At 30.9% G+C, this 144,179-nt stretch overlaps 10 protein-coding genes and 2 long non-coding RNA genes across 13 annotated transcripts; 6 read left to right on the top strand and 6 right to left on the bottom strand.

Annotated features, from left to right (window-relative positions):
• Positions 1-6,881: 6,881 nt before the first annotated feature.
• Positions 6,882-7,223, top strand: LOC106798904 (uncharacterized). Its single transcript, XM_014776089.2, has one exon. The coding sequence runs from the start codon at positions 6,882-6,884 to the stop codon at positions 7,221-7,223; it is 342 nt and encodes a 113-aa protein (XP_014631575.1).
• A 6,349-nt stretch (positions 7,224-13,572) lies between these two features.
• LOC100499853 (uncharacterized) lies at positions 13,573-14,875 on the top strand. Its single transcript, NM_001250003.2, is given in 2 exon segments — positions 13,573-14,059; positions 14,685-14,875. Coding segments are annotated over 2 exon segments (408 nt in total). The 5' UTR covers positions 13,573-13,830; the 3' UTR covers positions 14,864-14,875.
• Positions 14,876-41,321: 26,446 nt separating this feature from the next.
• GAI1 (DELLA protein GAI 1) lies at positions 41,322-43,588 on the bottom strand. The gene has a single exon (NM_001254019.2). The coding sequence runs from the start codon at positions 43,338-43,340 to the stop codon at positions 41,769-41,771; it is 1,572 nt and encodes a 523-aa protein (NP_001240948.1). The 5' UTR covers positions 43,341-43,588; the 3' UTR covers positions 41,322-41,768.
• Positions 43,589-68,482: 24,894 nt separating this feature from the next.
• Positions 68,483-77,458, top strand: LOC100778687 (uncharacterized). The gene is made up of 4 exons (XM_014775663.3): positions 68,483-68,662; positions 71,731-71,824; positions 76,291-76,351; positions 77,168-77,458. The coding sequence occupies exons 2-4, from the start codon at positions 71,740-71,742 to the stop codon at positions 77,178-77,180; spliced, it is 159 nt and encodes a 52-aa protein (XP_014631149.1). The 5' UTR covers positions 68,483-68,662; positions 71,731-71,739; the 3' UTR covers positions 77,181-77,458.
• Positions 77,459-81,308: 3,850 nt separating this feature from the next.
• On the bottom strand, positions 81,309-86,924 carry LOC100812552 (putative ubiquitin-conjugating enzyme E2 38). Of its 2 annotated transcripts, XM_041015485.1 has the most exons (7): positions 86,745-86,913; positions 84,954-85,457; positions 84,779-84,842; positions 84,345-84,484; positions 83,954-84,265; positions 82,870-82,950; positions 81,743-81,877 (listed from the first exon to the last, which is right to left on the bottom strand). In XM_041015485.1, the coding sequence occupies exons 1-6, from the start codon at positions 86,799-86,801 to the stop codon at positions 82,906-82,908; spliced, it is 1,122 nt and encodes a 373-aa protein (XP_040871419.1). In that variant the 5' UTR covers positions 86,802-86,913; the 3' UTR covers positions 81,743-81,877; positions 82,870-82,905. The 2 variants fall into 2 exon arrangements, with proteins under 2 accessions (XP_040871418.1, XP_040871419.1); XM_041015484.1 differs by lacking the exon at positions 82,870-82,950 and having other exon boundaries at positions 81,309-81,877; positions 86,745-86,924.
• A 12,214-nt stretch (positions 86,925-99,138) lies between these two features.
• Positions 99,139-100,326, top strand: LOC102663024 (uncharacterized). Its single transcript, XR_414399.4, has 2 exons — positions 99,139-99,481; positions 99,622-100,326. It is a non-coding gene; the product is annotated as an uncharacterized lncRNA (long non-coding RNA).
• Positions 100,327-101,640: 1,314 nt separating this feature from the next.
• On the bottom strand, positions 101,641-102,848 carry LOC106798737 (uncharacterized). Its single transcript, XR_001388440.3, has 2 exons — positions 102,264-102,848; positions 101,641-102,177 (listed from the first exon to the last, which is right to left on the bottom strand). It is a non-coding gene; the product is annotated as an uncharacterized lncRNA (long non-coding RNA).
• A 314-nt stretch (positions 102,849-103,162) lies between these two features.
• Positions 103,163-104,933, bottom strand: LOC102660699 (uncharacterized). The gene is made up of 2 exons (XM_006580785.4): positions 104,465-104,933; positions 103,163-103,782 (listed from the first exon to the last, which is right to left on the bottom strand). Exons 1-2 carry the CDS (start codon positions 104,931-104,933, stop codon positions 103,163-103,165), a joined length of 1,089 nt encoding a protein of 362 aa, XP_006580848.1.
• Positions 104,934-108,639: 3,706 nt separating this feature from the next.
• LOC102660566 (agamous-like MADS-box protein AGL82) lies at positions 108,640-109,581 on the bottom strand. Its single transcript, XM_006580784.3, has one exon. It carries the CDS (start codon positions 109,579-109,581, stop codon positions 108,640-108,642), a length of 942 nt encoding a protein of 313 aa, XP_006580847.1.
• Positions 109,582-118,118: 8,537 nt separating this feature from the next.
• LOC100777797 (uncharacterized) lies at positions 118,119-123,491 on the top strand. The gene is made up of 10 exons (XM_003524808.5): positions 118,119-118,748; positions 118,865-119,002; positions 119,660-119,848; positions 121,099-121,236; positions 121,365-121,483; positions 121,563-121,695; positions 121,787-121,916; positions 122,013-122,092; positions 122,612-122,746; positions 122,899-123,491. Exons 1-10 carry the CDS (start codon positions 118,248-118,250, stop codon positions 123,127-123,129), a joined length of 1,794 nt encoding a protein of 597 aa, XP_003524856.1. The 5' UTR covers positions 118,119-118,247; the 3' UTR covers positions 123,130-123,491.
• A 474-nt stretch (positions 123,492-123,965) lies between these two features.
• Positions 123,966-125,916, bottom strand: LOC100526956 (putative NADH dehydrogenase transmembrane subunit). The gene is made up of 5 exons (NM_001249545.2): positions 125,709-125,916; positions 125,516-125,608; positions 124,838-124,945; positions 124,655-124,749; positions 123,966-124,358 (listed from the first exon to the last, which is right to left on the bottom strand). The coding sequence occupies exons 1-5, from the start codon at positions 125,844-125,846 to the stop codon at positions 124,205-124,207; spliced, it is 588 nt and encodes a 195-aa protein (NP_001236474.1). The 5' UTR covers positions 125,847-125,916; the 3' UTR covers positions 123,966-124,204.
• A 5,084-nt stretch (positions 125,917-131,000) lies between these two features.
• On the top strand, positions 131,001-138,032 carry LOC100776929 (putative clathrin assembly protein At2g01600). The gene is made up of 15 exons (XM_003524806.5): positions 131,001-131,313; positions 131,403-131,472; positions 131,574-131,671; positions 133,016-133,154; positions 133,265-133,392; positions 134,618-134,710; positions 134,865-134,915; positions 135,464-135,529; positions 135,618-135,683; positions 135,783-135,863; positions 135,967-136,047; positions 136,217-136,393; positions 136,467-136,548; positions 136,656-136,777; positions 137,461-138,032. Exons 1-15 carry the CDS (start codon positions 131,224-131,226, stop codon positions 137,824-137,826), a joined length of 1,710 nt encoding a protein of 569 aa, XP_003524854.1. The 5' UTR covers positions 131,001-131,223; the 3' UTR covers positions 137,827-138,032.
• Positions 138,033-144,179: the final 6,147 nt, after the last annotated feature.

Below are 144,179 nucleotides of genomic sequence, written 5' to 3'. Positions count from 1 at the left end.
AAAGGTTATATTTAAATGTTTTATTGTTATATTTGAATGGTTTAAGAGTGAGTTTTTTTATTTAGTTGTAGTTATTTTTTTAATTAATATGTTTTTAAAATTACTATTCATACAAGTATGAAGACGAGTCGAGTTCTGAGTATTTTTTTCAAGCGCGTGTAATTATAAAATGAAATGAATCCCAGCCATGTTCATTATTATTATTTGAATTGTTTAAAATAAGATGAAATGTAAAAGAAAAAAAATAATGTTATAAGCTATACTTTATTTCATTTGATTAAATAACTTTTTTTCTGTGGCCTAAGTCGGATTGCATCGGGTGAAGCAAAATTGTTACTTCATATATAAAAGAAAATAATATTAAAATAATTATATGATCAATAATTTTATTCCATTGAACCGTAAATATAGACAATACTTTATTTTATTTTATTTTATTAAATAAGTCTTTTTTTTCTTTGTTTGGTTCCCATGGATGTGTTTCAATTCATTGAGTTAAACTAATTTTATTTACTATGAAAAAAATCAAACACAATTTTTTTTTATCAAATATATCATGTTGCACGTGTAAAACAGTCGACCTTACACCATTACATAATTTTTTTTTCTTTATAAGCCTAACTTAGAAAGCATGAAGTGAGACAAAATTGTTACTTATTTTATAAAAGAAAATATTCAAATAAGGATGTGATAATAGTATTCCATTGTACTGCCACTTTCAAAATTTAGTATTTTTGTAAAATTATTTATGTGGAAATATTATTTAATAATTTTATTTTAATAATAGTATCCTTGATGATATTATTTTATATTTAACAACTTTTATTTCTTCGTTATCTCGATCAATTAAAATTTTGTTATGAATTTAAATTAAAAAAATCAATTATGTTATTTTATTATGTATTATATGTCAGTATGTTTGATTAAATATGCATGTAATAGAATATTCATTGTTAACTTCCTCATCTGTTTTTGGAATAACTTGTTAATTTCCTCATCAAAGATTACTAATTTTAGTCTTACTCACTTTGAGGTACGAGTGACAAAACGGACTTGACCAAGTCAATCTACTTGGTATGTCCCATTTTCCCTACCAAAAAACGAGCTTACAAAAGGGGTGAGGTAAGTTAGCTTATTAGGTCCATTTTTTATTTTTAAAATTAAATAAAATATAGTACAAGAATTTGAATTTTAGTTTCATTTATATAAAGGGGATAGTGTTTAGGATGTAATAATTTAAATTAGAGATGATCAATAATTAAAAGTAAATGTTTCTCAATTAATTGTTTTTTTTTTATTAATGTCGGTATTGGAGACAAGGCAATTGCATAAGTTAGATGAAATAACACCACTAAAAACATTAGATAAACAAGTGAGAGAACTGTCAGCTAATAGGCACATAAAACTATTTTCTTTGATTATTATTTTTAATATTTTAGTTCAATCTTTATTTTATATTTCACTACACTAATAGTTTTTACTGGTATCAGTTTACGTCAGTAATATTGGTATCAATTCCTTTTAGGCACACTCAAATATTAAAGGATTATTATATTTTTATTCATTTTAAAAGTTTTATGTTAATCTTTTAAGTTTTTAATTTTAATACTGGTTTCTGATAAAAAAAACATTAGAAAAAATTTGAAATAATTAATTTAATATAATAATGATTTATCTTTATAAGATAATCTCAATTCTAACCTTTGTCCTTCCCCAAACACCGTTTTTTCTAACGAGCCAAGCCTCAAACCCAGGGGTCGTTGTTTTGCAATATGCATTTGGCCTATCGCAAGTAGCAGATTCTTAGTCATAAACCCAGATCTGGCTCAGTCCGTCCATGTCCACTGGATCTGAACCAACCCACAAAAGGGACGGGGCAGTCGAGGATGCTGGGGGAGAGAACCTCGGGTTTCCACAGCGAAAACGACGTTGTTGGTGTTGGAGAAGACGGGGAGGAGAGGGTTGATGTTGAGATCCTGTGAGCATTTGGACGACTTGTTTGAAGGAGGTGGTAGCCTGGTGGGGAGGTTCGCCGGTGTGTCTGTGAGGAAGATGACGAGGACGAAGCGAATGGAGTGGCACAAATCTAATGCATTAGAATCAAATAACTAAAAATCATAATAGACTTAAAAAATGACATTAAACTAATATTAAATATGAATGTTTCTTTTACTTAACAATACTTAAATTAAGTGTGAGAACAATTACTTAATTTAGTCCACTTTGCCTACCCTCAATAGTTTTTAAGAAATACCTGCTAAAAAGTAGTTTGAAATAATTTGCGTAAGAACTTAGACCGAAGTCTTCTTATTGCCATTATACACGTTAAAAAAAATAATTATTGAAAAATGCTAGTAATTTGATGTTATGGAACACTGTTTTGTACAAAAGAAGAGAGAAATTAAAAAGAAAACAAGAGAAAATATGTTGATATATAGTTATGATTAATGTAATTGATAAAATAAAGAAAAATAATAATTTATAAAATTAAACATTTTATAAAGAAAAATGATACATGATCACTCAATGTGTTATGCGACACCTATAAGGAGGGAGAAAAAAAATACATGTGTGATAAGATTTACATTATGATGTGATAAGAAGAGAAATAAGAAATTATTAGGGTTCTTAGTAAATTTTTATAAGTGTAGAGATCCTATGTAATATTCAAAAATTGGCTAATTCGATTTATCATGCAAAATACTTCTTTTGATTAGTGATTTCGAAGATGAGTATATTATGATTGAATCAAAAGCAAATTTTTGTAAGTTGATATTGCGATTAAGTATCAACATTAGAATCAAGTGCATATATATTGTTTAGCAAGATTTATAAGTCATTTGATTGCATGATGGAATGAGGATTTGATTACCAATTTGAAAGAAAGTTTACTAGAGGTGTAATGTTTATTTAATTGAAAAATCAAAAAGAAGTTTGATGGAGGTGTAATGCTCATTTCAATGGATGACAATCAAAATGTGAAAGTTGATAAAGAGAAAGAAGCTTACGCGAAGTGTACTGCTCTTCTTGATGGACAATCAAAATGTAAAAGTTGATAAAGAGATTTGTCTAATGAAACATTTAAAAAGTTTCTAAGTGTTTGGTGAAAAAAAGCTTTTGATCATGCATCCGAAGACAACTATTAGCAGTTTTCGATAGAAGAAACAAAGAAGATAGTTATCAACGGTTTTTCAATTGACGAGGCAAAGACAATTGTAAACATCTTAGATAGTCTATTTGAATAAGTTGCATATGTGTATAAATTTTGTAATTTGACCATTGAGTCAAAAAACTATAAATAGGTATGCTAGTAGCCATTTTTCCTAGGGAAAACATTTGTACAAGTTTCATTTATACTATCACGCTACACACGAAAAGACGTCGGTTATAAAGTAATGTTTATGTTTGAATATATTTTAACGCAATTTATCTTTTCTATCATTCATTTTCTTTTAATCAATTTAATTTATTGCATTCTCTTCTTTTCCATTTATTCTCCAAACTCTCACTACTAAAAAAAAACATTTTCTACGACATCGAAACGGAGATGGTTACTTAAGAATCGTCTTAGTATATAAGACGGTGACATTTTTGTAAATAAATATGATCACTCTACGACGATTTTGCGAAAATCATCTTATTAGAAGGTGATTATTCTAAGATGGTTTTGTAAAAACCGTCTTAGAAGGTTTTTGTTGCTTTTAATATTTGATTTCTCTGTTTTTCTAAAAACCACCTCACCCTCCTTCTCACTCTTCAACCTCCCTCTAGGGTTTTGAAGTCGGAACTACACCTGTTGGTGCTCCCACCTCCCTACCAAACCCTCCATTTGCCTCCCCGACAACAAAAACAACTTTTCCACCATCACTCACCCAATCCTATCAAAATGCACAACGCAACACGCACCGAAGCATAGCGTCTTCTCTAGATTATGAAGAAGCAAAAGACATCGACGTCATACTCTGCCAAATCGAAAATTTTTCTCCCTCTCCTTGCTTCGCCTACCACCGCCCTGGTCCACGCAAAAACATATACTTTGACCTTTCTAGTGTTCGTGTTGCCATTGTCACCTGCAAGGGTCTCTGCCCCAACCTTAACACCGTCATGAGAGAGCTTGTGGTGGGCCTGTGGCAACTCTATGGCATCCGTCGTATTTTTGACATCACCGCTGGCTACAAGGGGTTTTACTCCACTGATCCACTCCCCCCCCATCCCAAACTCATTCACCATTGGCACAACATCGGTGGCATCCTCCTTCAGACATCCACGGGCGGTTTTGACCTTCATAACATCGTCGATGCCATCCAAACTCACGCCTTTAATTAGGTTTTGCTCTTCATGGAACGCTCAACATTCGCGATGTCGATTGCTGCCTTATATATCCTCGAATTAGATTTCTTCTTGGAAGGGAAAGGAGGCCTCTTCAAGTTTCTTGGCTAGCGACTCAAGGAAAATGAACATGTCGTGCTTGTTGTTGCTAAGGGTGCTGGCCAGGACATAATACCCAAAACTGAAATATGCTATTCTCATTTTTCTCCAATCAAAAGAAAACATGTCATTAAAAGAATAATATTTATTTATTAGAATACATTTTTTTCTCTTATTTGTTACTTTTTTAACTTCTTGAAGTGTTATTTGAATTAGAGGAATAGAAAATGTTCACATGGAATTTGAGTTCAATATAAATACCTCTTTTATTGTTCCCATCATTTTTAATTTTAAACACTATATTTCTCTAAAATAAAATTTATATTATTTAGAATGAAAAAAAATATTAATTTTAAGTTTCATATCTCATGTATAAGTTGATATTAGATAACCCCAGAAGAAGTACTTATCCATTCCAATGGTTTGACTCAAACTATGTAAGCAGGAATCGGTCTTGGATTTATTTATAGTATTTACCTTGAATGTTATAATGTCAAAACTAAATTGTTTCAATCTGCTTGGTGCTTCCAAGTTAAAAGGGTTTTTGCATGAAGGGGGGATACTAAAGATAAAAGCAATAATTCTTGGGCTACGACTAACAATATAGTTTTCAGGATAGTTGATAGTTAATTTTGATTTAATTCCCCTTATATGTTTCCTAGTTCAAAATAATATATGCTAAGGTGTGAGGATATTAGTTAATAGAGTTAACCTTTTTTAATGATTAATGTCACTTGTTGATTTATTTTTCTATTAACATGTAAGATTTAAGCAACTCTAGTAGTATAATGTCGGAAAATTATGATCTAGCTTCTATTGTTATTCAAACATCATTTTTTTTTTCTTTTTTTGATATAGGTGGTTGAGAATTCATTCTTTGTTAGAGATGGTGCAACCTCGTGATTTCTTATTTTTTCTTACTAATTATGAAATATGAATTATCTTTAATTTTATGTATTTTTAATGTTTTGAGTATTTTTATATGTATGCACTAATTTTTTATTCTCATACCTCTCATTTTTTGGTAGATTCATTGTATATAATATATGCTAAATTCCAATACTTAATTAAAATTTAATGTGTGTCTCATAAGAAAAATAGGGTAACTAAATGAGTGGTTAATTTTATTCTTTTTTATATTTATTTTATTGAAAAAACAATTAAATGCATGCATGATGATATTCAAATAAATCATCAAAGAAAATAAATCATTCTAAGATGATTTTTAACTAAAAATCATCTTAGAAAGACACTAAGAACCGGCTTAGAAATATACCATTTTCTAAAATGGGTTTTTATGAAACTATCATCGAAAGTGAAGACTTTCACGACATTGACTTCAAATACGATTTTGAATCGTCTTTGAATGTATTTTACAACCGTCATTGTATATATTTTTTGCAGTGGTGTCAAATTTTTTCTCAATATCCATTTATTCTCTAAACTCTTATTCTTTTATTTTTCTTCATTTCATATTTCATTTCGAATACACAAACAATTATACTTTTAATTCTGCACAACTTTTCTTATTGTAAAGGTAATCAAAGAATTTTTGTTTTGATTTTATCAATGATATATCATTATTTTTGAAGATATTAGTTTCACATAATTTTCTAATTGTGGACATAATTAAAGAATTTATGTTTTGATTTCATAAGGCATGTATCTTTATTTCTAACATATTTGTTTCACATAGTTTTCTTATTGTAATTAAACATAATTGAAGGTTTTTTGTTTCAATTTCATAAACGATTATATTTTTATTTTTAAAGATATTTTAACTTTATATAACATTCTAAATGCATTATTAGTTGTTCAAATAATTTTCTAAATTAATCTTATTGTTCTCCTAATTGAAAGTTAAAACAATGTTAGTTTAACTAAAAAGGATTTATAATTATGATTCTGTCTTACTAAATAAAATAGGTTATTTGTGATTGATTAAAATTATTTAATAAATTTTCACCATAAACAGAAATAATAGAAGTATGTTTAAAATAATGAAACGTCTTGTGTATTATTAATTTTTTTATAAATAACATAATTGATAGTTCTTTTATGTATTTTAATTTGTCGGCTTGTAAATTTCATTTTCAATCGAACCACATGTATGATAATCCAAGAACAATCAAGTTGATCACATTCCAAGTTGGGTGCTTTTGACTTGGCATGGACAAGACAGCGTAACAATTTATAGTCCCTTAAGACTGCCAAGTTCAAAGGCTCACTCGAGTACTAGCCCGTGGACGCACCTCAACCACACCTATAAAACACCCACATATCCTCGTGCACTTTTTCAACCCTCATACACTCTCCAATTCAGCAATTCTCACTAGATTGAAGAATTAGCAAAGATATAGCTAGCAGAGAAGCTAAAGGGTACCTAACTTAAGATTCTGTTCACTAGGCTTCAGATTCTGTTCAGCAACAAGCTCATTGCATCACACAACATCATGACGAGTGGACCAAAGATAGTGCACATCGAAACACGGTACGTGGAAACCGACGCTATACACTTCAGAGATGTGGTTCAGCACCTCACAGGGAAGAACTCCTCAACAACAAACTGGGTAGGAAATGGTGCCTCATTCTCATCCGTGGCATGTTCTTCAGATTATAATAAAAGAGGAATTGCAAATGGTGGTGTCATGAGTGCCAAGCCACATGAAGATAGCACTACTGATGATAAAAAGAATAGTGTTGCATCTTCCATGCTACTCATGAACGTGTCCTTCAAAGACTTTGAGGGTCTGTTGTCTGATATGCCTCCCATGGAGGAGTTGCTCATGTTGTAGGTGGAGGAACACCTTTTTTTTTCCTACTAGTTTTCCAATTTTCTCTATTTTATGTCGGTATTGCTGAATAAAATATACAAGAGAAAAAGAATTATATATGTATTTAGTGTAAAAACAAATGATCAATCAATCATAACTCATTATAGGCATAACTGAATGAGAGTATAAAACTGTTTATGTATAGACATTAAACTCTAAACATAATGTCGTGTTTGTAAAGTATAACTAGTTTGATGATGCCTTTAACGGCAGAGGATGATGAGATTCTATGCTAGATGCATAACTGTTCTGTGCAAATTTTTCCATCTCTAATTCGAAATCAAATAAAGGAAAACAAAAAATAAAGATAAAATAAAGGAATACTTTTGAGTTAATATATGGAACTACCATATTTTTATTTCAGCAAGTCATAAAACGATAAATTTTGAAGATTGCATTCCAGAAAATTGCGCAAACTGGCCGTTGCAGAAGTTTTATTGATTGTGGGGACATGAAAAATTAGGACCGGAGTTTGTCCTCTCAATGAAAAGGAAACTCTGTACGACGGAAACTTGACTATACATCTTTATTCATAGGTCAATTGTATAGACTCGCGAGTGGATCTAATCTAACAGACCTATATACTATTTAAATAACATGTGGTAGGAGAAGGACCGCATATATTAAATGGAAAATGATCGGTGCAAATCCAGTTGCTATTTTATACAAAGAAAAAGAAATAGAGATAAAAAAAATACACATTGAAAGAGATAAAGATATATTGTTTTAGGATTACTATTTGAAATTTTAATTTATTATACTTAGGTCTCACAAATATTAGAATTTAAAAAAAAAAAATTCTTTATCACTTCAATTCAACTATATAAGATTTTTTTTAAGTTAACACTTGTTTCTACATGACGTGTTATTTACTTATGTAATAATTAATAATATCTACATAAATGACACATTATAGATCCATGCACATATGTAAGACCTAAGCTGACAATGTACATGTGGTAGTTTGGTCAATGATCAAAATTATAATAATTACTAATTAGACATTCACTTATTATTCATGTATACATAATCAATTGTTATATATGTATGATTATCACATATCATCAACTTAAGTATGTATCATCAATTGACATATATAAACACAAATGTTAACTTGAACAAAAATATTTTAATGGTAGGATTAAAGTGACAAACAAAATGCACTTTTATGAATCTTTTTTCAAATTTTAATACTTTCCAGACATTTAAATGATGGTGGATTACACTATACCACAAAATTGATATTTATCCTATTGCTTTAAGATTTAATATATAATTGGATCTTAAAAATTAGATCTTTGAAGCTAGTTTATGACTGCTTAAAAAAAGTGAATTATACAATTCCGGCCATGTATTGGACAGTCATCACTCTAATTAATATTACGTTAATGTTTAAGGACAACTTTTGCAGTAATACGAAATTACGGAAACTGTAGTAGAAAAAGAAGTGCAATAGTGTTATTAGTATAGTGTAAAGAAGACGCCAAATGCTTCCTTTTTGCATGCCTTGAGACATGTATTTTAGTCCTTTTCTTGGTTTCAAATTTGGTATCTTATTTTCCTTTTTATTAGCATCCTATAAATATATCAAAATTGAGTTGCTGATTAAGTTAGAATAACAAGCATTTATATAAAGTATAACAAAACATTATAAATATAAATATACAGTTTGGACACCAGAAATCTCTTAGAGCATGGCTGGAATGATTTATCATTTGAACCTTAGATACAATGTGTGTGAGAGAGAGAGGAAGCATGGGCTCAAAGCCTGAAACAGCATGGCATACACCAGGTAAAGCAGCATCACTGTCGCCAGAAAAGCAAATCATGGAAAAAATATCATTTAAAAATAAATCACCTTAATTTCCAGTTTTGCAATTGGCCAAGTACAGATAGCATTCCTGACAGCTTTAGATCGCCATAAATAAATAAACAGTACCTCCACTTCTAGTTGGTTAAGCAGAACACATCAATTATTGTAAATCTTCTGATATCTATTATTATGAACTTCCTGATATTTATGTTTGATTGTTACAAATAAAGAAAAGAAGAAAATAGACAGTTTTGCAACAAATTTACAACAGATCCTCAGTTAAAGTCTCATAGGAACAAGATGTAGCAAAGACAATTTTTTTATTAATTGTCCACCACACATGTAGATAAGTTACAGCAAATCAATTACTAATATCAACTACTGCATGTGATCCAGCATATAAACATGGCTGCCTGTAAGTGTTGTCTTGAAGAGCATTAAGTTATTGGCACTGGATTGCTACCTATCATGTAATTATATAGAGAAAACCAGGTCCTCTGAAGATTTCAGATATAAAACCGAAATAATTTTGTTGTTGGCATTTCATAGTGTTTGTCACTTTAATCCTACCATTAAACTTTCAGAGCCACTCTCTTGACCAGGTTGGTCTGGTTCTAAAATTGGACACTGACGTTGTTTTTCAATTTCTCTAATTAATTTTTTTGCCAGATATTGCATAAAACATATCATACATATACTTGATAACCCTATCAGGACAATATATAACCTCCAACCGCACACCACAAAATGGAGAAGGAATAAAGGGGGTTCAAGAATTTGCGCAAGCTTCGCAATTTTCTTATATTGGAATGCTAAAAAATCTTTGATATAATCTGCCCCAATAAGTAAGTGTAAAGTTGTTTCCATTCCATCATGGAAGAATGAAATATGAATGAGATAATTAAAAGAAGACAGGCAGGCACTCATTAGAAATTTGATTATCTAGATATATAAAATTAAACCATCAACTACAAATACAATTTTATCATAATTTAGATTAATTGAAGCTAATTATCGATGTGAAACAATCATCCAGACGGGGGCATGGTTGAGAGAAAATTAAGAAATGAGAAACACGAAATTCAATTCAATGGACAGGTAGACTAATTCTTATTTGGCATACTCTTCTAGCTTGCCAGAATTATGGCTTTGGGCGATCTTCAGAATCAAGGACTTGTATGTTATTTCTGGGTTTACCAAAAAAATAGTTGAGTGTCTTAGAAAAACTAAATACCTTTGAGCCCAATCTAAATTGGGCCACCCATATAATGCCCTTGTGTAACAAACAAGATGGATTCTGCTATTCCCACCTAATATATTTGCTTTTTTCTCTCCATATTTTGTTTGTTATTTTTTTCAGACCTCTTTAATCTTACCCCTTCATCCTTGTTTGGTTCTTACACGAAAATTGAAACTAAAAGCTATAGGGTCGAGCTAATTCACTATCACAATTAAACAATGCAGGGGCAGAAAAGGGAACATGAAGATCTATAACTATAATTCAATTATAGGAGCTCACAAGTTATTGTTGCAAGAGTTGGGTATTCTCTTTCTAAATATGAGAGAGACACAATGTTTTACTTCTTTGATATCCAAGAAATTAAAGAGGAGACAAGGAAAATACATAAGCTGGTTATGGATTTTCTTGTAGTGGGGTATGAGACCCAAGTTTAGGACCAAAGGGTGTAATTATGAAGATAATGGAAAATGGATTCTTTGTAGGCTAAATAAATAGAAGTTTGCAATGTTGGAGTAATAATCAAGTTAATCCGCAATACCATTGCTTAGCCAGACATTCTTTTCTTAGAAGTGAGCGTTGCTTGGAGTGTCCACCTATTAATTGCAATGGTATCTCACTGATTATGATTTCTCTAAAGTGTCTTTATTGAGATCTGGCGTTACTTTTAATGGGTCTAGACTCTAGTTTCTTCCATAGCAACTACTACCAAACAATGAATTTATTTATTTATTGAAATTGAAGTGAATTTGGCATCTAAACATAAAAGCCTCGAATCAATTTGTATATATCAGGTTTTTACGAACATCTTAAAAATAAATATTTATTTTGTTTTAATAATTTTACTTTCTTAAACTTAATTAAAATAAACAAGTGAGCAAATAAACTATTAATCAGATCATTTCTACACTTATTTTCATTGAATGCGAGCTTATAACTTCTTTGTTCTATACCGCATTTTAAAGAACTTTTTATATTAGATTAAATCAATATTTTGTTTGTCTTCCTTTCAAAAACAAAAATATTTTCTTTGTCTTTAAATATTAGTTATCAGATCAAAATAGTTTTTAAAATTATTTTAATCAATATTTAATTTTCCTAAATCAGTCTTAAGTATAATGAGAAATTTGTAAACTATTATTAAAATAATAAATTTTCAAATAAAATCATTTTCTTTTTGAAATTATAAAATTTAAATTCCTGTATAATTTTTTATATAAATTAGAATATGTATCTTAAATAACAGTGCTTTTAGGAGCCATTTTTTAACGAAAATATTTTTAGGAATTTTTTTAACTTATCTCTTTCAATGTCCTTTTTATCTTTTTTTCTAAGTTGAATTTTAATATATTTTAAAAAATATAAATAATTAAAAATAACCTTGTATAAAATATAAATTGTTTATCATAAATCTAAAATATAATTTATATGTTAAAATCATATATTTTTTTATAAATTTTAGTTAGAACATAATTTATATTCAAAAATATTTATTTATTATAAATTTTAGTGTTATAAAAAAAATTATTCTGTGCCTTATGCAAACTTAAATGCTACTTTTTTTATTATCCACCGTAAAATCGATTTTAGTAAAGTTTATATTCACATCTTCACATAAAATCCACTTTTATCTAATAAAGTAGAATCTATAATTTGGAGAGTAGGTCTCTAATTTTGTTCACTCTCTCAATTAGATATTTTAAACTTTTTTTCCTTCTTTTTTTCATGGAAGGTTTATTTCACACACTCTCACTAAAAAATATCTCTCTTAACCATTTGAAATACCGTTCTGTTGTTTTATTATTATAACTACCGTTCTGTTATCTTTACATGTATACTTGATATTTATTTATTTTTGGTACAAAGTGGAAATTTGAAGACCAAAGAAAAAAGAACTAGCCAATACTGGCCAAGTCACGTAAAAACAAGTTCAAAGTTTATTTTTAAGAACTTTTACAAGTAATTTTCACTAAAAAAGTTTAACCATGTGCCTTATGTAAATCTTATATATATTGAATATTTAGTTTATTTTTTTAGATATATTTGTTAATTTAATTTTAAATTTAATAATTAGTCCAAAAGAAATATCTTCAGTTATATTTTATCTTTATTCGCATTCTTGATTTTCTTAACTTTTTATATCTTTTAATATGCTATTTTCATATTTATTTCAAACTTGAATTCAATAAATTTTTAAAAATATCAATAACTATAACAAATTTATATTATAATAAAAATATTTATTAAAATTCTACAATATAATTTATATAAATATTATAATAAATTTTAATTAAAATATAATTTAGATATTAATATTTTTGTTTATTATAAATTTTAATTATATAAAATAATATCTATTAAACAAAACAAACTAAAATACTGTTAAAGAATTTTTTATTAAAAGATTGTGTTTGACAACACATTTAAGTCTGTCTATAATTTTTTAATTAATTGAAGGGTTTGTTTGATGGCTTGATAAATGAGCTTTTGCTGTAACTTTTAATATTTTTTAAGATACTATTTAAAACGTTTCTTAAAATACTTGTTTTTAGTTTGTTATATTTATTCTCTTTTTATCCTCATATATTTATTAAATTTTTTTAATCTTTTTTATTTTTGATAAAATTTTATTATTTTTATTTCTTTACGTAATTTTACATTTCAATCGATAATATTATGAAATATTTATGATTTAATAAGATAATTTTTTAACTTTTAACTATCTACTAATATTTTTAACTTCAAACTAGTTTTAAACTAATTATACCAAACATAACATTTATGTAATTCTTTCATTTGAATTAGATTAAGAGAAATATTAGTAACATATATTTTTATTATTAATTGAAATTTAATAAAAATTATAAATTTTGGAAGTCCCAGCTCTCATTCATTTGATAATTTTCATTTTTTATTTGGTAATTTTTAATAAATTTCAACAGCGTGCCCTTAAAAAAGTGCGTTGAAAAGTATATCAGTAACATGGCTGGTAGATTAAATAGATGTTGAGTGTAATACTCCTAAAAAGAATTGAGGAGCCGTATATAAAGATAGTTATGAAATGAACCCATTTCTGTTTAGACAACCACGTGAGAGAATAAATACATATAATTTGACCCCGACTCAAAAACTCAAGAAAACAAACAATTAATAACTTACTGAGCAAAAACAAAACCCTAATAAGACTTTCACCAAGACCCTTCCCTATATAAAGACCCCCACCTTTGTCTCTGAAAGAAACCAAAGTCTATTTTTTTTTTGTTTCTGAGCCTCCCCTCCCCTCTCTCTAAGATCCCCAAATTGCTTGTGAATGCTAGAAACCCTAGACAGATTCGATTGGATGCGCTCCCATTTCACATCAAGGGCGAGCGCATTCGGTTCTTGCAAGCAAGCCTGGTACTACCGCTGCCTCGGCCTCGACCCCTGAATTTGAACCATTCATCACCACCTTTCTTCATTCATTCACGGTTTTCCTTTTCGACTCGATTTGTTGTTTTTTTTGTTTTGTTTCCTTGACGATGTTGACGATGAGCAAGCAGAAGAAGAACCAGAACGCGAAGAGGCTGTTGATAAGCATCAATGTGCTGGGGAGCGCGGGGCCCATTAGGTTCGTGGTGAACGAGGAGGAGCTTGTGGCGGCGGTCATCGACACCGCACTTAAGTCCTACGCGCGTGAGGGCAGGCTTCCCGTCCTGGGAAACAACACCACCGGTTTCGTGCTTTATTGCCCCCATCTTGGATCTGATGGTACCTTTTTTCAAGTTCTCAATCCAACCCTCTCTGTTTATTTAATTGGATTGCCAAAATTGTTTTTTTTATCTTAAATTGAATTGGAGAAATTGGTGCGTTGTTTGTGGTTGCGAGTTATTTTTAGAAATTGAATTGGACAGATTGTTCTGTTGTGGTTGCAAGATATTTTCAGAAAATTGAATTGGAGAGATTACTGTAGCCGTCCGGAGTCATGAACCATGCTAGTAATCTGTGTCTAGTGACATTTAGTTGTTTTATCAAAAAAAAAAAAATCATGAATTGAAATTTTGTTATGTGTTTGAGACATGAATTGGAATTTTCGGTGAACTTATATGGTGTGGGTGTGTTTTAAAAAGGAAAAAGCTTTGATGAGTTTTCTTAGGTGTTTTTGGTGTTATTCTCCTATTAGATTAATCTTCCATCTCTGCAATATTTATAAATAAAGGTCTGTCTTCATGTTCAGCTATGTTGCCAAAGTAAAATTCTGAATAGAGAACAACACCACAAACACCTAAGGCTAAGGAATTAGTACACATCTAAGTTTTGTCTTTTAGGTCCTTTAAAAATTTGGCTTTTTGTATTGGGTTTGTGTTGTTCTGAATTGTGTGTGATGGTGTTGCAGCTTTGAGTCCTTGGGAGAGAATTGGATCACATGGGGTGAGGAATTTCGTGCTGTTTAAGAAGCCAGAGGGTGTGGCGGATGTAGATGGAAGTACAGCACTTTCTCGCAGCAGCAGGGGGAGTGGGAGCTGGAAGGCTTGGTTCAACAAGTCCCTCAACCTCAAGATTTCTACCCACTAATGAATAAATCTCTCGGGGAATTGAACATGATGCCTTTTGTGGTGAATGCCACTAATAATATCCATAATACGTAGTATTTCTTTTGGTTGTTTTTGTTCTCGCTAGCCAGAGAACCCTCTCTTTAGGAAATTGTTCAACTTTGACATTTAGGTTTTGATTTTGATGGAATACAATAAGTTTTGATTCCTCACTTCCTTGCCATTTTTTATTCAATTAAATTAAACTTAAGATGGTGAATGTGAGCTAATATTCCAAGTATATTCTCTTCTCTTTATGTTGCTCGGAAACGTGTTAGTTTTTTTATCCTCTGATTAGTGTATGATATTGGTTATGGTTTTGGCAAATCAAAATGTATTTGTAGTCAACAAATTGTCAGCGGGAAACTTTGTTGATATTTATCTTAGAACTTAGAAGGTTGCTCATCAACAATACGCGGAGCAACTTGCAAGCCCAATAATTGCGGCAAGGAAAATGCATTTGAGCAGTAACCCTGGGTTGGTAATTTTGCTTGCGGGCAGTTAGAGATGATTTTGGAATAAAAAAATTGTAGAGTTGACAAAAAAAAAAGCCCTGTTTGTACAAGATTTTAAAACAAACGAACCTCTAATTTGGCTTCCAAAAACAATTTTCCGTGTTCATAAAGTTGCCGAATATTAATAATTTAATACAAAGAGTACTCTAAAAAAAAGTATCCACCAAAGAAAAGCTTTCTTAGCTTTTGCTTGAAAGTGGTTTATTTTTAATTCAGAACCAACCTAATGCTAAATTGAACGGAACCAGTAGTTTGTGCATTGCTTTCTTTTGATATTGAGCGTGGAATGTACGGGATGATATATGATATATGGTACGGTCAAGTCAACTAAGAGGTTAAAATATACCGACCTACGTATAACGCTCTTACAATTTCTCGAGGACAAATTGATCTTGAGATTTTATTTTATTTTGGTGGTCAAGTAAGATTAGCACGTTATTTTAATTAATTTATAATTGATTAAATACTTTATAAATTTATTTAATTAAATAAATGAGTAAAAACTTATTTTATTAATTTATAATATTTTTTAGATGCTATTAGTATCCATTTTTTAGTTTATAATTTATTATTTTTAATTTAAATACACTAATATTATATCATTTTTATATTGATAGTACATAAAAAAGCTAAAATTTTCTATTATTTATTTTAATATTTAATAAAATTATTCCTTTACTTTCTTAATATTGGACCCACTAATTTAAGAAATATTCTTACCTTTAACCTTTATATATCCACGTTATCCCCAAGTCAACAACAGCCACTGCCTCCGTCTTTCATGATATTCTCCGTCCATCTCGGTCTTCACATAAGTAAAGGTGATGGTACTCACAACAATAATTTATGATAATAAAGGTAATGATAATAATGGTGATAAGTTAATAATAATTAAGATATTTTAGAATATATTTTTTTTTGAATTTTTTAAAAATTTGATCGTTATATTTTAATTTAAATTTTTAAATATTTTAATTTTAACCGTTTATTATCTTTAATTTGATATAATGATTGTTATTAATTATTCTGATAATATTCGTACCAGAGTCATATTATATATATATATATATATGTATTTTATGTTATTTTATATTTATTAACTAATTTAACAATAAATTTTATCAAACATTTCTATTTCAACAAATTAATTTTATAACTTTCTTTCAGATAATTTTTTTTATTACTTTCAGTTAATTTTTGAATTTTAAACTTATTAACTTTTCTTTTGTGAAACACCCTTAGTTGATTTATTTTTCCCAATTGATCACCGAACTAGAATTGCTGCTACCTTATCTTGATAGGTTCTCTTTGATTTCAATATGAGGATATGATCATGTGCAAAAAGGTGCATGTTTCTAAAGAATAGAACCAATAAATATAGATGTATATTTCGATGCTGCTACATTGATCTGTGTAGAGTATTAGAATATATGTCAATATATTTTTGTATCTAGTTTCTTTATTATAGCCTAGCATATGTTAGAATATATGTTAATATATTTTTGTATTTAGTTTTTTTATTATAGCCTACGATTTCTCTTGTATATAATTAGTTTCTGTATTATAGCCTAAGATCTCTCTTGTAACTATGGTATATAACCATAATTTTGTTAATGGAATGAACATGAAATTATATTCTTTCATGGTATCAGCAGTCTAGGGTGCGATCCTTTATTGCTTCTGCCGCGCCCTAACTTCTCTTCTTCTTCTTCTAGCCGCCATTTCTCTTTTCATGTCAGCCATCATGACTGACTCCAACAAATTCCACCCAGCTTTTGTTGTCTCCAACAACAAGAAACATATCTCCATCACCCTGGAGATGGAAAACGTCTAATATGTGACGTGGGCAGAATTGTTCAAGATTTATGCACGTTTTCCCAAGGTCCTCCACCACATCGTCCCACCGGAGAAAGGCAAGGAGAAGGTGCCTAAAACCGATGGAGAAAAGGAATTGTGGTTGACCCTTGATGTTGTGATCCTTCAATGGATCTATGCAACAATCTCACATGACATGTTGCATACTATTCTTGAACCTGATGGAACGACAATGGAGGCGTGGAATATGTTGCGTGATATATTCCAAGACAATAAGAATTCTCGGATTGTAACTCTTGAGCAAGAATTCTCCCGTACCAACATGAACGATTTCTCGAATGCCTCTGCGTATTGTCTATGGCTCAAGGAATTGCCCGATCAACTCAAGAACATAGGTGGACTAGTGTCGAACAACCGTCTTGTTCTTTAAATGGTTGTTGGCCTCACCGAGGCTTACAATGGGGTTGCCACACTCATTCGCCAAAGCGATCCTCTTTCACCATTCTATCAAGCCCGCTCTATGCTCACCTTAGAAAAAGTTGGTCTCGCGAAGAAGGTTGCAACCGGTGGGGTGCCGCCATGGTGGCTTGAACCACTGATGACTCTCACTCTCTCTCTCAAAAAATTCTCATCAAAATGGTGGTAAAAAAGGTCAAAATCGCAACAACGGTGGCAAAAAAAATGGTGGAAATCGTTGTGGTGGCTGCAGTGGCGACTACAATAGTGGCTGGTAGCAACAGTCCAACCAGCAACAACTGAGGCACCAATAGTAGTGGCCTATCGGACAATGGTAGTGGCTATGGATGCCTTGGGCTCTTCAACCTTGCCTATACCCTTCATCCAACAGCCCACCCCCTCCTCACATTGGGTTAGGCCTAATTTTCAGCAAGCCCAATAGCGCCAGACTGGTATCCTTGGGCCAAAGCTACCATAGGCTTACATGGCGACAACAACTCCACCCACATTGACAGACATCAAAGCAACGATGCACACTATTGGGCTTAATCCTTCGGATGTCAATTGGTACATGGACACTAGTGCCACCTCCCACATGACATCCGAGCAAGGTAGTCTCTCGTCTTATTTTAATTTGAGCAATAATTGTTGGTAATGGTCATTCAATTCCAATTCATGGTTATGGTCACACCAATTTGTCTCCCTCAAATCCACCATTTGCCTTGAAAAATGTCCTTCATGCTCCTCAATTTATTAAAAACTTAGTGTCGGTTCAAAAGTTTACAACTAATAATTCAATTTCTATTGAATTTGACCTTTTTGGTTTTTCTGTGAAGGATTTCTAGACAGGGATACGTCTCATGAGACGTAAGAATTGGGGCGACCTTTATCCTATCATTACTAATCAAGCCACTTCACCATCTACTTTTTTCGCTTTAGCACCATCGTTATGGCATGCTCGTTTAGGTGATCTGGGAGCACATGCTTTTGACTCCCTTAGGCTAAATAAGTTTATTGAGTGTAATCAAACTCATAATTCTCATGTTTGTCACTCTTGTTCTCTTGGAAAACATGTTAAGTTACCATTTGTTTCTTCTCATTCTTGTACTATTATGCCTTTTTATATTATCCATAGTGATATTTGGGCATCTCCCGTTTTGAGCTCTTCGGGCCATCGATATTATGTTTTATTGTTGGATTATTACTCTAATTTTTTGTGGACATTTTCATCATCTAAGAAGTCTCAAATTTTTTCCACATTTTTATCTTTTAGAGCTTTCATCCACACTTAGTTTGAACGAGAAGTAAAAAACATTCAATGTGATAATGGTAGGGAGTTTAATAACGGACCCTTTTGAGAATTTTGTAAAGTAAATAGGTTAGCTTTTTGCCTCTCTTGTCCACATACATCATCACAAAATGGGAAAGCCGAGAGAAAAATCTTTACCATTAACAGCATTATTTGTACTCTACTAGTCCATGCATCTTTACCACCTTCCTTTTGGCATCATCCTTTGCAGATGACAACATATCTTCTCAACATTTTTCCAAGTAAACAATTAGCCTATCAATCACCTCTCAAGGTTCTTTATCAAAAGGACCCTTCCTATTTTCATCTTCGGGTGTTTTGGTGTTTATGCTATCCACTTTTTCCCTCTACTACCCTAAAAAACTTTAAACCTATTCCACCATGTGTGTCTTTTTGGGGTACCTATCTAATCATCGAGGGTACAAGTGCTATGATTTGTCCTCTCGTAAAATCATACTAAGTCACCATGTCATTTTTTATGATACCCAATTCCCTTTTGCTAAGTTGCACACTCCACAACCTTACACTTGTGGTTTTATGGACAGCGAACCCTCCCCTTATATGGTCCACCATTTGACCTCCCCATCAGGCCCAAACCAACTGGCTCAACAGGTCTTGCCCAACCTGCAACTTGCTGCCCAAACTACACCTCTATCTGGCCCACCCACACCTAGCCCACCCACACCTAGCCCACAATTGCCACAACAACAACCCTCACCCAGCCCAACACTTACACCTTCACCTCCATATTAGCTCACTCATTTTTTGGCTCCCAGACCCATGACACGTAGTCAACATGGGATTTTCAAACCCAAACAAAATTTAAATCATAACAATATTGTCACTAAATCCTCCCTACCACGTAATCCTGTGTTTGCCCTTTGTGACCCGAATTAGAAAATGGCTATGGATGATGAATTTAATACTCTTATCAAAAATAAGATGTGAGAGTTGGTGCCTCGTCCAACTGATGTGAATGTGATTCGATCTATGTGAATTTTTACTCAAAAAAAATATAACGGTGTTTTTGAGAGGCATAAGGCCGTCTTGTAGGGGATGGCAAAACACAATAGGTTGGCGTGGATTACGATGAGACCGGAAACTATTCACATTGTTCTTAGTTTAGCTATCTCTAAAGCAAGACCCATTCACCAACTTGATGTGAAGAATGTTTTCTTGCATGGAGAACTCAAAGAGACTTTGTACATGCATCAGCCCATGGGTTTTAGGGACTCAAATCATCCTAATCATGTATGCTTGTTGAAGAAATCTCTATATGGCCTCAAGGAGGCCCCTCAGGCTTGGTACCAGAGATTAACTGATTATGTTTCTACTCTTGGATTTTTTCGCAGTACTTCTGATCATTCTTTCTTCATTTACCGACAAGGTACAATTTTGGCTTACATTCTTTTGTATGTAGATGATATTATCTTGATAGCTTCCTCTGATGTTATTCGCAAGTCTATCATATCCCTTCTTAGCTCGAAATTTGCTATGAAGGACCTAGGGGTGTTAAGTTATTTCTTAGGCATAGTTGTAACTCGTCATGTAGGTGGGCTATTCTTATCTCAGTAGAAGTATGCAACAAAGATCATTGAACGGGCCAACATGCCATCTTGTAAGCTATCTCCTATTCCGGTTGACACCAAACCAAAGCTCAGTGGTAATTCTAGCACACCATATGTTGATTCATCCCATTATCGAAGCCTTGTAAATGATCTTCAATATATCACCTTCACGAGACCCAATATTGCTTATGTTGTGCAACATGTGTGTTTATTCATGCATGACTCGAGGGAAGAATACATGCACACTCTCAAGTGCATTGTGTGCTACATTCAGGGTACTCTTGATCATGGCTTGCATCTCTATCCATCTTCCACATCCACTCTTCTCTCTTATATAGATGCTGATTAAGTTGGGTGTCCGGATACCAGACGCTCTACATCGGGTTATTGTGTGTTTCTTGGTGATAATTTAATTTCTTGGTCCGTCAAACGGCAAGCTACATTGTCACGATCTAGTGCGGAGGCAGAATATCGAGGTGATACCAATGTGGTTTCTGAGTCTTGTTGATTATGAAACCTTCTTCTAGAGCTTTATTGTCCTATTCGAAAAGCTACCTTGGTATATTGTGATAATGTTAGTGCGATATATCTCTCTAGAAATCCTATTCAACATCAGCGCACTAAACACAGAGATGGATATTCACTTTGTTCGCGAAAAGGTTGCTCGTGGGGAATTTTGAGTCTTACATGTCCCGTCACGTTATCAGATTGCATATATTTTTACAAAGGGTCTTCCCTTGGTTCTATTTTGAGGATTTTCAAAACAGTCTCAATGTATGACAACCTCCCGCTTCGACAGCAGGGGTATGTTAGAATATATGTCAATATATTTTTGTATCTAGTTTCCTTATTATAACCTAAGATATGTTAGAATATATGTCAATATATTTTTGTATCTAATTTTCTTATTATAGTCTAGGATCTCTTTTGTGTATAATTAATTTTTTTATTATTAGTTTCCTTATTATAGCTTAGGATCTTTTTTGTAACTATGATATATAATCATAATTTTGCTAATGGAATGAACACGAAATTATATTCGAGAAGATACCACTTTTTCTTTTAACAAATTAACATAAAATGTAGAGTTTAATAAATGAAAGGCTCAAATTAAAGAAGAGATGATTTCAGAAAAAGACCACCCCATGATTTGAGAATCAAGAAAGTGATGACGACCGTCCTCCATTTGCACCAAAATGTATGTTTTAAATTTGAGTTATATGCAACATGATGAATCCTCCTCCAATATAAGTCATGTCTTACACTTGTAGATAACGAAGTTTTGGCTTGAAAGTTCCCACGCAAAGGAAGAGTGTGGGCTACGTGTGTGGTTATATGTTGCTATCAAAGTGTGTGCATGATCATACGATTCCATTCTACTCAGTTTCACTACGGCCATCCCTTTTGCGAATGCATGATGATACGCGAATCTTTGAGATTGTTATTTTCTTTGGTCTATGCACGTTACTTCACCTATATCAGTATATATGCATGGTCTTAAATGAAATCCATAAATAAATTAAGACATTCACTTAAGATAAAAAATTTTGAGTGATAGGGAAAAACATTATTTTCTTTTAAAATGACATCATATCAAAATATCGTAGAAAAAATTAAGGATACAATTACTCGTTTTCTTGCTTATTATCTAACGGAATTCTAACTTCACAGCCAATATTAATCGCTTGTGATGAAACAAGATTTTTTAAAGAATGTAAAGCTATATGAAAGACTGCCTTGTGTGAGGGAATTCTAAGTTGTTTTCTTTTTTTGGTAATAATTTATTTTATCAGTAAATATTAGTTTGTTAGGATATCTCTCTCCTTCTCCCTTATTTCTTTTTTTGTATTAATGGCTTCCTTGTTTTCTTAATGAATATAATATAGACATTTCATTATTTTATAATTTTTAGTGTTAGGGTTTTGCAAGGTTGGTTTCAAGGACTAAACCCCTCTAAATGAGAGATAGACTTTAATATTGTGTTTGATTAACAATAAAATTTAGGAAAAAAATAAAGTAAAAATATATTATTTAAATAGATAGAAATGAGAAAAGTTTTCTTCACTTTGTTTAGATGAATGGAAGAGTAGATAGAAAGAAATTGATAATATGTATAAAGACATTTTTATCAGTATGTAAAGAAAATTGAGAAAAATAGAATATAAAAATGACAGATTTGTTGATTTTTTTCAACAACTACTTTTAAAAGTCATATTACTACTATTTTTTATTGATGAACAGTGTAATTTTTTTTTACATTAACACTATATAGCTATTAAACTAAAAGGTTAATAGTTAATAATATAAAAAATTATACATGCATATAGCTAGTAAATCATGAAGTTATTAATTTTTTAACTATTAATTTATAAATAATTATTATAATTAAAATTTATATTTTAAAATGTACTTCCTTGATTTTGAAAAGTAAATTCTAATTTCGAATGGTTTGTATTTTATAGTTAGATGCCATGGTCCTAAATCAAGCATTGTTTTTTAGGAGTTCCTAGATTAATCTAAGGCATACACTCTTACTATACGCTCACCACACCAAAACATTTCCCTCTTTACTCTCACTTCGTCTTTGGCGGCTATTTCTCCCTCCACTTCGACGACTCCTCTACTGTCTCCGATGACCCGTCACCACACACCATCGCCAAAAACGCCACCTCCTCCACTCCCTTCTTCCCCAAATCAATGTTCCTCCTCATGACCATGAGACACACTTCAAGGCTCCTCCTCACATCCTAAAACCCTAGCATCTTCCTCCTCTAAACCATCGTCTCCAAACCTAAGATTGGATATCCAAAAGCCTCTGTCGCACAATCGGAGCACCCTCCATGGATACCATTCACTGACATGTGCATCCAATTCAAAAACCCCGATTGTTCCATCAGGTGCAATGAAAATCCTGAAGGGAATGACCATTCTACAGGCCTGCGAGGTCATTGATTGACATCAACATCTCTCAATTTGTGTCACAACAGACTCTCGTCAGTAGTTGGAAGTGTTGGAATTTTCTATTCCAATAATTAATGTGGACTAATATTATAAGACAATTATATTAGTTATTTATCATTAGTGAGTTTTATTTTATGTAATCAAATTAAATGAGCCCGTTAAACAACTAAATTAGATAATATGAGCTTAAATGAGTAGATGTCAATGTTGGCCCATTAGGAGATAATGGGAACCTTATTGGGTTAACACACTATAAGAAGATTATGGTTCCTAATATACTAAGCCGTTTGATAACTGAGAAATTTAGGTTTAATTGATAGTCAAATCAGACAAAAATGGTTAAATTTTCTCTACTTTACTGTTTGTTTTTAAGAGAATAATGAGGATTTTAATATCATTTTAGTTCTTGACCAGCAAAATTCAAAAGAAGGAAAATTATAAGTGCTTTGGAGGTAAATTGATGCAGAAACTTGAAGTAAAGTCTTGAAGAAGAAGTTGAAGTTAAAGAGCATCTTGCTTAGCGCGTAAGACAAGTTCAGCTCGACACCTCGATCAGCGGCCAGCCAAAGCTTAGCACGAAGAAAGCCCACGAATAAACTTGAAGGCGTGCTTAGTGCGAATTCCGCATTAAGCATGTAATCACCACTATACTCGCTAAGCGCAGAAGTCGCGCTTAACGCAAGGTTGCATGAAAAATTTCCCTCCTTCTCTGTCCCTTTTCTTCTTTCACCCCCTTCAACCCTCAAAGTATAAAACCTCTAATGACAATGGGAAGCTAAACCCCCCATTGTTGGGAGTCTAGTGGTCAAACTCTTGTAATGTAATTTTTTTTCTACTATCTATTTAATGCAATTCTAGTTTTTATTATTCCTTTTCTATGCTTATTGTTATTGATTGTGGTCTGATCACCCATACTCATGCATCTGTTTAGAATTTAGGCATTGGAAAGTGTTTATTTTTTAAAGAATTGGGAAAGGGCATCTAAATGAATCATGTCTAGGGATAGAATGATTTTGTTTAGCCTATTCATGCATCTCTATTTGTAATGTAATTTACTGTTTTATCTTTGCAAAGGGATTAAAGAGAGAAAATAGATAAATTAGGGTCTTTCACTTGAGGAATCAGGATTAGAGTATCAGAGTAAATGTAAATAAAAATTGGGATAATATGCTAGACCACAACACATTTGCATTTTGAATTAACCTTCGCATTTAAAAGTGTCTTATTACAATTCATTGTCTTATTACAATTCTTTAAAACCAATTCTTTCATTTTAAACTTTACTACTTGTGATGATTTGGTGCATTTGTCAATGAGTTAACACCGTTACACATAGTTTTTCTTCTCATCATCTGAAGAGTTACGAAGGTCCTATTGAGGAATAAAGAGGCTCCAGTTGAGGAAGAACCATGAAAGTCGCTGGTTACGCTGTTAGATGATTTTCTGTTGTCTCTACAAAATCAGATTTCGTTGGATTTGCTTGATCAATCATTATAGATCTAGGTATTCATAAAACTCTTCTTGATAATCTAACATAATGTGTTTCTAGTGATTATTGGTATTTTATAAATATCTCCTAAAATTCCAACAGGAAGCATAATCGTTGTTGGAGAAACGAATTTTAGGGGAATTCTCAATGCGTATTGGAGAATCTTGTGCTTTGTGTTTTTGTTGATTGTTTAGTGTTCAAGTTCCGTGCATTTGGTTTGGAATTGTTTTGCTGAAAACTTGTTCCAATTGTGGATTTGTTTCATTCATTTATTAGTTTTCATCTTTTAATTTTCAAATCAAATGTCATCGATGGTTAACATTCTCGTGGTGACGACATGTTTGTTTTTATTGGTGAATGAAATGGTTAATTCTGGTTTCGTTTGATGTGCGTGTTGTTGTCTTTCCTTTTGCAGTTTCAGGAGATTAATTTCAAATTGTGGCTTGTTTTCTCATTGAGGTCGAGAAATCACCCAAACCCATCGTACGCCTGATATGTTGATGTTGCTTGTTAGAGTTTGATGTTGTTGATGATTATTAGAGTGATTCTGCACATTCATATTTGTTTTTATTTATTTATTTATTTGATGAACTGTTTTTTGTTTGATTTCCATGACATAGGATTTTAGATGGACATTGATCAGGAGGGGAATGGCAATGGTGTGTGGTGACGGGTCGTCGGAGATGGTGGAGGAGCCATCGAAATGAGAAAGAGCTGCTAGAAAGAAAGAGAGAGAAAAGAAGGAAGTGCTTTAATGTGGAGGATGTATGGTAAGAGTGTGTGCGTTAAATTATTCTAAGAACTCCTACAAATGGTGGTGCTTGATGGACCACTTACAAAAGTGGTCCACCTTAAAACACTGTCTAAATTTCTATATATTAAATTTGTATATATTAATTAGTTTTTGTACTTTGTTGGCTCAAAATAAAACTCCCGTTGCAAAATTCTTAATGCACCCTGGGATCAAATTATCAACATCGAACAACATTTTGATACGATACAAATTTAATCCAGTGAAAAGTTGGACGGATATTACTTATTTGTATACATTCTCACCATGGTTGTATACAGCTGCCTCTCTAAATGGTTTAAGGCACCCATTTGTGGGCTCTTGCACCATAATAGTGTAATTTTTTTTTATAAAATTACCATAACAGATTTTTTTAAAATTATAAAAATGGGTAAATTGTGTTTTAAAGTATAATTTTATTATAAAAAATCATATTACAAAATACAATTTTTTTTTCAAAAAATTATTACATTAAAATCGTATATGTACATACTATTTTAGTTTTAAATTTTTATTTATTTATTAAAAGCTGGAATCATGTTAAACTATGATTTCAACGTTTTTTTTTAATTATTTTAGAAATCGTATGTAATAGAAAAAAGATTGAATCGTATTTTAACATATGATTTTAGTTCTTAGAGAAAAAAATATTTTAAACAAATGAAAAGTAAAATTATGTTTTGATATGTGATTTTTTCAGAAATCGTATATCAAAATACGATATATCTCTTTCTGTAAATTTTTTTAAAATATCTATTACATATTTTTTTAAAAAAAATTGTCTATTTCCTTAATTAGCCCCCATTTGTGCCTTTCTTTATTATATAGAAATACCCTTTTCTGATAAAAAAAATTGTAGGGTCACCAACTGAAAGAAATCAAAGAAAAAGAAGTGTACGGTACGCAAATCCTTTGTGCCTGAACTCTTCTTATGTCGTTATCTATATTGTACTGTTAATCTTTTGCAATTAGGGGTCATTTTCTTTATTCGATAAAGGCTAATATCAAATATCTATGTTTACCCAAAAAGAATATCTTTTACGGGTCCATGCAAATGCTAGTACGTGTCGTATTCATTAGTAAGATAGACACATCAATCTTGGCATATTTCGATTATTAAAAAAAAATCAGTAAATACTTTATTAATAATAAAAATGTAAATGTCCAAAAAAAAAATTAATTAGTAAATTATCATTTTAATGATGATTTGTAAATGTGTTTTATATATATATATATATATATATATATATATATATATATATATATATATATATTCTTTGTTTTTTAAGAAGATGATAGACTTGAATACATTTGGATTTGATGTGAACCTCACACCTGTTGTGATTGATCGTGTCGTCTTGTTTTGTGTTTATGAATTAGTGATCTTTAACTTCAAAGAGATCCAAAATGAAAATAAAAAATCATTTAAAAAATCTAAAACGGAATCGAAATGATATTTTTTTATTTGCTTGCATGATTTTTTTTTTGAAGCTGATTGATTTGTTTTGGTTTACCATTTGTATTTTTTAAATTTAATCAAATTACACTTGTGATAATACTTATATTAGTTTAACGTTAAATATTACTTGAGTTTCATAATATTTTGTAGTGTTATTTATATAATATATATTATTTTCTTTTTTTAATTTCTTTTAAATATTTTTAATTTAAAATAAATACAAACTTAGTAGATTTTTATTATAAAAGGTGTAACGTATTAATAAGTTTTATAAATTATTATTAATAATTTTGTAAAATATAATTCAATTTAAAATATGAGAAGAAAGTATATAAATTTTAATGAAATGATATTTTATTAAAAACTACAAAAATAAAGTTAAATTAAACACTAAAATGTTGATTTGATTTGGTTTAAATTTTATTTTAAATGAAAATTTAACAAAACATAATTATATATATTTTTTAAGTTTGATTTGGATGATTTTTTTTCAAACCAAATCAAATTACGAACGACTCTATATGAATGTATGTTGGGTCTTGCCTAGCTTATTTAGTTTTTTTTTTGGCTTATATTATATTCTTATTCCTTTGAGAGGTTAAACTTTTAAGTCCATGAGCCATGATTAAATATTCATATGAAAAGTTTTCATAATTACAATAAATCAAGTGCGTAATAATTTGTTAAATCAATTTAATTCATTGGTTAAATCAGTGCTAATTGATGTGTGAATACGTTAATTGGCGTTATAATCTTGTTCAAAGTGAAAATAGTTCGTTTATAGGCTTGGATGTTGCAAATATATGTAACCGAACCTGAATCTCTTGTAACAAATTATTAGTTTGTTGAAATAAAATAAATTATTCTTCTTCTATTTCTAGAACTTTATGAACAAGAACAAGGTAGTTAGTTACAAGGATTTTTTAAAAGCTATATACAAAGCAATTCTATATGGAATAATCAATTACTCTCTCTAATCCTATTTACAACACTCAATTAAAAGTAATGTTTGATATTTTTCATAAAATTAATTTATAATATTTCTTACATTAATTATTTTTATATTATATTATCCTAAATAAAATAGAGATTGCAATGTAGAAATGATTAAAAGAAAGAGAAAATGGAGTATTGTTAAGGATAATAGTAGCAATTTTGAAAGAAAAAAAATATAAATTCAGGGCATATTTATTATTATTAATTAAATTTAAATCTTTTGTTAATGTTATAAATTAAGTAATTGAGTCTTACTAAACATATAAGACGAGAGAAAGTATAAGATTTGATGATAAATTATTAGTTTAATGGTGATAAGTTAACAATGTAAAATGGTTTTACACGTGTGATACATGTTCCCTCTATTTCTCTGAGTAAAACTCTTCGCATTGCAATGTCTATTATATCGACTTGACCTTTCATAGATGGAGACAGAATAAAACGTCCATAATAAAGATGTTTACCGTCTATTTTTTATCCAACACATTTTCATTGTAGTGTCCAAGTAGATATTCTTATTTTCTCTCTGACCATAATAATATATTATTTTGATCAAACCCTTAACTTATTTATTTCTCTTGAAATCTTCTCAATGTTTCTTTTTAGTTTTACACAAGTTATTCTTTAGAAGATCTACATCCATTATGTGACATAGGAGTTACATCTCATATAAAATTTAATAGTATACCACTTTTATGAATAGCTCTTAATGCAATAATCAACTAATTATAATAGTTGTTGTAAAAGTAAATAAATTTATTATACATAATTAATTATGATTGAATGATTGTGTAAACTTTTTTAATAATGTTATTAAATGCAAATATTGATAGCACGAAACACAAAATTTGAAAAAGAACCAATGATATTTTAGTAAATAAATATTAATTAAAAATATGAAAGTATATAAATTGATTTGAACGGAAACAACATTCTGTTAAACATACAAAAATCAATTCGTACTAAATAGGATTTTTCAAATCTTTTTTACACTTGTTTGTACATCACCTATTTTCTCGTCAATTATGTTGTTCATATTTGCAGCCTCAAATTGTCTTAAGAACTAAATATTCGATTTAGAAGCGGCACAAATCGATTGCCTCATTAACAAAAGCCTAAAAATAACATAATAAGTTACTATCTTTTTGTGCTACGAATTTTAATATATATATATATATATATATATATATATATATATATATATATATATATATATATATATAAGTAAAATTCTTTCATTATTATAATAATATACTATATGAAAAACATTGTCTCTGTATCTTAAACAACCAAAATCAACTAAAAACTTTTATTAAAATTGTTTTTGGAATAATTGGACTGAATGTTGGAAAAAGTTTTTACAATCCAATTTACCCCTCTTGGATTTGCTTGTCATTTGTCTCACAAACAGGATATGACAACCCAATGCCATGTTGATGGAACACTATTTGGAGACTATTGGTCGAGAATGGTTAAGGTTGCCAAACAGAGCAAGGCCTAAAAATGCTACGTAACAAATGAGAAAGAAGAAAGAAATATTTTTTTTAAGTTAAATATTAAAAATAATACCCCTAAAATAATTTAAGTAAAATAAAAGAAATGATTGAGATTTTTAGCCTTAAATTTCTGTATAGGTTGCTAATAAGGTCTTAAATTTTTTGTATAAATTACTAATGTACTGCAACTAAAAAAGTTTGAACATGTTAGAAAGTAGCAACCCCTCTCTCTATATATATACGAAAAAATTGCATCACAATTAGTTGAATTAGTTAGCAGTGAAACAGATAACAAATTAAATTTAAATGATGGGATGTGAAAAAAAATTGTTATTGTAAGTGATGTTGAACAATGTACAGTGACTATGTGTGTCACAGGCGCTTGATTTTTGGGATTGAAGGGAGTCGCATGCATCATCAAGAGTCATCAGAGTTAATATGAGTTGAAAATGGGAGTGAAATCATTCAACAAGAAAAATTTTATTTTACCCTTTTACCATTTTATTTAAACAATTATTCTTGGTACAACAAGTGTAATAACTCCAGATTATTCAATTTTTATAATGATAAATCAATGGACTAAAATAATTGAGTTTCTATCCTGCATCATGATAAGAGTAGAACGAGTTCTGATTATAAATAATTAATTTGAGATTTTGTGATTGAAATAAATTGAGTTGGATCACTTTGGACGAAATAAAAACTTCTTGTTTATATTAGATATGTGATGATCATTATTTTAAATTGCGATTGCAATTGCGGTAAACTAGAAAACCTTTTACATTACAGACCATTGCTGGAAAATGTGGTTGATGCAATGGCAATTGTGGTTGCGATAAGTTGAAATATCTTGATGTTGTGACCACAATTTAAAACCATAATGATTACGGGTGTGCAGGTTGGAGGGTCTTGATGTTTAGGGAGTGTAAGATCATCACCCAAAAAAAAAGGATTTGAACAAGTTGGCCATAATTTATCCACTAAATTAGCAGTGCTGGTTTTGTTTACAAGGTATAGGGTTATATAGCTCTAATCAAAACAACCTGTTTTGGTTTTTATCATTTCCCGCTTACTGCTTTACCTTGTTACCCTATCTCTATATGCATCTATACTAGGCTTAATTTCCATGGACAGATTCCTTTTAAAACAATATTGTCTTTTGGGCAAGGGGATACAGGAATGGAAAAGATACAAAGTGTATCATGTGAAATATTTGGAACTTATATATTAATAATTTGTCTTAATAGATTAATCAATTGATACAAAATGAATATGCTCTTCCAACAGATCAGTGAAATCTGGATCAATGGGTCTTGTTGATATTCTCTGTCGGTTGTTTTCAACTAACAGGATAGGAATCTCTTTAAAGTGATTTAACAATTTGTTGATAATGTAGTTCACTTTCTAGATAAGGGTTGTGAATATTCTTTCTTTCCTCAAGATTTTGAAGACTATCTCTAGTTTGTAGGTTAAGTTGCCTAGCTTTGGCTAATTTTTCATGTGGACCAGCTTCTATCTAATTTTGTGGCAGTGGCCGGTTTGTCAGGTTCTGCAGTGGTTTCTTACTTTATTATTGGAGCTACTTTGGGTGTGGTAATATCCACTGATCTTTCGAGGTTATAGAAATATTCTATCCCCCAAATATGTTCCATTTCCCTGTCCCACCAGTTAGAATTGATCGAACACTTCACTTGAGATGTTTTTTGACCCACCCATGTCTATTCAGTGAAATGTTTATAGTTAAGTGTGTGTTTGATTTATCATTGAATGTGGGAAAACAATCGATGGAATGACATAACATGTTAGCTTTCTGGTTGTTCTATAGAAAGTATGAATTCCTTTTTGCCTTAATGCAAACAAGTTTCCAAACTTCTATAGACGCATTTTAATTATGTGGAATATTTGAGAGAACTTAATTATCTATTGGAGGAACAATCTGAGTGAAGGTACAATGTAAGTACAAATTGGACTCTTCATAATTTTAAACTTATCTGTTGTCCTGTTAACCCAAGACAGAGGGACACTAATTTTGTATTTATAAAATGGACTCTTCGTAACTTTCCATAGCAAAAGGCAAGAAAAATCAAATTAACTTTTGTAACTAAGTGTATAAAATATTACTGATATTAATACACAGATCAATGTACGTATGAAGAACATAGAAATATAAGTTCTAAAAATCATTTGAGATTTAGTTATTAGAGCATCTCGTACTAACATGCACAGTTCACTGATCTTCTGTCCAAGTGAAGGTACATTGTGATACACATCGGTTCTAAACCAATAGTTTTGCATCTGGACTTATGCAAAAAGGTTGTCCTAAGAGAAATGGTTATTAGCATGAAAAGGATAGTATCCATGCCTCGAAGGTTGTACTATAGGCTCCCCATTGCAGCCTTTTTAGCATTCATTGCTCAATAAAGAGTGTTTGTTCAATGTTCATCTCAATTCTGGTTTAGTTCTATCGGGTTCCTTTCCAACAAATGACAATATTCTTAATTTGGATATATATGATATCTGGACAGGTTCTCGTTAGAGTGATTAGCACTTCCCTTTTCAGTTAATTCACACACACAAATAAAATAAATCGCTTGATACATATGATGTGATTAATATACCATGATTTCATCTTGGTTTTTTTACATGAATAAATAATATATGATTGAAAAGTGAATAAAATCGATCTGTTCATAATTTATTATGTATGATAAGTTAGTTAATTTTATAATGGTTATTTTAAAACTTAGAAGTGATTAATTGATAATGTAAAGAAAATAATTTCAAAATGCTAATAACAATTAGTTAGAATATTTGTAAATGATTTTTAGAGCTAATGCTTTCCTTGACATAAGTCTGGAATTTCTTTGTCTATTGAGCATTTGATAGGACTTAGAAGCCGTTTGTTAAATCCCTGACGGGTTTTTCAGCGGGCTTCAGATGTAATCTTTAGGAACCCAATACACATTATTTCAAAATATGATATAAACAACCATACTATATAAAAGATATTATTTGTGGGCTGTGCTTGCGGCCTTTTTATTCTTAAAGACCAAAGAACTATACTACGAGGGTGGGAGTGGCCCAAAAATGGAGGAAAAGAAAATCATGAGAGGCTTTTTTCAAAATTAAATTTTATATGTTTGCTTTCAGGTTAAAAGGAAGATTTCAAAATTAATTCTGGTTCTAAAATTGATTCTAAGTTAAAATAACTTTAAGTAATTTTTACGTTGAATCAGAAAATTTATACTAAATCTTACTCCTATTTTAATTCTATAATAAAACATCCAAACATAAATTAGGTTGCTTCAAAATCAATTTTATTAATACTCATTCAAACACCCACTATACATCTCTTGCCTTATGGTTTCGCTTTAGTCGAGTCCACCTAACTTGATTCACATGGCTATAAATGATTACCAATCTGTATTTATCGCTCTTCGTTGCATTAAATTCGTAAATTTTTTACTTTCAAGGGCAGTCTTAGGTGTTCCATTCAAGAATAGGGATAATTGTACTTATTCTAGTTTTTAAAAAACACTCACCACCCCTAGGTAACATTAAAGAAGGGGTGTGAATGTCACTTTACTAAGTAAAATAAGGGAAAGTGAGTGTCTATTTAAAAACTAAGAGTGTCTGTTATTTAGAAAGACTTCAAAGTGAGTCTAATCTCTCCTAAATTATATCGAGCATACTCAAAGTAAATCAGTTGAACGGTGAGAAAATAGTGGCAAATGTCGTAGAATGTTGCATCTTTCTATTTTTTTTATCCAAAAATGCATTCAGTATGCAGAGCCGTTTTAAAAATGGATGCTAATTGCTCACAAATGACTACAATACAAGAGTGAGAGTTCTCTGTAAAGCATCAGTGGGGGACCTGTAGAAATAATTTGGTCAAGTGTACAAAATATCACCAAGGTTATAATTGATGAAATTTGAGTTCTGACCTCTGACTTCCTCAATGTTTTTACAAGAAATCAGTATTACAATATGGAAAGGATTCTAGGGATTGGTGCTGAGTTTTGGTTTCTGTGCTAATTAGAGATACTATATGAATTTTGTGCATTTATGATTTAAAGTGTTGTGGACTAGTCTTTCATTCTTTAAATGGCTTGTTCGGAAAAGAACCTTGGTCCGGTTAATGTGGGACACTCAACTGTGAAACACATGTTCTGTTCAATATTATAAATGCCTACAGCACCACCTATGTGACTATGCCTAATGGTGCATCTGGGGTTACTAGTCCCCCTATAGCGACTGAAGCATCTGGTAGGACAGAAACGTGTTTCTAGTGGTTGTATGTTAGAATGTTCTTATTTTAATATTATTAGGTAATTGATGCTACAGACAATGGAATCAATGTGTATCAGGAACACCATATGTGAATCACACACATTTGTTCTCAATAGTAGTAGGAAGGTTGAATCTGGATTGAAATATGAAAGATTCTGCTCAGTCAGTCCCCTAAGAAGAAAATGAGGCTTTAATTTTCAATGTGCCATAACTCTTTTGCTGGCAGCGAGTGTGAATGAGACTCTTTCTCAAGTATGCATGTATAATCATATTTGGAAAACCAGCTGTTATGATCGTGATTCGTGATATATATACATGCATGTATAACAAATAATGAAGTTGTTTAAATTAAATCAATTGATTTTCTAGTAGTGAATATAAAATTATGATGCAGTCTAAATCCATTAAAATTTTCTCATCAACTGATATAACTACTTGATTTAGATGAGTCTAAAAACATACTAGCCTGCTATATATAATATTCCTTTTGCTTTGGATTGTATAGGCCAATGACTGTAACCTAGGAAGAGTGAAGAGTGATTTATGAATATTGAATAATGACTATGGTGACTCTTTGAATTTAGTTGTTTTACTGTGGCTCCCACCCCAAAAAATTGCAATGCATTTCATAGCTACCAGCACAGTCATTTGTACTGGAGACCCTCGCGGCAAAACAAACTGTTGAATCCAGTGGAGAAATTGTAGTTTTGATTCTGTTCAGCAAGTTGGAAATTTATTCCTTCTAACTGTTTTGTAAATTGATCCATTCAAATTATACCTATTCGATTTTCTTAAGTTCTGAAATCATAATTTTGAGACCTGAATGAGTACAATGAACATTGTAAAGACATCAATGTTTGATATGAGTGATATCAAACAGATGATATATATAGACACAATTGAACAAGTTTACAAACTTCCTGGTGAATGTTATTGCCTCAGTGACTGTGACTGGTTGTGGTTGGTTCTTACTTTTTGCTCCCAAGTGAATAATGTAAGTTTAATACACTAGATGCGCTGTGGTCTTTGCTGTTGTGTGACAGCTGTTTTGATTGAAGTGTTTCCTTCCTTTCTAACTAAAAATTAACATAACATTAGGAACTATTATGAGCACCAACAGGCTACAGTTGTTGCATACGTGACCTAGAAATTGTCATGTCTGGACCATGTTCAGTTATTTTAGTAAATGTTCTTTAAAATTGTCTCCCTGCTAAATTTCTCTTCCTCTATCCTCCTAGGTGTTGACTGCATCAGCATGAACTGTCAAGAGGGGTAGGCATCCATCTTGTGTTTTTGTGCATGAGAGGACGTTTGGAGATGTAGGCACAAGTCACTTGGTGTTTTAAAAGTTTTTCACACCATAGCATGTTTGGCTTCGCGTATCAGACATGATTTTTCACATTTTGGATTTGATTTATAGAAACTAATAGTTATAACTTCTACGTCTCAAAGGTAATTAGAGTTATAAGATGATTTGGTGATGAAAGAAAAGAAGAGAACGAGAGGCCGTGAGTTCAAACTAACAAATAAAACTAATGACATTTATTGATAAAAAAAACATCTCAAAGGTCATTTCTTTATTCTCAAAATGTTTCCAAACATGCTAAAAAGCTACGTTCGTAGTTGCGTCAATCCATCACTCCCGATTTTTAACTGGGCCAAAGAGCAATACATAGTCTACTAATAAATCTTATATACAGACTACGTGCAAAGTCTTCATGTATGCACATTTTTTTTTTTACATATAAATGTTGATTTGAGTGTCAAAGTAGGACTCTTGCATCATAATGGGATAATTTTTTTAAAAAATTAGCATAATGGATATATTTTTAAAGAATTGTGAAAATGAATAAATCATGCTTTGAAATACGATTTTATTATAAAAAAATCATGCTTCAAAGTACGATTTTATTTCTTAAAAAATTATTACACTAAAATTGTATATGCACATTTCAGTTTTTTTATTATTAAAAGTTGAAATCATATTTTAACATGTGATTTCAACATGTTTTTTTTAATTATTTTAGAAATCATATTTTAACAAATGATTTTAATATGTTTTTTTTAATTATTTTAGAAATAGTATTTTAACACGAATTCATTAGAAAAAAGAAAAAAAAAATGAAATCATATTTTAATATACCATTTTAGTTCTCAGCGAAAAAAATATTTTAAATAAATGAAATGTGAAATCGCACATTGATATATGATTTCTTTATTATGAAATCGTATAACATGAGATATCTATTTTTGTAATTTTTTTTAAAAAAAATACACGTGGTAATCTTTTTTAAAATATACCAATTTCTGTAATTAACACGTCAAAGTAGCTTTAAAGATATTTCCACCTTTATGGTCGAATTGGACCATCAGACTCCTCATTTCACAGAAATAGATCTACTAACCTTACCAATCATTTGAGCTCGAATAGATCAGAAAAAAGAAAAATGCTAAAATATGTCTTTTCTACCTTCGAAATTTATTTTTACAAAAATTTTAATACTTTTTTGTCCTCATAAAATTTATTTTTTTTGCCTGAAATAAGGGCTGGGCATTCAAATTCAAACTACATTGTTTTATTTTATCAATTATATGCATAATTATAAAAAATCATATTTACATATTTTAATTTTGTGAGGATAAAAAACATACTAAAAATTTAGAGGATAAATTCTGAATATTTTCATATTTATAAAGACAAAAAAAACATATTTTAACCAAAGAAAAATTACTATTTACAAACTTTGCTAATTTCCCTTCCAATGATTTTAAGAAACGATGTATTTTTAAGATACTATATATGGTTTTATGGTATTTTTGCTCGTCCCAATTGTCAAATGTCAATAGGACCACTTTGTCAAGTCCAATATTATTAACCCAAATGACCTTGATGAAAGACCGAGGAATCAAGAAGAAGAATCAAATCTAGGAGATATAAGTTTGGTTAGGTGATTAAGAAAAAAAAATTGTAGATCCAATCATTCTTTGCTAACAAAAATTAAAATTAAAAAATAATATTTGTCAATATGAAAAAAATCCGGTAATCCGATCTTAACCAGATCCGAAAGTACTTCATGTTATTGTTCTCATCTTGGATGGACTAGGGAATAGGGATCTCTCTCCTCTGTAGAACTATAATTGCACATACAAAATTTGTATAGATTTAAGTACACATAATTAATCAAAGATCAAAATACCACGTAGTGCATTGAAACTTTGTATTTTTTAGTGTATGCGGGTGTTTGATAAGTTATTTTAGTTAATTTATAATTTATTTAACTAATTTATAAATTTGTTCAACTAAAATAGAAATGTTTGGTAACAAATTTATTTTACTAGCTTAATTATAGCATTTTTCATATAAAATAGAGTTTAAATTTATAACATATTATTATTATTATTTTATTTTTTTATCTCTAATACTTTTATAAATTTCCTCGCTTAGCATCTCATTTCATAGAACATTATTTATTTTAATGTTTAACACAATATTTGATCATTAAACAAAAATTACAAGAGTTTTATATAAAAAATTATAAGAGTTCAAAATAGTTTTAAAAAATTGTCAATGTTATAATTTTTTTTTAAAAAAAAAAAAGTTAACTTAAAAGGGTGTGAGCTAAGGATGCGAAGAGTGTTTGGGCTTTACTCTTGAGCTCTTATCGTAGGTTTATAATGTATTCATTTAATAAAAATATTTCGAATGAATATTTTTCTTTAATATAGTACGAGTTCGATAGATATTTGTGAATATGTATGGGTACTCGTGAATATCTATTAATTTATTAAAAATTAAAAGAAATGTCAAGAATATCTAAAAACACAATTATTGGAAAATTTATAATAGTAAATAGTAATTAAATTTTAAATATTAATTAAATTAATTTTTTGCAGGAAAATTAAATTTTATTTAAATAGTTAAAAGTATTTTAAGTAATATCACGTGTTGGTTATTTATTGTACGGGTATTTCATCATCCAGTCTCATCTTGTTTAATAAATGAGTGTAAAAGTAAAACACATGCTTTCTCTAGGAAGGGGGAAAATAAACTTCCCAAACAAATTCATTCTATATTTAGTTTTATTTACGGATATAGATAATTAATTGTGTCATCCACTCATCCTCACATACTAGAAAAATGGGGAATGCATACTTTTATGCTAAAATTTCACATCACATTGTCACGCGAAAATGTTAGATTTAACTTCTTTAAAATAGAATTTTATAAAAAAAAGTCAGAATTTATCTCAGAAACTCAACTTATTTTAAATCATCAATAAATAAGTCATTTCTTCTCACTTTACGTATCTCCTTCCTTTATTGAAGTTTAGTTGAAGCATTTGGTTTATCTATATTTCCCCCTTCAGAAACATTAAATAGGTCAGGTGCTATCAAATTTATGAAGAAAGATAAACATAAAACTTTCATACGACAAAGTGGTACAAAATTTATTAATAAAACCCTGCAGGAAAACAGCGAGAGTGGCAAAGTTTTGCATTAAGGACAACACATTCCTCATGTTTCAAGCCCAATTCATTTCTATATTTTTTATCCGCTATCGGAACATGGCATAACAATTTGAATTGCTGATTTTATAGTTATTTTATCTTTAATGTTATTCCTGCGTTCCAAAAATAATGTAACGAATGCACACTACGAGGAAGTTTATAATAGGAAACAAGTATCCGTCCGTACAATGAAATGGATAAGGATGAACAAGGTCTCCCATGAAAATAAAATAGCCATATGGGTATGTATGGATGGTGATAAAAAAAAGTGGGATATATATGGATTTTAGGAAACTCATAAAGAAAAGGAAAACCAAGAGAAGCAAAAACGTGGAAGAGTGGGAGATAGGGTGATGTTATGGTCAAACAAAGCTCAAAGGGCATGCACAAACAATTGAGCATTGTTTACCGTCCAAGAACGGCAGCAAGGTCACATTCAGGTCCCCCACATGCTTAACTGTTCTAACCACACGAGTGATTCAGACACTGTCCATCATACCAATGTGACTCTCCACACACCATCTTAAGTTCCAATAATCCATCTTGTTTAACAAACACCTTGACTTCTATATACATCCATGTATGTAGCACTAAGCGCGTTACCAACTGATACCAGATTATTCTAGTTTAACTTATAGTTTCAAATTCAAATTTGAATTCTATGCATGCAACACTGGATTGTTCAAAGAAAATTTTATTGTTTATAATAGTTTAATCGACTCAAACAGAATTGCCTTTTAAGTGGAAAATACATGTGGGTTATATATATGTCCTGGTTGTCAGCCGCAGCTTCCACAATTTGAAGAATTCGTGTACCAATAATGTCTTTGACTAAGTTAACCGCTCACTCAATTTTTTGCATAATTAGTTTCATGATCCAAGAGAAGGCACCCAGCAAGCAGCAATTTTGGTTTGACTTGGCTTCTCTAATTACCGGTCACTCATAATTGTTAAAAAGATTTTATGCAGATACCTTCTTTTTTTTTTCTCCACCTTTTTCCTTTTTAAATATTGTGGCTGATGCGTGTAACTGAAAGAGACCTCATACATTCTCGTCGGTAGAAAAGGGCGAGGAAAAAAAGATAATAAAAGCAACAGCCGCATGTGGAGAATTAAAATAGGTAACTGATTTGAGCAGCTACAGAAAACTTTTTAAGATCACTCAACAGTGGAAGTGCTATTAGAATAAGATTTTGGTGGGGGCCCGACCAAGTAGGAAGTAACATGTGTATATAGTATACCATTAGAAGGTGGCAAACATATACCAAGTAAGATGGCCCAATACGTAGAAACAAAATATCAATATGAGTGTGAGTGCTACATATGGATCTTTCATTCATTGACTCATCTACTGGCCTGCAAAATAAAAACAGTAATTAAATGATCCATGCTGATGAGGCAGTCTCTTTTGGTTCATATGATTGTTCCTTCTCACCCTGGTGGGTATGGAGGGAAGTGTCACCTTATTGCATTTTAAGTTTTGTGCTTGTCATCACTCAATTATTGTTCAATTTTAAAATTTTCCTAACTTTAATCAATTTGTAGTTTGTGATATGAGATGGGTCAGCTAAATTGACATTTGAGTTGTTAGAAGCATTCTATGTAGGAATGAAATGAAGATATTCTCTTATCATTTAATTTTATTCTAATGGACTGAGTGCCCGGCCAACTAGGGAGGGGTTAGGCTATAGATAACTGATCAAATACGTTACTAGTTGGAGGAAATTGTAATTGCAAATTTACAAACAGAGGGAATGCTTTGGTCATTTTTATTTTTTTTAATTACTACACTTCAGAATATAATAGAGTAAGTAGAGTATTCCATGCGAAATTGATGGTGCAGTCTGCACTTGCCAGACTGTTCAGATTTAAATTTGAGAGAAAATAATTTAAATAATAGAGGGAATAAGTCTAGAGAAAGGGTGGAAAAAAATTGCAGGTTTCCTCTGCCAGATGATCTCAGGAACTCGAGATTCCTTGAAAGTCCAACAGTATACTAATATTCTGCAGCTGGCTAAGTACAATCAAAGTTATCACTGAGTTAATAAAGGAATGAGCCAAATGGTGATTTTGATTCTTGCCTTGACCAATGATCTTTATGCTGCTTTATTTAAGACACTTTCTTGGTTAGGTATTTAGGGGATATTAATAAACAGCAAAGTTATATACAAGACCAGTTATCACCATCATCAATATACAGAAAATCAGATCATAATATGTAATAAACCCATGATTTTGATATAACCGGCAAAGGAAAGAAAGAAGTGAAACTGGAAAAGGAGGAAAAAGGCTGGCAATCAATCTGCAGGACAATAATTAAAAGGGAATAACCATTAAAAGTGAAACTTTTTAGGGGGGAATAGCATTAGGAAGATCTTGGACATTAAAGTGGGTGATCCTTTTTTTTAATTATAATTTAATTTAATTTAAAATTTTCACTTTCTGATGACAGAGCTCTGTCTGACACAAAAGGGGGACTCGACTGAGACTGAGATTGCAGTAATTTTGTTATGCAAAATACATGCGTTTTGCAGTAACAGTTCCATCCACTTTGATGCTGTGTATCACTCAACTCTTGAAATGTATGCCACATAAGGTAAGGTGCTTTATCCGTGCTAATGCAATGCAACTAGCCGCGGATTCTCCATTTTGGTTACTTGTCTTCATACCAATTCTATCAAAGCCGGCTCCATGGCCCAGACAAGAGGGCTACCATCATTCTTAATTTGACAATGATGGCTCATACCAATCCCATTCATCAAGAAATCACTTAATTCAAATAAAAGGAAACACTAAAAATATATTCTAATTTATTATATCACCAGCAAGCTACATAATACAACTAATATATTAATTAAACCATAATAAATAAATACACATTAAGCTTTTTGATTTCCCAACCCTGAAAAATTACAAGAGATTTCCACCCAACCCATCCCCAAAGAAAGCCAAGTAAAATAAAATCAAGGTTTACAAATGCGGCAAATGCAAAATAAGTAAATTAAGGGTTGGAGAGAGACATAAGTTGGGGCAGGAAAATAGACAATGGTGGGTCTCAGGCTCATGCAATCAGTGCTCACAGCTCAGCATAGCACAATTACACACTGACCTCTCAATCCCCCCTCAAGTTCCCCTTCTTTTCTTTTTTTTTTCCTTTTTTTCGGTGGGCATGATTAGAAATTAATTTAAAACAAAAAATAAAAAGAAAAAGCTGGCTGAGGAATCGGCGAGTCGACTCAGTGAGCAGCAACCACCGATTTTGTAGCGAGTTGCCACACGGAGGTGGCAATCAAGGGCCTAGTGTGCCATCCCAACATGAGACACCCATTGTTCTCTTCCACTCTATACCCATCCCCACCCCCGAAAAGCGATAGCAACATGCTGGCCTGCTTGTACGCGTTCGAACCCAAGTGAACCGGAGAAAACCCGGTCGAACCGAACCGGTTCCGCCACTGGTTCAGCGTCTCGTGCCTTTCCACGCGGTCCATTCCCTCGCACGCCACCACGTTGCAGATTTGCTTCCCTAAGTAAACCTCCGACATGGCCTTGTCGTTCGGGTTCACAGGCGAACCCTCCAGCGAGTCGAATAGAGTTGAATAATAGTGCAGTGACTCGGTGAACCGGTCGACAAAACTCAGTCCGTTGTGGTTCGCTTCTTGCTCGACGACGGTGAGGATCTCAGGCCGAATCTGCCGAACGACGGAGAGGACTTTCTCCACCGCGCCGGGGCGGGCGAGGAGCTTGTGAAACTCGAAGACGGAGTTCACCGCCACGGACTCGTCTTCTCGGAGATCCAGCATGGAGGCGTCGAGATCGGCGAGGCTGTTTGCGACGAAGCCGCGGTACTCGAACTGCACGTGGATCCTCTCCGCCAGCTGCGCGAGCTTCCACCCTACCTCCTGGAGGTGGTCGGAGTTGTCCGCCGCCGGCGGTCCGATTCCGGTTAGCCGGAAAACCGGAGGGCCGTCGTTGCGAAGCGCAAGGGCTTGCATCAGTGCCGGCCACTGCATCCCCTGGTTGATTCCGAAATCAATCACGTGAACGCGATTTTTCCCTTGAAACGCTTCGAGAATCGCCTGGTTTGCGGTGAAGTGCGCGAACTTAAGGTAAGGACAAGTTTCGTAGAAGTGAATCTGTAGAGAATCCGAGAGGGAGTGCTGCTGAGGGAAGACTCTGTAGATTCGCCTCGCGAGCGCTTCGGCGAAGTAGGTTGCGACTTTCCTCATAGCTCCGACCTGTGACAAGGCGAGGAAGCCGATCTGTTTCACCAGCGCCTCCGCCACGGCGAGGTTGTTGTTCTCCACCGCCTCCGCGCACGCCATGAGGCTGTGCACGAGGCGGATCCCGTTCTCCTGCAAGTCAACGACCACCACCGCGCGCGTTGACTCGTCGGTTCTCACGCGCTTAGGGTTTGGTAGCGCGTCACTACCACCTCCATAGATTGCTTTCCCCGGAATAGCCTTGAGATCGTAGTCCGACGAGGCGGAGTCCTTCTCGGGCTCCTCGGAGGGGAGAGGGTCAAAATTGGAAAGCATGGTTTGGAGCCAGTTGGAGATGTCGGAAGGGTTGTAATGAACGGCGTCGTTTGAAAGGTCCGTGAGGTCATCTTGGACATTTCCCATGGCTTCCTCAAGACGCTCCAGCTTCTGCGCCACTTCCGCCATGTCCGATGACCTCACCTTGTAACCCACCACTGCAAGAAGCTCGTCCATGCCTCCTTCTTCCTCCCAAAGATTCGATTTTCCGCTTGAATAACCGCAGCTTGAGGTTCCTGCGTTGGAACCAAGCTGCTGGCGCTCTCTCTTCATCCTTTCTCTTGGGTAACTCACCAAACCCTCTCTTTTCCTTTCTCTTCTGTTCTCTGTTGCCTTTTGTTACCACTATTACTATTCTACTGCATCTCCCTCACTTCGCACATCACTCGCCCCCAAATATCAACCAATTATTATATACTATAAGTACAATACTTTCTTCTTCTTTTTTTAATGTCCTCAGAATAAAAATATTTCACAAAACGAAAAGGGGAAAACGCTCGTGACCGAGCTCGAACCCCAATGAAACTCCACGCAACCTCCTCTAACAGATAAGATCCAAAAGATTCATATTTGTGTTTTACTTTGTTTCCATTTTTGTGTTTTACTTAATTTAACAGATAACTTTTTATTGCTGCTTGTAAAAAAAAACCTAGCTACTTGTTTAATTAAGTTTACTAACTATTTGAAATAATGAATAATGTAATAATATCTAATTAAGATTAAATTATTTCTTTGCTTTGACGTTATACCAGTCTTTTTTTTTTTTTGCGAAGGATAATAGTATAACATATTAACATTTCTCAAAGAGAAAAAAGATTCAATATGGGAAAAATATGTTTGGACTTTGTGAGTTTATTTTATTTTATACCGCTGCGCGCCGCTAATACTTCATTGTTACTGCCGTTAAAAGCTTAAATTAAGTACACGCAATACAGCTATGAAAATTGTATAGCCTCTCTACATTACTCTATTTCTAGGCGATGGCATAGACCTTATAGGTGAATTTGGCTACATGGTAAGGACCATGAGTATCTTCATTAATTGCTAATTAAGATTCCGTAGATATGCTCAGAAAAATGGGAAAATAGTAGTGTTTAGTTATAGGTTTTTATTTCTTTAATTCATTTATAATCTTAGTTTTCATATTTTTTTAAGGTAAATAAGCTTTATTTTAAAATCAAAGTGAATTTGCTCTGGTTGTTATTTTATGATAAAAGTGTTCTTCTAACCTCACAACTATAGGAAAGTCTATCAAAATGTACTTTAATACAATTCACACGACACATGGTCAATTGTCTTTGGCTCAAAATTAATTGGAGATCATTGGAAATTTTTGGCTCAACTGTGTATGGTATAATATATAATACAAGGGAGGGAGATTTCCATCTCTTATGTACCTCACGTGGATTTTCTAATTACATTATCAAAACTTGTTCTTTATCAATCCATATTTTGGTAATTAAGCATAAAGTGGCAATGATAGACAGTCAAACTTCAACTGACACTATCACGTAATTAATTATCCTTGAAAATCAAGCTTTATTATCTGTCATTGTCTAAGTAAAGTCGCACGGAAATCAGGTAGTAGTTACAAAGGAAAAAAAAAACTTCCACTGATTCAAAAAGTCATAAATCTAGAAAGGGTAAATCAGAAAACCATAAATTGAATGCAATAATCAAAGAGAATGTCCCTACAAAAATTGTTAATCATGATTCAGTTACCATTATTAAATGGATCACACCAATACGTGACGACTTCTACCACGCATGATGACTATGGGCATTCTAATACAAGTAGACTCTCATGTAAGAATCACAATAAAAGAATCGTGTGAAAAGTGCAAATAAAGGAAAGACCTTTTAGGGCTGAGCTCCTACACATATGTCTATGGCAGCAGGTCATGGAATGCACACCGCACTAGCATATGTTATTTGAGATTATTGATTGTTGGAAAGTTTTGCCACAATGGTATATGTTATAATAAATAATACGAGGGACAAAGGTCTCCGTCTCTCATACACCTTGAGTGGATGTTATGGTTACATTACTAACACATCTTATTTGAGATTATTGATGGTTGGAAAGTTTTGACTCAATGATATCTATTATAATATATAATACAAGGAGGGGGTCTCCATCTCATACGTATCTCATGTGAATGTTATAGTTACATTACTAGAATTTGTTCTTTATCAATCCATATTTCGATAATTAAGCATAAAGTGACAATGGTAACGGTAGAAATTGAAAATTCAACGGACAGTACTACAACATTAATTTCCCTGGAAATCAGGCTTTATTAACCACCACCGTCTCAGTAAATTCACACAAAAATAAGCTAGTAGTTACAAGGAAAAAAAGAAGAAGAAGAAAATGGTAGCTTTCACCGATTAGGAACAATAAATTAGAAAGCAACAAATTCGATGCACTAACCAAAAAGAATATCCCTACAGAATTTGTTAGACATAATTTAGTTACCATTATTAACCATAAAGGGTCACACCGATACTGGCGACATCTGCCACATATAATGACTATGGGCATTCTAATACAAGTAGACTCTCATGTAAGAATGACAATAAAAGAATTGTGTGAAAAGTGTAACTAAAGGAAAAACCTTTTAGGGCTAGGCTCCTACACAAATGCCTAAGGAAGCAAGTCATGGAATGCACACCACACTAGCACATCTTATTTGAGATCATAAAGAGGTCGATAACAAAATCAAACTTCAACCGACATTATCATAAAAAAGTTCTCCCAGAAAATTAGGCCTTCTTAACTGTCACCATCTCAATAAATCCACATGAAAATAAGCTAGCAGTTACAAGAGAAAAAGAAAAGGAAAGTTTTCACCGATTAAAAACACCATAAATCTATGGAGATTAAAGCGGAAATAATAAATTCAATGCCGAAGGAGAATATCCATACAAAATTTATTGAACATGATTCGATTACTATTATTAACCACATTGGGTCGTCATTAAGTGACAACTTCTATCACTATTGATGAGTATGAACATTCCAATATAGACAAATTCTCGTGTAAAAATGGCAAGAAAAGAATTTGTGCGGAAAATACGACTCGGGAAAAACCTGTTAGGGCCAAGCTCTTATGCAAATGTCCAATGGAATGCATCTGGGACATTATTTAGAAATAGTACTCGTTGACATCACATATAGGCTAACAGATGACCTCAAAATTAGGTCTTTGTGCTAAAAAAAATGATTATATCAAACATATTATAATCTTGCACAACTTGGTCTTTCCATTAGGAAAAAAAGACTTGTTATGCTCATTTAAAATCTTTTTATCATTCTTCTGTGATATTCTCCTTACTTAGCGCATTGAATTTATTATCTTTAAATTCATTTTTTTATTATGCCTTCTCAAATATTCAAATCTCACATCCACTATTCATTGGACGTAATTTATATATCTATTGAACAACTTCACTTAAAACCAATTGATTGATTTTGAGATGAAATCTAACACTATATATATATAATCATGTTTAAAAAAAGAATTGAGCAGAGTTTTAATCCCTTTTTTCCCCTCCTAAACAACTTATAAAATCATCTTACTTTTTACTTGTTTCTTCTCTTTTACCTTCTTTTATAAACCAAGTGCATACTCTTAAATATTAAATAGTACTTATCTTTAGTTCTTTCGAACAACATGCTATTAATTGTACTACAGCTATACTTTTTTAACCGGTGATTAACTTTCTAACTTTAAACTCTAGGATAAAACTTTCCTTTAAATGAACCAATATTAATTCACAATATGTGTAGATACTTAATATTTTTTATTCCACAAAAAAAAATACTTAAGATTTTTTAAACTTACATGAATATAAATTAGTGCATTTCTAGTAAAGAAATTAGGTGGCTTATATAAATTAATAAGATTATAAATTCCTCATTTTATTGTCTCTTCTCTCGAACTTACTATGATTAAGTCCATCCTCAGAGAAAAAAATAGCCATTAATTTTTTTTTACACTCAACATGTTATAAATAGGCAGAATTTAAGCATAAAAATAAACAATAAAAAAGGAAAGTAAAATCAAGATCACATTTTACACATGGAAAATTTAGATCCCATGATGTTTTTTTTCCTACTAAATAATTGTGGTACAAACGTTGCAGGTAAGAGATAGAAGCTTTTTTTTTTTTTATCAATAGAAGCTTTCTAAATAAATAAATAAACACGGATAAAGTTTAATAGCTTATTTTCTTGGGTTATAGGAGACATGTCGAAGGTGATTATCATGGGTCTCATTCAAGAAGTTACTGCAAATGAATGTATACCAAATCATTCGTAATTTTTTTTTTTTACAAAGATGATAATAAATTTTAAATTACATACAAATTATATAAATTTTATTTTTTAAAATTCAACGGGACTAAAAATCCGAAAAAATTATTTAAAGTTTCACCAGTGTACCAACTCTACTGCAGTAAATAGTAATGCATTAAATAAATGTTATTTAGTTATCTTTTGTGTATAATGAGTGCACCAAAATTTAAATTTATAATTCCATGCATATTAGTCCCAATCCCCCGCCACTATACTGAATTTAGTGGATTAAATCTTATTTACTTTAAAATAATAACACTCATGCATGCGTAGAAATTTTAAGAAAAACTTAATGCCTCAACTTTATTGTAACAACTAGTTAAGAACTTCAACTTTACTTTAATGATCAGTTAAATTATTTAAGTTTAATGATAAAATATTTGAATAATTTCATCAATTAAAAAAGTTTATATGAATCATAAAATGCTATTTTTTGTTAATCCTCATGATATTCTATATAAAAAATAGTAAATTAATAGTAAATATATTAAATATTTTAAGCATATAAAATATATTTAATTTTTTTCTTTATTTAGTAAGTAGGAAGAGTTATAGAAAATGTTATGGAAAATATAAAATTATCCATAAACACAATATTAATTAAAATTTTAAACATACAGCTCTAATTTTTTTTTGTTCAAAAATCGGTTCACAACGGATTGGTCTATCCAGCTATATACTTTCAACACGTCTCATCCAATCAGGACAGGTCACCACAAAGATATCATATTAAAGTGCAACAAAGGTATCGGAAAGATTTCCTTAAAATCGGTCAAAGAAGATGGTCTATCCAGCTATATAAATATTTATCATGTTTATTAACCACCCCGATGTGAGACTCTAATATAAATACTTTGAATTTTAAAAAGGTAAGTATTGACTTTATATTTTGAATAAATTATTTTTTTTATTTTTAATTTTTTATAAATAGGTTTATGCCTTACACATTGACTTTGATCATAGCGAGAAGAGTAGAGAAGCCCTACAAGGCCGAAATACAGTAGCCTGCATTGAAAGTTTAGCGCCTGCACTCTACATCCAATGCATCCACAATAAAGTCATAATTTCAGAAAGGGCAAGTAAGTCAAAAGGAGTGATCTATCTATCTCTTCTTCCATGTAGTTGCAACTTCAGTTCACTCTAAGAAGCGCGTGAGTAACGCTAATGGGCACGTGGAATGAGATTAATTATTGTAAAAGAAGAGATTAGAGATTAATCAAACTCTCAAATGTCAGCTCTGCCCCGCATGATGGAGACCATTTCACTAAAACGGCCCCGCCGTCCACGTCAGTCTCCGTTACATTATGTTTTAACTTAACGTCCTACGCAACGCAGGTTACTCCATTTTATTTTTTTTTGAACGGGGATTATGATCTCTAGATAGAATCGTAAAATAAAAATTGTAAAAAGAAATCATAATTTTTTTTTTATAGAAACTGAGTTATATTATTGTTAGAGGAAATTATACATATCCTCTTTTGATATTTTGGACGTAAACAACGTTGAAGGAGAGAGGTCATGTGACCAGCACATGAGTTTTATTAAACATTTTTTTTTATCAAAAGTACTATGAATCTCAAATCTGTGGGCATTTAATTTTTGTTTTCCAACAACACTTACAGCTAGCTAATCACGTTATTTTTTACTTCCAAGATCAAAAAAGAAATTAAAACCCAGAACAAAAGAACATTGAAAGTTATAAAACATTTGGTCTTGAAGTTTCCCACAGCCCAATCTTGACAAAGAAAGAATAAAAAATACATGGAGAAATATTTTCAAAAGATGTTAGTGTTGCTGAACTGCACGTACCCAAGTGGTGCCTTTTGTTTTGGCGGCTGAATCCATGTATTGCTTAAACTAGTTGGCGAAAAAGACAAGGAACGCGTGAATAATGCTTCTCCCCCCAACTTCCCTGTCGTCCCCATCCCCGCACCAGGTGAGTAGAAAGCAGATCTGTCATGGAGTATGCAGCCAGAGAAGGTTGTGGTCTCAGAAATGAACCCTACTCCAACCCTAATCTGTCAATGTTGTTCAGAAGAGCAAATTTGGTTTATGATAAAATTATATTTCATTTATTTATTTATTTTTAAATAACTTAAGGGAATCCAGGATGCCGTTTGAGACAGAGGGCTAAAAATAATGTTCTAAACGGAGGAATAATAGTTATAATCTGCACATACTTCAGGAGTGATAAGTGTAATTAACTCGATCTTATTGCTAAATCAAGATTGATTGGCTGCAATACGTGACGGGAACTCGAAATGGAAAGGCTTTGTTTAATTACAAACAATATCTAAAGTTTGATAAATTTTGTTGAAAAAAAATCTAAGTCACATATCAACTAAAAATAAAATAAAATTAAAATATATAAGTAAGTGTTCAATAGTAAGACCAAATTCAAAAAATTTATAATTAACCAAATCAATTTTTACTCTCTCGTTATTCTATCTTTTAAAAATCACTAATAATCAAATACGTGAAAACATTATATTTGTTAAATATTTAGAAAAATTAATTAAAAAACACCAAATATACATTCTTAAATGTTTTTAGTTACTTACAAAGAAATATTGAATTATTTGTTGTTTTGAATATAATTTATACTTTAATTTTAATAAAAATATATTAATTTTCTTAGTGTATAAACTTGATATATAATAGATAAAAAAAAAACTGTTGACAAACTTTATATATGATTGAAGTGAAAATTATTTGAATTTTATTTATAAGAGAAGTTTAAAGATTATGTGATAGCATTCTCAATTTCTCATGATATATCATATTTATAATTATTAAAACTTTCTATTTATAGACCATTTTTTTGTCATTGTAATTTTTTCATCATATTTTTCATTGAACTATATAATAATAATAATAATAATAATAATAATAATAATAATAATAATAACACATTTATTAAAATAAAACTATACGATTTTAATATTTCTATATTTTTATTTATTTAAAATTTATTTTTATCGTACACACATGAGTGATATACTGACACTATAACATACTGATGAAAAAAAAGTGATAATATGACATGCTAGAATGACAGTATAAAATAGCTACGGTAGGATTTATACTATCAAAACTTAAGTTTTTTGTGTTAATGGATCGTCTTTCAAATAGGATTTATACTATTATCCATCTTTTCCTACGGACTTTTCCTTAGCATGACTATCGCAACACCACCAGCATGTGTGGAAAGAGATGGTTTTTGACAGGGCATGTGTGCCATTAAGTGAGAAGCTCCAAGACTCGATTTGTTTGAACTAATCTATTAACATTAATTTAAAAATAATGTCAATGTATTTCGTGAATTTAAATACAATTTTGTTGTTCTTATGTTTTTTAATCCCTAATTTTAGTTCTTCCATTTTAAAATAAAGATATTTAATTCTCTTAATTTTAAAATTTTACAATTATGATTTTTATATTTTATTTCTTTTGTTTTAATACAATTAAATCTTAAATTTAACATATGGTATCATTAAGAAATAAACAAGTTAACTAAAATGTAAGAAATATATAGATAAAATTAATAATTTAATCAAAATTATAATTTTTTTAAAATGGATGATTAAATGTCTTTATTTTTAAATAGGAAAACCAAAATTAAAATTTAAACAAAATTGAGAAACTAAAAATTGTATTCGAGCTTAACTCTAAATGATATTGTTTTTCGGTACTCTAATTTGATTTTGGTGAACAATATGAAGTTGGTGACACAGTCAAATGAGAAAACATTTTATTTGTGTAATCAAATGCTGCGTCTTATGTTTTCCTCATTCACTTGATTATTATCAGGACCAATTTTATTGCTTGTTAACGAGGGTTGAAAAGGAGATTAATGGCTAAAGTTTGGTGACTGAGAAGAGGAAGAAGTAAAAGGACAAAGATGATGAGTTTTAAGGTTGAGAAGGACAAAAATGTATCCTATAGCACGAGAGGGACACGAATCATTTTTCTTCTAAACATCTCAAAAATTAAAGTCAACAACCTCAATAATTTTGAAGAGGAGGGTGAAGACTTACTCTAATTTGACGCAGTTTTTCTCAATGCACCCCGCTAAAAAAAGATTTGGGGACAAGCAAAATCAATGAGCACAATGGCTGTCAGGAAAGGATTATACGGAATGGTTTGCGATAAATGGTTTTTCTTTTGGACCAAAATCACATCCAAATTTAGCAGTGCGCCAAATGACGCCTTAATTGTCATGGTGCACTCCTGCACAACCCATCCAAACATGTCCTTCTGATAGGACTGTAATAACTAATAACTATGCCCCATTTACAGGGATGTTCAATTTTAAATAATCCGAACTAAAAATAAAAAAATCATAAAAAATAAAAAATCTAATCAAATTGATTTTTTTTATAATTTTCGGATGCCTTTTTTTTCATACTAATCGGTTTGATTTAGTTTGTAATTTATATTTTTTAAATCAAATCAAATCAGATCACTTATATTATCATTTATGTTACTTTAGTATTATGCACTTTATGTGTATATTATTTGGGTTTCACAGTCTTTTATAATATTATAATATTATATATATGAAACTTATAATATATATCACTTTTTTTAGACAAATTTTTAAGATATATTTAGTTTAAAATAGATGAAAATTTAATGAATTTTTATTATAGAAGATTTAATATATTAATAAGTTTTTTGGATTGGTATTAGCATTTTTTAAAATAATTTAATTTAAAAGATGAAAATAAAGTATATAAATTTTAATGAAATAATATTTTAGTAAAAATCGTAAAATATTAATTTGTTTAATTCGAATTTTATTTTAAATAAAAATCAAATCAAACTGAACCAGATATATTTTTTAAGTTTGGTTTGAATGATTTTTTTTATGAAAAATTGAACCAAATCAAGTCGTAAACATCTTATTCACTCCCATTATTCCTCACTTAATTTTTTAAAATGTAAATAATGTTAATAAATATTTTTATAAAAGATTAATTAAATTATAATTTTTCCCTCACTCTATTGTTTTAGCTTATCCTGCAAGAACTTTTATCCTCTATTTGATAGAAGTGGAAGAGTGTTGAAAATAAGAGCAATGATCCGGAAAAAGAGGTTAAACTATGAGAATAATAAATGGTTTAAATATATTTTTTATATCTATAATATATTTCTTTTTTCAATTTACTGTATTTTTTATTTTACTACCTTACATTTTTAAATTTTTACGTTTAGTATCTATTATTAGTTTAAATTTGTTAAATAATAACCTAACACTTAATTAGTTTATCATATCATCATTTAATTAATATCGTGACATTTTGTTAAAATTTTCACGCCATCACTTAATGAACAAAAACTAATGACATGTATTAAAAATAATTTAAAAAATATCAGGTAAATAAAAAAATAGATATTAAACTAAAAACAAAATATATTATCGGTATGAAAAAACATATTTAAACTTGTGGCCCTATTTGAAACACAGATACTAAATGCAGATCAAAATTTCAGTAGTCCAATAATATCTACTCATTTGACGGTTAGTAATTTTAATTTGATAATTTTATCATATGTTTATCTTCAAAACTAAAATAAAGAAAACAACGATAGACGGCAGGTATCTTGATTTTAATAGAATATATATATATATATATTAGTGTTGCTTGCATTATTTTTTTCTTCTATAAATGCAGGACTGATTAATCGTTCATTATAAATATCATGCAACTTACTGTCGAACTTTATAAAATATTTAAATAAACCAGTAAATTGCACAACATGATCTATAGTTAAATGAATTTATTAATTTTTTTTTTTATTATTAATAGAAAGTATTCATCATCTTTCTTAATAATTAAATGTTTATCAAAGAATGACTAGCAACCTTTTTTGGATTTTGTTCAATCCCAAACAAATTGAGATCAAATCATTTGAATAGAGTAAATTGAGAAAAAAAAATGATCATTTTTATCTTCAAAAGTATAAGGTGGTGTTAGTTTAGTCTTGAAATTACTAAAATGACCAAAAAGTTCTTAAGTTGTGACTTTAGTTTTTAAACTTAATTAATTATGATTATTTTAGTCTTTAAAAATATATTAATATTATTGCTTTAATTATGCAATTTTTTTAAGTTTTATACTAAAATAGGTGTCAAATTATACTTGTAGAGACATTTTTTTCATTTTATTACTTTCAAGGACTAATTTGATAGTGTCTCATATTTTCAAAAACAAAATTTGTCATTTACCCTAAAATTAATTATATATTGAATGAAGATATCAATCTTTTAACATATAAAGTTTTTAATCTAATAGAGTCGACCTACTGGTAGAGGGATTGGAATACAAACACAAGGACTAAAGTTCAATACTGTGAAGGCCATCATCGTAAAAAAAAAAATGACATGTAATGCATTAAAGACATGTTAATTAAAAGTAAACTAACACAAATTATTCTTTTTGGACAAGGTTTAAAAATATTTTCATTCTCAATAAAGTGGCTGATTTTTTTTATCCCTATAAAAAAATATTTTTCATCTTCTAAAATTTGAAATCTTTGTTTTTAATTCCTATTAAATGAACAAATATTTTGATCTATGCAAAATAATCTTCTTTGATTTGTATCTCTTCAAAATCTCATATCACTATTTTTGTCCCCAACTCTCATTCTAAAGTAGATAGATGACATTTATTTTAGGAATCTAAATTTTTCTAAAAGTATCAAATACTGACAAATTAACACATACATTAGTAGGTGCCACCTAGAATGGTCACCCAACTTTTGTTAAACACAAACATTTTACAAGTGTTACATAATAGTAAAAACAAAATAATTATTTTAACTTTTTGAAGGTCTAAAATAAAAGAATATATAAAAATAAAAACTAAAATTCACTTATTTAAGAAAAACTGAAAGCATATTTAAATGTTTGAATAATAACATATATAACCCCTTGTCTTTAAACGTAGGGTTCTCTCGAGTCCTGAGTAATATGAACTCTTCTTTTTTAGGGTGACCAATATGAATTTAAGTGAGGTATGTTTTAACAACTTTTCAAAATAATTTTAACTTTTCTTTATAAATTATGGTTCATTATTTTTTCATTCCTAAACTTTTTTTTTATTTCTAGTTTTAATCCATAATAATCTAAACTTTAACTAGTAGTCTTTAATATTTTTTTTCCATTATTGTTGTTATCAAGTAACAAAATTAAGTGAAAAAGTAACAACAAAAATATCGGTATTATAATAACTTGTTACGCAATTAATAAGTCTGACGAGATAATTATGTATAATTTTTTTAATAAATTATACTTTTTATTTTTCATGTTTTTAAAAACGTAGCTTAAAAAATATATAATTATTTCGTGAGATTTTTTTATGGCATGATAAGTGACTACCAATGGTATTCCTTAAATGTAAAGACTAAAAGTGGTGAAAAATGAAATGTTTAGGGATTTTAATTAATCAAAATTTAAATTGAGGACTGTAAATATACATTGAAAAAGTTAAGAGAGGAAAATAATAAACCCTTTAAATTAACATTTTAAAGTTCTCAATTCAGGCGCATCTTGAGCTTTAATTTTATTTATTTATAATAAAATCATCGTGGTCTATAAGAAAATTAACATTTTAAATTTAATCACGAAGTTGTTTTAATGATGTCTACATCAATCAATATCTCTGACAAACCACACCACTTAATCATATTTAAAAATAAAATAAAAAAACTAACATGACTTTTAATCTGCTGTTGGAGGTGGAATATACTACTTTGTATATATGATGGCTGAACTACTGCTATATTTGATTTGTGAAGGAAAAGTAATTAATTAATCTATTGATGGTGTTTGACGTTGATGCCAGCCTTAAACATTTTAGTCGATTGAAAACTGCCGTCCGTGCAACCTTTATAGTTAGTTATTTAATGTTATTATAAACAGAAAGAAGATCATGCTCATCCATCTACAAATATAATTGAGCCAGATATAATAATTACTCAACTCAACAGTGGTAATGATTCTTAATTTCAAAATCAAATCCTGGTTATGATCGTTAAAGTGAACTAAAGAGTTACTTAAAAACTAAAAAGTTAATTAATATTTAAAAATTGATAGTTGAAAATTAAAAAATTAATTTACTAAATTATAAATGTTTAATAAAAATAACTAAAAAATTATAAAATGATAAAAAAATAAAAAAATAATGATTTATTTTAAAAAATTAATAAAAAAATACATGAATGTATTAAGAATAAAAATAAAGAAAAATGTACAAAATTAGAAATTATAATTATCATTTTAAAAATTATTAGTTGAAGTAACATTTAAAACACTTAAAATTACTTTAAATGAGTTTATTTTATTTGTTGATTTAGTAGGCCTAAGCCAAACATTTAAATTTGTCAATTCTAATTAAAGAATTATGCAAAGCAAGCATTATGTGAATCACTAACAAAATCAATGTGCATGTTACTTCGGCCGTTCCATAATATATGATATTTAAGATTTTTCACAACTATTAAAGAATGTAATTAATTTTTTAATTTTTAAATAAAATATTAGACAATTTTTAATATATCGTTTATCTCTCTAATTAATGATTCATTTATTCTTCCTATGCACTACTCCATTAACTATTTATTAAAGGTATTCTTGGAAAAAATATCTAATATATATCATTAGTTTTGTAAAATGACATATTTTGAAATATTTTTTTTAAACGTCGTATATTCTGAAATAGAGGGAGTATTAAAATATTTTTTTTGTTTTTAAATTATATGATGTTTAAGGTTATTCCTACTAAGTATTGATTAAGAATAATTTTGAAAAAAAATATTTAATGCGGCCTTGATTTTGTAAAACTACATGTATTTTGAAATATATTTTTCTCTAAAATGTTATAGAATTTGAAACAAAAGAAGTATTTTCAATTCAATTTTTATTGATTTAGGTGATGCAAATAACCTCTTTGTGATAATTTGGTTGGACAGTTTTTTTGGATAACTATAGTTTGATTCTTTGATTTTTTTAGTGACACTTCTAAGTATTTCCAAAGTTTTGATCCTTTAAGTCAAGTATAAAATTAACCATCAGTATGAATTTAATTATACTCAAAGTTGATAGTTTCTCTTTAAGGATGTATTACTTGAAAATTAAATCTAATTTTTTTTCTTATTAACTCAAAGTGTGTTATCAATGAAATTACACCACCATATGTTGGACATAAAGAAGTTGAAAGAAAATGAAAAAAAAAGAGTTAAATTAAGCTACTTCTCTTGTTTGAATAATAATAATAATAATAAAAAGTGGCCCAACATTTTCTAAATATCTCCATTTTGGAAAGAAAGATGGAAGAAAGTTGGTCAAAGATGATAAAAATATTAAATTAACCTTTTGCTTACATATCTTTTTTTTTTATTAAGGATATTTACGTGATTTTATATACATATTTTTTTTTATTTATACTTTCTACACAACAAATAAAGAGGTATAAAAATTTAACCTTTATTTATTTTCATTCTGACTTCTACCAACCAACCTAAAAATCATCTCAGTATTTACTATTTTTCTTTTCTTTCACCTTTTTTTTTTCCTTTCATTATTTTATACCAAACAAAGCATACAAGTGCCTTTCATTTTTTTATACCAGACAAAGCATACAAGTGGGTGTTAATTATAGCTAGGCATATAAAAAGGAGAAGGGTGCCCTAGATCATAGATGGGTCATGGGTGATTCATCGTTCTCAGCACGAGCGAACTAGCAAAGCATGCATCACTATCAATCCTCATTTATAGGAGGAAAATGAGGAGTATAGTTAAGGCTCTAATATACTGAACGTCACTTGCAGAGTTAAAAACAAATTTCCGTACTCGGGGAGCACATCAAAGTAAACATTTGGAATAAATAATTTTTTAGAATACCATGTAATTAATAACCAATGTTATGCTAGTTGAATTAATTCGACAACAATATTTGTATAATTTCACGGTCAAATAGAAAAAATAACATTATATTTTTGGCAATTCCAATTTGGTTAGTATACGAGGTATATACATCATTCATATGATATGGATGTTCGCGTATTAATATCTAGTAATGCCATTTTCTGAGGAAAAAAAAATTAATAAGTTTCATCATTATTTGTATAGGACTTATTAAGTTCAATTTTTTTAATTTTTCTCTCACAATATGGCATTATCATGTTAGACATTTACACGAGGATCTTGATCTTAATACATAAGGGTCACACAAGTATATGCTATATTACTGTAAAAAAAAACTCACAAAAAAATACTGTAAAAAAACACATAAATAAGAATTTGTCCAGCCCACTCAAGAGTATTTGAGGTTTTAGCTAAATAAAATGATATTAACATTTTTTTATTCTTGATTAAAAATTATTTTCATTTGGATATTATTCAAATAATTTAACTTTAACTTGAAAATATTAATTATTTGTATCTAATCACTTGATTTTAATATTAATATTTTTTTATTTATAAATACTTCTAACATCATATAACTGATTTTCAGGAGAGAAAGAAAATCATATTTTTGCTTTGATGATGTATAGACTGCATTTATTTTCACGAAACATTTCATGGTACCCTCTTCCCTCTATATACTAGTAATGGATGGGTTCAAATACAGATTTTAATTAATTATGCAAAATTTCCTCCACCTCAATTTCTTACTAATGTTTTCATATCATCCAATCAATTGAGCACTTCATTGAATATATTTAATAGTTCTTGTCTGCGGGTGACAATGTGCAATCGTCCTGATAGGAGAAAGAAGACCAATCCCAAAGATGGACTATACTGTACTTCTTTTCTTTGATTTTCTTAGAAGAGAAAATGAAGAGTTCGATCCTATTCAAGACCTAATTAGTAGTACATATTGAAGAATATTTAATATTTAAAGTTGATGTCAACATATTACATAGCATTTAATAAATATAAAATAATATAGTTAAATTAAAATATTCTTATTTAATTTTAGCATTTTATTTGTAATTAAATATTATTGTAGTAGTTATTAAATAGAGCTACAGATAAAAAGTAATTAATGTAAAACATCAACAATAATTTTGAATTTTTTTTTTTGAAAAACAATTAATATGAAATGAAGGTAGTATATATGAAATTTTTTAAAGAGATCTAATTCCATTGATTCAACGGTGCGTAAGATTTATTGTAAATCCTGACATATATGCAAATGAAAGCAAATTAAAACTAAATTATACATTCAAATGGATCAATTTTGTTAGTTTTATAATTTTTCAACTCAAAACATATTCGATTAATGCTGCAACCTGCAAGCTAGGTTGATGTTTTAAGTTAGCTGTTACGAAACTCAGCCAGGTTAAGAGAGGAAAAGAAATGAAATGTCACATATGCAACCAGTGAAGTTTTGGGTTTGCTGTTATCGTAAAATCTATCGAATAGCATTTGGAGTATTTCTTTGTACTTCTTTTCTGGTTTGAGACACTCCTTATGTTAAAAACCAGTTTTTTTTTTTTATAGCAATATTCAGTTTTGTCTTTAAAAAAAAGCTCAAAACTCGCCAGACATAAATTGGGTTTGTCTTTCTGGAAAGCAAAAACTTGAATTAAAAATTGATCAAAACTATTTTTTTTTTTAATTTCCGAGTCAAATTAATTCAGATCGGCTTAACTATTTTTCAATCACTGCATCAACGGCGTCAGAGCTTAACGTTGTAATATCTCGATGTTTAATTCAATGGCCCCCACATATCATACTAGTATCTTGCAATTGGAAGTAGAATTGTTTCGATGTTACTAGTGCTAGCTAATAAGGAGCAGAAGAGTTTCACTTTCCAAAAGGAAAGTGAAAAATATTTATGTACCTAATAAAGCAACTTGGCATTGAAATTCAATAATTTTCTTATGAAAGTTACTTAGGTTTTCCAAGAAAGTCGAAAAGTTTATGCACTTATAATAACCCTTGACGTTATCAACATTCATTATTTACTAGGTTTTTTCTTCAATTCTCTGGATAAAACCAAACTGTAGTTAATAATAGTTAATGAGCCAATCTACAGAGTAACAATTAATGAACAATTTGGTTGAAACAATTGTATCCAGTTAAGAAAATAAAGAGTCCCATGAAATTAAGATTTCTGTCCAATATTTCATAATTAGTAAAAGAACCCTGGATTAGAAATCACTAGGTTTTGTTTAATTATGAACGTCGGACAAGAGAGTAATATGACTCTTTCCGGTTAGTCAATTATTTAGCTATATATGTTAATAACAAGAGGTACCTAATGCAAATGTACTGTTTGATCATTCTTATTTTCTAGTACGATTTATTTATTTATTTTTTATATCATGCTCTAGCTGAATATATTTGAAACAGAATGGAGAAATCCACCTTTGTTTCAACCATCATATCAAAGTTTTTCCCAATTGATAGAGTATCGACTAATCCAATCCACATATCATACATATCATAATCTCGTACTTACTTTATTCTCTATCCCAAAAATTTAAATGATATGCTCTAATCATATTTTATGTTAAGAGATATCACAAAAGATAAAATATGATTAAATTAGTTTGGGTAAACAACCTCAAACTCCATAAGAAGCCCTATATCAAACACATAAATATTTCCTATCTTTTCAAACTACTTATGACTAAATTAAAAGGTAAACACCTATTAAGTATTTTCCAATTACAACAATATTTTGTGTGTCTGACTAAAATATTTTAGGTAAATAATCACTTTTATCTTTGAGTATATAATTTGTTGATAAATGCATCTCTAAAAGATGAAAATATAATATTTAGTTCTTAAAAGTGTAAAAAGTGCGACAAATATATCTGACTGTTAACTTCCGTTCGTTATCGTTAATAAAATAGCCTATATGACACAAATGAATGAATTTGTCACTGAAATGATTGTTAACATGGTCATATATAATTGTCAGCATAAGGACATATTTGTCATATAATATATTTTGACTTTCGCCTTTCCACCCCGCTTACAAATGTGTTCCTGAAAGATGAAAATGCAAAATTTAGTTTTTGAAAGTATAAAAAACGCGACAAATATATCTGGACGTTAATAATAGATTGTGACTAATTATTATAATTTTGAAAAATTTATAATTATTGAGACAAAATTTTGGAAGAGCTATACCATACAGGTAATTATCTATTTCTATTTCCGTTATATAATTTTTAAGCTTTATTAACGGTTGAGACATGCATAAAATATTATCAATGGAAGTGAATTGTTATTGATTTGGCGAATTCTTCTTACTTTTTTTTTACTACAAAAAAAAAATCAATCATTTGATTGTTAACTCTTGAATAAATGTTATCAACACAGGAAAAAAAAGAAATTTTACTGTAAAATGATAAGAAAATCATTGTTTCTGTTTAATCAAACACTATTTATTTAATTATTATTTTTTATAAATTTTCATAATAAAATATGAATGTCTATTAGTATATGCAATGATATCAAATTACAAATTATAATAAAAGTTTGTTGATTTTTTATTTTTTTTAAAATCATACACAATTATTTTTTATTGACTGATCATTTAAAAAATCCTAACCTTAAAAAATATCATTCCAAAGGAGGTGAGTGTTTTTTACAAATTAAAAGGGTCATTGCAATTACAATTTTTCCTAAAAATTATTCATGGATCTAATTTAACTATAATGTTTTACAATAAGAATTTTTTTACTTGAACCTTTCATTAAGCATTAGAGTATAAAAAAATTATTTATAGTTTATAAAACAAGTATTCTTTTTTCTTTTAAACTCAATTTAATTTAGGAGTTTGTTAAAAAAAATTGTTGCAATCATTATACATTTTTTCAAATTATAATAATTAGTTACAATATATTATTAACGTTTTGATATATTTTTCGTGTTTTTTACACTTTTGGAAACTAAATTTTGTATTTTCATCTTCCATGGATGCATTTGTGTGGGAAGGCAAAAAGTCAAAAAAATATTATATGACAAATATGTCCCTATGGTGACAATTAAAGATGATCATGTTATAATCATTTCACTGACAAATTTGTTCTTCTGTGTCACGTAGACTATTTTATTAACGGTGATGGACGGAAGTTAACGACCGGATATATTTATCACACTTTTTACACTTTTGAGGACTAAATTTTGTATTTTCATCCTTTAAAGATGCATTTGTCAGTAAATTACACATTTAAGGACAAAAATAATTATTTATCCAATATTTTAATTTTAATACCATCCAAATATAATGAACATTTGTGAACAATTATTTTTTTACCACTCTACTTAAAAAAATAACTATCTTATATAGAGAATCTTATTGTTTAAAGTTAGAGTATCTCGAACCTAATCATCGAATTCTAGGCATATGTGCAAGCAAAACTTTGTAAAAGTTACTTAAAATACATATGGAAATGAAAATATCAAGAAAAATCAGTAAGACAACATAACATGTTGGACCATTTCATGTTCAGAGGCATATATGATTGAACCTTTCAAAGATTCTTCCCATATTAATTTCGTTTTGGGTCCAAGTGTTGGTTGGGTTCATGCATTTGCACTGAGAGAGGGGGGAGAGAACCATACATTGGTATCTAATTGGGGCCACAAGATAGCGAGATTTAACCCCCTGCCATGTGCATCAAGGTCCATCCTAGTAATCTAGCTTGGTTCCTGCACCTTAGTGTGTAGCTTCCCACCAATCCCATCTCAGAGGCTCAGAAAGTGAAAACTCGTTTGCACCTTAGGGGAGTGTTTGCTGTGTATTGCTTTTGGGGTCCCGGGTTTCAATTTAGATGCACATGAAATGAAATCATAAAATAAAAAAATGAATGCCTTTAAGAGGGCATGCCATGTTTTACTTTCACCCTTGGCCTAAACCAAAGTGGGATCAACTGCTACTTTGCTTCACCAATCCCAACCCTGCTCATATGATCATGTGCATGTGATGTTTGGTTTTCCACAATCCGTGGCCCGTCCTAGACTGCTAATGAAAGTGAATTTTTCACTTCTCCTTCTGGTGCTGATGTGTGCCTTTTAGTTTTAATCACGCAGCCTCATCAACTCATGTCTTTGTTGATGGAGGGGAAATTCTTGAATAAGCAACGGTTATAGCTAGGATCAGTTGATATGTGTAGGGACTTTTTAGTATAATATGAGACCAACACAAGATTGCCAATGTCTAGTGTGTGACTATGGCAGGTGGCTACTGTTTACTTGAAATTTTCTCTAGATTAAGGGCTAAAATTCGAGAATAGATCCATTTCTCTCTCTCTCTCTATATATATAAAAGCACCAAGAGAATGTATGTTTCTTTGCTTATGACTATTTTTTTTGAAAAATATGTTAGATCATTTTTAGTAGGTTTTTATTCTCAATTATATTTTTTAATTTATAAGATTTGAGCTGAAACTTTATTTAAGAGATTTAAATTCAATTCTACTCAAATCAATAACATATTGGTAGGAAAAATATGTGCATGTTAACTTGCACTGCAACAAAATTTATTTTGAAACAATTATATTGTGATATAAACTAATGGTTGGTACTTAGAAAAAAACTAATGGCTAGTAAAATACTCTTTTAGATTATAATTTGTGGTAAATAAGCATTAGTATGTAAAAGTTTAATTTATAGCATGAATAGGCAAAAGTTAATAAAATGGTTTTCTTTTTTTTACAATAAAATGATTATTTACGTGCACTCACTAAAATTGTCAGTAATACTTTTATCATCCTGAATACACTAACCATAATCTAATTGTTAGCGAATGTTTTAGCAGTTATTTAAATTGTCACTAAAAGGCACAATAATTACCACAAAAAGTAACGTTTGTTATAGTTGTCTTGCACTATAGAATTTTATAAAAGCAAGTAGCCATAATCTAGCATAAGTAACAAAAGAGATTTTTTAAATAATCTAGCATAAGTAACAAAAGAGATCGTGAATCATTGATTATTGTATTGCATATTTTTTGTAACAGGCGTTCGATTTATTTTTTCTTGTCAACGTAGTTGCGGAATTTGGAGCATTGCATCAATGTATTATTGTCTGTAAGAAATATGAAGGAAAGAAAGTAAATTTAAAATTATATTACAAAAATATTATATTTTGTTGATAATAAAATATAAAATTAATTTCATAATCTAATTTCCACTACAATTAAAATGAGCTTCAATTTAGTCACCGTATAATGAAATTTAGACGAATTTTAATAGGTTAAAATACATATAAATTGCACAAACAGACACCTAAGAGACTAAATTATAAATAAACATATTAGTGACTCAAAAAATATATTCCTCTCCGACGATTTATTTTATATTTAAAGATAAGCATCACTCAAACTCTAGATTATTTAGTCAAGGAACACAATTTTTGTCTATTATTGGTAAAAGTCTATCTAAATGTCATAATAGTGCTTACTTGTTTTGTGAAGAACGTTTTGATTTGCATTTTCAAAGTCACAAATTGGATGGTGGGGAATCTCACGCCTAGTAGCAAGTAGTACTGAATTAGCTCCATTGTGTATGGATAGGTTTGAAGACTGTCCCCACATCTGCATTCGACGCGTACGAAACTACGAATTTGAGGCTGATCCCTTTTCTGCTTCAGCTTCCACTTAACTCTTATAGAAATAATATTGTTTATTATTGTTACTAATAAAATTATGAGCTTAAAATCTATGCACAGGTGTAAAGCAATTTCCAGTAAAAAAAAAAAGGAAGTGTAAAGCAGTTTTGAACATTCAACCGATCATAAATGATGTTAGAAACAAGTTAATTTTATAAGAGTTTAATATATACACACACCTATTATATATAAAAAATTATATTATCAATCAACTAAAACCATTTCAAAAAAATCCAATTTTTTTTGGCACATATGATTGCAAATGAATGAATATCTCTATTAATCATCAAACTTTTTAAATTCCTTCACAGAATTTGCTGCCGCACATGGGTAGATTATCTCCTCTTAACATTGATTTTTCATACATATAAGTTAAAATTCAAATCGCTGACCAAATACTTAATGAGTTGAATCCTCAACCACTTGGAGCAACCGCTCTTAATATAAAAATCATAAATTTATCATATATATTAATTTATTTATTATTAAATAATAATATAAAATTATTTTATACGATGAATAATATATTTTCTTTTATTTTAAAAGTTAACTAGATAATCATAAATAATAATTTTTTATTAGTTAATAGTATAAAATTTTTTTACATAGTATATATATTATTTTCTCTAAAGTTAGAATTTAAAATTTATTCACCCACCATGTAGAAAAAACCTTGCGTACTCAATCAATCATAATTTCATAAATGATGTTAGGCATTTAAGTTAATTATGGTAAACATCAATAATTTAGTTATTTAATTATCTTTCCCTGTTTAATGTTTGTTTTGAAATTCTTTAAATTTATGAGATTGGTTAGTTAATCTTAATAAAGCAAACTAATTGTATACATTTATTTTAAAATATTCATAAGTATTTTAAGATAAGCCAGAACAAATGCGATTTTTTGTAGAAAAAAAAATCTGAGAAAAATGCTAGTTTTGGTTCCTGACATTCTTTCCCAAACCTTGATGTAATTATCACTAATCACTATCTATCAGTTGAGAATGATTCCTCGTTGGTCATTAATCAAGTTTCAAGTGTCTTTCACTCTTTCTTGATATAAATTTAGTTGCTTTGCTTGGATTTTTTAGGTTTGGACATTTTTTATGATTAAAACATATCTGTCGACTTCTTATTGTTAATTGCGCGCGTAATTGTAGGCTTTGATTATGGCTGTATTTTTCTATTTGGATGGTACGGTTAGTTTTGATATACTTATATGAGCTCAGTATATACTTATTGCGTTTATAGGTTTATAAGACTATAACTTTATTTATGTTCTGTGAACTATTTTTTAAAATGTAAATATTGTTGAACTCACAAATTAAATAAAATTTAGATCTCCGTAGCTACTCCTCGTCTGCATTTTAGTCTTCCAGCCTGTACCAAAAAAAACGGCTACTGTACCCAAAAAAATAAAATAATCATCCAGCATTTTTGGTAGCCATAAGATATGAGATAGAGCATCTAAAAAGAAAGAGAAATCTTCTTCCTGCACCACAAGTCATTTTTCTTTTATATCGATCAAATTTTTTATAATTTTAACATTACCCTTTTTAACTTCTTATTCTCCTTCCTTCCTTCCAATTTTATTTTCTTCTTACGCCATTCACTTTATTGTTTGTTGAGCTCCTCCTTCGATTGGGTCGTGGTGATTGGTTTCGCGGGACATTATTGCGATGGTTGGTTATTGTTGCATTGAGTTCATCGTTGTTGTCATAGTGGATGTTGTGATGGCAACAACAAAGATTAGTTTTTAACATGTATAAACTATCTATCCGTATAGGCGACCATACGAATTGGACAATCCGTATAAGTTGTAAGGATTTATAATATGTATGGACTTTACGGATTGTCCATCCATATAACTTGTAAAAAATTATAAAATTTTATAATGTATTTTTTTTAAAAAAATTTAGTTAAATAACAAAAATGAATAAGAAAATGTTAATAGTACATATCAAGTTAAAAAAAATAACAATGATAAAAATCAATATAATTACCTCCAAGAGAGTGATATATCTTGCAAGATTTTTAGCCTTATGCTTAGATGCATAATTCAATTTCTCATACATATTGACTAGTGCAGTCGCTCCGTATGAAAATCCTCCAAATTGATTAATGTCATGAAATACATTCAAAAATACCACAATGACATGTGGGACACTCTTGTTAACAAATAGTGTGCAACCTACAAGATATAACAAATATGTTATTTATAAAATAATTAAATACCAAATTAATTTATACACTGATTTTTAAATCTATAAAAGTATTAAAATGATTATTTATAAAATAATTAAAATATATAAAAGTATAACTTATACGGATTGACAATCCCTATGAATGATACAGATTGATAATCTATATGGATGATACGAATTATCAATCTGTATGAGCCATACGGATTGACAATTCATACGGATCATACAGATTAATAATCTGTATCATCCATACAAATTAGCAATTCGTATCATCCTACGGATGAATCATATGAATTGACAATTCGTATCATCCATATAGATTGTCAATCTGTATGATCCATCTGTATGAGTCATACAGATTGACAATTTGTACAGGTTATATGAATTGGCATTCCATATGGATGATACCGATTGACCATAAATCCATATGGTCGTACAAATTATCATTTTGCATGTTCCATACGAATTGTCAATTTGTATGGTCATACAGATTGTCATTCTGCATATTCCATATGGATTGTCAATTCGTACATATTAAACAGAGGAAAAAAAAGTAGATTCATCATCGATGACACAACATTACGCAGAACGGCGAAGAAGAAGACACTTGCAGAAAAAGCACAAATTGAATACAACACGAGAAGGAGGAGAGACTCACGAAGAAGAAAAGACGTGCAAATAAACATGAGTGCACAATAGCGGAGAGATGGTGTATTTTAGCTTTTAAGTGAAGGATAAATTTGATATTTCACATTATTTGTTGGACGTGGAAGAAAAATATTTGGTATAGAAAGAATATCCCAAAGAAATATACGAGATAGAGAGCACCTTGGGCTTGGACAAAGGCTTTTGAAAAACATGGAGAAGCCCATGTTGTCTGCTGATCCATAATCTTGACCCAAGAGTGGAACCACTTGGAATAACAATTGACTATAAACCGGCTTGTATTTGAGAAAAAATAATTAAAATAAGTCTCTTAAAAAGGAAATAAAATATATCAAATTTCTCACTTGAGTTAAAATGATAATATACAAAAGTGCATTTCTTAAAAAGATCCTTTCGAAATTGACATTAGACATTTTTTTTGTGTGTAAAAAATTATAAAATATCATATTTTTTAAATTTTATTCCCCAAAGTAATGACGCAAGCGAAATTTTAGTCTGATGATAAAATAAAAGCTGAAAGAAAGATCATTAACGAGTTAAACGTATAACATCTAGCTGACCATTTTCAACAGTTCAATATATTATGAACTAGTTCTCTAAGTGATTTAAAAAAAACAAGGAGTTAAACAAGCAGTGTATATATATATATATATATATATATATTAAATTTATTGACTTTTGCAAATATATTATAATAATAAAATATTTTTTTGACTATTAACTTAGTAATATATTTTATAATACGTTACATCAAACATGTTTTTTTTATTATATCATGAAAATATATTTTCAAAAACTATTTTGATACTGATTTTATTTTTAATATTATATTAATATAACATTTTTATAATAATTAGATTATACTCATAGTACATTGACTTGATTTAGAAAAAAAATATTATTATTTTGTTTGATGATTTAGTTTACATAAAAAAATGTATTCGTTAATTTAATGTGATCTTTGTCTCTAATTATAAAATATAATGGACTAATTTATAGTAATTAAGAAAGTTAGTTAATTTAGTTATTAATATTGAATTTATAATATTTTTCTAATTTTATTCTTAATTTTATTGAAAGTCTATTGACCTTCTCCAATTTTTATGGGAGAAAGAAAGAGATAATTTAAAATATTTTAGTAAAAAAAATTAAAGTATTAGAAAAATGAAATAAAGTCTTTTTTGACAAAAATATTTATCAATTATCTCTTGTAAACGGGGATGCAGGGAGTACATTTAATATCAATTGAGTTCTAATGAAAAAAAAATTATTTGAGAGAATGTTATATTTATTTTTCTAATATAAAAAAAATATTTGTTTTAAAAAAATTATGTAATAGATGATAAAATTGAGAAATAATTTACTGTTTTAGTATTTAACTATAAGAAAAAATAATTAAAAAGTACTGTAAAAGAGAAAAAGGTGCAGTTATACAAGTGTAAATGGGAAATGTTTGCATGCTACTTTTAAAAACCAGCGAGAGATTTGTAAAAGGAAAAAAAAAAAAAAAAAAAGAAAGCGAGAAATACAAATTAGAAAAAGCGAATACGTTGTAAAAAAACAAAAAACATAGAAATTGTTACCATTTGTGATTTGTGAGTTTCCTACGTAGTGTTCTCATTCGTTGTTGGTCGTGCTCGTCCTCTTTCTGTCGCCATTCTCGGCGATCCGAAGCGCAAAACAACCGCAATCCCTTCGAATTTCGTGTCTCGATCCCTAACCTCAAGGTAACAATCACCGATTCCAAAATCTATTGTTCTGTTCGATTTGCATGTTAATCTTCGTAATGATTTTGATGCTTAGATTCTTAGATTCTCTTCGTGGAAGCCTATGGCTTTTTCTTTTGTTTTGATTGTTGCACTTGCACGCTCATAGGGATATATTCTGGTTGTAAAGTCTTCTTCTTTATTCAGGTACTTTTGTGGGGTTGGTCTAATTACGGCTTGTAATTAGTCAATTCTCATTCCTATATATTAATATTTGGCTTTTCTAAAAAAAATTGAAATTGCATGCTTTCTGGGTTGAAATAAGTGCGTTTGGTTTAGAACACTCTGCTGCAAATGATCCACCGCTGGACGCCCAGTTATGATCTCCAAAAGTAGGACCCCAAATGAAAAAAACATCAGTTTTCTCATCTACAATTCCATGCATGAAATGAAATATTCAGGAGCACAATAGCTGCCAATCAAGTAATTAGGTGAATATATTCAATCACGAGAACCTACTAAACTTTAGCATTAGTAATTTTTTTATTTGCGTAAAAAATGTGCCTTCAAATTTTGATACATTATGGTGAGGCTATTGTTCTGGTAACCACTTTGCAAGCCCAAAATCACATATCTGGAAAAAATCTCAATCAATTAATAAGGGAGTGATATATCAGAAAGATTGCGTCAAACAAACAGGGAGTACAACAGAGCCTTAAGAGACATGGCCTGCTACTAATCTAATTTACAAGCAGAACATGAATTAGCAACGTTTAGCCATTAGCACAAAACATGACATGAAAGCTCAGTTCATGTATTATCTCTTGGCAAAAGTTGAATTTTTTTCAGAGGATAAGAATAATATTAGAAAATAGTATTCTATTGCTTAATTAATGATGATATGGCAGAGATATTTATACATGAGGAGCTCATTACAACAATAGAGGTTAAGTTTAGCTTATCTTAGAATATTGGAACATATCAGTTGATAACAGCATAATAATATAAAATCGTTACACCTGAAACTAATGACGAAGTTAATGCTCCTACACAACCACAAAAATTCAGAATACATTCATGGAGCCTAAGTTTCATGTATCAAAGTAATAAATTCAAAATTCTCCATGACCTGAATATTCTCTGCCTTAGTATCTCTATGAATGATTCGCCTGTGACCACTCATGCAGATAGAGGAGACCATCAGCTATTCCCAGCGCAATTTTATACCTTTTACTCCATTCTAATTTGTTTTTATCTGAACCTGGAATACACACCATGAAAGAATAAACAATAAATACTAAATACATTAACGTCAAGTTTTCTCATATGAGGAATCTGCACTGCAGACTAAAGTACAAACCATGAAGAAGAGATCCTAAACTTCCGAGTGTAGATAGTTCAAAGACAAGTTGCATTTCTCCTTCTGGCTTCTACACGACATCCAACTAGCTTGGCAGTATTAGGATGGTCAACATGAGCAATTACACCTAGCTCACGTAGAAAGCATGCGGTTTTTTCATCTGTGGTCCCTTTAGTCAATATTTTCACAGTTATTAATTGCCCATCTTGGAGACACCCCTTGTAAACCTCAGCCAAACCACCTCTTCCAATTATATTTTCTACATTTAAAAGGAACGATGAAAATCAACCTAGTCAAACTGATCCCCTCTAAGGGTAAAAAAGAGCATTAGAATCAAAATGTGGCATAGTTAGGGTGAGATTTCAGACCATTGCTAAAATTGTTGGTTGCATTTCTGAGTTCAGAGAGGCTGAAAGTGACCCAAGAAGACCTGAAATTGTATAGCTTACTTAGAACTTGGTTTCTCTGCTGCTTTTGCTTTTCCACTTTGGTATCTTGGGGATACTAAGAGGAGGGAGGGACCCTAAGTGCATCGAAGATTTTTTCCTCCAAAGTTCGAAGAATTTGGACCAGTGAGAGTGTGCCCGCATGCTTGTACAAGTGGTTTCCGAATATGCATTTTCAGCAGTTTCAGGGGCGTAAAGGGAGGACTGGTATAAAAGTGGAGGAATGGAATGTTATTTGGTTTGCAAGTGTTAAGGGAAATTTGGATCAATAGAAACCATACGTTGTTCAGGCAGAAATTGATTAATATACAAGTTATAGTTGAGGATGTTAAAATTCATTCTTGGAGATGGTTGAGGGCAAGGAGGAAAGGTTTTACTTATTCTTTGACATCATGGATATCAAATCCCAGACAGTGTCTTGGAGAAAGTTCAATAATTTTTTAATAATGATGCAGAATGTTGGAGATTGAAAATCAGTTGTATAAGGTTGGCTGGTGGATGTTGGAATTGGCAGTTGCTGAATAAAGAATTTTCATGTGAGATGTGGCGCAACGGCATGGGATAGTTAAGGTGAAGGACCAAACTGGGCGAATGAGTCGGTGGATATTATTATGTTCAAGTTTGGAGACTTATGGAAGTGGTCAAAGTTATGAAATAATTCTCAGGTATCAGTTGGGGATATGGATCGAATGCATGGTGGGCACGTGGTTCTGGATCTGCTACGTACATAATTTAGATGTAGATGGTCCAATTTTAAACAGATACAGGCAGTTAAAACAATAAAAGGGAAGCTTTCAGATGTGTTGCAGGAAATTAATAAAGATTGATCCTGTTATGATCAGAATCGGTGATGCGCTTTTGGTCCTTTGGTCGCTTCAAATTATGCAGGTTTACAGATTGGTAATATGCTGCAGCATGAAGTGGGCCGAGAAATATAGTTGGTATTTAAAGTTTTTTTCTATTCATCTATGTTGGATTTATACTCTGGGTGTTAGCTAGAGGTATTTTGAACTATGATGTATAGTGTTTCTGTCTTTGTTTTGGGCACTACTTGTGCTAAAACTGAGTGTTTTTTAATATTATATTCATTAATGTGGAATCAAACATGTGAAAATTTACCTAAAATTGCATTAAGTGATATTTCAACGTAATTCTAGAGAATATAATGTGAAACCAAAAATGCACTAAGTCTGATGAAAACACTTTCAAAGATTTTATATGAAAAAATGTTAGTTATTTGACTTGATCCTGGCTGACCCAAAAATGGAAATTTGTTTTTGCAGCTGGAAGAGATGAATTGGATACAGCGCAAGATCTACCTTTACAATGTGACTTTTGGGCTGTATATGTTGGACTGGTGGGAGCGTTGTACCTTCAGTATCCTTTATTCCACTCTATAGTCTATTTTAACTCATTTATGTGTTTTTCCTTTGTAATTCTCTTGGAATGCAAAATTTTGATCATTTCTAGATATTTATGTGGGGGGTTTCTGATAGAACAGGCTCAATCTCTCGTTTTATTACTCTTGTGATACAAATGTACATCTAGGGATTAAAGCCTAGCCTCCCAAACCAACCACTGTGATTACTCCCCAATCCATAATTCAGGCAGTCGGTCTCTATTTATAGCTAACACCTAACTAACTAACTGCCATTAACTGACCTAAACAGTTACAAGGCTAACTACTAAACTGTAACTGATCTTAGTCAGCTACCTAACCTTGGTTATGGCTGCTTTGGCTGTTGCTCTGGCTTCCTCTTATACTTGCCATGGGTCATTCCTTCATATACTTGCTTAATAGGTAGCCTAACAATACTCCCCCCGCCCAAGAGAGCCACCTTGTCCTAAAGGTGAAATGCAAGAAATTGTTGCTTCAAAGTCAGGTAAATCTTTCCATTGGATAAGCACTTCAGTTGTGCCTACAGAGTGGTTTCTGATAGCCTCTACAGCTAAAGGCTCTACCCTTAGTTCCAGCTCATCAATCAGCATAGGAGGCAAGGGTTGGGGTTTCACCGCAGGAGCAATGACTTTCTTTAATAGAGACACATGAAAGACTGGATGAACTTTACTCTTGGGTGGCAAGTTGAGCTGGTTAGCTACTTTACCAATGGCCTTAGAAATCTGATATGGTTCATAAAATCGAGGGCTTAATTTCTCATTCAACTTTTTAGCCAAAGATTTCAACAGATATGGTTGTAATTTCAGGTAAACCCAATCATCCACAGCCAAGTTAACATCCCTACGGTGCTTATTGGCATAGGCTTGCAACTGATCTTGAGCCCTAAGCAAATTAGTTCTGAGTTGGTCCAACAAAGAGTCCCTATCTTGGGTCAGCCTGTTGCCTCCTCCATTGCTGAAGGAATAGTGGTTGCCTTTAAGCAATTGAGATGGATCTCTGCCACAGAGAGCCCTGAAAGGAGTGAACTTAGACCAAAATTCTGCCCAACTCAAGCACGAAGGCCAGCGCTTTTGTTATTCAAGTAATCTCTGATCAGTTAAAAACTTCAGACTTTTCTGATTTGTTAATATAGTGAATTTGCGGCCCATTAAGCAGTGTCTCCATTTTTGTACTACCAACACAATAGCCATGAGTTCTCTCTCATAAACTGACTTTTTCTGAGCCTTTTCGGTGAGAGTTTGGCTTAGAAAAGCCAATGGTCTCCCCTGCCCCTAATCCTTAAAAAGACGCGTTAGTCTTCACCGTGAAGGGTTGAGTAAAATCAGGTACGGTGAGAACAGGAATTTCTGCCATTGCATTCTTCAATTTTCTGGTAGCTTCCTCAGCCTCCTCATTCCATTTAAAACCATCCTTCTTCACCAAGTTATACAAAGGCCTTGTAATCCTACCATAATTCTAAACAAAACGTCTGTAATACCTCGTGAGACCCAGAAATCCCCTTAAGGTTTTCACATCACTAGGAGTAGGCCAGCTTCTCATGACCTCTGGTTTTTGAGGATCTGCAGCTACACCTTCCCCAGAAACTATGTGCCCCAAATACTCCAATTGACTCTGCCCGAAACTGCACTTTTTCTTGTTGACCAACAATTTATTCTCAACCAATTGGGATAGGACAACTCTCAGTGAGTCCTATGATCCTCTTTACTTTTGCTATAGATGCGGATATCGTCAAAAAATACCAAGGCAAACTTCCTTAAGTAGGGCCGCAAGACTTCATTCATTAATGCTTGGAATGTGGAAGGGGCATTCGTAAGACCAAAAGGCATTACTACAAACTCATAATGGCCCTCATGGGTTCTAAATGCAGTTTTTGGGATATCTTCTACCTTCATAAGCTATTTGATGATAACCGGATTTAAGATCCAATTTAGTAAAGATTATTGCACCCCCTAATTCATCTAGGAGTTCATCTATAATATGTATCGAAAATTTATTGGAGACTGTTATTTTATTGAGAGCCCTACAATCCACACAAAATCTCCATCCTCCATCTTACTTTTTCACTAGGATAATAGGGCTTGCATAAGGGATGATATTGGGTCTAATAATCCCTAACTTCAGCATGTCATCAACTAGCTTCTCAATTTCATTTTTCTGGTAATGAGGGTACCTGTAGGGCCTTATGCTGGGAATTTCAGCTCCATTTTTTAACTCAATGCTATGGTCCTGTCTCCTTGAAGGAGGGAGACCACTAGGGTCCTGAAAGACCTCATTATATTCCTCAAGAATACCTTCCTTCCATGTAGGTATCAGGTTTGCTTCCTGTACAGCTTGTAGATCCTGACAGCACAACAGGAATTCCTCTCCTTCATTCCCCAGGACCTTGACAAAGGATCTCAGCGAAGCAGCAGATCTGGCCATTGCAGGTTCTCCCTTTAATGTGAATGACCCTTCAATTGTAGGTATCTTCAGAGTTAACTCTGAAATTTGCCCTTATCTCACCCAGAGATGCCAACCATTCCATCCCTAATACCACTTCCACTCCTGCCATTTCAAAGACAAATAAGTCTTGCTGGATTTTCATTCCTTGTATCTGCAATTTGATATTCTTGCAGACTCCTTCACACCTGAGTTTTCTTCCATCCCCTACTTCCACAATATATGGTTTAGTAGGTGTGATTGGTATTTGTTGTTGTTCCACTACAGCAATAGAAATGAAATTATGAGAGGCACCACAATCCACCAAAACAATGACTCTGTTTTCAGCAATATTGTCCCACAGTCTGATGGATTTTTTTGAAGTCAATCCTGACATGATGTACAGGGACAGCTGAATACTCTGCAGTTGTTTCTCATGTCTTGCCTCCTCTTCTTTTTCGTCTTCTTCCTCTTGTCCTTTTCCCATAATAAGGACTCGGAATTGTTTATTGGGACATGTATGACTAGGGCCAAATTTCCCATCACCAGGATAACAAAGTCCTTTTTCTGCCCTCTCCTGGAATTCAGCATCTGAAATCCTCCTAAAAGGCCTACCTCTGTATGCTCTGGTGGACTTCACACTATTTGGTTCCAAGCTCAAACTCGTCTCTCTTGTTTTTGTCGTGGTGCCTTTGTTTCTTGGCTCCCATGTTACAGTTCTTGAGGAACTGTAACTTCTAGTTGGACCGCCTCTGTTTCCTCCAACATTATCTTTTTCTATTAGTGAGTTTTTCTCATCTATCCATTGCACATAGTCCATCAGTTCCGGGAGAGAGTTTATTGGATGCAACTTCAGCTCTGCCCTCGCCACCTCTTTCAGCCCATTCTGAAATATCCCTTTCAAATACTCAGGTTCTGTTCCTCTTAGCGGACCTGCATACAATTCGAACTTCTCACGATATTCTGCTACTGTTCCTTCATGTTTCAGACTGAGTAGTAACTCGTAAGGGCTTTGGTTCATCGAAGGCTGAAATTGCTGAATCACAGCTTGCTTGAAATCGGTCCAATTAGGGCTTTTTGCACAAAATTCCCGCCACTGGTACCAGGTTAGTGCCTTCCCTTCCATTGCGACCATGGCTGCCTGGATTCGATCTTCTTCCTCTACCCCTTTAATCTCGAAATAACGTTCCACCTTATTCGTCCAGCCAAACGCATCATCTCCGTCAAAAATTGGAATCTCAAGTTTCTGCCACTTTACCTCTCAATCGCGATTCTGGTGTTCTGCATGGTCACGATTGCCGCTTCCATGATCGGTGCTCGACAAGTTCCGAACTGCCACCATTAGCTCTGCCATTTGTGCCTTCAGCTCCGCTCGCTCGATGCGTTCATCTTCAAACAATCGCTTCAGACTTGCAACGTCCTCACACGTGTTGATCTTGCCTTCAAAACCTCGTTCTAGAAATGCCATACACGCATCCATGTTTCCTCACATTGAAACCATGAATAGCTTCACATCACAGGATCAAAATTTTTCTCTGATAGCAGTGATAGAACATCTAGGGACTAGAGCCTAGCCTCCCTAACCAACCACCGTAATTACTCCCCCTCCATAATTCCAGGCAGTCAGTCTCTATTTGTTGCTAACGCCTAACTAACTAATTGCCTTTAACTGACCTAAACAGTTACAAGACTTACTACTAAATTGTAACTGATCTTAGTCAGCTACCTAACCTTGGTTCTGGCTGCTGCTCTGGCTTCCTCTTATACTTGCCATGGGTCCTTCCTTCATATACTTGCTTAATAGGTAGCCTAACAGTTTCTTTAAAAAGATTCATCAATTGATGGAAATTTGTTTGTCACATACTTATAAGTTAGTCTGTCCAATAGTGGTTTTGGTGTCCTTTGGTTAGAAAGACAACTTAAACTATGTTAGAGAATTATGACAAAGAAGTTAAGGAATTTCTTAAATTCATATGCTGTCTTGTCTATTGTGGTTCTGCTTGTTGGAGTTCCTAAACTTTTGCAGATATTGTGGTGATTGTATTAATGTGTTTCGTTCTACGATATGTTACTCAGTTCTTCAAGAGGTAGTGCATCTCCTCCATCTTTTTAATTAGTGACATAAATTGAATTCGTCCAATTCTTAACATGCAGGTAGTTTACTGGATTATAATGATATATAATTATATATGGTTATTAAGTCTGCTAGTTTTTACTGCACTTATTCTTGTTAATTAGGAATGCATATCACTGCAGTCTGCAAAGAATATTTAACATGCATGTAGTAAACAGCACACTCTGACATTTCTCCAATCTTCACCTATTCTCCACCTATGCAAACTCTTAACAAAATACTTTTTTACGTCACTAATCTCCTACATTTGTCTCTATAGACCATACTATAGGCTATTAGACTATATGCAAATTTTAGAAAACTCAGATCTATATGTAACATCTTTACGGACTTCTACAATGATCTGATGATAACCATTGGTCAAAACTCAAAGTTGAGACTTTTTCTTTCACTGCAGACATTGTAAATTAGAGATCGAAGCCAAAATAAGGATTATATATTTAATTCTTGGCATCCAATTGATGTAAAAATCCTTTGTAGTGCAGCAATATGCCATTCTGAGAGCCCTTTATATCTTAGCATCCGATTTAGTTCCCATTCCCAATTCTGAATATGCAAGTAAATGTAGAATTGTAGATTCTTTGTACACAATACTTCCACAGCCTTTGAATAAAAAATAATAGTGTTCAAAATCTTCAATTAATCTATTGCTGAAGCCACTTATATTGCAATTTTTGCACTAGATCTGCTTGGAAATTCGACCTAATTTCTTCCTGCAATTGCAAGAGAATATCTGTGCATGAACTTTTTATATTTTTTTTAATTTCAGGTATGTTTGGTAAGAAGCAAAACCATTGTCACGGGAAGAAGCAAATGTAGATTGTTACTTGGGGGTTAATATTACTTGCAGCCGGTGTATTTGGTATAGATGACTAGGGAATATCTTGATATAGCCTGACTTGGAATTTCTTTAAGCTACCCAGAAATTGCCCTTTTGATGCCAAATATACACCGTCATGAATCTTATTTAAACATCTTATAAGCTTCTATAGGATGCCAATTAGCATTCTTTACATTGTAATAATTGTTGGGAATGTTCAATACTAAGCGTTTTTTGACATTTGAATAGTGGTAAGTGTGAACTCCTCCGAATGCCATCAAAGGTTTCTTGAGTTTCTTCATAAAAAAGGGGAAGTGTAATTAAAAAAAAAAATCACATTTCGAGATAATGACTAAAGCTAGTTACTACCTCCGTCCCAAAATGATTGTAGTCTTAGGTTATTTTATACAAACTAAGAAAAAATAATAAATAAATAAAAGAAAGTAGTAATTTTTTAAAATTAATTTTATATTATTATTATTTTATTTATAATTTTTGTTGTTCACTATTAATATTATTAAGAATATAAGTGGAAACAAATAATTAATGTTCCAATAAAAATCGAAATGACAATTATTTTGAGAATTGTTTTTTACAATTATAATGAGATGAAGGGAGTGAAATTATCGTCCTTTTTTTCTAAATTGAAGAGCATAGTAAGAAAAATTTAGATGGGAATTGAATAAATTTTTGTATTCAATTTTTAAATATCATCTAAATAGTCATGGATGGATGAATGTACAATATAAATTCGTTCTTGCGGACATGGTATTTCGAGCATATTGTCTAAATGTGGGTACGTAGGAAGAGATGAGTGTAATCGTTTACCAGGTTCTCCAAATAGAGAGTGCATGCTCTCTTATCATGCTTGATTTGGGTTTCTATGTTTAATAGACTAGCTTCAATGTCGACCCCCCTTTGATTTTATCCCTTATGTCATTTTAGTGTGCTTGTACTCTCCACGATCACTATTTATCTTTACCTTTTTTCTCAATGAAAAAAATTGACCCTTCATGGTTCACATGCATACAACTTGGTTTTAGACTATTAAGTAGTTGTAACAAATTGTAGATGTGTGAGTTGTTTAAATTCTCTTATACTTGTCTTCAATTCCTAGGAATCAAGAAATTGGTTTGATGTTGTTTTGATGCTTGGCATTAAACTGGAGTTCGCTGTTGTCATACTTGTCCTATCTTCATTTTTAATCATATATCATATTTTATTTAAAGAAATACTGATAAAAAATATTAATACTGATAGAGAAATTTCCTCAGAATTTTTAACTTCTATCTTTCAAGGATGACCAAATTGTACCTAAAATTTTAACTCAAACAGTTGACGATTATTAAGTGATTGTCTCGGTGGTTACTCGTGTATATATTCAAATGATGCTTCTAAGTTCCTAACCAAGATGCTTGTTTATCCTTTAAACTTGATTGCTTTTTTGTGTGTCTTTTTTTCTGTAAATAAAAAAGACAAAACAAGCAATTAAAGGATAAACAAAATGCTTGTTTCTGTTTTGCTAAACACCAACTTCGTCAATTAAAACTCACCACCAACGGACTAGGCACTCAAAATTAAGAAGAGTAATGCTATTTACAAACTGTTCGGATAAAATCTCCCAAAGACCTGATTGAGACGAAAGATTCCTTACTTTAGAATTTAGAGCACTCAACGAGAGTAATAAACTGAAGATGTGCATATCATGCATTCCCAAGTCGTAGCATTTGTGAAGTTGATTGTGCGGTAACTGATGTCATAATAATATTCGTGATTATAGCTAATCAATAGTGGATAAGGTGATTTGAAGTAATCACTAATCTCCTGCCAAAACATAAACACGTTTTCGTTGATCAAGTATATAACAAAAATATGATTATAACAAAAAATGTGATTCTATTGTATGTTTTCTCAACAGAAATGAGTTTTCGTTATGTTAAACTATTACGAAATATATTATACTTTTGTAAAGTGATTAAACTAATAAATTAAAATAATTAAGATACAATTTACCTTTTTTAATAATAGTGAGTATCATATAGATTATTTACAAAAGTAATTGAATTACCTTTATTAATAGTAATTAAATTATTATGATACAAATTTGTTTGTATCATAATTAATTTAATTACAATTAAAAAAGATAACATTTGTTATCATTAATTCAAATTTTAATTGAAAATTTAATTTATATCACAAATAATTTTATTAGTATTAAAAAAGATAATGTGTGTTGTGATTAAGATAACTTATATGATAATTAATTTAATTATTTTAAAAAAGGTAACTTATATTATAATTAAATAATTAAAAAATAATATATATATATATATATATATATATATAATATGAAATTATGATTTTATTATGTATATAAGCCTAGATACATAAAGGAATCGTTGTGCATCATTATAGATACAAAATGAAATTATGATTTTATTGAATCTAAAAGTTAAAGAAGAAAGGAAAGAGAGAAAAGTGTGGAGGTGAAAGAGAATAAAATAGGGAAAGCATAGCGCTGGGAGGTGAGGGGTGAGGGAAGAGGAAGTGGTGCAGGAAAATAAAGGAGTGTAAGAGTGTCTTTTTGTTTGTTTCTGAAAAAGCGAGGTGAAAAATGCAAGAAAATAGAAGTGAGAACTGAGAATAACAACTCTCCTTAATGAATAATTTTAAGATTGAGTCTTGGACATATATATTTGTATTAAATACTCATATTACCTTCAAAGTAAAAAAAGAAAAATACATTTAAATGTTCTGTTCTTGGATTGTCTATAGCAAATATTACCTTCAAAATAAAACTACAGGTGGTATAATTATTATTCAATGTTTCACACTAGTTTAATGTTTTCCATTAAGAAATTATTAAGAAAAATATTTAAATGTTAAAATCTTATACTGTTTAAAAATAATCATAGGCAAAGCCGCAAAGGTCTAAACAAGTAAAAATTAACCTACTAAAATCAGTCTAGGAATGGAATTTGGGTAATATAGACAAGTTCCTAAATTCAAACTTTGTTTGTGCCATTGTGCAAAAAAATTAAAATACAAAGTAAAAAAAACGTGGTTAACTTTGTACTTTCATTAGTGAGTATTTGGTTCTTTATGTTTATTTTAAAATTAAGATGAAATATAAAAAAGAAAAAGTGTTATAACAATGTAAAAAAATTTACACCGTCTTATTTACATGTCTTTCAATCATAATTCATCATATATGATAAATTTCATCATATATGATAAATTTATTTATTAAATTGTATGATAATCACTCTAAAAGTCATTAAACTCATAAAAATATGGATTAAAAGATTAAAAAATAACTTTAATTTCTGCCATGAGATGTGCCTAACAAAATATAAATATTTGAAAAAAAATATACTAAACAAAATAAAAGAAGAATACATGAGAATATTTTAATCATAATATAATATAATATTTTATTTTAATTAAAAATCTCTTCGTGTGTGTATTAACCTTAAAAATCAATAATTTTATAATATATTATAGGTTTAACTGTTCATAAAAAAGCATTTTAAAATGCACTGTTCAATCCTTAAAAAAATATACGGTTCATATTGAATAAATTATAAAAATAAGTTTTATAAATACTATTAAATGATATATTTTTATCTTGTGTAAAAGTATTTAATTTTTTGTTTCGACCTTTTTCCTATTTTTTCAGACATTTTAACTAAAAACTTCTTTATATACACAACTAACAATATTTTGATAAAAAAAAAATGTTATTGTTTACATAAAGAAATAATACTGTATCTCTATCACTAACTTTTAACTAGTTAAAATCATAATACACTTTATTAAAATTAAAATCAATGATGAATACAGAGTTCTTGGTTTACATAACCAATAGGTATGGATAAAACTAACACAATGGAGTCAAACACGTGCTGATTAAGCTAGCATAATTGTGTCAAACACGTGCTACAACGTGCGGAATGCAGAAATAGTATATTTACATACATTTCATCAAAGAACTAAATATATCATCCAATGCTTTACAGAGGAAGTTTTCTGTGATGTCCAACGGAAAATGATATTTTGGGAAAACTAGCATCTACATGATAATATGATCTCATAAAACTATTAACATTTTATTAAAGAAACATGCAAATTATAGGAAGTCAGTAACCATCTTTCGAGGAGCTAGAACTAGCATGTAAATCTTTCAACTAGGGGTTATATAATCAGCAACGAGGGTTGTCATGTCATGTGGGACATAAAAATCACCACAAAAAAGTATAAGAAAAATATACCACCCACTACAATGTTCTCATCATCAGCATAAACAAACTAGGACCTTCACACCTGGGTCAATGTTGTTGTTGTTGTTGTACCAGACTCTATCTTGTAAATCTCTAAGTTTGAAGTAGCCACAGCAGACAAACTATAAATCTCAGGAGATCGAAACTCATCACAATCTGTGGAGCCATTCTTGGTGAAAAAAGCAATCAGAGTATTCATCATCCTACTCACAGCTGACTCGAATTCTTTCTGGGCGTTAGCCGTAGAACTATTGCCACTACTTGGAGCTAGATTATGTACAACTGACCCAACCGGAGCCCCCTCCGTGTATGATTTACAAGCTCTCAGTATTTCAAATGCTCGGGTACGGAAATGTCCCGCAACCAACTCCTCAAAGTGCTGCACACGAAAGAAATGTTACACAAGATTGTGATTTAGACAGTTCTTCAGTTAAGGCTCCACACACATCAGGTTTAGGTGTGTTTATATGATCAGAAAACCATATAACCTAGATCCAATAGTTAAGCTCACAATATCAGCTATCTATCCATATATTCATGAAATAACAGAGTAGCATATAAATGACCTATGCTACACAGCATTGGAATAAAAGTTGGTGAATGATAATTCACAAGTACTCAGCATTTCCTGTTAATTCATCAAAGTAGCAAACTCCTAATATCCTAGAAGTCTCAAATCAAATAATAATTAGTAAAACGGATTTCATATTAATTCTTTCTTTTTACTTAATAGAGAAAGGGTCAGTTATCTGTTTTAAACATGAAAAATTAAAATTTATTCATAATAATATCTTAAATTTTTTATACCATAGGCAAAAGTCACTGAAAGTGATCATCCAACACACTTGAACCTTCACAAATTCTTGGACAAAATAAATTTTCCATTTTCTCAATCATTATATAAAAGATGACTCCTGCATGAATCTCCTGAATAATATACATCAGGAGAAACCTAAACTACAAGTGACTACATCTGGTTAAAACCAGCAATCAGCCAATATTGCCCAAAAAGTTAATACACAAAAGATAACCCGATAGATAAAAATTATATCAATGTATAATAAGACCGAAGCCTGGTAAATATAAATCAATCAGTTAAACCATAACATAATTTTTTTCTATTGATAAGCACAACTGTTCCTGGAGATCATATGAATGCATTTTCACTGTTGATATTCTGCCACACTTTCTTTCCTAGTCCCATTTTAACTTTTTCTTTTTTCTTTTATTTTTTAATAGAAAGATAAATTTATGGTTTGTGTTTCTTACAGTTGGCCTTTAAAAGAATAATTATAAGATTTTGTTTTTCATTAATAGTTTTTATTTGATTTTAAAAGTTTTGCAAGTTTTTCACATAAAACACACACATACCTGTATCATAAAATTTTTAAAAGGGACATCCCTGTATCATTCCTGTGTTGTATCCAATATCCACATCAGTGCTTCTTTGCTCTATACAATTATGTACAAGGTTAAGAGAAAGATCATAGAATGTTTCCTAGAGAAAGCTTTGCATAACTTTAATCAATTATTTGAATTTCTTTTGAAGGCGGGTAAAAAGGAGGTAATCCTACTGCTCACATGCAGCTAAGTTGTTTAACTATAAAAGTTATCTGAGCTCATGATTCAGGAGTACAGTTGACTCAATATCAGGATGCATTATTCAGCTCCTAAAATCTGTAGCCTGTTTAGTGACTTCATAATCCTCTTCTCATCTATTGATTTTTAATATCTAGTCAAACTTTAATATTATAAATAATATATATATATATATATATATATATATTATATGATATGACATCTAAAATCTTGAAACAGATATTTAGTTGTACTGATCCAATTTATTGAGCAGACACAGTATCATAAAAAAGGCAGCCAAATCCATCTATCACCCATGTATGAAATTCAGCTCAGAATCACAACAATTACTGGAAAAATAAGTGACCATTTGGTTTGAAATAATGTTTTCTATTCTCATTTTCTGATTTCACTTTTAATTACCAAAATACCATCTTGTTTTTACCTTGTATGCTGCTTTTATATGTTTGTACTTTGTATATGAAACAGTAAATACAACTTTTTATTGTTTTGTTTTCACTATTTCTTATACAAACAAAATTAGAAAACAATTAACAAGATGAAAAAAAGGTGGCAGTTTTAGTAATTAAAAATGAAAATAGAAAACATTTTTCTCAAATCAAACAGCCACTGCCCTGGTGCAGCGGTAAAGTTGTGCCTTGGTGACTTGTTAGTCATGGGTTCGAATCCGGAAACAGCCTCTTTGCATATGCAAGGGTAAGGCTGCGTACAACATCCCTTCCCCATACCTTCGCATAGCGAAGAGCCTCTGGGCAATGGGGTACGAAGTTTTAAACAGCCACTAAGATATCGAAACTATCAAAGACAAGAGTATACACAAAGATTACAGATTCATGTATTGTTCTAGTCTACATACCTTTGGGGGTTTACGCAGAGTATACATCATTGTCTTCAAGGATAAAATAAATGTACTCTCATTGTATTCCTTAGATCTTCTTTGCCCCTCAGAACCAGGATATGTTGATGGATATCCAGGCTCATTGAAAAAAGGCTTCTCATTTAGAATTAGAGCTTGTATTGAAACCAACACTTGTAGCATGGTTGATTTTTCTGGAATCCAGTTTTCACTATTTCTACCATGCCAAGTGCCCAAAAGACTAAGGCAGACTTTTCCACATTGATATAAATTTGGATTTAGCCTCAGGCCACCTGAGTGGTAGTGAACTTTCTGCAAAAGATAGTACAAGTTAATATTATACACACAGCACGAGACAACTTAAAACACGTGGAATATGGATGATGCATACCGGTGGACCTGCAGGGTAGGTAGAAGGAAAGAGGCAATCGAAAAAGAAAAGACCATCATGGTATGGGGTGCCTTGAGGTCCAATGATAACAGCCCTTAGAAGCTCCATCCTTGATTCACAAACTCTCACAAAGATTGTCTCTGTAAAAGTAAGTCCACGTGCAATGATTGAAAATGAAAGGAAATTTTCATAAAGGTTGAGTGTTTCACCACAACGATAAAAGGTTGGATGGTAAAAAGAAGTTGGACAATGATTTACCATTCTCCCAAAAAAGATTTTAAAGATGACAATTGTTATTAGAAAACAAGATTAAAAAAAATGCAATAGAGAGACACTTCAAACAATACGTCTCTAGGAAAGGCCACAACAGCAATGAATATCATCTTGTAGATAAAGGATAATGAATATCTTTTCTAGAGAGAGAAAGACTTTACCTGGCAGATTTTCCTCTAAAATTTTCCATTCCTCCTGGATCTTTTTGGCCCAATTTTTAGGCTTCTGTAACATTTAAAAAAGCCAGATTCTATTCAATTAGTAGCTTAAAATTTAAAAATACATGTTGGCAAAATGCAACCTATTAGCCAAAAACAGTTTCCCAATATTTATCACCTGTGCATCTTTAGTTCCCTCTTTATCATAGTGATGATCAGGAAAAGAGTCAACAGTATCAAATTGCTTAAATTGTTGAAACTTTTGCATGACTATATCATCAGTTTCATCCACTTTTGCCTTGGAACTAGATTCTGTACGGGAAAAAGCAATAGCCTGCTTGCATTCACTAGAAGAAATGTCCTTCAACCAAGGCAGTGATGCCTCCACCCCAGGGGGCAAATCCACATTGTCAAATTGGTCCTGCATACTTGAATAATCATCTTCATAGATATCATCATCATTGTAATCAAAAGCATAATCAGCATCTTCATCTCCGTCATCGTCAATCATATCTGCATCATCATCAATCATATCCTCATCATCATGACATGAAATATCAGAATTGGAACCATTTTGATTGTTTGAATTCAGTGATCCTGAGGTAGAACTCTTGCAGAGATCACCACTCCCAGATGACTCTCCCACACTCACAGAATTTCCATGATCACTGATCAAAGAATCCTGCAAAAGAAGATAAACCAAAAAATAAACACATAGAGCTAAAGGTCATGCTAAGCACGTGGGTTCATCCCCAAGCTAAACAAAAAATTAAATAGTTTTCCACTGCCACCTAGTGCAACTTTTTCATTATACTCCCCCCCCCCCCCCCTGTAATGCACACACCCCATATTTTCCCCCAAGAAATTGTTCTTTCTTTCAACCTCAATTATGTCAAAAATAACATAATACGCAGGATTGACACAGGAAGTGACTTTGCTGCAATGTGCAGATTAGTAAGTCCAGCAGTAAGCCCCCATGTCAACAGGTTTTTGACTTTCCAACTAAGCTTGGGTGATTTTGGAACACTCTCTATTACTAAACTGTAGGCATGATGTATCATGAACACGAAGAACATGCCAACCACATCATATCACTGTTCAGAAGTAATGAGATTCAGCTACAGGCATCGGTAGGCTATGAAGTCAACTCTGATAGGGACTTGGGTACTATGGGGTGCCTAAGTCTCACATCGGGTAGTATAGGATGCACAGTGAAGTTCTTAAGAGCCTAGTTTTTAAGGGAGGGTTCTCTAAGTACTTGGGTGCATATCAAAATTATTAATTTTTAAGGGGTAGGGGTAGGGGAAAAAGGCAATCCCTTATCCATGAATTTAACATGTACCAACTACTTATTCAGTATAGGATCATACCCAGAATTTGCAGGCCATGTAACTGGCACTCAAAACAAACGTCCAGTTTCGTTTTTTTTTTTTTTTTTACAGCAACAATAGAAATTTAATAAAAGCTTAGAAGATATTTCCATACTCCCAAATCAAATGCACTAACAAACACAAACACGTTTTCAAAGCCTGTCTTTTGGCTATTTTCAAAGGTGATGAGTTCTTGGAAAAAACGAGCAAGTTTTATGGCATTTTACGCATTGTTGCCACCCACATTAGCAAGTATCGCTGAAAAATTATCAATGGCGACGTTTCAATTGTTCCAAAATTATGAGCCAAAACATGGAAGATCAAAATCATTTCATCAGAAAAGAAGAGGGCCAAAAGAACAAAGGAAAAAAATTAAAAAAGAAAAAAGAAAAAAAAAACGTGATTTTGCAAAATTCAGACGATTAGGGGTGAACGTCAAAATCCAAAAGAGCACAGAAGACGAACATGAAGAAGAACGATAACATAAGCAACAACCTTTACCCATAATATAAGTACGAAAAACATGAGTGATACTAGAAACGAAAAATGAAGAAGAAAAAAAGGGAATATTTTTACGGAGAATTGGTGGAAAGGGGTACCTGCTCCGGCTTTCGTTTCTTCATCCCAGAATTGTGGGGGTTTCCGTGAAGATCCATCGGAATCAAAGGCTGAACTGAACCCCCACACACACAACACAACACAACACAAGTAGTAGAGAGAAAGGTACCACCCAAGTGCAAACCAAGAGCCACTCCTACACTCCAAAACGGGGTCAAAAAAATACCTACTAATATATTACTAGTGTTGATAATATAAAGAATAAATGTTTTTTTCTTAGGAAGAGAAAAAAAATAATTTTTAAGTAATAATAAAATTAAATCTTTAAATTTCATTTTAGAATTAAAAATAAATAAAATTTATTAAATTTATAATATTTTTTAGTTATTAATTACTTTTCTAAAATATTATCATTTTATTTACATATTATATATACAAAGTATTTATTAATTGTCAACCAGGTTAATCAAATTAATAGCAAACATATTTATTATTATCGGTGGATAACATATAAATACTTTATAAGATAGTCTTAATCATGGTGAATTTTTAAAGATTCGAGACTCAATTTATCTAAATTTTCAATGGAAAAAAATATCAATTAATATATCTACTTCTATTATCTATCATCTACCATATCTATCAAATCATACTCATATTAGTTCAAAAAATTCATGTAATAATTTTTTTAAAAATAATAAATACTTTTTTAAATTTGAAATTTTTTATTATATTTAAATTTTATAAAATAAATTGACAGGATATTGATTTTTATAATTGTAGTTAGAGAAGCACAAATCCAACATGGTATCATAAAAAAATAATAAAAAGAAACTAACATATAAAAAAAAGAGGAAAGCCATAATTCTTTCCTCCATTTATGCAATTGTATCATTCTGTTTTTGTATTGATTTAGATTTGTTTTGGAAGAATATTTTCTGCAAATAAAAATGTATATATATGACATTGTTACAATATTGTTTTTTAGATTTTTTAGACGTTGAAAAGAGATAAATATAATAAAAAATATCTTAATTAACTTAATCTAATAATAACTTAAATAAAAAATTTATTTTTATTAGATAACAATCATTTAAAAAAAAGGTGAATAACGCAAAAGGGAAAATATTTTAAAAATAAAAAGTATTTCTAGTTTACGAGAAAGGAAAAAATATATATAAGATTGCATTTGAGATTTTTAAAATAATTTTTTATATTTATTAAAATATAAAATCATAATATATATAATTATGGAAAAAATATATGTTTTGACTGCAACAAGATTAACTCATTCCATCATAATAATGGCAAAGATACAACTTGAAGGATAATGAAAACTATGGGGGCCGGCAAACTTAGAGGGAATATAGATATTGTTAATATTTCCTTTTACCAAACAAGTAAAAGAAATTAAAATTACACTAGAATGCTATGTTAAGCAAAGTTTGAAAATGAACATAAAAAATAAAAAGTAAAAGAACATACTAAAGTTAATTATATATTTTTATAATTTTATTGGTCAAAATGTATTAAAAACAATTTAACATTTTTATTTAATTTCTTCTTAGATTATGTTAATTAAAATTAATGGTTTTTTAATTATATTTATCTCTTTTAAAGTTACGCGGGCGCATATATATATATATATATATATATATTTCTTATTTCCCTTTTTAAGCATAGATGGAGAAAAAAAAACATGTGTTATCCTTTTAAGACTAATAGTAGTTACTATAATTTAAAATTAAATAAGGTTTAATTTAAAATGGAATTTGAAATAATAGCATACTGATAATAATATTTAGGAATAAAAATGCTGATAATAATAATTGTGTAAAAATGATAAAATATATAATAAAAAAATCTTATTCTTACAAGCTATGTGTGAAAATGTGGTATGTTTGTGAATGACACCTAGATCAAACAAAAGAAGTTTATAAAATGAAAAACATTCCTTGTGTCGCACGCTTAATGAAAATTCAGTGCTCACTCTCACATACGAATAAGAAATTTCACTAAACAACAGTAATATACACATCATATACATATAAAAAATATATCTATACACATCGTATTTGTGGTACTGCGAGACTTTGCAGTCAACACCAGACGACAGCAATCAACCACACTGACGCACACCATAAGCACATGTGCTTAGTCTAGATAACCAATCAAATGCTACAACCTAGCATTTAAGCAAAATATACTGCCGTATAGTATTTTTTTCTAAATTGTAAATTGGTTTCATGTAATTTTAAATCTCTAATTCATTCCTTATTTAAAATTTAGGTTTAGTTATTAGTTTTTAAACTTATTCATTTTAATTGTTATAATTAATAAGTAAATTTTTTAGTCCCTAAAATTTATATTTTAATTCTCAAATGATTTCTCATTAAAAAATCTTAACTAATAATGTTAAATTTGTTTAAGGTGAAACCTTTTGAAAATTAAAATATAAATTTTAAGGATTAAAAAATTTATTCATTAATTTTCAGGAGCTAAAAAAATTACTTATTAAGTATAGAGATTAAAAGAGATAAATTTAAAAACTATAAAAATTAAATAAGTAATTAAACCTAAAATTTAAAATATTTAGTCTCTTTATTTTTTAAAATAAAAAATTTTAATCTTTAATTATTCTGGTTTAATTGAATTCATGGCATTTACTTTAAAAATAAGATAATAATAAATCACTAATTAATTTTATAGGTATCAAAGTTATTAATTTTTTTTAATTATAAAAATTTATAAACTGAGAAAATATTTAATATATAAATATTTTTATTTTATTTTATTTTATATATTTTATTTTGAATATTTATATATTTTCATTTCTATTTTATCAATTTATAATAAAAATTGATAAATGAATATATAAATTATTCACATATATTATTTTGTAAATTAATTTTAATATATAAATTATTTTTTCTCTAATTATATAAATCAACATAATTGCATCAATTAATATAAATTATACAAATTACCAATTTTTTTAATATGTAAATTATTTCTATTGTAATTATATAAATTAATAAAATTTAATATTTATTTTTTAGGAAACTTACATGTTAATATTTTAGTTTTGACTATAAAAAGGTTATTTAGTAAATAATTTTTAAATACAAAGTATATAAATGAAGAAAATTACATAAATTAATTGTAAACCACTTATATAAATTATTTTATGTAAATTTATTTTTATATATAAATAATACAAATTTTTAATTTAATTATAAAAAATAATAAATTTTAATTTTGACATTATTTAAATATTATTTTTAATTTACACAATTTCTATAAATTACATAAAATGTTTTTTTAACAATAATCTATATATTATTTTATGTATTTTTAAAAAAAGTACAATAAAATATACATGTAAAATTAAATATTATATATTTTAATTTAATTTATAAAATTTTATAATTTAAAAAAAAATAATAACTTAATTAATAATACATGTAAATAGTATTTATAAAATTATTTAAGCAAAACAAGTTTTCAGTAATTTATTATTTTATCTTTAAATAAGTAAAAAAAAAACTGACTGATTACTTTAGGGTATAATATAATAACCCAAGTTGCAAAATTATATGACCATGATGTTAGACAAATGGTCTCAGTTATCTTAAGAAGGGGGGGTTGAATTAAGATAACAAGAACTATTCCCCAATTTAAAATTTCGCTCTCTCTTTTTAGATTAACAATGCACCTTAACATGAATTACTCAAAAGATAATTCAGAATAAACTTCTTTAAAGGCAAAAGATAAATAGCAATAAATAAAAGGAGATTAAGGGAAGAGAAAATGCAAACTCAGTTTTATACTGGTTCGGCCACACCCTTGTGCCTACGTCCAGTCCCCAAGCAACCCGCTTGAGAGTTCCACTATCTTGTAAATTCCTTTTACAAGTTCTAAACACACAAGGACAATCCTTCCTTTGTGTTTAGAATCCTTTACAACAAGAGACTCACAGTCTCTTAATCCCTTAGAGAATGAGAAGAAGAAGAGAACAAATCTCTCTAGAAAGAGATGGATTTTACAGATTGAGCACTCAATAATTCCTTAATGAATTGCAATTGAATTGGCCAAGGAATTCTTAAGAGGATAAAATGAATTTGCTCTTTGAGAGGATAAACACTTTGTTGTTCTGAAAATCTCTAGCAATTTCGTGTTTAAGTCACATATATATAGACCATTGGTGGTCATGAGTAAAGCCTTTGAAAAGTTGTGACTCTTGAAATTATTTTTCTGAAAATCCTGTCTGGTAATCGATTACAGTAATTGTGTAATCGATTACAGCTTTTAAAATTTGAATTAAAACGTTTACTAACTGCTGGTAATCGATTACCAAAATTGTGTAATCGATTACACAGTCTAAAATTTCGAATTCAAATTTTTGTAGCTGTTATAAAACGTATTTGGCCACTGGTAATCGATTACATCCTCTGGTAATCGATTACCAGAGAGTAAAACCTTTGAAAACACTTTTTAATTTAAATCACTTGGCCAAACCTTTGCTAATTCAATTAGGAATTCCCTTCCTAATATTCTAGTGATCATCTTGATGTTGTGACTTGTAATCTTGAAGTATTGTCTTGAATTTTAATCTTGAAAAGCCCATTTGCATCAATTGCAACACATCATCATGATCATCATCAAAACATCAAAGCCAATTGCATCTACAATCTCCCCCTTTTTGATGATGACAATACAATACCTGAAATCAAGATTCAAGCAAGCAACAAACAATTGTATATAGATAAAATGTGCATCGTTTACTCCCCCTATATTTCGGAATACATGATCACTTGATTTCTAAGTTTGTTAAGCTTTTCTAACCTTTTCTCCCCCTTTGGCAACATCAAAAAGCCAAAGAACTCGGAAATCAACACAGATATAACAATGGAGTAGCAAGATATAATATCAGAGTATTAAAACAATAAGCCAAACTCACAAACAAGAAATAATCAAACCAGAATCCAAATAACTAAAATGTCAACAACCACAAAACATCCAAGACTGAAATTTAAAAACCACAAGATAAATAAGCAAAGTACTTAGCATAATAATGTAAATTCTAAGAAACTAAAAGCCAAAATACACGGCTTATAAAAGATATAATCAGAACTAAAATCTAAGAAGACGGAGGTGGTGGTGGAAGATCGAAACTCTGACGAATGTATCCGACATCCTCTTCAAGCTGTGTAAGGCGAATGTCCATACCGGCAAAGCGTGAATCTAACGAGTCGAAGCGGTCACCAACATAAGAACGAAGACCCCGTAATTCGGAGAGGACTTCATTCATGAGTGCGGAATCTTCACGTTGAGGGGAGGTGAAGGAGTACGTTCATCTTGAGGAGGGAGTGCATCCTTCTTCAGCCATTGTCCATTCCGATCTTTACGATACCCAAAGGAGGTCACTGCACCAGCACCAATTGCAAAGGAACGCTTGACTTGAACAAAGGGTTCATCATCAAGCGGAATTTGAAAATGACGCAAAAACAGAGTAATCAATGTGGATAAGGAAGAGGTGCATTGGCCCGTAATGCCTTATGCATTCGGTACCGAACCAAATGGGCCCAGTCGATCTGACGACCGGTAAGAAAAGCCCACATAAGAATCAAATCCTCCTCAGAGGCTTGTGCTAAATTTGAAGACCGAGGAAGCAAAATTCTAACAATGATATAATGCATGATGCGATTATCAAAAGTTAATGACCCGGCCAACAATCTACCGGTCATTTCAGCTTGATCATTGCAGACCATGCGACGAGCATCATGACTCGAATAATCGAATTTCCAGTCATCAACAATGGTGCCCTCAAAAGGTGCACCTTGACTGGGTAAATGAGTCAAAGAAAAGAAAAGTGACTGATCAATGACCATAGAAGTACCATGCACCTCAGACATAATAATACCATCCTGAATTTTTAAATTGCAGTAGAAGACCTTTACAAGTTCAGGATAATATGGCAATTTTAATGACATGAAATCAACAAGACCAGAATTTTGAAACACTTGATAGCAATCAAACGTTTCATCATTAAAGAACTCTACGTCTAGGTACTTAGGGTCTAAGATTATTCTAGAAGAAAACTGAGAAAGGTACCGTAGACGTTGATCATCGGATGAAAACAGTGTTGATGATCTTGGAGATGACAAAGAAGGAGGAATAGGTGTGTGGGTGCTCCGGATGGGCCGTGACGGCGATGGGCAGCAGCGGTAGCGGTGGAGGATGATCCCTTTCTCTTCTTTGATGGCTCTGCCATTTGATGAAGTTTTTCTGGATTTTGATCGGTGGAAGTGAAAGAGGAGTGAAAAAGAGGAAGATTGGGCTTTACGGGACGTGATTTGGTGAAGAATTGAGTGAGAATCGAAGGTTTGAAGTTCTAGGTATGGAGGAAAACGTGGAGGAGCTTTGGCTGCGCACAGCTCTGATTTCGTGAGTATTTATAGAAGATGACGCATTGTAATCGATTACAGGTATTGGTAATCGATTACAGGCCCAATAAGCCTTCTGGTAATCGATTACAGGATGTTGTAATCGATTACAGGCTGCCTGTTCATGTGTAATCGATTACACTGGATGGTAATCGATTACCAGAGCCTATCCTAGGCTAGTTTCTTAAGAGAATATCTATATTTATGCTCAAATACATCCTATATGACTAATTTTCACTACTAATACACTAAATTCAATCATTCAATTATTATATACACAAGAAATCATAAATTCTATCATAAAAACAAGAATTCAAACAAGATCAAACAAATAATCTACAATCAAAAGGTAAAAGTAAATCAATCAACAATCAACCAATCAATCCTATTTTTCTAAATCTCTTACATCTAAGAGACCTAATTCTCTTCTAATAGAGAAGAACACTTCCTTGGGGAGAGGTTTAGTGAAAATATCAGCAAGTTGATTCTTAGTATCAACAAATTCTAATACACAATCTCCCTTTAGGACATGATCTCTAAGAAAGTGGTGTCTAATCTCTATATGTTTAGTTCTAGATGTTGAACTGGGTTTTTGGATAGATTTATGGCACTAGTATTATCACACTTAATAGGTATGCGATCAAGAATGATGCCATAGTCAGATAATTGTTGCTTCATCCATAAAATCTGTGCACAACAACTACCGGCAGAGATATACTCCGCTTCAGCAGTAGATAAAGCAACACTGTTTTGTTTCTTACTATGCCATGAGACAAGAGCCGATCCAATAAATTGACAAGTTCCACTTGTACTTTTTCTATCAGTTTTAGATCCGGCAAAATCAGAATCAGAATATCCTATTAAGTTACATGTTGAATTCTTAGGATACCATAATCCTAAATTGATTGTTCCTAATAGATATCTCATGATTCTCTTTACTGCACTTAAATGTGATTGTTTGGGGTTGGATTGAAACCTAGCACACATGCATACACTAAACATAATATCAGGTCTACTAGCAGATAAATAAAGAAGAGATCCGATCATACCTCGATATTGTTTTATGTCTATAGACTGACCAGATTCATCTTTATCTAAGTAACAATTAGTGCTCATCGGTGTAGACATGTGTTTTGCACTATCCATCCCAAATCTTTTGATCAATTCCTTGCAGTATTTGGATTGATTGATGAATATACCTTCTTGAGTTTGCTTGATTTGTAATCCCAGAAAGTACTTTAGTTCTCCCATCATTGACATTTCAAATTCACTTTGCATATCAAGGGAAAACTCCTTGCACAATGAATCATTAGTGGATCCAAAAATTATATCATCAACATATATTTGAACCAACAAAATATCATTATGCTTTCTCTTATGAACAATGTGGTATCCACTTTACCTCTGGAGAAATCTTTTTCTAGAAGAAAATTGCTTAATCGTTCATACCATGCCCTAGGGGCTTGTTTCAAACCATAAAGAGCCTTTTGTAATTTATAAACATGGTTTGGTTTATCAGGAATTTCAAAACCAGGGGGTTGTTCAACATATACCTCTTCTTGAATTAAGCCATTTAGAAAGGCACTCTTAACATCCATTTGATAAAGTTTAAAATTCATTTGTTTCTTCATAGTCTATTCCTTCTAATCTTGCAACATGAGCATATGTTTCTTCATAGTCTATTCCTTCTTCTTGATTATACCCTTTTGCTACTAACCTGGCTTTATTTCTAATAATTATACCATGTTCATCTAATTTATTTCTAAAAACCCATTTTGTACCTATGATAGGATAATTTTCAGGTTTTTCTACTAATTTCCACACATTATTTCTTTCAAATTGGTTTAATTCTTCTTGCATGGCAATGATCCAATTATCATCTATTATGGCTTCTTTTATATTTTTAGGTTCAATCATGGATACAAAAGCCATATTATTGCATAAATCTTTAAGAGAGTGTCTAGTTGTTACCCCTTTTGAGATATCACCAATAATGTTGTCGAGGGGATGATCTCTTGAAGTTTTCCATTCTCTTGGGAGTGCATCATTGGATTTGCCTTCTTCTGGAGGATCTTCATTGTTTCCTTTGTCATTTCCTTTGGAATCTTGTTCATGAATGTTCATATGTTCTAAAGAATCTGCAATGTCATCTAGCATATTCTTTCTTGACAATATAGCATTAGATTCATCAAAGGTAACATGAATGGATTCCTCTATATTCATAGTTCTCTTATTATATATTCTATATGCTTTGCTTTGTAATGAATATCCAAGAAAAATGCCTTCATCAGATTTTGCATCGAATTTTCCTAGATTATCTTTACCATTATTAAGTACAAAGCACTTGCAACCAAAAACATGTAGATGAGAAATATTAGGTTTTCTACCATTAAATAACTCATATGGGGTTTTCTTTAAAATAGGTCTTATCAAGGCTCTATTCATGATGTAACATGCAGTATTGACAGCTTCAGCCCAAAAATACTTTGGAAGAGAAGTATCATTTAATAAAGTTCTTGCAATTTCTTCCAATGACCTATTTTTCCTCTCAACAACTCCATTTTGTTGAGGGGTTCTTGGTGCAGAAAAATTATGTTCAATACCATGTTCATCACAAAATAATTCAAAATCTTTATTTTCAAATTCACCCCCATGATCATTTCTAATGGATGCAATCTTGAGATTTTTCTTGTTTTGTATGACTTTAGCAAGTTTCCTAAATGCTTGGAATGAATCACTTTTATGTGTAATAAATAATGTCCAAGTATATCTAGAGAAATCATCAACTATAACTAAAGCATAGTAATTTCCTCCAAAACTCATGGTTCTAGATGGACCAAATAGATCCATATGCAATAACTGTAATGGTCGAGTGGTTGAAACAACATTTTTAGATTTGAATGAGACTCTTGTTTGTTTGCCCTTTTGACATGCATCGCATAGTTTATCTTTTTCAAATTTCAATTTAGGCAAACCAACTACTAAATCTTTTGAAATTAATTTATTTAAGTGATCCATGTTTATGTGAGCAATTCTTTTATGCCATAACCATGGATCATCATCTTTACTAAGAAAGCAATGATTGTTTTCTTGTTTTATGCTTAAGTCTATCATGTAAACATTATTGACTCTATGTCCTACATGCTTTATATTAATGTCATGCTTATGTTCTATAAGACATTTCTGAGAATCAAATGATACTAGATAGCCTTTGTCACATAGTTGACTAACGCTAAGCAGGCTGTGCTTAAGGCCTTCAACAAGTAGAACATTTTCAATGGAGTTTGAAGAATTTGTACCTATTTTACCCACTCCAAGAATTCTACCTTTGTTGTTGTCACCATACGTTACATGCCCGCTTTTCTTTGGAGATATATGTGTAAAATTTGATGCATCTCCAGTCATATGTTTTGAGCATCCGCTATCTATGTACCACTTCTTTCTCAAAGATACCTCTTCATCACTTTCGTAACTTTTGGCCATAAGGCAAAGATTTATCTCTTCATTTTCAGAATCTTCAGAGGATTCCAAATCATTTTCATCCCATGTGATGTATGCTTTCTTTAGTTTCTTCTCACTATGATTTTTCTTTTCAGATTTTTCCATCTTTTTCTTGAAGATGGGACAATCAACCCTCAGATGTCCAAGTTGATTGCATTCAAAGCATTTTAGAGTAGAGGATGAATTTTCTGTCCTTCTCTTTGATTTGAAATTTGGTCGCCTCTGATTTCCTCTTACTTTAAGAAACTTGTTGAATCTTTTTACAAAGAGACTTAGATCATCATCATCATCTGGATCATTATCCTGATCACTTTCTTCTTGAATTGAGGATGATGCTTTAAGAGCAATTCCTTTCTTTTTCTTGTCATTTTCTTCATTTTGGTGCAATCTCAATAGTTCCATCTCGTGTTCCTGCAACTTACCAAATAAAGTGGCAAGAGACATGTTAGACAAATCTCTTGATTCAGAAATAGCCGTTACTTTGGGTTGCCATTCTCTACTTAAACATCTTAGCACCTTGTTTATAAGATCTTCATTTTGAAATTCTTTGCCTAAGGCTGCTAGATGATTTACTATATGTGTAAATCTCTTTTGCATACTCTGAATATTTTCATTTGCATTCATTCTAAATAATTCATACTCATGAGTTAGTGCATTTATCCTAGATCTTTTAACATCTGTAGTTCCTTCATGTGTTAATCGAAGAGTGTCCCACATTTCCTTAGCACTCTTACAATTTGAAACCCTGAAATATCCATCCATTCCTAGGGCAGATGTTATTATGTTTTTGGCTTTTAGGTTGTATTGTACTCGTTTTCTATCCTCTTCAGACCATCTATCTCTAGGTTTTTCTATGGTTATGCTTTCACTTGATGAACTACCATCTATTGAAACTCTTTCTACTGTGGTGGGTATATAAGACCCTATTTCTATGGCTTCCCAGATATTTAGATCTATTGCCTTGATAAAAATTTGCATTCGGGTTTTCCAGTAGTGGTAACCCTCTCCATTAAAGATTGGAGGTCTATTGATAGAATTCCCTTCCGGAAATAAAGAATTTGCTGAGGCCATCTTTTTCTTGAAGCTTCTAAACTTTATACAAGAATGAAGCTCTGATACCACTTGTTAGACAAATGGCCTCAGTTATCTTAAGAAGGGGGGGTTGAATTAAGATAACAAGAACTATTCCCCAATTTAAAATTTCGCTCTCTCTTTTTAGATTAACAATGCACCCTTAACATGAATTACTCAAAAGATAATTCAGAATAAACTTCTTTAAAGGCAAAAGATAAATAGCAATAAATAAAAGAAGTTTAAGGGAAGAGAAAATGCAAACTCAGTTTTATACTGGTTCGGCCACACCCTTGTGCCTACGTCCAGTCCCCAAGCAACCCGCTTGAGAGTTCCACTATCTTGTAAATTCCTTTTACAAGTTCTAAACACACAAGGACAATCCTTCCTTTGTGTTTAGAGATCCTTTACAACAAGAGACTCACAGTCTCTTAATCCCTTAGAGAATGAGAAGAAGAAGAAGAACAAATCTCTCTAGAAAGAGATGGATTTTACAGATTGAGCACTCAAATAATTCCTTAATGAATTGCAATTGAATTGGCCAAGGAATTCTTAAGAGGATAAAATGAATTTGCTCTTTGAGAGGATAAACACTTTTTTGTTCTGAAAATCTCTCAGCAATTTCGTGTTTAAGTCACATATATATAGACCATTGGTGGTCATGAGTAAAGCCTTTGAAAAGTTGTGACTCTTGAAATTATTTTTCTGAAAATCCTGTCTGGTAATCGATTACAGTAATTGTGTAATCGATTACAGCTTTTAAAATTTGAATTAAAACGTTTACTAACTGCTGGTAATCGATTACCAAAATTGTGTAATCGATTACACAGTCTAAAATTTCAAATTCAAATTTTTGTAGCTGTTATAAAACGTATTTGGCCACTGGTAATCGATTACATCCTCTGGTAATCGATTACCAGAGAGTAAAACCTTTGAGAAACACTTTTTAATTTAAATCACTTAGCCAAACCTTTGCTAATTCAATTAGGAATTCCCTTCCTAATATTCTAGTGATCATCTTGATGTTGTGACTTGTAATCTTGAAGTATTGTCTTGAATTTTAATCTTGAAAAGCCCATTTGCATCAATTGCAACACATCATCATGATCATCATCAAAACATCAAAGCCAATTGCATCTACACATGATAACCAAACATGGGGCGAACTTCTCTTTCTCTCTGTTTTTGTACGTTTATTTATTTTGATTAATGAATCCAATTCCTTTTATTTGTTCACAAATCTTCTTATATTTATTATTTATTTATTGTTTACACATAAATGATAATTAAAGACATTTTTCCTCTTTTTTGCTTTAATAGTAGATCCAATTTGGGATCTTAAAGATATTTTTTACGGTCCATAATGAATTTCACCTAAACATATTTTATGAATTACTTTTAAATTAAATTAAATTTTAAACATTTCACACTCCCACCCCCTACCTCTCTTTTCTCTTTCCCCTCCCCTTTTTCCCTTTCTTTATTTTTTTTTTCTTCCTAAAGATTGAGAAGTCCCTCCACGTTTTTGCTATCATCACCATCATCCGCTGCCACCCTCCTCTTCCGCCCCCAACCTCCTTCGTAACCTCTCCCTCTCCGTTGCCACCCTCCCTTTTCCTTTCCTCTTCGCCATCCACTATGCTTCATATATACTCAAGGAGACTAGATCTTGCTGATGGAGCCATCGCCGACAAGGGCCACTATGCCTACCTCGACAGTGTCACGCACAACCCTCCTTTGACAGATCTGTGTTTTTAAATGTATTTCATTTTTTTCCGTTGTAGTTGTTTGGATCTGTTGTTGTCGTGGGTGTGTATCTATTGTTGTTCTTGGTTGGTTCTTCTGTTGATTTGACTCCTTCTTCCTCCTCTCTGTTTATTTGTTCGTTGGTTCCCTCCAGATGTTAGGGAAAGAAAGAGAGTAAAAAAATGATTTTTCTTGAAAAGGGTGCAGATCTTGAAGGATCTTGTGGAAGAGCCTATCCTCCAGCATGAAAATCCTGACTCTCTGGCTCCCTCTCTAGTGATAGATCTATTGAAGGCCATATCTTGAACTCAATATCTATTGCACAAGATGCTCTAAGTGAGAAACCCAAAAAGAGAAAGGCATACCATTCGGACTAAAATAGAAAGGGGGAAAGTTGTCTTCAATATCTTGCCAAGAATCATTGCCGAACAAAAGGGGCCATAGAAAATTGAAAAACAAAATTTCAAAATTTGGCAGCTCAAACCCTTTCAAAAAGAATTCAGTCTCTGCGTTCAAAATGCACGTTCAGAAAAGTATTAAGATCATATCACATGATAAATAATAAATTATCCAGGAGCCTTCATGTTTCATTTATTAGAGAAGCTAATTCTTGACGAAATGTTGGGATTTTGTCTGCTTCAACAGCTATGATTGATCCCGTTGGCCTGTAATTCCTCGGCTGTAACAGGCAGAAACAAAACTAGATTGTTTAGAATCCTTCATAACGAGACTCTTATCCATTCCTACGGCAAAATTGTATTTTGGTCTTCCATTGTCTCTCCATCTTTAGATTTTGTCCTCCAGGAAAATTATTTACAAATTTTATATTTATATTTAATCAAATTGTCCTTATATTAAATCAGATCCCCAAACTATAATTGAACGTTGACTGTTATATGATTATTGTGACGTGTTATGTGATTGAATATCAATTCCATTAAAGATGAAATGCATTATTGTTTTCATTGATCGATCAGAATATGACACGTAACAGTGATAATCCAATAAAGACGTGACACATGACCGTCAACATTATTTCGTAACATCCAATTATGAACAAGAAGACCAATATTAAGTAATTATAAAGTTTGTGAATAATTTTATTAAAGAGATAAAATATAAGATTGAAGATAAAATGAGAGATCAAATTTATAATTTTTCCTTTCTACAATATTAAATTTTAACAAGAAACTCTAATGGAAAGAAAATTCAGAATTATTACATTACAACTTAAAAATGAATTAAAAACAATTGTTTAAATGTAATGAAGAGCCTTATTCGTTTAAACTAGAAGCAAATTAAAGTTTAAATCATGTGTTATTATATGGAAGTGGAGAGAAATGAGCCAATCAATCATTTCCAGTGGTACTGAAAATTAATTTCTGTGTGATATGATTGCTTTGTTGACCTTTAAACAAAGGCACTACAATTTAGATGGCAACTAATAACACTACTCTTTCCCTTAACATCAAAGCTTGTCTAAGATCCTCAAAACAACCAAAGAAAAGCACAAGAAACAAACTTCATATACAACGAGCTATCCGATGTGTCAATCTCTGACAGAAGCCCCCTCCCCAAAATAAAAAAAGAAAAGAAAACTATTTGCTGCTACCCACGACACGAGGAATTAAAAAAAGATGGATGGGGAAAACTATTTGCTACTTCCCCCTATCCCATTGTGTCCATCATTTGTATTCAATTGCACTTTACTTTTCTGTCATAAAAGAAGAATGAATAGAAAGGAATATAGAAGCGAAAGTACATATAAGGGAGGATAAGGAATGCTTCTGAGAAGTAAAGAAATTAAAAAGAACAGTGTGCCTAGGTGGCCCAAATAAACAAGGCTGCCCACTATCAGTGATAGAAATTTTCTTGAAACAGACATGATCAGACGTAGAACAAGGAGAATTCACAACACACAATCCTATCATAGAAATTATAAAACAGTGTGACTTATTACTAGTGTCACTTAAGTATTAGGAAAAAATATTTTTCAGATTTTATCTTTTAATTTAGTATTGATTTCGTTAGAGAGTGTGAACTGTGAAGTTATTAGTGTCAATGATAAAGTAAATTATAGGGGACACACTTGGAAACTTGGGACAAGAGCGTCAAGAAACTACTAGAATATTGAACTAGATGGAGCTTCTTTACAGGTTTTGTGTTCACTATATTTGACAATTCTGTTCATATCAAGATAAATTCACGTGCAACTCATGAAATCAAGCATGGAAAAGAAACAAGCCCTGTACAACTCATCAAGCAATTCATCAACCATAGGAATTGGAAACTTGATAGTTACCCGATTAAGGACACAATAATCAATACACATTTGCCATATGGAGTCCTCTTTCTTCATTAGAATTACAGGACTAGAATAAACACTAGCACTGTGCCATATAATCCCCAAATTCAGCTTTTCCTTCACCTGATTAAGGGCACAATAATCAATACACATTTGCCATATGGAGTCCTCTTTCTTCATTAGAATTATAGGACTAGAATAAACACTAGCACTGTGCCATATAATCCCCAAATTCAGCTTTTCCTTCACCTGATTAAGGGCACAATAATCAATACACATTTGCCATATGGAGTCCTCTTTCTTCATTAGAATTATAGGACTAGAATAAACACTAGCACTGTGCCATATAATCCCCAAATTCAGCTTCAATACAGAGCATACATACCACCGGAGCTCTTCCGTCGGCTGTGAAACGCAACACAACAATTTAAGCTCTAAATAGACAAAAACCCTTCCTAGCAGTCAAACAGAAACACGTGGTAACATCTAACCTCATCTTCCGTGGCCCACGACACTTATGGAGGAGAAAATCCTTAACCCTGTATCTATATAAATTAAGAGCAGTAACAAGAGCGAAGAGTCCTTCATCGTCGTCATCTTCAATCAAGTCTACAAAGGCAGTCAAATCCCATTCCTGGTCGTCAAGGTAGGTTTGCAGCAAGGTCTTGGCTCCTGGAAAATCATTATGTTTGGGATCGAAAAATGAAAAATCTGCTTTTTTTTAACTCCCTAAAACAAGAATTAATTTCACTGGTTCAAAATGCTGAATTGGAAAACACGTCGAAATCCTCGTCGGATAAATCTTCTTGGACAGCTCCCTTGAACAAGACGCAGATTAGTTAGTTCAAAGGTGAAATATAAATAGATTAGGATTGAGAGAAGAGGTTGGGGTAGGGTTCGGAGAGTGACGCTTTGTTGGCGTAGAAGAGAGAGATGTAACAGGCCATGATTTGGCCTTCGAGGGATTTCACAAGTTGACACGCATGTTGGAAGCCCACGCCATTGATAAAAAGTTAAAAGGTCTCGTTAAAGAGAAGTCAAAAAACTCTCAAAAAGTATTATCTTTGAAGAATAAGTGAATAACAACTAAAAACACGATAACTTCAACTTATAAAGAAATTCATTATTTCTATATTCTATTGTCGGGAAAACGTTAACGCTGACGCTTTGTCGCTTAGAAATTAACGATTTGTTAGCGTCTTCACACATCCATTGTTGTCAAGTTTGTGAAGCAGTAAATAATCATTCACCTTCCCCCAGAAAAATTATCATTGAAGCTCCAACCTTAATTCGGAACAAATACATATTCCTGTCTAAATGAAAACTATAATCCAAATCTTATAAATATATAAATCAAAGCATATGCCTAAGCTTTAGTTGAATCTAACTTTCAGAAATTGTACATTACCAAAAAGCAAGGGAGTACAGCTCTAGGATTCAAAACAATAAGTTCTTCAATCTCTGATTGGTCACTCATTTTCTTTACCAAAGAATCAAACTCTGGCTCAACCATTTCCTTGATCTCTTGTAGAGGATTATGGATTCTCCCAGCTATTACTCTGCACAACATAACACACATTCTACGGACAGATTTATTGGATGAGCAAATAGAATCAATGGCTTTTTCACTAGTAGAAGTGGTGTAAACCCCAAGTGCACCATGAAATTCTTTATTGGCGGAGAAACCATGCCTCAGAATTTGACACACACCACATTGCTCTAAAGTGCAAAGGGTAGAAGAGCCATTTAAACCAAGGGAGCATGCAATTGTTGTACCATGAAATCTCAATAGCTCATTTCCATCGACCATGCATCTTGGGTGCTCATTTTGTAACCTTTCAGCTTTAGTCCTTACCATACCCCTACTTTCCTCAAAGCATGCAAACGTTTCTTGTTTGTTCTGAACTCTCAAGACACATTCAATCTGTGATGCCTTGCTTTCGATCAAGTTATCTTTGCATATTTGTTGGATGATCTTGCAAGATGAACCGTCTCTCTCAAGTTGGACCACTGCAAAAATGTACATGTAGATGTTCCATAATTTCAGTAAAAGCACTTTTTTAAGTGAAATTATATCTGTAATTTAAATATAGGAAAAGAAATAAAATAGATTTTTCTGCCAAAAATCACATGAATATTCTTTCCAATGTTTCAACATTGACATAAATCTATATAATTAATTTGTCATACTAGTGTCAAAATCAAAATTGTTCGATCGTAATTGGTCAAATTTAATATAGTGTCGAGTTGAGGGTCACTTTTTTTTATTCTCAATCCCTTTCTCAAAGTATACTACTGAGTTCCTCTCTAAGGGGAGAAATTATACTATGATACAGGACCACCACAACACAAACAAAACTGATGTTATCACACAGACATTATATCATCTATAATCTATAATTATATATAAAACGAATAAGATGTTTTGGTGTATAGATTTTTATGTTTATTTTATTCTTATAATTATATTCATAAATTATTATTTTATTTCTATAATTACATTCACAAATCACCCATTAACTTTTATTATCTTTTTTATAAAAAAAACATGAAAAAAAATTGGTATGAAATGTCTGTTTTCCCCTAGTATGATATAAAAAAATTAAGCATAGAACAATTGGCTCATAAACCATATATAAGCACTTCAAACTCATTCATGCTAATTCAACTAGAAAAAGTACTTATCCCTTACCTGAATGTTCAGGGATATTATGATCATGTTCTTCAACAGTGTCAGTAGATTTTAGTTTCTCATCACATTCATGATGACGAGTTGATATTGGGAGATCATCATTAGAATCTTTCTTCAGTGGCACCTTTTTCTTTGAGAAAAAATTACATTCATCACAATCAACATAATGTGTTTTTGATGAAGGTATAATTCGCTTGGTTGATCTAGGAGGATGAGGCTCTTCTTGTACACCTTTTCCATCTTCACTGCCTTCATGAGAACAAGGACAACATGGACAAAGCATAATCTCACCGCTTGATCTATCAAGGAAAATTTCATGGCTAACATGGTCCTCTAGTGAGTGTCTCTGCGTGCTAATCTTGCCTTGTGGTTTTCTCTGAGTACTGCTATATGCCTTCGGATCATGAACTTCTAATGCATGAGGTTTGCAACGAAGTGATTTCTTCAGAAGATGCCAAACCTCTGACATTTCTCTTGATTTCTTTTCTTTGTGATTTGTAAAAAATTCATTCCCAACGTTTTTATCTATTCCAATTGTTAAGGCAAGTGAACAATCAAGGAAACCAAATCGTTATTTTTTTCAATTGTAGATTGTTTTCTTTGTTGGATCATTCACAAATGGGAGGAAATTCATGGAGTGCAAAGTTTGTAAACGGTGCCAGCTTTCTATGAAAAAATACAAATAATTTCAAACTTCTCATTTATTTATTATTTAAACAGTAAAGATTTTCTTTTATTTGAAAATATATATATATATATATATATATATAATTAAAAGAAATATAAATTAATACATGGAATGAAAGATATTTTTTTAGAGAAAATACTTCATGCATGGATAGTGTAAAGAGATTTTACAATTGTCATAAATTGATATGAGTGGTAATTTTATTTTAGGGATTTTCGTAATTATTTGGGGAAAAATTAGTTCTAGGAATTAATGTGATAGCATTATACATTTTCGAAAAACAAATGGTGATTTATGGTGTAATTTTTTCAACTACTTTAGTTCAATTTGCCTAAAGGAGTCACCAAGGCACAACTTTATCGCCTTCATAAAAACAAATAAATATATTTGAAATTATTTTTAATAAGGAGAAAAAATGAAACTTTATTTTTTTATTATATTGTATATTCAAAATTGCATTATAATATTTAGAAAAATAAATTATATTTAATTAACTATATTAAAACAAAAAAAAGATTATGCATTAATAATATAAAAAAGTTTATATTATCATCTAATATATTATAATATATGATAAATTTGTTAACTTTTATAATTAATAATTATTTTAAAAATCACACTAATAATAATTTATAATTGAATAATAATTAAAATTATTTTACACTATAATTTTTTTTTCTTTTCAAAATCTTTATTCTTCCTTATAATGACACCACATTATTCACATTTGATTTTATCATCTTATCTGCCCATTAAATAATTATTTGTATATGGATAAATAGAATTTGATTTTAAGAGTTATTGTGGTGACATTTTCTCAATGGTAGATCAAAAGACTAATGTAAAACAAATGCACAAAGAAAGAAGGACAAATATGTAAGAAAAGGCCCAATTAATTCTTATTCCATTAATATTTCGATCATTTTCATTCTTATAACGTGACAACTATGTATGCATGCCGAGTTAGCTTCTACTCATGCACTTAACTTACCAATTGAGCTTTTTAACATTGTTAGATGACTCTATATAGTTACGGACGAGGGATTAAATTAATTGATTATTTGCAGTATCAATCATTTTGTCATTATTTTATTTTAGTGATTAATATTAACTTCCATTAATTATAATTTTAAGAATTAAATTGATTGATAATTTATAATTTTAAAAATCACTTTGCTATTTTAAAAATTTCAGGTATGGCAGTAAAAAAAATTAGGGACCAATTTGGATTATTATAATTTTAAAGCGTAAATTGGTAGTTGAAATCAATTAATAAGACAATGTCATGCTAAACTTATTGAGGAAAATAATATAAAAATTGTATCTCTCTCTTAGGATTTAAAGTATTAGAGCTTGGGTTGCGTATAAAATACAGATAACACTTTTAAATTGCGGTTACATATATATGGTAGTGGTTATTTTGCAATTACTAAAATGAAGCTAGATACAATTGTATTGTGGATGGTGATGGATCCAATATAATACCTCTATTATCCCTCACCCTAGAAATGGTAAATGGTAGCAACAGCCAACTTGCAGAACACACTAGAAAACAGATAAAAGTAAAAAATAATAAATTAACAATTAATATTTATTAATAAAAAAATTGTGTAATAGAGGCAATGCAAGCACCATATATAGCCTCTGTTTCTGCTTAATTCATGTAATAATGTTTGATCTTCGTCCAATCACATTATGCACCATGTGCTTCACACGCATACAACTGGCATTGTGGCACACAACAGGCAGAACATTTCCATTATGTACCCAAAGTTTAAAAATTAAATTTAGCATCTTAACTATAAAAAAAATGTGGACAGACTGCTGCGTATATAAAACTTGCATATTAAACGCGAGTTGTAGAGTTGATACATTAACATGAACATTAACTTTTATAAATGCTGTTCGTATTTAAAGATATATAGAGAGAAGATCAAGATCACTATAAACGGGCCTAGGTCCATCGACTGATCTGCGGGGTTCACGGTCCGCGCACGTTACAGACTAATTTTTTTAAACAGTTCATGGTTATATCATATTTTTGGGTCCGTCCCGCTTAATCCGCGGATTATGCGGGTTTGGCCCGCAGGGTCCGCGGGTTGCTCGCACCCGTTTGATTTGTGTGACCCTGATCCAATTATATTATGTTTGATTTTTTCTTTTTCACTTTAAACTTTTCTTTTAAAATAACAGATAAAGAAATATATTAGATAAGATAAAGATTTAAAGATAAAAATAAAAGATTTAAATTAAAAGATGATAAAGATAAAAAAGGATAAGATGAAAAAAATAAAAGATAACAGAAATAAAAGATTAAGATAAAAAAATATAAGTGATAACATGCTAAAAATCTTATTTTTTTTAATATTTTCTCAATCTTTTTTCTTTGAATCTATCATTTTCATATTTACAAGCCATAAATAATAAAAATATCAATTCTTATCATTTAAGCTAAAAATAATTGTTAAATAAATATTTTTAAAGATATTTGAATATATTTTTATTATAAAAAATAACTCACATCATATTTAGCAGTTATCATTGTAGTTGTAGCAGACAAAAAACAAACGCGACTCACACTCACGCAGTCACACGACACACCACAGCGGCACAGCCTCGGCCCACCACCGCGCCAACACGCAAATTTCATCTCTTCTCTCTTTTATCCTATTTTTGTTGGGGCGGATTCATTGTTATTGTACTCTTAAATGTCGAGATAGAGAAAGCTCAAACTACTTCAAATATGAAATCATTTGTTGTTAGAGATGTTTAAATTTCATATTTTAGATTTATTGCTTGAATTTTCTTTTGTTAAGATATTATTTTATTGATTAATTAACTAATTATTGAGATTTTATTTACATCTGTATTGAACTTAATTTGATTGTATTATATTTTTATTAAATTTGAAATTCTTTTAAAATTAGACTCGCGGACCGATCCGTTTGACCCGCGGGACGGGGACGGACCAATTTATTTGGTCCATATAAGAAGCGGGATGGACTGGCTCGGTCCGCTGCCAATGCAGGCTTATACGGGCGGACTTTACGTGGGACGGATCGGCCCGCTTATCCACCCCTAGATACACGCACAAATCGAAAAAATGGTAATTAAAAAAATTTATTCACCAGAAAAAATAAAAACAACGATTTTAGTGTCGTATCTGAACCTTTGTCTTGAACGAGTCATCAGAAAAAATTATTCTTTTATTCAAAGTTATGTGATTATGTGAGTGTCGTACACGTGTCATTGTGCAACACATGTTGAACACAAGCTATTAACATGCAGGTGCTACATAACAATAACAGGTTATTTGCCAAGTTGTGAAGACCATTGTATGTCTAAATAATGTTCAAATCCATAATCAAGAAAAGAAATTCAACAAGTCTTTAAATTAAACATAGGCAATGCTTGAAACCTAAGAAAATTAAAACCTTAACTGACAATCCAATAAAAAAGCATATATGTTTGAAGTAATGGGACGACCCTACTTCCTTCCATGCATGTAGTTAAAAAATTGAGATAATTGAAGCATATTTGAATCGTAAAAACCATTAAGTTCAACCCCTGATGGTTGTTCTAGTTGATTTGGTAGGGTCTGAAAAGTTGCATCGTACTGCAATTGAGAAGGAAGAGTTTGCATATTTCCGTTGTAGCATGGTGAGGAGTTTTGATTTTTGTCAGATCCATCCTCCTTTAATACACCCATTTTAGGATCACAAGCACCGACACCAACTTGATTAGCCCAATCCACCATTGCATTTTTTTCCATGAATTGCATGCAACTTTGACCAAAATGGAACATGGAAGGTTGAGAACTTTGGCTAAGCTGACATGGGTAAAATGCTACTTGGTTGTTATCACTAGATGGAAAAAGTTGTTGTGTTTGAGACATGAAATTTGAGGTCATGCAGGGAGTAAGTGTCTGAGTTTTGTCTGATTTAGTTATTCTTTTTCCCTTTGAATCCCGCTTTAACATATTCATCCTTTGATTACAAGCATCAAGTTTAACATCCAAAATGCTAACAAACATCCGCAATTGTTCCTCTCCAAGAGTATTGTAAGAGTCATCCCAAGTTGGGTACATGAGCTTGATCTTCTCTTTGTGCACTTTGGAAATCTCACCTTCAATCTTTTTCATTCTATCGTTAAAATACTCTTGCACATTATACATCTTAGAATACCTGTCACTAGTGGTGTTTTGATATTTTTGAATGATACGTTTGACCTCTCTTGAATCTTGGTCTTGGGGCCATGTTTCGGGTTCATTGAGAAACTTGGGAGCATAGATAACTATGCCAACATCAACCGCACAAAGAGTGGAAATTTCATAGGCTTTCTTCAATAATCCTTTCTTTCTCTTGTCAAAAGTTTTCTTACGGGCTTTCTCCTTCTGGATGAGTTCCATAGGTATTCTTCCACGACCCATTTTCTGCATGGTATATAGTATATACAACAATTGGCAACATTCAGTGCATAAATCTAGACAAATTTAGATAGGCACCAGAATTTTTATTCAAAATAAGCGTATTATATCTATTGTATTATCTTCTCTAATTAATTAGTTTTTTTTATCTCGCTAAAAGTGTCAACTAACATAGTGATGTTTATACATCATTTTTCAATATATTTTTTTATATATTTTAGAGGCACCATAAAGTTATTTTTATAATAATTTAAACATAGTTTTTTAAAAAATTGGGAGTCACCATTACTACTCCCAGTCAAACCCCTTGCCTCTACCACTATTTATAACAATTGGAGAGTTTGGAGAGAGAAGGGAAGCTAGATATGGTGAAATCAAAGGGTGTTTGAGGGAGAATCAATTAGTAAAGGATCCCTTTGGTGGAGGGATTTGGCAAGTATGTGTGAAGGAGGTCACAGAGGTAGCTGGTTAGAGAATAACTTTCTATGATTGGATGATTGATCCAATAGATTCTATATATCAATTACAGTGATGATCTGTTACCACAGAAAATTACAAATATTAGATTAAGATCCAAACTTTGATTTGATTCTAGATCAAGATACAAACTGATATTCTTTACAGCACATAGAATTTGTTTCTTCAATTTAAACTCACTAATTATTATAACATTAGACTAGAGACTGACATTCACGGGGTCCATGATAACGACACTGCTCTAAAAACATGCTTTGCATCATTTTTTTTTTTTTGTATATAATATTTATATTATTCTTGATCTTTGTTTTGCTTTTAAAAAAAAAAAACAGATTTTTCTACACATACATTTGCTGGACTTCCTTGCTCCTTAACATCTTTACGTTTCATCTATATATGCAAACCAATATAAATTTCAAGTTAATTTCTTATTACTTAACCCCTAAAGAAACTAAAATGCGGATAAAAGACATAAATTTAATAAACTAAAACTAACATAACATTAATATATAATAAAAAAGGTATATTATATTAAACTTAATGTCTTATCCAAAAATTCACCAAAAACAAATGTCTTGTCCAAAAAAAATCATGTTTTATCCAAAAATCAAAAAATGAAGAAAGATGAAAACAAACATACTTGTGTATCCATTCCAAAAAAAAAAAAAGACTCTTGATTTTTAGACATCAAGAAGATATAAACATCTCATTAGCACATTATATTTTTGCAAAAAAAAATAATATCAAAAGTGTTTCTTGACTAGGACCGAGAGATCTGCTTAGTGTTAGTTATATTTCATTAATATTATCAACAACACAGTCAGTCATTCATGCTCTGTAGGGTGATACAACAATGGACGAAGGGTCCAATGAAACCAAAACCACATACAACAACAAATGACATTAATTCATCAACATATCACTATCACTATTATAAAAATATAAAACTAGTGTTTACTTCAAAAGGGAACGCACCTCTTTGGCTTTATTCCCTGACCTTCGTTTTCCCGTTTTGTGCGATGACATTTTATGGTGGATGTTGTTCTAATTTATATGAATCTTTTCTTGGCTCTTCCGCCATCTGATTTCCTTCGCCTCCTACAGATCATAATTAGTGCTGAAATTGCCCTAATTTGTGATGATATATTCCTGGGATTGTTTCCTTTTTATCTTTCTTTAATGTGACTTAGATTATCCTTAATTAATTCGAAAAATCTAGCCCATTATAGAATTCTTCGGACATATTTTTCTACAAATTTTGTTAATTTTTTTTTAGTATTTAATGAAAAAGGGACAAATAAAAAATTAAAAATATTTAATATCTTAAAATTTTATAAACAATTAAGGCTTTCTTTATTTAGTATGTAGGAAGATTTGTAAGAAGATTTAAAATGATTCCCTTTTTGTTTTGTTTTTGAACAAAGTTAATTTTATTAAATTGTTACCAAGGTAACAATATTCTGATAAATGGATATGGGTTTGGTGTCATTCTCGCAATGGAGAGTATTCTGCAGCTAATGCATATGGATGGCTGACCTCTGAGACAAGCACTTGTTCCCGCAATGCTTCCCATGCTCCTTGAACTTTCACCAGCACTCTCTTTTGCCATATGCAGATTTAAAACGATTCCTAACATAACCCATAAGTTAATTAAGATTAATACAAGCATATATTCAAATTAAATCAGCCAAATAAACTATTAAGTCTTATTTATATTTTGATTTTATATAATACGATCATCAAATTTATTAAATTTTATGGAATTAACATTTTAAAATAATTATATTAATCATTGTTTATATATTATTAAATAAGATTTCGCCACATATGCAAATTTCATGTGACAACACCATATCGATTCCTTTTTCAATGAAATATATGCTGAAATATCTTATTTTATTTTTTAATTCTTAAAGATACATAATTATAATAATTAAAATGATGATTATTGGACCCTTCTATTGTTCTATCTTCAACCCAACACTGTCACAACCAAAACTTAAATGACTTTGTGTAGTTGATGGAATTATGGAAAGAAACAATTTTGATTTTTTTGTGTGCAAAAATTAAAGTTTGACGACAGGTTTGATCCAACAATCTCTTATTATATTAAAAACTCGAGATAGGATCATGCTTTTGACGGGTAGTTGTAGTAGCTAGAATCCATTCTTGCTTTTAACTTGTCTAAGAGATTCATGATGTGCATGAGAATGCAGACGATATACATGGAATTATGTTTTCAAGAACACTATGAAAAATTTGTTGATTAGGAAATAACAAGCCTTCTCGATTCCGTCTCTAATCAGCGATGGAACATCAAATCAAGATTTCCTTTGCTAGTTGGTTGCTACTTTGCAGTTGCTATCAAGTTTTTGAATTTGCCTCTTCTTGGATTTACAGTTCTTTGAGAGCTGATTCAACTCATATATATTTTGTACTTTTTAGAGGATATTTTTTTTATTCATATCAATAAAAAATAGTGTCATAAATTTACAATACCTTATATATATCTTGTTCAATTAATTGAGTTATACCATCTTAACAATTTTTTAGATATTTTAGTCCTCTTGTATATTTTTTTAAAAAAAGAAACTAGAGATATAATCATTTTCTTTCATTTTTTATCCTCCAAAATTAAAATTGATTTATTTTTAATCCTATAATTTGATTAAAAAAAATGTTTGTCCTATGTCCAAGTGCCCTCTGCCCAAATACCGTCAGAAATAATACTTTGAGCAAAAAAAATATACATGTAGTAGGGTGTTCGATAATAAAAATGTAAAATCAAAATAGGTTGTCATGTAAGTGACTTATAATCCTAAGCAAAATCCTTAACGGAACTGAAATAAACTTTTTTCATATTAGAAGGACTAAAAACATCAATTTTTAATTTGAGAGATCAAATACAGTTATACAAACTTTCCTTGAATTTAAAGAATTAAAAATATATCTAAATCTATTAGTTTTTATGAAATAATTTTCTTATTAATTATATTATTATTGTTATAAAAGCAAATTTCACCACATATGCATATTTCACCTGATAACTCCGTATCCATTCCTCTTTTCACTTTAATTTTGATGAAATATTTTATTTTATTTTTAATTCTTAAAACATCTATAATAATTAAGAGTATTACTATGAGTATATATTCTAAATAAATGAGAATTAAACTAGTAAATCTTACATAAATTTTGATTTTATTAAATTTTTTTATAATTTATGGTAATAGATTACAAAGTAATGAAAATAACGAATAATATAATTTGTTTAATTATGGCATATCTAATTACAGTAATCAAACATGATTTAGACATGTTAATTGATAATACAATTATATATTTTGATTTAAATTACTAGAAAACACTAATGTAAATTTTAATTCATATTTATAGTAAATTTAAATTGAGAATTTTTTAAGATTTATTTTATTTTCATGATATCAATATATGAAATTGAGAACATAAATTAAGAATGGCAAATGTGTAGAGTTGTGGGTAAGGTACTACAGTACCTATTTTTTTACTTGTACTTTAAATAAATTCTTATATTTGTGTGGGTAGTAACTTCGTGTCTTTCTTTGTTTAGTAATTCAATCTCCATACTCGAATTAGTTGTCCACGCTTTAATTAATGTGAAAAATAAATAAGATTGATTATATATGATAGTAATTAAATTAAAATCTCATTAAAAAATACTTTTTATAAAACACAATCATAATCATAAACACATCAAAAATTCATATTTTATTCAAAGATGTTTTAGGAAATAAAGAACGTGATTTTTTTTGTTAAACTAAGAAACATGATGTATCTCTCCATAGAAGCATGATCTTTTTTTTATATGAATGGCGAAATATTATCTCTCTTAACAAATTGGTAACACCATCATTTTTCCATTTCAGTATCAAAAATTGATCTTTAGATGATTATAGAAAGATAAAAATTAGACATCAACGGTAAAGATTAAAGACAAAATTTATCAATGATGAAAATTGAAGATGAAAACAACGGAAAGATAAAAAAAAAAAATAGAAATAACTTATTGATATAATATCAATTAATTCTTTTAAATTATTCTTAATTATAAAATATTTAAATTCCTCACATTCTGGCATGATTTATTCAAGTTGTTAGATTCTCTAATAACCCAAACTTAATTCTTCACTTAATTACCCATGGCTATTGATTAATAGAGAATCAAAGTGAATTACCGATATAAGTTGATTGAACATTGTGAGCGTTTTATAAATTCTTAATATTATCTTCTATTTTTATGCATAAAAAATACTAACTTAAATTCAAAATCCTTTCATAAACATATTTCCTCAACCTTTCATATTTTACCTATGTGTTTCATAATTAGAATCGTCGCTCCCTGTTAATTCACAAGCATATCCGTCTTTAATGCTATCAATATTAGCCTAGTTAGGCGAGATAAAGGTCCCCTAAACAATAACACCACCACTAATAAAAAAAAATTGTAATAGTTTTCGCAAAGAATTTATATCTGTGAAGTAATAATTTTCACTAATAATTATATTAATAAATTAATGTTTTTAACTGTGTGATATAGAATTAATTTTCGATAAGTTTTTTTTAATCAAACAAACAACTATGATTTTTAACTTAAAATAATTGTCTAAGTATTAATGAAGATAGTAATAATTATTCCAACAGTAATATCCATTGTAACAATTTTTGTAAAAATAATTTTGATAATAATTTAATTTATGATAATTTCGATAGAAAAATATTTTTAATAATAATGTTAATGATAAATTCAGTAATACATGTTATAACAGTTATAGTAATAATCTTGATAATAATAAATAATGGAGATTGGATAAAAGTATAATTTAGAGAAAAAATGAATATTAATAAAAGTAAATATTTTAAGAAAAAATGAGAATTGAAAAGAAACTAAGGATTGAGAGAGATGAAAAAAGGTAAAAGAAAACAAATTTTATTAAAAGTTGAATGAATACATTCAGAACAACATTTAAATCAATAACCATTTCTTGTGAACTATGTATGAAAATTTAAGTAGTAGTGATTCAATCCATCGAAAATGATTGTTAGAAATTTTATTTATAGGCTTCTAATACTAACTACTCATCTTGTGTTTCTTTGAGAACGAACTGTTACAACTTTTTCTTTTGAATATGGATTTATCCTTTCGTTTCAACATTTTTTTTTTACATGTATCACAATATTATCAAAATTATCTTCCTAGTAGGGGTGGGTAAGCGGGCCGGCCCGCCCCACGTAAGGCCCGCCCGCATAAGTCCGCATTGGCAACGGACCGGGCCAATCCGCCCCCGCTTCTTACACGGACCAAATAAATTGGTCTGCCACCGTCCCACGGACCCCGCGGGTCAAACGGGCCGGCCCACGGGCCTAACTTTAAAAGAATTTCAATTTTAATAAAAATATAATATAATCAAATTAAGTTCAATACAAATGTAAATAAAATCTCAATAATTAGTCAATTACATCAATAAAATAAATAAATCATACAAAAACTCAATTAATCATGTTTATAACTTGTAGATCAAGAGTTTCGTGGTTCATTCCCTTATCCCATGATTTTATCATATAATAATAGACAAGTGAAGTGTGATGGGTGTAGTAAGTTTGTGAAAACAAAAGTATCTCTGCGACAGAATTGAGAAAAGAGGCATAGAATTTAAGAGTTTAACAACAATGAATCAACCCCAACAAAAATAGGATAAAAACAAATTCTAGAGAAAGAAGAGACGTACTTTGCGTGGTGGCGCGGTGGTGGGCCGAGGCTGTGCCGCTGTGGTGTGTCGCGTGACTGCGTGAGTGTTAGTCGCGTTTTGTCTTCTTTGTAAGGGAAATAGTCGTATGACATGCGAGTGTGCGTGACTATGTGCTGGAGAAAAACCGTGAGGAGAAAAAGTGTTCTTAGTATGCTACAATGATAACTACTAAATATGATATGAGCTATTTTTTATAATAAAAATATATTGAAATATATTTAAAAATATTTATTTAACAATTATTTTTGGCTTAAATGATAAAAATTGATATTGTTATTATTTATGACTTGGAGATATGAAAATGATAGATTAAAAGAGAAAAAGATGGAAAAAATATCAAAAAGGAAGATTTTTTTATCACTTATCTTTTTTATAATAAAAATATATTGAAATATCTTTAAAAATATTTATTTAACAATTATTTTTAACTTAAATGATAAGAATTAAAATTTTTATTATTTATGACTTGCAGATATGAAAAGTATAGATTAAAAGAGAAAAAGATTGAAAAAATATCAAAAAGGAAGATTTTTATTATTTATTACTTATCTTTTTTTATATTAATCTTTTATTTTTCTTATCTTATCTTTTTTATCTTTATCATCTTTTAATTTAAATCTTTTATTTTTATCTAATATATATTTCTTTATCTATTATTTTAAAAGAAAAGTTTAAAGTAAAAAAGAGAAAATCAAATGTAATATAATTGGGTCAGAGTCACACAAAACAAATCTAATACGGGCTGCGGGCAACCCGTGAAATCTGCGGGCCAAACCCGCATAGTCTGCGGGTTAAGCGGGACGGGCCCAAAAATATAACATAATCATGGACCGTTTAAAAAAATAGGTTCATAACCCGCGCGGACCGTTGATTCTGTAGGCCAATCCATAGACTTGGGCCCGTTTATCCACCCCTACTTCCTAGAAATAACATCTTTTGAGTACACATAATAACATTAAAGTTCATTTATCGAAATGACACCTTTTTAATGAAAAGACTTAACCCTTTATACTTTTTTCACCTTATTAGTAATTTTTTCTCGTCAAAATAATATTCATAGAAAATGAACTCCAAACTTAAAAAGTTTTCATAACAATGTAACACTTTCACATAACCAACCGGCATATCGTACCAGCACACTACACTACACCTAACACATCAACACCCCGCACAACATCAACACCTTAATTAGCAGCACCATGCACATCATCGCCCAACTCAAACCCTAACATGTCTAAACGTTGTACATGAGCATCTTCATCCTGTTTTTCTATTTGTAGCGTTTGGAGGTTTAATTTTATAATTTTTGCTTGAATAACAGTTTAATCATTATAATATAAGGTTGTTTGTATTGACCCTTTAATTTTTGGTTATTTTTATTTTTTTTCCTCTCAATTTCTAGTTTTTATAATTTCTCATTTTTTATTTTTGTTTTTGTCCTTATAATTTTTTTTGTTAGATTTGACGAACAAACCATAATCAAATAAAAATAATATAATAGGAACAGAAAAAAATTTAAAAGGACAAAAAGTGAAACACATATGGACATTTTCTTTTTTTTAGTTATTTAAGGTTTGAATCTTCTTTTTTGGGACTTAGGAGAGATGCCCATATAGAACTCAATTAGTGTCTTGAATAAGATTTTTTTTTTCAGAAAGAGAATGCATTCAGTAAACCAAAAAATTAAAATAAATTATTATACATGATAAAAAAATATTTCAAAGAAAATTTTTATTAAATCAAAAGTAGTAAACATTTATTTTCTGAAAATGTTTTTTTGTGTTGAATTTTTTGATAATTGAACGTAATATTTTGTGTTTTTTCCATAAAAAAATCTGATTTAAAAATATGTAAATATTTGAGATTTGAGATAAGGTGATGGTCGATCTGATGATGGATGTATTTTAGGATTAATATTAAACATTTACTTTTAAAAATGCTTTTTTTTCACTTTTTAAAAATATTTAATAATAAAACACATTTAATATTTTGTGGTTTTTCCATAAACAACTCCAATTTAAAAATATGTCAATATATTTTTTTTATAAGAAAATATATCAATATTTGGATTTGAGATAAGGTATTTTAAGATATCCTCTTAACTCGTAATAATGGAACGATACACGTCGTGTGTACGAATGGGACTATACACGTGTTAAGAGCCTATTCGACAAAACACGTGCTTCTTTCAACCCAGAACTACCCCATGGCATTTCCGTAATTCCGGGGCGAGAACGAGGTCAATTTCAGGAAGTCAACTCTTTGAAAAATCGAAAATTCCCCTTTTCGAATTTCTTCTTCCTCTCCTCCTTCTACCATTTTCCTTTCACTTTCCATCACTTTCTCTCGTTTCCCCTTCGCAATTTTCCCCTCGGAAGAGACATCGAAGAAAATCACGTCACGGCAATGGAGGAAAAGCACGCAGCAGCCAATGAATCTGCACACGCCGAATCCAACGGCGTCTCTCACGGCGCCGACCACGGTTGGCAGAAGGTGACCTACGCTAAGAAGCAGAAGAAGAAGACCGTTAACGCCGCCAACAGCGCCGATTCCCGTGCGAATTCCAACAAGCTCGTTCCGAACGGCACGCTGTCCGGCAACGATGGCGTTTTCCGGTCGCTCGAGCTGCAGTCGGAGGACCGGCGCCGGAAAATTGTGGAGGCGAAGAAGCTGGCCGATGCCGCGTACGACGACGAAGACGCGCCGCTCAGATCGAAGCAGCGGCACCACGACGACGACGAATACGACTACGATGACGAGAATGTGGACCGTTCTGCGGAGAACGGGAAGGCCGAGGAGGCGAAGAAGGTGAAGCAGAAGAAGCCGAAGAAGCCTAAGGTGACGGTGGCGGAGGCGGCGGCGAAGATCGACGCCGCTGATCTGGGCGCTTTCCTCGTGGAGATATCGGTAGGGCATTGTGAATTGAATCGTGCATGTTTAGGTTTTGTGTTTTTTGGTTTGATCTACTTGGATCAAGAAGATGATGTGATGCGATTCGTTTGATTTGTTTGTTTTCACAACAGGGATCGTTCGAGGAGCAGCAGGATATATTGATGATGCGATTCACTGATTACTTTGGGCGTGCTTTTTCTGCTGTGACCGCATCTCAGTTTCCCTGGGTGAAATTGTTCAGGGAGTCAACTGTGGCTAAGATCACCGATGTGAGTCTCGAATATCTTGTTTTTTTTTTTGTTCTTCATTGTAAATATTAGAAAAAGATTTTCAATTTGATCCTCCCAAGATGTTTATGTCGCCACATTAGTTCTTCAATTCAAAGATGGGTTGCCACCACATTACATTTTTGTGAAGTTCAGTCACATTATTCTCTAATTAATAGCTCGTAAAGAAATTATTTCAAAAGTTTCATAGCAGCAAATCATTTACTTATTTGCATTTAAATTATTCAAGTCTGATAAGTACATTTGCGGTATAGAAGCCGTTAGTGTCTTTGGTGAAGTGAAATTTAATTGAGATGCATATTGATGCTTTACTAAATCTGTTGTGATATTGGTTTACGTGATGATACCATTTACTGTATTCTCTATTTTAAAATTGGTAATTTAATACGGTTAGTTAAAGAAGACTTTCCCTAAACCTGTTGTCTTTTTCTACCATGATAAATAGTACTGTGTCTTGTTATTGATCCATTCATCAGCTTCAGAATCATAGTACTGTCTGTGTCTTGTTCTTGTTGTTTTATGGATAAATTGATTTTGAAGAGTATTTGATTCATATTCTATCTTTGGTATTTATTAGAATCTTGTTCTAGTTTCTAATCTTCACCTGTGATGTTTATTAATGAATTTCCTTTTTGCTAGACACCACTTTCTCACATATCTGATGCTGTATATAAAACATCAATGGACTGGATTAACCAACGTTCTCCTGAGGCACTTAGTACCTTTCTGATTTGGTCTTTAGATAGCATTCTTGCTGACTTGGGTAGCCAGCAAAATGTGGCCAAGGGTTCCAAAAAGGCCGTGCAACAAGTGTCCTCAAAATCTCAGGTACTTATACTATATACTCTTCTCTGTCAAGAACTAGTGTTTTTCCCCCTTCTGATTATTATTGGATAACAGAAATAACTTGTATTAGAAGATAAGATTTGTTAGAGAGAAGAAGGAAAACGAAACACTCTTGAAAACTAATAGCAAGGCCACTCACCAAATTGAACCAAAGCTAAGCTAAAAAGAAAATACAAATAGAGAATAGCTGTTCACTCTGCAAATCCATCAAGGGGACTCTCTTGAAGAACCCATGTGCTGAACAGCTAAGAGATGTCAATTAAACAATCTTGTCCCAAAGCATGATTAATTAGCAAAGGATACCTTCCTTTCCAAATATTCTCTTTTAAACGAATGCAATAGGGATGCTTGATCAGTGCATGACTGCAATGCATGACTTTGAAATTCTATATTATATGCCTTAGTGCGCTTTGATATATTAATTAATATGTTTGTGATAAGTTGTTAGTTTTGACATGATTATCTCTGCTTTAATTGTTCCAATGACTGGGGTTGCCATAAATTAAGAACATGTAGGAGGCAGTGTTGCTAAATTTTATTTTTAGTTCTATTTTTTATTTGTCCATTTTGATCTTCTTTGATCTGTACACTCAATACGAATGAATAGTCAATGTCAAGATAGATAACACAAGTACGTGCTCTTGAGATAAGCAGTAAATTCACAGGTGCCCTCCATGCATGACTGACAAACATCAGAAAATGAATGGTGAGGATGAGGAGTAACTCCCAAAGAGTTACTCTTGGTGTAAGTTAATCCCTCCTCTCTCTCACACACACACACATGCATCAAATTTCCTTTTTCCTTTTTTTTCTTTTGGGGAGTGGGCATTCAATTACTTAGGAGGTCAAATATCCATGTTTTTAGATTTCCGTTGCCATTTTTGGTTGTGCCATGAATGGAAAAATGAGTTAGCTTTCATTATTCAGTACTTGTGTTTTTTTTTCTCTCTAGAAATTAAATGCACCTGAAAATGGAAAAAAAGAAAAAAAATTCTTCCATTTGAATCTCCATTAGGTTATGTTTGTTCATTGTAGCTTGTGTATCTTCTGATTTTATTAGTTTGTTTTTGTGATTTTTTTATTGTTAAATTTGACTTGAAATTTCTTTTTGTAATTTTGGTTTGTAAATCACATTCAACCTTTACATGACTATTTATAGGTATCCAAATGCAGATATACTTGTCGTTTTTTATCTTTTCTGCTGTAGACTGACATTTTGTTCACAACTGCAGGTTGCAATGTTCGTTGTTTTAGCAATGGTATTGCGTCGGAAGCCTGATGCTCTTATATCTGTATTGCCCACATTGAGGGAGAGTACAAAGTATCAAGGGCTAGATAAGCTTCCAGTCATTGTATGGATGATAGCTCAGGTGAGGGGTAAAAGCCAAAATAACTAAGAGATCTTATAAGAAATCCCCAAAAAATAAGTTGCTTGACTTTTTCTGTGTAGCATTTCTTTTTCCCTTCATTTTATTAATGCTTAATATTTTCTGAGTAGGCTGCTGTAGGAGATCTCTCAGTAGGTTTGTATGCTTGGGCACGGAATCTCCTACCCATAGTTATTGGCAAAAGTGGTAACCCCCAATCCAGGGATTTGGTTTTGCAGCTAGTGGAAAAGTATGTAAATATAGCTACTTTCTTTTATCTCATTATTGCTATTGTCATCACCATTGTGTTTTCTGTGATTTGCTGTCAGAATTTTGTCTACCCCCAAAGCCCGACCTGTTTTAGTAAACAGTGCTGTGAGAAAAGGGGAACGATTAATTCCTTCTTCCGCGTTTGAAATTTTGGTCCGGGTTACTTTCCCTCCATCTTCAACTAGAGTAAAGGTATATGTTCGGCTGGTTTTGTATGTTTGTATTTTAGAGTATCATAGCTCTGAATCTTCAAAATTTATGTCAATATGTTGCTTTTGTATAGGCTACTGAAAGATTTGAGGCCATATATCCCACTCTGAAAGAGGTGGCTCTTGGAGGTTCTGCTGGAAGTAAAGCAATGAAACAAGTTGCACTGCAGATATTCAGTTTTGCTATCAAAGCAGCTGGAGAAAGTATGCAAACCTGATTTTTTTTATTACAGTTGTGCTTCTTTTCTTATTTGATGAAATAAATGTTTGAGGGTATTCTGAAACATACTATATTTTCAGATAATCCCGAGTTATCAAAAGAAGCAGCTGGTATTTTTATTTGGTGTTTGAGTCAAAACACTGAATGCTACAAGCAATGGGTGAGTATTTTTTGTCTAGAAGCTTACCTTTTCGAGTTTATGCAACTGATTGATTTTTTTGGATAGAGCAAGAAAATTTGTTTAATGAAAAAATTTCTTTGCATTTTTTAAATATATATGACAATTTGATAGATGATGGTTCTGAGTATTTGAGAAAGAATCAAATAAAAGATAGGATTTTGTCGATGATATGAGATCTCCCATATGGCCCTGGATAAGTGATGAACCCGTGTTAGGAGGAGAAAGAATAAATTCAAATTGTTCCTCAGGATTTCTAGAGCCAATCAGTGTGAGATTTCTCCCCCAAACCTATCTCTAACTAAATCCAACAAAACCTCCAATCATCTCTGCCTATCTCTATATTGCCGCCTATCTCTGCCAAATTCTGATAGAATTCTTACCAACACTCAAACTCTTAACTCCCTCAACTAACAAACCAGCCCATTGGGCTTATTACCTAACACAATCATAAAACTAGATTTTACTTATTTGGTCTTATTCCTTATTGTATATGGACAGGAAAAAGTTTATCAGGACAACATTGAAGCAAGTGTTTCAGTTCTGGAGAAGCTTTCTGATGATTGGAAGGAGTTATCAACAAAATTGTCTCCTCATGATCCACTGAGGGATACCATAAAGAACTTGAAGCAAAAGGTAGTTTTACAGGCAAAAGTGCTAGACTTTCAGTTTATTGCATCTGGGATTGCTCTCCAACCTCCCAGGATGGACTGGTTGAATTGTGTTTTATTGTACTGAAGTAACAGAATGTTTGAAGTAAATAATGGATTAACTTTTTTTTACTGCAGAATGAGAAAGTATTGGACTCTGAGACTGATGCTGCTCGTCATGCACACTTCAAGGACGCCGATAAATATTGCAAGATAATCTTAGGAAGAGTTTCGCGAAGCCATGGGTGCATGACTTGTTTAACCTTTACAGTTCTTGCTTTGGCTGTGGGTGCTGCTGTTTCCTTGTCCCCCAATTTGGAATCTTTGGATTTTAAGAAGCTCTCTGAACTTTTCAACGTTCAGCACTGAGTACTCTGGAGAATATTCCGCATTACCGCAGTTGGTTGCTTCCAAACGGCAATTTTCTTTTCAGCCCATCTCATTCACAAATCACAATGGGTACAGTAAACCAATAGCCTCATAATAAAGTGCTTAATGCGGAGATTGTACACGTAGTTCAAATCCTGTTCGGATGACAGAGAGTAGTTGAGGTCAACAATGCTTTGAGGTTTACTTTAGTTTGACCATTTTATAATCTATTTGTTGTTCTTGTTTCTGTTGAGTTTTAATTTTAGTTACTATGCCTTTACATTAACTTATGCTGGCAAAATGCCAATGAGGTAACAGCTGTATCCTGAAGTTAGTTTTTAATCAAAGGAATTTTGGTGGTACATTGCGAAATTTTTCTCTACCTTTTGCTCTGTTATCATGGGTGGATGATTGTGCCCTTTTCTGTTGCCTTTTCCCTGGTCTCGATGCTTTGTTTTTCCTTTAATTGAACATTATTGAGCTTATCAGATGATCGATATAAAATCAAGAATGTGTTATTTTTTTAGTGTGAGAAAGGGAGAAGTGGATAATTTCGAGTGAATAAGCGCTTCTTGCATTTTAAGGTTCTCGACACAGTAGCATGATGATGCCAAGTACAATCTTTTTCTATTTCAGAGACACTTTTTTATAATTGTCAAACCACGTATTTTGATCAAATTTTCTGAAGTTTGCAATGCATGATCGATATCATAACTACTTATCTCGATTCAATGAATTTTTTGTTAAACTTGTTACATTACATTAATGCCCATTAATTTCAACCTCAGCGCCTCGCTCATTAATTTGAATAACTTGATATTATACATCAAGATCAGTTTTATTAGGTTAGTGAACAAAATTGTTGAATTATTTTACGGATTTCAAACCATATTATTCCACATAGAAAGTGCCATTTTGAAGGGTTACCTGTAAATTTTGCAACTGAATCCCACTCAATATATTCATTTTGTAATCAAAAGCAGAAAAACAGGTATAACCCTACATTCACAACAATGTAGTTTTGGGGAACCGCACATTTATAGAACATCTGATTTGTTGTGTTTTGGTCTTGATCTCATAGATTATCATAATCTTCAGGTTCGGCATATGGGTACTTTGCGTATGAACTTCTAATTTTTGAAGGATCTTCAGGTACAGACCAAGGGTACTGCAAGGAAGGGTCCCGTGGGAATTTCCTGAAGTTTAAAAATGGTGCCCAAAGAATAACCCTGCAAGAAATCACATTTCACACATTAGTGTGCTAGCTTTTAGAAATATGCTGCCAATTCTTGAAACCAATAATTTCAAAAGTCATGCAACCAACTTAATTTGTAGATTTGTTATCACTGCGCACAATTATACTAGTCGCTTTATCCTTATATTATAACATGAAAAATGTTCCTAATTGAAACCTGAACTCAGAGGATTTACACTGTAGTCATGCAAAATTTTGAATGAGTAGTCTCTTGACAAAGTTAGACAACAACAATACATATATTTTGCTTTTAGAGGAAGAGTTGCTCACCCTGGGAAGAAAATGAAGACACACATGAATTGTAAATACATCTCCAGCAAGTTTCTTCTGTACCATCTTTTCCAAAGCCAGTACATGATTATTGGCTGCAATTCACTCACTATGTTATGCTCAGCCACATCTTGTTAAGTACATAAGAGCAAACTTCAAAAGTTGTGAAAGAAAATAACTTACTGGCACGACAAGGAAATATCCAAAGAGAACAACCCCCCATTGTGTCAAAACCCAGAGGAGTTCTGGCCGGTTATTCTCTCCAGTCACAGCCAATACTGGCTGCTCAGCCTGTTCAAATAGCCACACTCAACTTTTGTATGTAAAAAAAAACAAAAACAATGAAGAATAATGCCAACCACTGTAACCTGTGCTCAAAGATACCTGTTTAAGGAAACTTTATAAAGTTGTTTTTTGAAAGCATAATGCTAATCAAATTCAATGATACTGATTAAAGAATCAAAAGTGTTTTTTTATTTTTTACTTCATTGAAAAGTGTAACAGTACATTTCACTGCAATTTCCAATACAATCTCAACTTAAGACTTTCTACTTATCGATTCTTTAAGACATTAATTAGCATGATCCTTTTTAGAAGTGTAAGTTTTTTTTTTACCCATAAAATCAAAGACAAGTATTAAGGAAATTTATAATAACATACGCACATTACTCAACTGAACCAAACCCCTTTGTTCTTAGAAAAGTGTAATTTAAAGTCACCACCAATACACTCTTATCATAATTTTCAATAAAAGCTATCTATTGATTGGTTACTATTTAACTAGGATCTTTTAGGAGCTTAGGTTACTTGTTTGCTGGAAGGGTAACAAAAAAACTGAATTTCTATGTACACGAATCTCACCAAGGCCAAGAGTACTCCTATTTGCAGTGCCAAACTTGTATACTTTAGGCTGCCATCATCATCATGATTTGATTTCTGGCTGCTGCATGTTATCTGCAATTGAACTCATGAGTTCAAGTTAGACAAGTTTTTCAATGAAATGAGGTAAACTAGAATTACTAGAGAATAAGTTGGCAAAAGAAAAGAAAAGTACACGTAGTGATTGGCTAGGACTAGTGTTGTTGTGGTATGATTTGTGCTTGGAAGAAAAGAAGAGAGAAGTTGTTCCACGTGATGAAGAGGGAAGAGGAGGCAGAGCTTTGGGAACATGGAGGTTGAATGTGAAGCTCATTTTTGGTTTAGAGCTCTCACAGTTTGGCTCCTTATCCTTTTTCTCACTTCAGTTTCATGGCAACGAGTGAATAGTCTTCAGAGGAAAAAAAAATGACAAAATTAAATGTTGATTGAGATGACACGTGGACATAAGACTCATCCACCTCCACTTTTTCTTGTCCATTCAAAGTTTTGATGAGGGTAACACAAATTCTCCCAACTTTTTTATAATTTGTGGTCAACATAAATGTACTGAGTTTGGCAACAAAAATAAAACTACAGAACAGTTGAACTAAAATAGAACATGGATTTTTACTTCTAATATTTTTTATACATTAATTTGTTTATTTTTTTAATATTTGTGAATTAAAAAATTGTAATTCTTGTTGGTACATTGAGACTACGGTTTTAATGTGAGAAGGCTGGCAAGAATTCAATCACTGGGTTTTAAAAGATAGAAGTAGAGTGTGGGAATCAGAAGTTCCAACGGAGAGAAAATTAATATGGCTTTAATTTCTCCTTCAAAGAATCGTGAACATCTTATAGTTCAATTCTCATCCACATGATACATTTTTCTTTTCATGAAATGAAAAAATATTAATATTTCATCAACAAAGTTTTCCAAACGTGACGCCCTTCCCATTTTAGGCATTTTCAAAGTTGAAGAAGCATTGTTGCCTTATAAATGGAGGACGTCACAACTTTCCTCAATCATTTTAAATTTGAGGTGATGCTACAGTTCTTGAAAGAGTCAGATTATACCAATGAATCTTAGTTATAGTATATTATTGAGTATATTGACTCATACGACGTGTAAATAACTTTATATTTTATCGAGAGTATCTTTAGCGGTAGCTGTTAGGTTGTTTCCTAAATTTAGGAATTGTTCATAACTTAGTTCACTATTATTGGACCTATTTTAATTTCTTAAAGAGTTAAATTGTTGTGGTAAAATTTGTTAAAAGTTTTTTAAATTGATATGGTACGATAGGATCTATCAAAGAAGAGATAAAAAAATTAATTATTTGTTTGTTATTATTATTATAACAATTAAGATTATTATCATTTAATATAAAAATTAATTTTAATTTTATGTGTAAAAACAATAATTTTTTAAATTATTATTTATTAAAAAGTTAGACATTTGAATAATTATAAAAGATGAAAAAAAAGATTCAACCCCATTTATATGATTTCTGAATCTGTGCCTGCAAACAACCAATATGGTTCATTTGAGTATGATACTTCCAATTCTTTGCAGGTTACAGTGATTTTACGAGGAAAAAAAAATCGTGGAAAGAGACGAATTGTGATTCGTAACAAATCTCACCATTTATTTGTCGACCTTTATTAACTAAATTATATTTAAAAAAGATCCCCGCCTTAGATACTATATTTCGTGCAAGGTTTTTATTCGTACGAAATAGCATCACTCTTAATCATTTTCATATGAAACTACTGCACTTCCTTGCCTTTGTGTGAATTTCGTGCACAATTTTGTTGTTTTTGCTTAAATTTCTTTTTCACTTACATAGTAAAATCGATTCCAAAATAATTGTTATTAATTAGTTATTCTAAAATATTACATTTCCTAATAATAAATGTGAAGTTAATGACAAAAAAAAACATTCCATATTGTTGGTATCAAATAGTTATAAATTATAATATTTCTGATGAGTGATGAGCCGTTGGGCATGCAAAAAATTCTATATTTTTTGTTTCTTACATGAACTGTATATCATATGTATGCATAATGCATGATGATCGTATTGTTTACCTTATGGTGGATTTGGCCTCCACGAAATGTAGATCACGTGTGGTGTGGGTATAAATAGGGAAACTTGATGATCTCATATTATTAGCACGTACAGCCAAGTAGTTTCAGACTCAGTCTGATTCTTTGTCAGCTCCTGCAAAATGAATATGAACTTAAAAAAAGTGTGTGAAAAAACTTAAATCAATATTTAATTTATGATATACTATATGAACTAAATATATATATATATATATATATATATATATATATGAATTATAATTTTTAAAGTAAAACTATCATTCTCCTGTGTGTGAGAGGATGAATGATGAATGATACATTACGACTTTCCCCCCTACATATTTACATTTCATCAAAATTACACTCATTAGGATTATCCTAATAGTTCAATAAATAAAGATCTTTTTTTACGAACTTGATATAAAGACTCATCAGCGACCTGGAAAAAGGTAGATATGAAATTTGCATTATATCATAGAAAACTAAATTATATACTATGTTTTATTTGTTTTAAAGAGAATGCTAAAATAAACATCTTTAGTTTTTTATTTTATTTTATTTACACGGCTCATTAAGTACTTTTAGTTATAAATTTCTAATCAACCATTAGACAAGTTGTTTTTCAAATGAAATCCTAATCAACATTTTTATTTGTACTAAATTAAAACATTTTAAAAATTGATACTTAAAAATACAACATTGCTAACATTAAAATATAAAAGCGCAATAAATATTCTCCTTTTTAATAAAAATTTACCACTTTTAAATACTCAAAACTAATATTAAGATTAGATATTTATATTTTGTTAAAAATAATTAGTCTAGAGTGTAACTTTTTTTTTTTGGTGTGAGACTAAGTGTAACTACAATTGAAAATGTAAATATTACATTTCTATGTTTCAATACATTGTTATGTTTCTTTATTTTTGAAAACCACACTATTAAAATTGAGACACATTATAACTCCTCAACCCCAAATAAAGAATTCTTTTAAAATAAAGAAGGATAAGCAGTCACTTTTGTCCCATAATGTGTAAATCGATGATAAATTCGTCCTTGAAAGATGAAAATACAAAATTTAGTCCCTCAAAGTGTAAAAAGTGTGATAAATATGTCATGCCGTTAACTTCTGTCCGTCACCGTTAATAAAGTCGCATATGTGACACAAGAAGGACAAATTTGTCACTGAAATGATTGTGAACGTGGATTGCCAGCATATGAGCATATTTGTCATAATATTTTTTTAACGGTTCGTCTTCCGACCCTGCTGACAAATGCGTCCCTGAAAGATGAAAATACAAAATTTAGTCCGTAAAAATATAAAAAGTATGACAAATATATTCGGGCGTTAATAATAAATTGTAATTTATTATTATTATTATTATTATGTGTTTATAATTTACTGCTATTCGTTTAGTACTTATGCAATATATTTTCGAATTATCTTTTAATATATATATTATTATTATATTGATTTCCTCGTCAAACCTTAATCTTTAATGTTAAAAAAACTTTATCTTATATTTTATAATTTTATCAAATTTCTACTAAATTTCTCACTTTTAATCTTTAAAATTATTCTATATCCCAATTCCAACTTAAAAACTCTAATATTTAGATTGAAATTAATATGTCAAGTGTTTCGAGTAGAAAAAACACAACCAGCCGCATGACCAAATTTATTTATTTATTTATTTTTTAAAAATAATATGATCAACTATTTTTTTTTAAAAAAGTCTCAAAAAATTTAAACTAGATAGAACTAAAATGAAATTATAAGTCTTTTTCCTTAATCAATAAAATGTATATATATACCTCAAATATGAAAGAACCTCGTGGATAAACCTTATGTACTTTCACTTGAGACAACACTTATTCTACATAATATGAATGAAATGAAAAATAGTTACTAACAAATAAAGAACCCAAATAAATTTAAATGAAAAATATAATAATGCTCAAACTAATACAGATGTTAACTTAAAAAACAAACTAGTACAGAGATTTATTATCGGTGAAACATAGAGTTGTATCTTTCGTTAATTTAGAGGTTGTGGCAACCTTGCATTCCATTTGACATATTATGAAATAACACATAATAAAGATTAATAATTAATTGAAGAAACAAAAAATTTCAAGAAATAAAAGATTTTTATTTTTTTAAATGATAACTCAATTGATTAAATTTTGTGAGACTTTTTTTTTTAATTTTCACTTTAGTTTTATCTAGTTTAAATTTTGTGAGACTTTTTTTTTTAAAAAAAAAGTTGATTAATTTTTTTTCTAAAATAAATAAATTTGGTCTCACAGTCGATTGTATTTTTTCTACTCAAAACTCTCGACATATTATTTTCAATCTAAATATAAGGTTACTTAAGTTGAAATTGGGATGTGAAATAATTTTAAAGATTAAAAATGAGAAATTTAGTAGAAATTTGATAAAATTATAAGATATAAGATAAAGTTTTTTTTAATAGTAAAGATTAAGGTTTGACAAGGAAATCAAAATAATAATAATATATATATATATATATATATATATATATATATATATATATATATATATTAAAAAACAATTTAAAAAATATATTACATAAGTACTAAACAAATATGAGCATTAAATTATAAACACATAATAATAATAATAATTAGTCACAATCTATTATTAACATTCAGATATATTACTTTTATATTTTCGGGAACTAAATTTTGTATGATCATATTTCAGGATGCATGAGACTGAACGGATGAAAAGTCAAAAAAATATTATGACAAATATGTCTCTGTGCTGGAAATTCATGTTGACCATAATTTAAGTGACAATTTTGTCTTTCTCTGTCGTGTCACGTAGGCGATTTTATTAACAATGACAGACGAAAGTTAATAATAGAAAATATTTGTTACTCTTTTTACATTTTTAAAAACTAAATTTTATATTTTCATCTTTAAGAAACACATTTATAAACGAATTACACATGAGAAACAAAAGTGACAAATGCGATTATTCAGGTGCTATTGAAGAATGAGGCCAACCACGAAATTACATTTTCCCTTTTCATCAACCAATATTCACTTTCATGATACACACATTCAATGCCCTTGATTACAAATAGTTAACAATAACTAATCACCAATTATTACATTAATAAGACACTGACCCTTCCTACCCTTATCATAACATAAAAAACTACCAAAAACTTTTGAAATTAAGTAACACTCTTAAATAATTCATGATTAATTCTTATGGGATGTTTGATATGGAATAAATTATATTATGAAAAAAATATTTATTTTGTATACGCTCGTAACTTTTAACGAAATTAATCACTCTTTTCAGCGAGAGTTAATTTATATCAATACACTGTATCAGAAAAAAAATCATAATAATACGGCTAAATTAATAGTAATAATAATAAAAAGAAGAAAGTTATTAAAAAGAAAAAAAAAACGATGATGATACACAGCGAAGGAGGGGCCGCTAAAAGCCAAGGTTGTCGGAATTGGATTTGATTCTTCACTTGTGCTGAGTCTTACCGATTTTTCCGATCAAAGTTCCTCACTTTCTCTCTCTTGATCGACACCCACCACGCGTTAGAGAGAGAAAACCACGAGAGATCGGAAAATGGGTACGCTTCAGTCTTGGAGAAGAGCCTACGGTGCCATCAAGGACACCACCAAAGTGGGTCTGGCCCATGTCAATAGCGATTACGCGGTAATTTCCCTCTTTCCAAAGATAGGATCTTTCTTTGCTTTCGATTGATTTTGGCTATGTGGGGTGGTTTAGTTGGTTCTTAATTTTAGGATTTGGACGTTGCCATTGTCAAAGCCACGAACCACGTCGAGTGTCCCCCCAAAGAGAGGCACCTCAGAAGTGAGTGATTTGTGGGCTTTCAGATCCGAATTAATTTGATCTTCTTGTTGTTGGTATGGAGAGATGATGATGGAGTTGAATCTTTTTTGGTTTTGTTGCAGAGATTCTGTTTGCCACGTCTGCTGTGAGGCCTAGGGCTGATGTTGCTTACTGTATCCATGCACTTTCGCGGCGGTTGGCGAAGACGCGGAATTGGACGGTAGGATTGATAATGATTATGATGATGACAAAGTTTATGTGATCGCTTGATTGATGTGCAATTTGATTTTGTTTGAGCATTCAATGATTTTTCTTTGTGTTTTATTGGACTTGGATTCTTGTTTTACCTGATGGATTGATGTTGTTAGGTTTGAGGAATTTCATGGTCGGAAAAGAGAAAATAAAGATTCAATGGTCTGAAATTGATATTGGCTTGCTGATGTCAGAAGATGTGATACAAACTTTTCAAATTCAACAACATTTACTGTCAGAAATCCGGCTAAATAAATGTGAAACTAATTTGGATTCTCTTTTGTTTTTTCCCTCTTATTGGTGTTCAGTTTTGTGCTATTTCTGAATTTTGATAATGATTTGTGGCATGTGGCATTGATGACACCAAATGGTGAAAGGAAAATTTTATGAAGGATTGAATTCAAATCTATTTTGATGGAGGATGCAAAAATGGATCCAATTGTTTGATAATTCCTGTTCTTATTCATGTTCTTATTACTATTTACTACTAAAGGATGCATTTTCCTTACATTTTGTTAAATTTGTTATGCACTGGTTTAGATAGCCATCTCTTAAAAGTTTATTGTATGCCAACAAATTGTATTCACTTATGCCAAACATGTTATGAGGTTTTTGTTGTCTGTTTTTCTCAATTCTCATAAATTATTAGAGGATCAAGCAGTGATCTGATGTCCAGCCTTCCTTTTTATTCTTGTGCCACTATTGGACCCTATGTAGAATTCCTAAAGTGGTGTTTGGTAATTTTGGTGTGTTTTCTGATTTCATTTTCTGTTGATATGCTTTCAATTAAAAAAATGCCACCTTATTTTTTTCCTGTTATTAAACTTTTGTGAAGGGAATCTTGAAAAACATTTTTTTGATTCCCCTAGTAGTTAATTTCTAGATTCTTCCTTGTGTTGGAGGGAATAGGGTTCCATGAAACAAAATCACCATTATTTTTTTCTTTAAAAATTCTTGGTTAAAAAGTAAAAACATGGTAGTTTCTCATTCATGTAACAGAATTCCTGAATACCAACATTGTGTTGGTTATTGCTTAAGATGTTTTCATTATTTATATGCCAACTGAACTGAGCATCTAATATTACTCATGATTCCTCAGGTCATATTGTCTAAGGATTATATATAAAGAATTTATGCCTAGTCCTCTGCAATGTCTCAATTTAATGAGTCTCAACTATTTTATTATAAAATGTATTTTAGCATCAGTTGCTAGCTCAATTTCCCTTGTCTAGCCCATAATTGTATAATGTGTATATGTAGATGTAGATAACAACATATGCTTTTGTTTCACTACCCTGCATCTTGTTCACAGGTGGCATTGAAAACACTGATAGTCATCCATAGGTTATTGAGGGAGGGTGATCCTACTTTTAGAGAAGAACTTCTGAATTTCTCACAAAGAGGACGGATTCTCCAACTTTCAAATTTCAAGGATGATTCTAGCCCAATTGGTTAATTTTTTGGCCTTACCATCTTTATGTTTTGTTTAACTTACATATGGGCTTAAGCTAGATGTTTCTAACTGTACTATGTTTTGCCATATGATTTCATTTGCTTGCAGCTTGGGATTGCTCTGCCTGGGTACGTACATATGCATTATTTTTGGAAGAAAGACTTGAATGCTTTCGGATTCTGAAGTATGATATTGAAGCTGAGCGTCTACCCAAACCTGCTGAAGGGCAGGAGAAGGTAATTTCAATAAACCCATTATTATACTCTTTTAGGATAACTGGTCCAGTTTTGTGTATGTGTATGTAGCATCTGATGATGTCTTTATATGGATTGAGAAGTGTTTCCATGAAAACCAATACTAAGACCTAAGGTGAATAGTGAATACTCCCTCCGTCCCATAATTATTGTTGTCTTGGGTTTTTTTACACAGACCAAGAAAAACTAATAAATAGATGAAAGAGAGTAACAATTTTACATAATTAACCTTATCATCATTTATTATTTTTAGTCTTTGTTGCCCATCTTTAATATTATAAAGTGTATAAGTGGAAAAAGACAATTAGTATTATATTGAAAAGCTAAAATGACAATTATTTTGAGACTTATTTTTTATTTTTACACAACAATTATTATGGGACGGAGGGAGTACTATTGTCTCTGACTGTCACTCTTTTCCCTAGACAGAACTCATCCAATTAGGAGTGAAAAGCTTAGGTTGTCTTGAATATATGTGTTCTGGTGTTGAAAATCATCAGTAGTATTTCAGTGGGTGTTTTATCTATATGTTTTTGTTGTCTTTAGAATTAATCTGGATTTGGATAATAGTCATTTACTAATGGGTTGGTGTGGTGTAATTTGTTCTTTCTCTTGATAGCTGTGTCATGTGCTGGTGTAGTTTAGAAACATTTGCCAACTTATCTTTTGTTATGTGAAACTTTGGGGTTCTTGGTGTACAGTTGACGTATCTTTCACCCTTGGATCTGTTTCTCAAGATAACCACAATATTTTGGCAAGAAAGAAGTCCTTTGTGTGTGTGTGTGTTTGTGGGTAGAGTCCCAAATATCAAGAATAAGTTACATAGATTATCAATAGTTAGTTATAGAGATTGGAGCTTGGAAGGATAGGTATTTAGCTTAGATAGGAGGAGAGGCTGGAACAATTAGTTAGTTTAGTGGTAGAATTCTGCAGAGTTGTATGATTTGTCGGTATTGTAAGGAAATTAATTGTCTAGGGTGGAAGAAATTCAATACAATACATTATTTACTTTATTGGAATTGTCTATATTTATTATTTAAATTGGTTTGCATTGCTGATGGACATTGTTAAAAACTTCTAAATGGTTAGTTGTGGATTTATTTGACTCACTTTTCTTTGATTATTTGCATTTTTGAAGCAAGTTGCTTTCTTATTTTGAATTGTGTTTGTTTTTGAAAGTCTTCATGCTTATTTGTTTTTCAAGCAGGGGTGCAGCAAGACCAGGGATTTGGATAGTGAGGAGCTATTGGAGCAGTTGCCTGCTTTGCAGCAGCTGCTGTATCGACTTGTTGGTTGTCGGGTAATATTGTGAAATGTGGATATTCATTATCTTGTATTTTTTTCTTAAAGTTGACCAGATTATATCATTTGGTTTAATGATTATTTATCTTATTACTGCTTTTTTGTAGTATTTTCTTATACAATAAAAACTGATTGTATGCTTCATTTTACAGCCAGAAGGAGCAGCTGTTAGCAATTATGTGATACAATATGCTCTTGCCCTGGTATGTGTTGTTGTCTGTTTATCTAAAGATCCTTTTTGTATTGAGCTAGAGATTTAGAGTTTACAGATAGGATATATAAACATTTGGAATGTACCATCTATATTAGATTTTTCTGGGCAGAGAACCAGAGAGCATTTATAGTGCATGGTTGGGAAAGATGGGGGATTCTTTGGTTTGACTGTAACTGTATTGGTTGATCTTGAGGTTGTGGAATACCTTTTCTTTTATTTCATGGATTGAAACTTTTAAGATGTGAATATTGGGATTAGAAATTGAACTTTGATTGGAATACCTTCCAAACTTTCACAACCATTTATTGATGCTTCTTCCATTTAAAGTAGGACTGGGACTATCCTCCATATTTGGTTGTTGATAATTGGAATTGATATCAAATTGTCTCCATCTAAAACTATGTTTAGGAAAGGGACAGCACGGTGGCAATTTATCATCATAGTTAAACGAGTCCTTGTTAGTAAATAGTTGTGAATTTGGAGTTGATGTAATTGATCACCAACTTGATATTGATCTGCTTCTTTTGTTCTTTCTAGGTACTGAAGGAGAGCTTTAAGATTTATTGTGCTATTAATGATGGCATTATCAATCTTGTTGATAAGGTAAATGGGCTTATCATTATTTACGTGATGAGTGTCAAGTTTAAATAAAATGTGATTTATACTGGAAAATTATAATTTCCTTGTGTAGTTTTTTGAGATGCCCAGACATGAAGCTATTAAAGCCCTTGATGCCTATAAACGTGCGGGTCAGCAGGTGATGTTTTGCTTCTTGTATTTCTTTCAGTTAACCACTGGCTTTTGCATTTTAATTTCATGATTTGTTGCTTGTATTAAAACACCCAAATTGTTGCAGGCAGCAAGTCTATCTGATTTCTATGATGTTTGCAAAGGATTGGAACTTGCTAGGAATTTTCAGTTTCCTGTCTTAAGAGAGGTATGCCTTTATGATTATGGCAATTTCATGCTTTGATTTAACAATTTCTTCCTGTTCATTTTCAATTCAGGGTTCCAATTATTTTCATTGTTGATCTTTTTAGCCTCCACAATCTTTTCTTACAACCATGGAAGAGTACATTAAGGAGGCGCCACGAGTGGTTACAGTTCCAACTGAGCCATTGGTTAGTACATCATTTATTGTGTTTATGTAGAGCATAGCTGTTATAGTTCCTTTGTAAATTGATTTTTGTTATGGTTATGCTGAACATTTGTTGGACAACAATGTATGCTTTTCCTTGTTTTCTTTCACATTCAAGTTCTAGCCACTCATTTATTGTGCTGTATGAACAGCTTCAGTTGACCTACAGACCAGAAGAAGTTCTTGCAATTGAAGATGCCAAACCATCTGATGAAGAACAGGAGCCACCAGTTCCTGTTGATAATAATGTTGTTGTCTCTGATTCTGAATCTGCACCTCCACCACCACCACCATCGGCTCACAACAATTTTGAAACTGGAGACTTGCTGGTAGGTTTTTGGATCCCAAAGTTATCTGTTATTTTTTGTATGATTTATTTTCCTTATGCTGTCCTTGTTGCAGGGATTGAATGACACTGCACCTGATGCATCGTCCATAGAGGAAAGAAATGCTCTTGCCCTAGCCATAGTCCCCACTGAAACTGGTGAGTTTTGTTTTTGGCTTCTGCTCAAACTCTGCTGCTAAGAAAGGTTTAGTGGATTATTTTCCAGTTTTGCTTATCTATGAAATGTGACTGTTTCATGCATATAGGCGCTACATCAGCTTTTAACTCAACTGCTTCTCAAACAAAAGATTTTGATCCAACCGGATGGGAGCTTGCCCTGGTCAGCACTCCAAGTACTGATATTTCTGCAGCCAATGAGAGACAATTGGTAGGGGACCTTCAAGTGACCTTTCTAGATTGTTAATATTAATTAATATCCATTGATATCATCGTGAAAGTTTTGCAATTGAAAACTAAGCACAAAATTAATTGTTGGATTAAAAACTGACATCAAGTAGGATGTAGATCACGCAGGAACTTTCATATCAATAAAAAGATTAGTTTGTGGTCCATTATTTGTTCCTAAAATTAATGTATTATATGGTTTCTGAAGTATAATATTTTAACTTTTTAGTTTTATACTGGTAAATATATTCAATTTGTTATGGATAAACATAACAGTACCTCATTATTCAACACAATAAAAAATACATTGTTCAATAAATTGTTTGTTGGCATATCCTATGAAGTTTACTTAGTTGTCAATATATATTGCATAAATTTGATTTGGTGTTAATCTACTGTTGTTTCAACAGACAAATTTGCATTACATGCAGGATTTGAGGGGTATAAATAATTTGATTGTTTATATCTGCTCTTAATATTTTTAAGACATTTGATCTGTGAACATATTCTTTTTCTGATACCAATAGGGTCCATATGTTAATATTCAATGCCACTGTATCTGATAAAAAACAGAGTAGATGCCTAGATGGTCCATAGTGAATGATGAGAATAACATAAATCTCTCTAACTTGAGCTGTTTGTCATATTTTTACCATTGAATGTCAGGCTGGTGGATTGGACTCTCTCACTCTTAATAGCTTATACGATGAAGCGGCATATAGATCTGCTCAACAACCAGTATATGGAGCACCAGCCCCAAATCCATTTGAAGTGCAGGATCCATTTGCTCTATCAAGCAGCATCCCTCCCCCACCTGCTGTCCAAATGGCAGCAATGCAACAGCAAGCAAATCCCTTTGGTTCTTACCAACAACCATTTCAGCCTCAGCCACAGCTGCAGCAGCAGCAGCAGCTTATGTTGATGAACCCAGCAAATCCCTTTGGAGATGCAGGATTTGGAGCATTTCCTGCCTCCAATCCTGTTCCTCACCCACAGAACAACAATCCATTTGGAAGCACTGGCTTGTTATAAGAATGCCTTTTTGAACATACAAGGATGTATTTAATCCATCAAGTTGGTTGGTTGGTTTTGAGCAAATTGTAACATGAGTTTCTCATTTGTTGCTAGATATAGATGTTTTCTGGAATGGGAGGTGCGCCTTGTAAAATCGAGACAACGCACGCGGTGTATTGATCATTTTATGATATACATAATGGTGGGATAGCTTTCTTTGAACATTTCCCAACTCTTTTAAGTAATTGGAACACTTTTACACATGTTCATATATATCATGTATTCAGTATTCATTGTATGGTTCTACACTTTGTATACTAGTATGTTAGATTTGATATTTGATCTACATGGATTTTAGAGGTGTACTTTAAAATATAACGTGACAAAAAAAAAAGTTTAAAATTATGCAAAATGCATGACTTTGGATTGAAACTTGTTGGATTTTACATTCTAGTTGACGGGTTAGAACTGGGTCAGAGTGACCGGGTTTAAGGTTGAAGATGATGACTTGGAATGCATGTTGTGTTTGTCGTCTTGTGTGTTATAATTAATGAAACATACATAAGGTTATATATCGTCCGTAAGCGAATTTAAGGTGCGCTTCCTATAGTTTCTTGTCTCGAGTTCGAAACTAGTTATGTTGGAGTTGAGTATAGCATTTGCCTTGAATTTTTCTTCTAGATCACGACTAAGCACTATAAAACTGAATGAACAGTTCAAAATGAGCCATTAATGAACATTAAGTGCCATGATGGTTGATAGTTTGATGACTTGAAACAATATGAACACGAAAAAACATCGTTGCATGCTTGTATTTACGTAATCTGTGATTTAGAATTATAAGTTGATTTACCAAAACAAAGATTTAATTTTTAATTTTTATCGTTGCAAATTATTTTTTATATTATTATAAAGTTATGTTATTGTACCGAGTTGTTATAATTTAATTAGGTCGATCTTGAGTTTAAATGCTAGTTATGTAATTGTATTCTTTCTTTCTTTATTTTTTTTTAAAAAAAAGACATGTAATTGTATTAAGTACAAGTAAACTTTGTCATATCCTACTTGATTTTCTTTTGTGAAAGATACATAAAATTATGATATAATTTTAGAAGAATTTAACCTCTTATGAATGAACAAGTAGTGAGAGCAAACCGATATAAATTTGAAGTTATATATTAAAATAATAAGTCATCTTATAAAAAAAAAATGTCCCTAGACCTACAATGAAGGTCTATCCCTGCCTATAAGAAAAAGAAAAAAAGAAAAATGAAAGTGTTGTCTTAAGTTCAATGATGAAGTTTGTTTGAGCATGCTTACTAGCTACTGTCTAACAAGTACTTGAGCACATGAACCTATAAATATGAGTACGGTGCACATATATTACTTTAAGGATAATAGTTACCCCTTGTGTCCCCGTGCGTCTGTGCGTGTGTATATTTGTGTGGTATGGCATAATGAAGTGGGAAGAGAAGAGAGTGATAAAGATAAAGAGAGAGGGTTATTGGTAGGTAGAAGGAGAGGCATCAAAGAGAAAAATATGGTAAAGGGAAGGGTGAAAAAGGCAAGGTGAAGAGGGGACCTTTGTCCCACACATCCTAACACTTTCAAGTCATCATCATTGCTACCACATCCCTTCATGTAACTTAGATTTCCCAATTTTGTGTCTTTTTCCCCCTAGTTTAATTAATCTTTTATTTTTCTTGGTAAAGGAACCATGAGTTTTACTTCCTATCATTACCCAACACTTCCATGATTCTTACTTTCTCTCCATTGTGTATTTTTTTTAATTTTTATCCTAACAGAATCCAAAGTTTTAAAATAAGGAAAAGATAAAAGGCAGTATTTCTAACGTACCTTTGCTGCCTAAAGATGAAAAATATAACTGTTTGGAATCTTGCAAAAAATATATCAATTTGCTTTCTGTAGGTTCATTATATCTATCTATATATCCATACTTAAACTCTTAATATATATTTTCCTGACTTAGACTGTTATGGCTCCGCAGACAGCAGGTAATTCAAGTTAGTGATTTTTTTATAGAAATAATTGTTTCTTAATTTTATAAAAAAAATTATTTTTGAATAAATTAAATCAAATATGCATTTATCTTTTTCAATAATAAATAAAAACTTACAATGTACCAAAAGAATTATTAAGTTGGATTCATTGAACCTTTAAACTTTGGATATATTACAGAAGGAGGGAAGATAATATGACCCTTTATAGTTTGTTTCCCTTTGCAATAAATCATTTCTTTCATCATTTTTTTATATGTCTATTTTTAAAAGAAAAACTTGTTCTAATTTTTATTCATTTAAAATTTTAAGACAATATTAAGTATTATTTTCAATATACCCTTATATTCATTTAAATATTAATATTTTATCTACATATTATAAATGTGAGAGAAAATAATATAAATTTGAATATCAGCAAAGAAACATGCATGTAGTATAATCATTTTGAAAAAGTGAACATTTGGATCATAATATTATCTAAATGCCAACGCAACTTAATCAGAGATGCAGTGTTTTGTATCATTATTGACCATGAACATTTCATAGCAAACCATTGTTTTTATTAAAAATAGACATATTATAACTTAAGGTTGAATATACAATCAACTACTGTAGAAGCCTAAAGCCACTAAGAAGTTTACAGAAATTAATAATTTTCTCGTCTATTATATAAGTATTTTAAAATTTAATCAATAAAAATAAAATAAAATAGAATATATTTTAACTATTAATAAGATTTTTTTTTACTTTTTATATCATAAGAAATTAAAGAGAGTAGTCTTTAAAATTATAAATTAAATTATTTGAATCAAGATATTATTTTTATTAATATAATGTATCAAAATTTAAAAATTAAATTCAAATTACAATGATTTTAAAAATTCAGTTTATTTAAAACAATCTTTAACATAGTATTGTATTAATATTTACAAATTAAATTTAAATAAATTAAAATTGTATTTACATTTGAAATGAATAAAAAAGTAGAATTTAAATTCCATATATTATCAGTATAAAAAGTTTGAGAAATGGCTCTTTATAACATACTTCACTATTATTAAAATTTATTAAAATCTACAAAATCAAGAGAATCATTGACAAGTTAAATCTATCAAAAATTATAATTTTTAACAAATTTCAACTAATAAAAAAATATGTTAAAGAGTATGTTACTCACATATATAAAAAATTATTTTGTAAATTAATTAAAAATAAGATACATATAACTTTAATTATTATAAAAATCAAAATATTTACTGTATGTTCCTATTTATGATTAATGACAATACAAAAGGAATTTACACTATTTGTACATGAACTATTTACTCTATAAATTTATAATAAAAAAGACTAAACATTCATTCATTGTAGAAGAAGTTACACCATGTGTGTGCGCAGGTGCCTTGTGTGTAAAGATCAAACATGTACAACACTAGGCATTGAACTAAAATCAAAAGTGAATTTGATCGATTTTACTATTTCCTTCATCCTAAAATAATAGCGGTCTAAAATTATTTTATGCAAGAAAAATAATAAATAAATAAAAGATACTGATAATTGATTCTTTATTCTATAAATTGGGTTTAGTCTTGGTGTAAGATAGGTAAGGTGTTAAGTGCAAATCATTCTTTTAAAAAATAATAATTTTATAAAATTAGCCTTAAATTATCATTAGTTTAGTTATAAATCTTGTTATCAACCATTAATATTACAAGAAAAATAGGGGAAATAAACTAATTAATGTTACATTGAAAAGTTAACATGATAATTATTTTAAGATAAATTCTTTTTGTTACACGATAATTATGATGGGACGGAGGAAATATTGAATTTAAAATTCTCATAAATATAACAAATATACAAAATTTAATTGGTACTTATTGTCTTATTATAGCATATGATATTTAAAATATATATAAAAACAGTTATTGTTGAATTATATATTAATAAATGTCTAAATTATAAAATTTTTTTATTTACACCATGATTATATCACATGCATCAAACAATTGAGTTGACAAAAAAATGGTTATTGAATGTGTCATTTTACTATATGTTTAATACTTGATGGCATTTTATCATGTCTCGCGCACGTGTGCTTATATATAATTTGAAAATAACTATTTAGATTACTTGTTCGTGATACATAAGAAGTTTCTTAATCAAGAATGTTTTATTATAATTATAACAAATTATAAGGTGAATGCAAGTAGCTAATGAATTTACTGAATAATAGATATGGGTAGAAAGATTTAATAAAGCTTTTATCAGGAGTTTAAACTTCCTACCGATGATGTTAGGATGTTTTAGAAATGGATATTGAGTTTCATTGATCTTGAAAATAATAAATTATATTATTTATATTTGGTCTTAGAAAAGGTATTAGAAATTTAAAAATTAAACTTCCGACTAAATTTTAAGGATTATGTTGCATATATAACTAATGAGATTAAGGAATCATAAAATAAATAACCTCCTAATGACTTTTTTCGCCAAAATCACCACTATATGAGTGCATCTAACCCGTCAAATATGAATCTAACTTCATTTTTACACTTCCTTCATACTCTCACCTATTTGAGTGTAAGAGTCTTTGCATGTGACTATCAGGACATTACCAAACTTGTCTTTTGTCGTACTTTTACCATCTTCACCAAACAAAAATTGTCTTAGTCTAGTTCATGCCTTCTTGATATTTTAAATTAAGGAATAAATGTAAGAATATTTGTGTATGGGTTCGAAAGAACTTGTATACCAAGAAAATATTTGTGAAAATTATCTTAAACATTAAAAGAAGATGCTTGGATTATGCGGGAGCTAATCACATGAACAATAGGTGAAGTCTATGCTTTAACTATCTTTATCATTATTTGATTTTCTAGATTAATTTGAATTTAAACTTTCCTTATTCTTGTTTTTTAGGAAATTCTATTTTTCTTTTTTAGTAACCATTTAAAAAACTAGCAAACACTAATTTTTTTAGAGTGCCCCCATTAATTAATTTGATTTAGTAAAATAATATGTGCCAACTAACAAATTCATGATATAATACTCTATTTATCATTTAATTACTTATTCAACTTGATATATTTGTCAAAAAATTTGTGATAAATAATGTGTGATTATTTTTTATTGTAATTAAAATTTATGTGAGTTGATTCTCAAGACTCTTGAGAATCAGAATAGATTTAAGAATTTTATATCAACATCGAAAATTAAATTTATATTTTTATAAAATATGTGTATGATTCTTATCAATTGAATCAATCTTTATTGACACATAATGTTTTATTTTCTAACTTTATTGATTATCACTTATTAATAATTGAATTTAATTTATTTTTTAAATTGATATAATGATTTAATATTGTTTTTGATTGCATTTCCATTTCTACCACCAAACACCTCAATTATCATCTCTTTTAGTTGGGGCAATTTTTGTCCCATTTGGGTGATCGGACCCTTAAATGCTTGCTGATTGTTGCTTATAAGAGTTAGTTTTGATTTAAAAAGATTAAGGAATGAAATGGTGTCTGATTATTTTGTTGGAGTCTGAATTCACTTCATTCTCCAGATTAGTTCTAAAAAAGGTTAAAATGATATCAATTCAGAAACACAAAGCATTGAAAGAAGTCTCTGTCGATAACAGATGTCCTTTCACTCCTTTGCTATGTTTGTATAAATATGATGTCGGTATCATTCAAATCCATGATATTCGGTGCCTAAAATCTAAACAAAAAATAAATAAATAAAATTAAAGAAAGAAATATGAAATATCCATCAAGTATAGTGTTTATTCACTTTATTGGTTGGGATATACACTGATACGGTGGATAAACACAGATAACTGCAGGCCATCTTTCCCTAACCAAAGCAAAAAGTTATTATTGGTTCTTTGTCCATAGTCCATACGTGGATATTTCGTTATGATTTGAAAGATTAAGATGGCATAGCATGAACATTATTTTTTATCACTAACCCTCTTTCTATTTTGATTCTACAAAATATTTTTTATTCATCACTTAGTAGGTAAATACGAGATTACACATATAAAAGCATGGACTTTTTTTAAGGATTTTTTTTAAGCACATATATATCTCAAAAATAAACTCAGAATAAAGTTATGAAAAACTAAACCCCATTCACTGGTTAATTAGCTAGGAAAGAAAATGTGGGAATATTTAATTACAATAAGGTTTAGTCATTCTAAAGTATATTTTTTAATAAAAAAAGTTTTATTTTTCCTATTCATGTTCACGAACCAAAGATTTAGACATTCTAACCATCACCCATTCTTATCTCATCTATAATAGGATATGATACTTTATCATAAAACTAGTTAAATAGAAT

This window comes from Glycine max, chromosome 5, assembly GCF_000004515.6.
Source record: "Glycine max cultivar Williams 82 chromosome 5, Glycine_max_v4.0, whole genome shotgun sequence".
Taxonomy (NCBI): Eukaryota; Viridiplantae; Streptophyta; class Magnoliopsida; order Fabales; family Fabaceae; genus Glycine; species Glycine max.
This window is presented reverse-complemented; position numbering and strand designations above follow the sequence as displayed.

What these genes read in the sequence shown, in the direction of transcription:
- LOC100776929 (XM_003524806.5), top strand. Translation starts at nt 131,224, where the DNA reads ATGGGTACGCTTCAGTCTTGGAGAAGAGCCTACGGTGCCATCAAGGAC. An exon ending in CTGCTGAAGGGCAGGAGAAG is followed by an intron (nt 133,393 to 134,617) that starts GTAATTTCAATA and finishes TTTTTCAAGCAG; the next exon opens with GGGTGCAGCAAGACCAGGGA. An exon ending in CATAGTCCCCACTGAAACTG is followed by an intron (nt 136,549 to 136,655) that starts GTGAGTTTTGTT and finishes TCATGCATATAG; the next exon opens with GCGCTACATCAGCTTTTAAC.
- LOC102660566 (XM_006580784.3), bottom strand. Translation starts at nt 109,581, where the DNA reads ATGGGTCGTGGAAGAATACCTATGGAACTCATCCAGAAGGAGAAAGCC.
- LOC100777797 (XM_003524808.5), top strand. Translation starts at nt 118,248, where the DNA reads ATGGAGGAAAAGCACGCAGCAGCCAATGAATCTGCACACGCCGAATCC. An exon ending in TTGTATGGATGATAGCTCAG is followed by an intron (nt 121,237 to 121,364) that starts GTGAGGGGTAAA and finishes TTTTCTGAGTAG; the next exon opens with GCTGCTGTAGGAGATCTCTC. An exon ending in TAAAGAACTTGAAGCAAAAG is followed by an intron (nt 122,747 to 122,898) that starts GTAGTTTTACAG and finishes TTTTTACTGCAG; the next exon opens with AATGAGAAAGTATTGGACTC.
- LOC106798904 (XM_014776089.2), top strand. Translation starts at nt 6,882, where the DNA reads ATGACGAGTGGACCAAAGATAGTGCACATCGAAACACGGTACGTGGAA.
- LOC102660699 (XM_006580785.4), bottom strand. Translation starts at nt 104,933, where the DNA reads ATGTCAGAGGTTTGGCATCTTCTGAAGAAATCACTTCGTTGCAAACCT. An exon ending in TAATATCCCTGAACATTCAG is followed by an intron (nt 103,783 to 104,464) that starts GTAAGGGATAAG and finishes ACATTTTTGCAG; the next exon opens with TGGTCCAACTTGAGAGAGAC.
- LOC100778687 (XM_014775663.3), top strand. Translation starts at nt 71,740, where the DNA reads ATGAATTGGATACAGCGCAAGATCTACCTTTACAATGTGACTTTTGGG. An exon ending in GTGGGAGCGTTGTACCTTCA is followed by an intron (nt 71,825 to 76,290) that starts GTATCCTTTATT and finishes AAACTTTTGCAG; the next exon opens with ATATTGTGGTGATTGTATTA.
- LOC100526956 (NM_001249545.2), bottom strand. Translation starts at nt 125,846, where the DNA reads ATGAGCTTCACATTCAACCTCCATGTTCCCAAAGCTCTGCCTCCTCTT. An exon ending in GTCCTAGCCAATCACTACGT is followed by an intron (nt 125,609 to 125,708) that starts GTACTTTTCTTT and finishes GTTCAATTGCAG; the next exon opens with ATAACATGCAGCAGCCAGAA. An exon ending in TAGGAGTACTCTTGGCCTTG is followed by an intron (nt 124,946 to 125,515) that starts GTGAGATTCGTG and finishes CTATTTGAACAG; the next exon opens with GCTGAGCAGCCAGTATTGGC.
- LOC100812552 (XM_041015484.1), bottom strand. Translation starts at nt 86,801, where the DNA reads ATGGATCTTCACGGAAACCCCCACAATTCTGGGATGAAGAAACGAAAG. An exon ending in AGGGAACTAAAGATGCACAG is followed by an intron (nt 84,843 to 84,953) that starts GTGATAAATATT and finishes TAAATGTTACAG; the next exon opens with AAGCCTAAAAATTGGGCCAA. An exon ending in CTCTGCGTAAACCCCCAAAG is followed by an intron (nt 81,878 to 83,953) that starts GTATGTAGACTA and finishes TTTCGTGTGCAG; the next exon opens with CACTTTGAGGAGTTGGTTGC.
- GAI1 (NM_001254019.2), bottom strand. Translation starts at nt 43,340, where the DNA reads ATGAAGAGAGAGCGCCAGCAGCTTGGTTCCAACGCAGGAACCTCAAGC.